The sequence below is a fragment of the Equus caballus genome, chromosome 9 (genome assembly GCF_041296265.1).
Source record: "Equus caballus isolate H_3958 breed thoroughbred chromosome 9, TB-T2T, whole genome shotgun sequence".
NCBI lineage: Eukaryota > Metazoa > Chordata > Mammalia > Perissodactyla > Equidae > Equus > Equus caballus.
Window position 1 is genome coordinate 53023255 of NC_091692.1, and position 144179 is coordinate 53167433.

Here is a 144179-nt window from a genome sequence, read left to right on the forward strand (position 1 = left end):
TTTCTGCACTTAAAAAAGTAACAACAAAAAAATCCCATGGGGAGAGTTAAATATATGGTCAAGAGAGGGAACTGCTCTCTGGAAAATCACTGCGTCCTCCACCAAGAGCAGTAGTGATGCTGATGGAGATCCTGATCCAGAAAGAGACGGCTGAGAAGCTCGGGCTTCGAGGACGAGTTTGAAGTCCTGAACTCCATCCCCCTCTCCTTCTGCCTTTGGACTTTCCTTCTACACCTGCAATTTATTATACTTTAAGCATTCATATGCAATCTTCATATTCAGGACCAGTTATAACTATATTGGCTTCAGAATCTAGTATTTAGGACCTATGCCTATGTCATATAGCAGATCAACTGAGAGATTTCAAAGAAGAGAAGGAATTGCAAGAAGAAAATGTTTTAATTAACCATCTCCAAGATCTCAGAGGAAGGATGTGCCTGACATTAACAAAGGGGGCTGTTTGCTTACAGTAATGCCTTTGGCCAAAATACAAAATGAAGGAAGAGAACCACATACTTCCTATTACACAGCTCAAGATAATATAAGCTTTTTGAGGAGGACTACATCACATTCTTTTGGTGGTATCTTCATTTCCCCATATCAACAAGTTTTCAAAACCTGTTAGTTTTCAATATTTGGTTATTTTTGAAATTTTAGTAAAATTGGAGAGATGCTGTTGTCTCTTTTTCAGTGTATAGTCCAGAGTCTCCCCTGCTGTGATATGGATTTGTGTGGATAGTAAATACATCCAGGGACATGCTGGTAACCCAATATCTATTGGTTCCCTTTTCTATCCCTTTTGTTCTTTCCTGGAGTGAAGAACAGGGACAGCTGCTTTTAGCACAAATTTGGCAATTCCTCCTGAAGAGGTTCAACTAGAAAAGGTGATTTCCTCTGGTGGGCCGCTCCTCCTCAAAGAGCAATGACAGCATTTCAGCTGATTTAGGTTATGTCTGATGGGGACTGTCAGGTCCTACCTGTCAGTTCATTGTATCAATAAGACTGAGCTCACCTTTGGGCTGTCCAAGACAGTGGGCACAGCACAGATCCCCACCCTTTTCTATGAGGAAGAAACATCACATCTAACATTCCAGATCTCCTTGTTTCATTATCTCACAGACCTCAGAGATCTGGGAATTCAAATGTAAGTTTGTCCCGCATGCTGAAAGGGGAAAGTCAATGCAATGAATATAAACTGATTCTTCCCCACCAAGTAAAAACACTATACTTTTCAAAAGACGGTGGAAATAAAAATCTGAGTAACAGAAAAGTAAACCTAAGCGTAGGCGATAATCTAGATATAAATTGAAGTCTAAGTTTATCTAGTCTACGTATTTTTAAATAGACAGAGTGACTGATCAGTAGGCAGTAAACATCTGAAACATCCTAAAGAAGTGAAACTGTACCTGTGGCCAGAAGATATGCTAGTTTGTTATGCTCCTAGAGCTTCACCTTCTTTTTTTCAAAGAAACAAAGCCAACTCTGTCAGAGCCGTATACCCTGTTGGCTTTTTACTGCAAATACCTGCATCTCTTTGCCCAAGGGCTTTCTCTGACCACAAGGGCATTCTCATATCATGGACAGGGAAGACTGGAAGGGCTGGGGGATGATGACAGACATCAGGTGGAGGATCAGTACCCCCACTTTCTCAACCCTCAGGTGGGATAACACTGAGTAGTGCTCTATGCAGTTTTCCAGAGGTCCCTAGCAGGACTGAGTCCTAGTTCCCCATAGTGGTAACCTGTTCATTAACACCCTGCATGAGCATCAGTCCCTTTCCTGTCCCATTTCACCAGTTCCTACCAGTGCCTCCAGTGGTTACCTCCCAGATAAACTACTTGTACTCAAATTGTTATTTCAGTCTACTGCAGGAAAAGCCAACTAATGAGAAATAAGAATATTTTTATGTTTGTTGCTACTGTTTTTATTGTTTGCTGTTCTTCATTTCAGAAATTTTCAATGAAATAGATGATCTATCCATGCCTCCCCCAGGCTACTTGGTAATCTCTACTCAGACCCAAAATTTCTAATGCTTAGGAATATATAGATGGGTGTTTTTCAAAGTGTAGTTGAGAAACTGCTAGCATCAGAATCTCTATAGAGCTTATTAAAAGGAGAAATTCCAAGGCTTTTCTAAATCAGTCTTTGAGGAAGAGCACAGGAATATGCATTTCAATAAAGTACCTCAGGTGACTCTTGCTCCTGTTAAAAGTAAGAAGCAGTTACTTAGGTGAAGATCGTGAAAGCAGCCTGGGAAGCCTGAGACAGTGCTGTGGGCTTTCCTCATATGTAGGAGCCAGACACACTGATGAACAGAGCTGGATTGAGATGTTTGCTACTCCGAAAGATGATAGCTGTTAAGAGTCTGGGGTTTGAAGCCAGAAAGACTTAATTCAAATCCTGGCTTTGCTACTTACTTGTAATTGGATCTTGAGCAGGTTGCTTAATCACCCTGAGCCTCAGTTTCCTCCTATGTAAAACATGAGTAATATAGTAACCACCTTCGAAGGTTTGGGGATGATTAAAGGAGATAATGGTGCAGGTAAAGTAAGAGCACGGCACCTGGCACAGAGTGAGTCACCATCTTCATCACCACTGTCATCTGTTCCCAGGAGAGCGCTGGAAGTACACATAATAAAGCATTTCTTGAAAACATCACACAGCTCAGCTGTACAAGGGTTGGTTCCTCAGTGGGACAATATAACTAAAAGATAAATCGTTGACTTAAAATTGGGGTGCCATAAAATTTACTATCCAACCAAGCCATTTTTGTCCAGGACAAACACTAAAACCAATGGAATGCCTAGACAACAGCTGAAAACTGGGATCTGCCCAGGCAAATCAGAAGAATATCTGGTCACCCTGCTTATAATCCAAGCTCCATACTGCAAAGAAGCCTGTCTTTGAAATGGAAAATCCCAATATTGCATAGTCTGTCATTTTCTGCTGGTATCTAAAAAATGTAATCCTTATATTCTCCCAATGGTAGAATAAATAAATAAGGCTAACACTATGCTTTCCAGTTTTGCATTAAATAAATTATTTCACCGTTTAGCAGACTGTATTTGCCAGGAGGAGTTATTTTTTAGGTTTGTCTCCTATGTATAACAAATAACATTACGGATAAAATTACAAAAATTGTTTGTTAGTAGGTCGAAATTTAATTTATGTGGTTGGAGAGTGAGGTATGATGCAGTGGAGAGCCATAAATAAGGATTCGAGATAGTTCAATTATTTGGATTCTCTTCCTGGTGCCATCACCAGCTGGCTGTGTGATCACAGGGAAATTACTAAACTCTGCTGTGTTGCACAGCTCCATCAGCTGCAAAATGAGAAAAACGCCACCTGCCTTAAGTGCCTCAGAGACTGATAATAAGATCAAATGTGATGTCAGAGTAAATGCTTTGAAAAACTATGACAAAAGAACACATTTTTAGTAAAGGATGGAGCCTCACTTCTTAAACAGAAACCACTCATATCTCCTTTTAAGCCACCAAATAGAATTGAAAGAGGCAATGTGTAATTATAATAAAGCTCAAAAGATCTGGTCTCCTGGGCCTCATCTTCCTGGCCCTCCCATTGTTAGGCAGATGATTAATCATCAGGTTCTTGACTTTTCTCTTTGCTGGCTGGCCACCCTAGGGTGGTAGCCACTTTTCAAATCCATCTTTTGGCTTTGCAGCTATGCAGGGCAAAAAGCCTTCCCTAGGGTTAGGGCATGCCAAAGCGGAACTGGAACCCCCATTAGCCTAATTGATAGTATGACTTTCCCCTGGGGAGGAGAGTGATAATCTAGCTGTTTATCTTGTCTGTAGGTTTATCACCACTGTGCTCAGGCAGAGATGTTTAAATATAAAAATGAGGTAAGGCACATTCTTGCCAGACTCTGTGCCATTAAAGCCACGTTGGGGGTCAGAAGCATGAAAGGGGAGCATCTGGAACTGTGGTCTTCCCTGTTGCTGCTTATTGTCTCAAGTGGCGTTGGAGTAAGGGGCTGCTCATGAGGGCACTAAAGGACATCTCTTTGTAATTGGGAGCAGGCTGGAGCTGTGTGGCCACTGCTACCCATGGAGCTGCTGCCTGCAAGCAGCTAGACTGCTGCTTTTCTGCAAGGCAGGAGAGGCCCATTAGAAACATGAAGGGGTGGTTTAATTCTGCAACAAGATGTGTACAAATGTATGCTTCCTATCTAAACCCATGCAACAGCTTCCAAAGTTAATTAAAAGCTAATTTTCTAATGAGGTGGCAACACTGGCAACAACATGCTATCAGTATGAGAGCTGCAGCCAGCAGCCTGCAAGGGAACAGGCAACCTCCTTCTTAAAGGATGGAATATCCTACCTGCATCCATTAATTAGCCTCCAGCTGTATTGCTTTAATACTAGACAACAGTATAGACTGTCATAAAAATCATAAATTGCTTTGGCACTGCCAAGATATTGTCGATGCTTATTTTACAGCAGGACTCTTTCCAGCCTGTGTAACATCATAGGAAATGAAATTCATTCCTGGAAATATTAAATCCAGGGGGCAGTGCCATGGACACACTGTTATGTCAAGTGCCATGGGCATTTTAATCCTTTGGGCAATTGTTAATTGTAAATCAGACTTGCAATTATCTTTAATAAACAGGGAGAAAGTGCCTTAAATTAACTACATTTATGTTGGTTTGGCCTCTTGTTTTGATTTCAAACACATAGCCAAGCAGGATGACATGTGGTCATCATTCTAATGATATGGGTCTCCTGGCCGTAGTCAGAATGTGCCAGACCCCTGTAGCTGTTCCTTGGCTTTCTTCACAGGAAGTGTATAATGATGTCATGCAAACAGATGCTGAGAATCACCAAAAAATAATAATAATAACAATAACATTTCTATAGTAACTCCAGGATTCTGGATATTTAAGTCGTAGCTTGTTTGTTAAATTCTATCAATAAATAATTTGAAGACATATTTAGGGTGTATAAGATAATATAAGAAATTGAATAAAAGTCTATGACATAGTAATTTAATGGTAAGCAGCAGGTAGAAAAATCCACTGTACTGCTTCTGCAGGAAGCTTCTTGCTGCCCACTGAATAGGAGAGTAATTTTCTTATTATTTGCTCATCCTCTTAGAAAACGGCACAGAGCCAGGTCTTCTCAGTTAACTGGTCTTTATGTACACACTTCTCTCTCTTATTTTCTCTTCCGCATGGTCTCTCTTTTAAGTTCTCTCTCATTCTCAGTCATTTCTTATTCTCCTATTCTGTGGTATTTGTTCATTGTTTCTTTCTCTCACTCTTGCTCTCTTGTAGTCTTACATTCGAGTGCCCTCCAGAGCTCTCTGAAGCTTGTAATATGGTATTATGTCTATGTTGTTACGAGTTCATGGAAACTTCAATAAACACCCTTCACATTTCACTGGCCAACATTGAGTCACATGTCTGTATTCGAACCAATCACCAGAAAAGCCAATGAGACCATACAATTGGATTAGATTAATTAGGATCCATTCCCTGGGGTTGGGGCTGGCCTGACCATCCCTGAAGCAACGGCTGTGTGAAGAAGTGTGGACACCTGAACAAACCTTAGGTTCTGTTAGGGAGGATAAAGGGGAAAATGGCTGCTGGGTCAGCAACGAATAGTTGCTGTGAGGATGCTCTGCTACAAGGATCATGAGCAATATTTAGAGCACGGCAATCAGAGAGAGGTGAACAAGGTCTGAATAATAGCTCTGAGCATTGTTCCCAGAGGAATGTGACAACTGAAGCTGAAAGGAATTAGAGTTCCACGTTCTGTGAGACTAAAAAGTGTGAGGAAAATCTGAACCAGTTCTAGGAGGAATAAGAGTTACCTACATTCATCTTTTCTCTAACAATTGTTTATTGAGTGCTTACTATGAGCCTGGCACTGCAGAAGCCTTGTGGTCATGACAAGCAAGCAAGACAAAGTCCTTACTCTCATAAAACTTACTCTCTAGTGGGAGAAAGAGATGATGAGCAGGTTAAACACATAATTAGGGAAGTTAAGATTGTGAAGAAACTGAGACTGTATAAAATAGTAGAAAGTTCCTGGTTTGGGACAGGAGCAGGGAACATTAGCTGTTTGTCAGGGAAGGTAGCTCTGAAGATATGACAATAAAAATGAAGTAATAATGAGAATTGACAATGAACTAAATACCTGCTGCAAGTGACATTCAGCTAAAAGGTATGTTCTCAAGAATCCTTGACTTGCTTGGTGACGATTTCATTTCTGAAACATTGCAATAATTGTGATTAAAAAACCATTACTAAGGACATACCATCTGCTAAGAATTGTGTGTATTTTATTGATTCGCTCAATAAATGTTCATTAAGCACCTACTATGTGCTAGGCACTGTTCTGAACAAGTGCTAAGAAACAGCAATAACAGAACCAACAACATTTCTGCTATTGGGAGCAGACATTCCGATCTAATTCTCATCCATTAAAAAACAGACAAACAATGAAGTAGATTCTAATTGCACTTAGCAGGAGAGAATACTGTAGCTCAGAGATATTAAATACCTTGATTAGCACTATATTTCAAAGACTTGAATTTTGCTATTATAACACAGCCTTAAATAAACCAATAATACAAAACAGCTGTGGTAGAAAATGGAGGTAGGAATTTTATGAAGGCAATGTTCAGAATATTCCGAGCAAAGACAGGTATGAACCTGTGAAGTGAGGCTCTAAAAGAAATGCTGTTTAAATTAAATTATTTATATTAATGTTTTAATAGCCTTAATAAAATAAATTGGTTTATATACTCCCTAAACTTATACGAAATTTGAATGCATAGGTGCGTTATTCAGGGGAGGGGTATCCAGAGCTTTCATCAAATTCCTGAAGTTTCTTTATTCAAAAGGATCTAGAACCATCACTTTAGAAGTTACACAGACCTTCAAAGGGAGCTTTTCAATAGATTCTAATGTAAAAGGATGTATTAAAGAGGAACACATGCCAAAAAAGTAGCAGAGACTTCTGAAGAGTACCACTAGGGAGTCTTAACCCCTAAATAAACTGAGGTGAGTGGAAATTGTTAAGGACAAATATAAAAACGTTTCACTTATTTGTATTCCAAATAAGAGCCGAGAAGGTCCAGGTTTGCCTGTTGCTCAGGTCTGATTGTATGATACTGACAGATGACACACGGAGAACAGATCTGATAAGGTCTGATGATTTTTCTGCTTTGGTAGTCAAGGAAGGTGGTTTTCAGATAGGGAGGGTAGGACAAATGCTGGTAAGAGGAAATCGAATCCTGAAATCTGCAAGAAGACTAAAATTTCTATCTGTCTCAATTGCATTTGGCTCTCAGCTTTCAAATGTTACTTATTTGGAACTTTAAGGAAATTTCATATCAGTTCATCTGTCTAGCTTGGATATCCTTAAGGAATCATAAGATTTCAAACTTTTGGAAGACTGGAGGTGAGTAAACTTAGCTCTGATGTTCCAAAGCAAGTCAGAGAACTGGACTCCAGTCAAGAGTCTAGAATGGATTGTTTAAAATACATCTTGTGAACACTTAAAATGAAGCCAATATTGTACAATAGGAACCTGTCTCAGGCTCATTTTCTTTTAAGCTAGGGTTTCTCAAGTAAAAGATCATGGAAATGCAGTAAACATACTGCATACCATAATGTGTTTAATAAGTTCCCTGTTTGGGAACATTTGGGTTTTTTTCTAGAGCAAAGTACAGCATGACCTCACAGATGATAAATAAGAAAACACAAACTAAATGGAAGTGGTATTACCTACTCAAATATACATCTTGGTGATATCAAAGAAAATTAGAAGTTAAATAAGCATGGTGAAAAGACTGGCTCTGGAATCAGACATTTTTATTAGGGAAACCTAGATCGATTACTTTTAGATTATGACACTGAGAAAGTCACTTCACCTTTCTAAGCCTCAGTTTCCTCCATGTAAGATGGGGATAGCAATATTATCCACCTCCTGGGGTCCTCTGAGGATCAAAGAAAATAACACATGTAAAGTGCTTACCAGTGGGCCTAGGCTGGCATAGTGTTCAATAAATGGTAGCTTTTGTTACTATTATTATTCCTAGATAATTAAATGTAGTGGTTTTGGTAGTTGTAAGCCCAAACAATGTTCAAGGAAAAGGGGCCAATATAATGGCATAATACATTTTAAAACTGTTAAAGAAATTATCATATGAGGAATATTAGTAACAAGCATAATAAGCCCTAATCTTCTCACATGTTAATATAATGCTCCATTAAAATGTTATTAATAATCATTAATGTTAATTTTATTTCAAGAGTGAGCCCTGCCAAAGTACTCAGAGAACTGTGAAGTCATACATAATAAAGGTCTAAAATATTATAAAAACATGTGAAAGAAGAGTACTGATGTACATATAAATGGTTCATTGAAAGTAACTGGAGAAAAGATAACCACTATAATTTGCCTATTTGCAAATGTGTTTCTATATCTCAGTGTCCAGTTATTCAGAACTGTAAAACAGATATCCACTTCTCGGTGAATCTGTGCCATACCCATCACTCACTGAGATGCTTTGTTACGCACAGTATTTTCAATAGAACAGGACCTAGTTTGTTCAGTCCCTAATTTGGGAATGTGCTAGGTAATTCTGGGAGTTGCTAACTAAATGATCTTGTCCTACTGACTGTTACTGTGTCATTGCAATATTAGGACATTACCAATTATTTATTTTTTATTCAATCCATTTACTGACCTTCAGCTACCTAAGGCCAATGTAGGAAAGGATGAATTAGACATGGAGACAGCCCGCAGGGAGGTAATAGGCTACATAAATAATTCTAATGCTTGATGGGCTGTGGTAAGTGCCTTATGAGAAGTACTGCTGGAGTGCTCTGGGGAGGAAGGGAAAAGGCCATTTCAGTTGAGTCTTAAAGCACCAGTACTATGGATCTGTGAGTGGGTTGGTGGTGAAAGTAGGGACAGCAGGATCAAAGAACAGATGAGGAAAACAGGTGAGCGCTGGGGAATGAGTGAGTTTAATTTGATTTAATTAGATTGGAACAAGGAGTTCATGTCAACTAAAGATTGAGGAGTGCTAAGAGGACTGTAGATTGAACCCTGAGAAACATTGAAATTTAGGGCCAGAGAGAGAGAAAAGGGAAGCCGCAGAGGAGGCTGCAAGAATCAGGAGAAGTGAAATAGTAGGATGATGTGGTATGACAGAGCCACAAGAAGAAAGGGTGTCAAGCAGAAGATAGTTTCCAACAGTGTCAAATGCCACAGACAGGTAAAGTAAGAACTGGAAAGTGTCCATTGAATTGGACAGTTAGGCAATTGTTAGTAATCTCAGGTAGAGTGGCTTTCATGGAGAAGTGAGAACTTCAAGTGCAATAGATGAGGAATGAAAAGGAGGTGAAAAGGAGAGACAGTGAACATAGATGAACCTTAAGATATATGGTTTTTAAAACCCTTGGTTATGAAGAGAAGACAGAAAGGGTAGTTAGTATTAAGGTCCTGAAAGAAGATACCCGGGGTAAGGAAGGAGAGGACAGGATGCAAGAGAGAGAGCACAGAAGTGAAGTTGTCAGGATGTGAAAGTCAACAAGCTGGTCCCTTGGCTGGAAGGGAGGGAAGAGGAATCATGTAGGACAGCTAGGCTTTTACAGAAAGGTGAATCATTGACAGGAGAAGAAAACAGAGGAGGGAGAGAATTGAGAGAGCAGGTAGTGAATTCTTCTTTGGATGATCTCAATCTGAGGTCTCTTTGAGTTTTATTTTGTAGATCAACGATCTCTAAAGTGGAGTTTGTGCGTCTTTAGACGTTCAAGACGTTTGCTGTTCGTTCACTGGGCCACATTGCAGTTGATGTGCCTGTATTGCATGTGGCTAATTTTATAAAAATTATAATCTTTGTAATACTTTGTAATGAGATTGGAGTGACAGTACAAATCCTTTTCAGTACTCAGAAATACAGAGGCTATCTTGTAGTGTAGTACTTAAAAGAGTGGTAAAACTTAAGAGATGTTGCACGTTTATCTTTTTAAAAAAGACAAATATTCCAAATTTGCTGATCTTTTCTTCACTGAAATACTCCTTGCTCAGATCATAGGAGGCCATGCTCAGTAGGTTTTCCTCCTACTCCACTGCCCACTTTTCTCAGCTTCTTCTCTGGAGATTCCTCATCTTGCTGATTTCTTAACATTGACAAACCTAGGGATTTTTCCAACAATCTCTCTTCATCTCTATTTTTATCCATTCCCTAGGAGATCTCTTCCAATTTTACGACTTAAAATGTCACCCTATATGACTCCTAAATTTGTACCTCTAGTCTGTACTTCTCCCTCAAAACTCAAGTCTTAGATATTCAGCTGTCTATTCAACATCTCTACTTTAATCATCCCACAAATATTTTTTTGAATATCTATTGTGTGCTAGGCACTAGCTTGAGCACTTGGAATTCATTAGTGACCAGGTAAAAGTCTCTACCCTGTAGACCTTACAATACAGTGGAGGGAGATTAAAAATAGACAATACACATAATCACTAAGTAAAACATGCAGAATGTTCTAAAGTGATAAGTATTAAGTAGTGAAGAAATAAGACTATGGTAAAGTGGCTTGGGGGTGCTGGGACAGGCCAGGTGGCATCAGGTTGCAATTTTAAATAGGGCAGTTATGGTAGCCCTCATTGAGAAGGCCATATCTGAGCAAAGATTAGCAAGAGGTGAAAGAGTGAGTCATATAAAAGGTCAGTGCAAGGCCCTCAGGTGGAAGCATGTGTGGTGAACTCAAGAGTCTGAACTGAAGCTGTGGTAGAGCAGGTGGGGCAAATGGGGACACTCATTCTCTGCCGTCCATACCTTCTTTTCTCCAAAGCACTTCTCATCACCTGGCATACTGTATTTATGTATTTGTATGCATTTTTTCATTTGTTATTTCATATCTCTGCTTGCCTACTCCTCCAGAATGTGAGCTCTGTGTGGGCAGATATTTTATTAGTTTTAGTTCCCTGCTGTATTTCCAGTTACCAAAAAGTGCCTTGTATGTAGTAGAAATGCAGCAAATATTTGTTGAGTGAATGAAGACACAAGAAAGAATATGGCAATATAGTAGGCCTGTCTCTGCCTACATTTATGCATCTTTTGATTAAAGACTGCAAAAATGTGAGTATTACTATAGTCACAGGCTATTGAGGCCTGAGAACAAATAAATTGTATATTTTTATAAGAATATGAATGTTATAATGTATAAAAGAATATGAATTATATAAATATTATTAGGGTATATTTCCGGATAGTATGATTTGGGTTGATTCATTTATTAGTTTTTGTATTTTTTCTATAATGAACATATAATTGGATATTAAAAATGATAAAACATATATAGGGGTGTGTGTATGTGTGTGTGTGTGTGTACATATATATCTCCTGAACCTGTGATATTTGTTGAATTGATTTTTCTGAACTAGTGAAATAGACAGAGGAGGTCAGCATACATTAAAGTCTTGATTTGGGATCTTATTATAATTTTTGGTTCAGTAGACCGTAATTGTGATATACCTCCACAAGCCACAATTTAATGAACCTGGAGTCTCATTTCTAGGACCAAAGAGGATTGGGAGACCTGGAGCTCAATAATGCTGTTTTGTTTCATTAAATGTTCTCACTGTCTGTGTGGAAATAAATGTGACTTGTCCCTGACAGATGATAAAAGGCAGGAGACATCATTAGTGTCCATCACATGACTCCCGACACCTACTGGAGAGAGGGCCTCTGTTTGCTCATGATCAGAAGTAAAATCTTTTGACAGATTGATTTGAAATTACTGCTTAACTTCAATGTTCAGATCTAGCCATGAAGCCAAGAGTGGCTTCCTATTCCAGCCTTAAAAACCTTCTTCTGAGGTTTTAAATCATTTCAGTCCTGTATTTCAGGATGTTTCAAGGGGCAACCATGTTCACAAAGGAAAAGAGCTCTGTGAGGTGCTTTATTAGAATTCTTAAAAAGTGCCATTTCTTGAACTGCTCATTACTAGGAGCAACCTGATGCCAAACAACTTATGATTATTAAAACATATAATTTGCATTTAAATTAAATGAATTAATAAATAGCAGAGATTACAATAATGTGTTATATTTTCTTACTGTTTGCTGCCTTAGTTTTTATACATGCTAAAATAAAGAACAAAATCTATGGGTTTTCATTTGTTTTTTACTGAGAAGGTATTGAGAAAAATATCAACTGGAGAAATTACTTAGTCTCTATTATTTTCAGTGTTTTCATGAGAATGTGTTCTCAGATGGGTGTTCCCCTTAACATATGGCTTCTTTTTAAGAAATTGGACTACATTTTAATTATTTTAGAAGATATTTCTCAATGTTTATCTATGTGAGAAATCTTTTTAAAAAGATATATAAATAACCCAAAAGTTTTGTTTATAACATTATATAAAAAGGTTTTCTTATATAAATAAGTGATAGCCTTAATAACTAAATAATTAATATTTATTGAGAAACTATTATGTGTAGGTTTTATATCAGGTATTATGGTGAAAATCAAAACTATAAGATCTCTCCCCTCAAAGTATGTAATCCAATAGAGATACAACTTAAAGACACAATAATATTTTTAAATGTGAAATATAGTAAACCTATAGAAAACAAATTCAAAGTGACTTTAAACATTTAACCTAGAAAATGGTCAATTTCAAAATTTTAATTCCAAGGAAATTGTAGGATTGGAGATAATGGCATCCTCCTGAAGCTGAATCTCTCCTCAAGTCCTCCTCAAAAATCGTAGCAAAAAAGGCTGCAAATAAAATCAGAAATTACTCACACCTTTAGCCTTACTAGGAAGTAGAAAATAGCATGATCAAGTTACCTATAAATAGAGATATAAACACCACATTCCAAGAGACGCCCTGAGACTACTGTAGCATGTGGGTGCTGAAAGCAGGAAGGGGAAACTTAAGAGACACCACTTGAAAGAGGCACACACAGATAAGGCATAGATCCCAGAGAAAGGAAGTACAACGCTAAGTGGCAAAATTTGAAAACGAGTGGTATTGAAGAAGTCAGCAACTTCAAAAAGCCTTGCTTCCTAGAGAGAATTACAAAAAGTAGAAAAAAGTTTTTGCCCTTGAGGATATGTGAGAAATGGGAAAGAAGATGGTAAGAGGAGAAAACTGAGGATCTTTTCAAAATGCAAGAGAAACAACATACGCCAATTTTTTGCCTCACCCCTACCCTGAGAGTATTCATTAAAGAAACTGGCCTCACTATACTGACAGAAAGGGGCACTCCTGGACTAGGGATTCCACCCAAAAAGTGGCTAGGAACAAAAAAGAAAGCCAACTCCATACAAAGCTAATGGAAGAAGAAAACAGAAAGTTCAAATCAAAATACTTCAGCTGATAAAATGCTCCCTACCAAAAAAGAGAGGAAAAAGCTCCACAAAACAGAAATATACTCTAACATAATTTTTAACTAAATTAAAAATCCTCAAACAAGCACTTGAAGATCAGATGTAGATATGTAGATATAGATATAAATTAGAATCAGAAAATTTAAAACTAAGACTATAAGTGAAAAAAAAAAAGGGAGTAATGTAGTAACAGTTGATTGGCCTCAGTAAAGAAACTAAAGAAAAACCCAAGGTCATCTCAGATACAAAGAATAAATTAAAAGATACTCAAGGTATAATAGATTCTAGTGAAATTTAACAAGATACTTTGAAGAAAATCAGGAAAATAACCAAGGGGATAAAAATGAGATAAAGTAACAAGTAAAAGGGTCAAAGAGAAAACAGTTGAAATGGAAGACATGCAAAGAGAGTTTAACATACATATAATTGAAGTCTCTGAAGAAGGAAAACAAAACGTGCTATAACTGATAATGTAAAACTATAATCAAAGGAAAATTTTCAGAACTAAGAAAAAAGAACTATTTTTACATATTTAAAAGGGCCCATGACGTACCCTGAAAACTCAAAAATAATAAACTCTGAGACATTTACTAGAAAAACAATTAGAATTTAAAGACAAAGGAAAACATTCAGGGTATATAGGCAACAAGATCAAATTACTACAAGGGTTAAAAAAAATAGGGTGGCATCAAACTTCTCAAGGGCAACATACAAAACAAAGCAACAACACAGCACCATTTTAAAGAAATCCAAGGAAAGAAACTGCAAGCCAAGTATTTTATAACCAGTCAACTGCTCCTCAAGTGTCAAGGCAATAGAAAACCACTTTTAAAGGTTCACAAATCCAGGGAATACTTTAAACGTGAGACCTTCCTTGGTTGGATGAACTTCATTCAACTAGGAAATAACCTGGAAAACTTTGGCAAAAGAATTGACAATAAGCTTTTCATATATTTAATTTTAGAGTTAAATTTAAGAGTTAAATACCTAAAAGGAGGGTAGTGGCATGGATGGAAGAATAGAGTGTACATGTTATGTTTTACATATGACGTGCTCTCGCAAAGTAGAAAGAAAACAACTAGATATGGAAGAAGTGAAAGACAAAGGGGAAAGTGGAATAAGATTATTGACTGTTTTCTAGGCAATGGATGAGAGCCAAGGATACCATGTAAGACTGACAGTCCATAGAATAAAAAGTGATTTATGAAAATGTGTATTTAGGGGACTAAAAAAGTATAAATATAAGAGAAACTTCTAAATAAATATACCAATGTTCAAAAACACCAAAATAATTATTTCCAAAGCAAAAACACACCAAATAAACACAGTACTTATAATGAAATACATATGGTAACTATAACATAAAATTATATACAGAATTGACAACAATATATCAGCCACATCAAAAAATGTGAATGAGGGGACAGCCCCATGGCAGAGTGGCTAAGTTCCTCACACTCTGCTTCAGTTGCCCAGGTTCGCAGGTTCAGATGCTGGGTGCAGATCTACTCTCTCATCAGTCATGCTGTGGAGGCATCCCACGTACAAAAAATAAGAGGAAGATTGCCACAGATGTTAGCTCACGGTTAATCTTCCCTAAGCAGAAAAAAGAGGAGGTTTGGCAATTGATGTTAGTTCAGGAGGAATCTTCCTCACCAAAAAAAAAAGTGAATGAGCTTAACTCATCTACTACAAGAAAACAATTTCAAATTGGCTCATAAAGCAAATCTTACTTTTTGACATTATTAATAATGCTGAGGTTAACACACTTTATGCATTTTTGCATACTATACGCATTATCATAAAATAAATTTCTAAAGTATACATGAAATATAAGACTTTCAAAGTACACTGCAAAAGTGCCTTCTGGAAAGTGTATGAGATTACCATTCCCTGCCCCCTCCACAGTATATGAAAGAGACTGTTTCATTACATCCTTAATTAACACTGAGTACTAGGCTGCATGTTAGATTTTAATTTAATGTGTTATAATCCAACAGTATTTCCTTATGATTTCTGACTCATCAAGCAATGCCTAGAAATAATTTCCCTACTAAAGTGTTCTAAAAATGTCTAGAATTTCTTCTAAAACTTTTTATGGTTTCATTTTTTTCATATAGAAATAATAAATTCCATGAGCAACTAATCTTGTTTTAAGCCATGTTATAAACATCTTTTAATTTCCAAATGGATAGTCAGTTTTTTCAATACATTTAGCAAATAATCTCTCTTTCCATCTTTATGCCTTACATGATACATTAAATTAATATTTATATTAGGATCTATTTCTGGACACTACACTTTCTCAATTGGTTTATCTACTTTTCCCTGACTATGATATTATTTTAATTATTATAACTTTATAACACACTTTAATATCTGGTGGATTAAAGTTCTCTTTTCTGTTTTCATTTTAGAAGACATTTATATTTGTATAATATTGACTTATCTCATCCAGGGAGACAGTTGGTCTCTTTTTTATTCAAGTTTTATTATGTTACCCTGTAAAGTTCTTTTTTCCATTGAAGACTCTTCATATTTTTTGCTGATTTTTTTCTAGACAATTCATAATTTTTATTACAATTGTAAAAGACTTTTATATAATGATATTTAGCTAATCATTGTAATTATTGGAGAGATAGATAAAGCTATTGATTTTCACAGTTATTTTCTAAAGGAGTATTTTGCATAAATCTTACTCAATGTTTTCTTAGTTTTCCAGTCAATCACATAATCTGCAAATATTATTTTTTTCCACATCTACCACTTATGGCTATTGTTTTTAGAATCTGATTGCACTGGCTATCACTTTCGGAAAAAAGTAAAATAATGTAAAACCATAAAACTTTTATACTTTAATGATAGTACCTTTAATACAAAACATGATAATGGAATTCTCATTTCAGTAGTGAAAAGAATGATGATTGCAATGGGTTGAATCAGATCACATATGTAAAATCTATGACTCTATAATGATAATAAAAGCAACAATAGGAACAGCAATGCCAAATCTTCATTGGTCACTGGTAGAGTGCTAACCTATTACTCTGAAATTTGAATTGCAAGTATTTATCCTTTTATCCTAATGAGATAATGGACCTAGGAAACAATTACGAATGGATGATAAAAGTTTCAGGTAAAATGTTGATATAAAATCTTGTTTTGAAGAAAATCAGTTTACTAGCACATGAACCCACTGATAAATTTCAGCATTACCATAAGTGAGACAACCAGATATTATATGTCTCATTAAGCACAATGAAATACTCTTGGCTTACAAACCAAATGAAAACAACAACAAAATTGCCTGGATCTGATCTAGTCTAAGATCTAACTCCTAGTTTACAGCAAATAGGACAAACATAGGAACAAAATGAATAACAAAATGAAAAAGGCCAAATCTAGAATGTTGGACATTCAAAGGACAAATAACTTGGTTTCTTCAACAAATCATTAGCATTAAAAAATAACAGGTTTGACACAGAATAAAAGAAATTTAAGACACATACAACCAATTGTAGTACAGATCTTGATTCAAAACTTATTATAAATAGACATGTTTTAAACAGATAAAACCTATTATAAATAGACAGATAATTAGGGACATTTGAATATGGACTTGGTATTAAATGATATTAAGAAATAACTAATTCTATTAGCTGTAATAATAGCTTCTTAGTAACAGAGAAAAAAACAACAAATAACAGACAAATAAATATACACCAAAGTTCCTGGCAGGGATGCATACTGAGATATTTACAGGTAAAATGTCACCATATCTAAGGTTTGCTTTAAAATACCTCAAGTTAGGGGCCAGCCCAGTGGTGTAGTGGTTGTTTGTGTACTCTACTTCAGCGGCCCAAGGTTTGGGGGTTTGGATCCCAGGCGTGGACCTAGTACTACTTGTCAAACCACACTGTGGAGGTATCCCACATAAAGCAGAGGAAGATTAGCACAGATGTTAGCTCAGCAACAATCCTCCTCAAAGAGGAAAAGAAAAAAGAGGAAGACTGGCAATAGATCTTAGCTCAAGGCCAATCTTCCTCACACACACATACACACACACACACACACACACACACACACACACAAATAACTCAAGTTACAAAAAATGGGAGAAATATCTGAGTGGCAAAATATTGGTAATTGTTGAAACCAGATGACGAGCAGATTGAGGTTCATTATACTACTCTCTCTAGTTTTGCGTAATGCATGTGGTAAGTGATTAGGTAAAAAAGAAAAGCAGGTAAGAAGTAAGAGACAGTGGAAAAAAATAGGTGAGGATCAATGATGATTCTAAAAGAATGAAAGAGTAGAGACAGTTAATGTAGTAAGTACATATTTAAGTTAAATGACTTAAAGTACAAGTGAGGTTCACACAAAATGAGAGGGAACGTTAGAGATGGCCTAGAATTTGGAGTTAGGGCAGACAGGGAGAGGTGAAGAGTAGGTGAAGGGAGGAACAGCACTCAAATGAGATGCCTAGAAGGACACTCACTATCTGGATCACACATGTTTAGGAACTAGTGTAATAAATATTTTTTATGTCTGGATTATTTCTCTTTGGTCTACCAAGTTCTCCCACACTGTTGTTTTATGTAACGCATCCTAATAGAGGCTAAGACTATGACCTCTTTCTCATGGCCAATATAGCAAGAGTTATATCTGGCCATTGTTTATTTATAAAACCTTCTTTTAAAAAACTCCTGCAATTGGGACTGGCCCCGTGGCCGAGTGGTTAAGTTCCCGCGCTCCCCTGCAGGTGGCCCAGTGTTTCGTTAGTTCGAATCCTGGGCGCGGACATGGCGCTGCTCATCAGACCACGCTGAGGCAGCGTCCCACATGCCACAACTAGAAGAACCCACAACGAAGAATACACAACTATGTACTGGGGGGCTTTGGGGAGAAAAAGGAAAAAATAAAATCTTTAAAAAAAAAAAAAACCTGCAATTTGATAGACTTTTAAAATGTCTCTAAATCTCACTGTATAAATATGAAAACAGAAAAAAAAACAACCTCTGAATTTAGTTTTATCCTAGGATGTACAGAGAAGGCTCCAATGAAGACCTGCCTTGTCACATTCAATAGAGCAAGTGCAGAAGCAATTTGTTACAAGCAGATGGATAGTTGAACACTAAAAAGGATGATAAACTAGAGCGAAATTAGATATTGAAATCAATATCTTTTAGGCTTACCATGAAACTTCAGATTTACACAAACAATTGTATTTGAAGAAGTCAGAAAAAAATGCCATACTAAGATGGGTGCCCGTGAAAACAGAACATTACACATGCTATAGCCTTTATAGTCACCATTTACTTGGTTGGTCCAAATATTTATAGTTCATTGTTATGACTGCCAAAACTGGCAACCACAAGGATTGTTGTCTCAATTAGGACAGTAAACAGATTGTCTCTTTTTTTAATGAAAAAATCTAAAATGTAATACTTCACAGTTTAACATGTTTATTCATCTAAACGAGCTAAAAAATAATGGTGCGACATCTGTTCGAGAGGCATTGGTACCTCAAATTTTGGCTGCCTCCCCACCAATTTGGTTGGTGTTTTAAAAAATGAAAAAATAGGAGGGGGTACTGTCATCAAAAAATCTTCTGGCATGTAAAGTATCTTATTTTTCTTGAAATAAGGATCTCATGTCTGTTGCTAGGGATAAAAAAAAAAATCGTTTAACACAAGAAGACACAATGCTGAATATGGCAGCAGTTAATTGTTTTAAATGAATGTACTGACCCACTGTGGATATTTCCACACAGTATAGTTCTTTAATGCTCCTCTAGTTCCCTCTGTACTAACCTGTATATCTAAAACCTGTACAGAATAGGAAGAATGCTTCTGTACGTACTGAATTAATCTGCTACAGTTTTTTACTATGGGTTGCACTGATTCTAGATATGATGTCAATGGAACAAAATCTAGCAAACATCATTCTATACAGGCTGCGCTGGAGAAATTCCAAAAAAAGAAGGCAGTGCTGCTAAAGGAGAAGTGGTAGGAATCTCCCCAGAGAAGCTTCAGGTAAGTGTAAAGAAATCTAATTGTTGGTAGGGAGAAAATAAAAACTTTTCTTATGTAGTCTCTGGCTCAACAACCTTATTATATGGATGAAATACATTAATATGTAAGGCTCAACAACTTTGTGGATGAAATACATTAAAATTTAAAGTTTAAGTTTAATTTCTCCAAGTTTAGTTCTGACGCTTATATAGAGCATAATTTGCTCTACCGAATTATCATTGATTATATAATTTTAGAATCTGGAAAAGATAGAGCTTTACTATTCACGTAAATACAAACATTATAATGAAAATTCAGTTTTATTTTCATTTGGAGTGAAGATGTATAGGAAGCTAAATTTAAAAACATTGAGTATGGTTTTTAACAATACTAAGATAAAAAGAGAATATTTGATTTCCTAGAAAAGAGCAAGGTTTCTGTTCTACAGCAAATTTAATGCTGGTTGTCTTGATCTTAAAGAGAACCAGGAGGAAACATATATGTCTCAATACAACCAATGACCATAATGCTAAGAGTTGATCAATATTGTGATTTTTAAGTTTTATTTGTTAAATGCAAACAATTTTTGATCATCTACCCCATGCAAAAACTGTGCCAGGCTCTCAGAGGACTAAAAGAGATTGACTTAAATTTTAACATGCATTTATTAAATATGTTCAGATCACTACATTGTTGGCATTTCAGAAATAAAAAAGAACATATTCTCAAGATCTTACAATCATTGATTGGGGTGGGAGTATTTCTTCCATCTTTATGAAAAATCGAAAAGATAGAAAATCTTCAAGTTTTTTGCTACTTTACAACAACAATAAACCCTATACTTGTATTACAATAGGCATTTTGTTCATCTGTTTTAAAAGAAATTCTAGATGAGGTTATATTTTTACAACATCTCTTCTCAATTGAATTTATATACTCTTTATTTTGCATGCAAAATAAGGACCAGCAACCCTTCAAGCTTCATTCACGGTATTCCATAGGCTATATGTTAAGTCTGCGTTACTTGAAATTTATTCTGCACAGTATGTTAACAAATAGATTCTAACATTCTGAAAAGTCATCACAATTTTTCTGTTTTTGTCTTCTGGATTATTCTAAGCAGCGAATTATTGGAGGGGAAAAACTCACACCTAAAATTTGCGTCTGGTACGAGTCTCAGATTTATGCCAAATACCACCCACTGTTCAAAAGTATGGTCCCTTCAAACTACAGGCCAGATATCACCTCTCTGTCTTCAAAGATTCAAACCAGACTTCAATCTGGGATTTCTCAATAGAGGATTGGCTGCTTCTCAGTTAATGTGAGTTTGAAAATTTTGCATTTCACAAAAATAGTGTTGTGTAAATATATGTTGTCTCACTTTACCGGCTATCTATTAAAATCCGAGTTTAGCCTTTGGGACTTATGGTTCTCTGGAGCCAACATAAGTCAATCAGTCATACAAATGGACTAGCCATAGACTCAGGGTATCAAGAAAACTAGGTAATGAAACTTGCCTATAATTATACTATGTTCAGCCTAATATTTATTACTATCAGAAACAACACTTTTTTCTCCAAAAGAACACCTCTAGAGTAGAACAAGACAGTAAAGTATTTTTCAGAGTAATGAATTTTCAAACATTTCCAAGGGTATAATCATCTATTTTAAATGCTGTAAATTCTGTTATATCTCACTTGGACACATATCTAATAAACAATTATTACATACCCTCTCATTTAAATTATCACTGAAATTAGAAATAATCTTTATTTAATCTGTTTTTAACACCATATGGGAGGGGAAATAACTAAATGAAAATTGTTCACGTAAATGTGATAGGAGTAGGGGAAAGCAGTATTTCTTGACATGTGGCATGTCACTCAGGAAAGGAAAAGGCCCATCATATCCAAAATGCCAGCTTGGATATTCCCTTGCCACCCACTTCACGAACAGACATACCACATGGCATTAAATGCTGCAACCTTTCCTAAAAATGCCACTTGGATTGGTCTGCTGTGGTAAGTAAGTAAGAACTCTTGGTCTGTCTCTTGAGTTTGTGATTTCAAGGGATAGAATTCAGTAAATAACACTGGCTAAATTTTGCCCTTAGATGTTTGGCATAAATGATCTGTGAGGATACTGGAACTTTTGGCTGTTTTCACACTGATGAAATAAATTATGCTACTTGAAAAAATTCTACAGAACATAATGCCACACAGTCATATTCAACTATTTGAAAAGTCTCAAAGAATACCTAGGGTATTTATCAAAGCTTCTTCTCTTGGCGAGTATGGAATCAATCTTAACATTTTATTTACTCTCCATAAATACAATGTATATACCATAAAACACTTTGTGCATGTTTCAAATTATTCATTTTCTACACATCTTTATATAAGGTAGCAGAGCTAACAACTCTGCTGAGGACACATATTTTTCCATTTTCTAAGCTTTATGTATTCATGTGTTCTAAAAATATAAGAAAATTCCACTACCAGTAAAAATATTGAATATATTGGTTGTTATACCCCCAAAATAGAAAAGACCTTGAAAAATTATATAAACAGAGAACTACATATGTGAGTAATATGAGACATATTTTCTTCTATTATTTATTTTTCATGTAAAAGTTCTAATTCATTAACTCACAAGAGACAAACTGTAATTTTGTAAAACAACTTTGTATTGTTCAGATTTAAGAGACAAGAAAAATGATTGTGAGTAGGTAGGACTTCTGCTACGACTGTTGTGTGAGAAAGACTGCACAATTAAACGACAGACTGTTACATGTCTCCCTAACAAGAGGGGCAAACTGATACTGCAAGAAGCCAGAACATAATTAAAATAGAATTCCAAGTTTACAGTAACAGAGTAATAAGTTAATTAAAATCAAGATCAACTGAACTTTCTATTTACGCCAGTTCAGACAGCCCAAGAGGAAAGGAACTCTATTTTAGAGACATATGTGACTCTTTGAGCTTCTGTCATCCAGGTGCCATTTCTGATGGAGCACATGTGCACCGAACAGTTGGCAAAGAAGGAAAAAGAGTACTGTAGCTGCATGTGCAGATAGTCTCTCTCGTGATATAAAATACGTCTGGAAAGAAAGCAGGGCTTCTTAGTAAAATGAAAAATTTCCCATGACTTTTCATTCTTTCTTAGGCTCTGAATGTGATTTGAGAATGTTTCTGTAAATGAGGATATATACTTTTATTTATGATGTATATGGAGCAAAAATAGATTTAGTAATTTGCATGTGATGGTGTTATACGCATAAATGGCCAAAGGCATCCGAAGAATTTAGGATCTGTTTCCCTTGTTATCTAAATGCACCATGAATAGGTTGCCTGTCAAAGTATAAAGATTTTAAAAGTATCTGGTAGCATACATTATACTACATTGCTAGGTAAGGTTCTTTTCCTGATACCCTATGCAACTATTTAAAAAGATATTTCTGCAAACCGAAACTATCAGTAGAAAGAAGTCAAGATGTTGCTGTTTCAGTACTTCAGAAAGTATCGGTCCCATGAGGTGCTTTGATAAAATTATCTTCCTTTTCATGAATTGACTGCTGCTCAGCTAATCTTCGTCTGGTTCCAGATCAGGGTCAACATCTGTTGACAGTCTGAGATAAAAGCAAGCATAGAAAGCCAGTAGGAGGGCCAATATTGCTGCAAGTACAAGGCCAACTTCCTGAGGAAGAAAAAAAAAGTAGATTTGAAATTGATGAAATGAGATTGGTTAATGTTACCAGTTTCATCAGATAAAATAGCCATATAATTCCATAGTCTAGAATGAATAATTTGAAACTAATAATCACAGCCTGTGTTTAACACTTTTTGCCATTAAGAAAAGAAATTTATTTTGTACTTGACAATACTCATTACAATGGCAAATACATCAGTGGGTGAGTCATTTCTATTATTATTTTTATTTAATTTGTTTATATTTTTCTAATAGTAAAATTAACATTTATAGGGGCCTGCCCGGTGGCACAGCAGTTAAGTTCACATTTCTGCTTTGGCGGCCCGGGATTCACTGGTTCTGATCCTGGGTGCGGACATGGCACCACTTGGCAAGCCATGCTGTGGTAGGTGTCCCACATATAAAGTAGAGGAAGATGGGCACGGTTGTTAGCTCAGGACCAGCCTTCCTCGGCAAAAAGCAGAGGATTGGCAGCAGATGTTAGCTCAAGGCTAATCTTCCTCAAAAAAAAGAAAAAAAGAAATTAACATTTATAATTTTAATATATTTTCATAGTTTGGATATCAAAATGTTGGGTGCAAGAAACGTAGCTTGTCCCTACACAGTATATCTGTTCTCTCTTTGGTATGTTTAACTTTATTTCTTGCTTCAATAAATTTATTATTAGTTATAGCATTTGGATACAGATTTTTTTTAAAAATTATCATTCCTTTTTAATGGGAAAAAACTATTATAACCAGTTTCTACATTATGTCTCAGTACACATCTTTATTAAATATTATTTTGTTGAAACTCTAATCTTCTAATCTTTTAATTCTAAATTCTATAGTTTATAATTTGGCAGAACAAAACTGAGTACTCTTAGCTCATGAAGCATGATACAGTATAATTTATCATGATTGTGAAAGATGGTCCTGGATATCACATTTGATGACTTGATATAGATTTGATTAGTCAATTATGTTGAAATAACAACCCAAAACTTACAACATATATAATGGCAAAAAACATATTATCTGTCAACAAGTCTATAAACTTTCTACATATATACATACCATGAAGGAACTTTCTCAATACTAACATATCATTTGGCTAAGTAGAAAAAAGAGAATATAGTGCCAGTTCAGGATTCTAAAGGGCCTAATATTCCCTTCTAATTTTCACTCCTGTATCACACCCCTTCCTGGTATTATTTTATGGAGAAGCAATTTATTTTCATTTACATTAATGCATTTTACATGTCATAAAAATGTAAAATCAATAATTTAACATGTTACCTAATAAACTTTAAAAACATTAAAATGAGTTTGGTTTATAATCAACATAGAATTTTTACCTGAATGTTGAAATTACAAGTGGACACTTTATATAGATTTTTATCTTCATAATTACATTTATTTAGATTTCCAAACTATGAAAATAAACACTAATAAAACCATTGGGTTGAAAGACTCAGTGTCAACTACTTTTGTAAGATTTGAGTTTTTCAATCTAATATATCAAAGTTGGAACATTTGGGCATCTGAAAAGGGCATGGCAGCATCCAACAGGTTTATTTTCTATATCTACAGCTGTGTTCCCAGACCCACCTGGTTACAGCTACTAATTTTAAGAGGATGTAATAAACAAGTGACACACAACTGCAAACTCCATCTGTTCTGTATAGTGGACAACAAAACTGCTCAACAGCAGTCATCATTAACCAGCTTAATGCAAGAATAAAGTTTTTACTCTTGATTTGTGGCCATGATTCTCATCTCGTTGATAATCACCTCTAATTGTTGCTTTTCAACTTCTTCTTGTCTTCTCAAACATCTCTGTATCATCTTCACTGTATATTTTCAAAATACCCAGAGGCATGAAAAAGGACTTTAAGGGCAGGGAGCAGAGAACATTCATAGAATAGAGCTTCAGAGGATCCATTAATTCAATTAAGTCTATTCAATATATGGTGCAGGGGGTGGGGCTTAAGAAGTATTGGATAGGGAGGTATGGTATATCTTTTTTTTCAAAATGTCCCTATTCCATTGAGGAGATGTGCATTGTGGGGACTGCACATTGGGAGGATTAAAAGAGTGGTAAAATTTGAAAATACTGCTTTCAGGGAGCTGGTGACACTAACATAAGTTAGAGAACGGTAGGCATTTATGACTCCCCCCACTCGCTGGCTATTTTTAGTTTTAGATCAGAAATAACAACAAAAAAAAGGAAAGTAACGTTTCCAGCTGGCTCATCCCAAGGGTGTGTTAACAGGATCTGGTTAACACTCGACTATTTTATTTATGTAACAGACAAACTAAATTTTTTATCCTTTTTCTTTTATTATGATTATACCTTTCAATTAAACCTTTTAAATAAACTAATTAACTAACAAATATAGATTACCATTTTCCTTCTAAATACTAGGAAACATAAGCTCCTTCTAAATGCTAGAAAACATGGGCATTGCATTGCAAAAATTTGTTAGTGATGTTGTAATTTTTGAAAAACAAACTTCTAATTGAACAGCAACCAAATAGCAAAATTAGCTGTGCAAATATTTTTCAGATGGCACTCATTTCATTACTAGGTCATAAATTATGACATTTTGTTTACATTGGTAAGACACAGGAAATAAAAATAGCTTCTCAATAGAAATTAATTCTAGATTTTTGACACACTCACATTCACATCTTATTCTGAATCATTACTATTCCCTCAAAACATTTTCTATTACTAAACATACATTTACAAAAAAGCTATAGAAGCTTCTGGGAGTAAAAACTCTATAGCATAACTCTTTATACCTCCAGTCCACCATTTCTCAATCACTCTTGTTGGTTTTATATGGTAATGAAATCTGGAAGTGATTTCTTGTATAAATTTCTCCAAGAAGATCATATCTTATTCATCTTTCTTTCCACAAGTTCTACAACATTGTAATACTTATAGCAACTTCTAAATAAATAATGAAGGATTAAGATTTATATAATCTATATACAAAGTATATTAAAATCATGTAATGATCTGAAAACTTCACACTAGTACTATCCATAATATTCTCTCCACAGCAAAACTGAGAACATTTGGTAATTTGTGATAGAGTCACATGATGCAGACTTAGTTGAAGCAGGTGCTCTTTAGGCCAAAGACAAACATCCAAGGGAAGTCTTATTTATATAAACCAGTAATAGAGAATTCTAATTCAAAGAAATATTTTCTCAGTCAGCTAACAATTCATAAATGACTTCTATGTGCTAGGTTCATAAGTGTTTTCATTGTATGATTTAACTCTCCTGACAATACTGTGAGGTAAATGGCGTAATGTCCATTTTACAAGTGTGCCAGCTCAGACTCAGCTCCGCCAGGGTTAGAGCCAGAGGCAAGAGGGATGTGGTCCTAGGCCTCTTTATTTTGCGTTCAGTATTGTGATTGCTGTTATTTTTCTGTTTCATGAAGTTATTCATATTTTCTGTAGATTTAAATGATTTGAAGAACCTAACTGGTTCATTCTAAAGAATAAGTAGTAAAGAAACAAAATGTTACAGTATCATGGTCATTCTGCACCAACTAGATAAGAATCAAACATGTTTGATGTTGATTAGTCCTTAGGTGCTTCTCTGACATTATCGATATGGATAAAATCACTCACTAGGGAAATTAAACAGCATTAAATGGCAACTGCTGTACGAAACTTTGCTATTTAAAGTCCTACGCTAAAATGACAAGGCACTCAAAGTGTGACAAGGCAAACTAATTAGTATGTCAGATTTGAAATGTAAAACACATCCATGGTTCTCATTCTAAAAAGTTTCATATCATTTTAATGGGATCTTCACATACATTTTCAAGCAAAGTAAACAATGTTTAAAGGTAAGGTTTTTGTTTTCTACAGGTTTACAAGTCAAAATGATATGCTAGCTTAGAAAGGAGCTATGTTCTGATGTCAGTTAGAAACTATCCTGTAAATACTTTAAATCACAAATGAAATCTAAGACAAATTATTTTCCTATAAAAAAGACAAAAAACTTCTACATTGTTTTTAAAAAGAGAATTGCACCATAAGGTAAATTTATACTAGGAACATAGCTATTTCCTCAAATTAAAACAATAAAAGTTAGAAGAGCAAATAAAACAGAGGATGTGTATAAGAAAGTGGTTTATATTTATAAATGAATGGCTGCACTGTTTCTCAAATTCTAATTTATTGCTGCTCATTACATTGTGCCACAAGTGGAGTTTGCTATCCCAATATTTTTATTAAAAAACTCCAAAGACAAAAATACTGCATTGTGAAAGATAAAAGTAAGTGTCATTTTGCCTCAGTGGAAAATGACAAACAATGCTTTCACTACAAGAGACAATCATCAGGTAACTAATTATAAAATAAAAAACTGAGCACTGCTTTTAGAAAGGTCAAGTCATGGATATAATTTTAAATAAAATTTCATATGCAGATAGAAGAAAAGTTCAAAAGATTAATCAACTCTCTTTTAAACATAAAGGCAATTTACCTTTTTCATTAAAAACTGACACAGAGCACTAACTGAGTAGATTGTGTTATGAAAACATAACGTATCACATGGCAATGTTTGATCAAAATCAGCAATCAGGAGTAAAAAGAAGGCAGTGTTTTGTGATCATAACAGCAAATTCTGGAAGACAACCAATTATATCATCTGGCAGTTCAACAGCTGTTACAGCTTGGTAGTAATACCTTGGCATTTGCTATAAGCTATAAGTTAGAAAAATTGATTTTTTATCTGCCAGATAAAGCCCAAAATCTCTTTTTAACATTTTAATATTTAAATAAAATATATGTTCTAGTCACTTTGATTTTGCACACTTGACAGTAGAGCTGCCAAATTAATTTTTCTATTTATAGTTTAATTTGACTCAATACTTGGCAAAGAATTGACATGGGTAATAATGCAAAAGTAATTCTGTTGAACTTCATTGTGCTAGCACATTGGATTAATATCTGCTAACATCATTCTCAGTTACATTTATTCCTCTTACACAGTTAAAACACTGATTTTCTAAAAGAACAAGTTTGAGGACATCATTAGAATTTCACCATAGAGAGTACTGACAACAATAACACAAAGAGTAAAATTATACATATTAATAATCTCAGCATATATAATTATAACTAAAATTTAAACAACCATAAAATGAAAGTTATTGAAAATGAAACAAGTTTTTGATTCAGGCCACATACACCACTGAAATGTTTGAACAATATATACAGTAGCTAGAGAAAAAATAAATTGCAATTTTAAGTATAACTGGTTATCTTAAGTGACATTGTGTTTTATTTTAAGACCCAGTAAAATCTCAGGATAGAAAAGATGTTTCCCATTAAGTAAACTCTTCATAAAAACCTTTAATACGGGTATTCGACTTAGATTTTGAAATGTCATAAAACATTTAGAACTCAACATTTATGTAATCCAGCTTGAGAAAATGAAATGGCATGCATATATCAAATTTTAAAGTTATCAAATACAAGTACCTTTATGCCTATTGCTGTTTTCCTTGCTTCTGCTTTTAATTTGGTTGCTCGTAAAATAGGTTTGGTTTTTTTATAATCCTGTTTACCTAGAAAAAATCATTTCAGACAATGAGCTATGCTTACCTATAATTCAAGTTTAACAGCCATCTGCAATGTCAAAGAATGTTTACATAGAGTAAAACTGGGACACAAAGTTGCCAAGTAGTTCCCAGTTAATGAAACCATAAATTTGTCACCCTAAGGTCATCTTTTCCTCCTCTCTTACTCTTTCAGGATGAAGATTTGACAGACAGCTTTGATTTGCTTTCAGTTCATATCAAAAAAATAAAAACTTATTTTGGAGAAAATCTTTTGAAAGCATTTGGAAACAAACAGATAAATAAATGAGTAAACATAAGATCCCACTAATAGGTAAAGTTAACTTTGTCTTCATAATTGAAGAATAACAGTTCATTATAAATTTATTTTATTATGAATATAACAAGTATTCGAATAATCAATTTGAGAAATAGCCTCAACCTTTCTCTAAATAAGAAACTAAGGAAGGATCTGCAAATTGTTAACTTTTAGTTGCTGAATTCATTAGAAAAATATATATTTAACTTTTGTTTGCTCTTAACAGAGGACAGAATAAATATGGCTAGATATAAGATGTAGGATAGCCACATTTAGATATTAGTTTCAATCTTCTCTTCCATAGTTCACAGCCAAAAATGAACAGTTAGTGTCACCAAATTTCCTTTTCTGTGTACCATCTGGTGACCTCACTAATGAGTAACAAAAGAGCCATTACACAGCCTTTAAAGAAAATAGATTTTACAACAATAACAACAACAAAAGCATTGACTAGAATAATACACTATTTTGTTAATCAAACTTTTAACTAAGAACTGGGTCAAATATGTCATTCTGACTGCAGTTAACACATGATCACATAATCTCTCTGGCTATTTTATATCCTCCTTATTTTGCCTTGTTGTTTCTATCTTACTCTCTCTCCTTTCAAAGATCAGTTCCTTTCCACAACTTACCCCTAGATTTCCTTTATCGAAATAATACAACTTTTATCTTTAATTTCCACATCTTCCTCACATTGAAATAAATCTGAAAGCAGTTGATCTAAAGTATATCATAAAAGTTTAATGTGCAATATATTTCTTAATGTGTCTGCTAATGATTCGAAAGTACGTTTAAATTTTCATATAGAGTTTTAGAATTAGAAATCGCAGAGAGAAGTGAGTCAAACAGACAGGAGTAATGAAGAAATGCTATATTTGTGTTCATTAGACACATAAAGGTGCTTGTTTGGCTGAAGAGCTATGTATTTTTTTAAAAAGAGAGAGTGTATGCTATTTCCTTAACTGCTATTGTATAGCAGTCATTCTGGATCTATGAGCACACAGAAGTTTAATAAGTATTATTTGATGATGGGGTTTAATGACTCAGAAATGAGCCAATTGTAAAAGTATCGCAAATGATCTAAATTTAAACTATGAAATGAACAAAATACAAAAAAATATTACTCTGACCCATTTTAAATTAGCAACATTTAAACATTTAATTTTGTTGAAAAAACCTTGACAAGTGTTGACTCTGATTTCACATCTCCACAGTCAAACTATTCATGCCATTATTCCCGCTGAGAGAGAAAAGAGTTCAGAACCATGAAAATGGTGACACATCAAATGCTCCACTCAGTGTTACAAAGCAAATTTCTAATGATAATCTAGAAAGAAATTTGAAGATTATAGATTTGAGGCCAAAAAGTCATTCCTTGTTTTATCTTACATATGCCCTATACTAATCTCTGGGTACAATGGGGAAAAATAAACAAACGAAAAAGGGTTATCTTAACCCATATGCTTTTTACACTTATGCAATATTCTGGATGATGTGTGTGTGATAAAACAGATTCAAATATATCTGAAAGAGTCAATGTTAAAGTGAGAATTTATTACTCTACTTCACTTGCCACATAACCATTGGTTAAATAATGGTGTTCTATTTCACTTCAACTCCTATAATCTCTTAGAGAATAATACCTCTAGATTTATATTAATGTCGATATGAACATTTGAAACTATGTTTATAATAAATGGTTTTAAAAATTACTGTACACCTGGTACTTCTCCAAATAGTGCATCTGTCATTAATTTAGCATTCTCCTTGCTGACTATGATATCCAAATGTATATATTACAAAACATGGTTTCAGTCTACTAAGTGAAAACATTTACAGGCGCATCTGTTAAGTTCTTTATAACTAAAACCAGATCTTTCCACTATATCCAAAAAGGTTTTCAACATTTGAATGTGTTATGGCTTCAAGAAAGATACCTATGCTCACACGATTGTGAAAAATATAAAATACAGAAGCCCCTGTATTCTGAGTATTTACACCTAGAAAAACTACATTTATATAATCTAGATTTTATATGTATATGGTTAATTGAACACGATTGAGTCTGATTTTGGTTATATCAATAATGCAATAATCAAAGTAGTTGTTTAGCAATTTCTCCTTACATTTTATATGAGAGAAAACCTGGATAATTCAAGTTATAAAGCCAATCTGGGGCCTCAATCATCTAGTTTCTCTATTCTCAATGACACCATTCATCAAATTTCTGTATTTTCATTTCTTATAATATAGTTTAAGTAACAAAAGCTTTTTTTCCCCATCTCCATGCTTCCTGATTGACTGGTTTATGCTTTCTCTCACCAATATAATCCTATAATACTATTGAACTATATTTTATTTTAAAATTAACAGAGTGAAATTGACTTTTTCCTTTTGGCATATGGTTCTATGAATTTTAATGTTCAGGTATTGATTCATGTAACTCCTGCCATAATCAGGATACAGAAAAGTTCTATCATTCCAAAAACTCCCTATGCTATCCTTTTATACCCACCCTTCCTCCTCATAATTCCTGGCAACCAGTGATTTCTTGTCCATTTCTATAGCTTTGTCTTTTCAATAATGGGGCAATAATGTGACAAGGGCTTCTTTTATTCAGCATTAGGCCTTTAAGTTTCACCCAAGTTGTATGTATTACCAGTTCATTCTTCTCTATTGCTGATTAGTATTTCATTATATGAAAGTACCAGAGTTTGTTTATCCATTCACTCAATGAAGTGCATTTGGGTTATGCCCAGTGTTTGGCAAGTGTGACAACAGCTACTATAAACATAGGTGTACTGGTTTTTATGTGAACACAAGTTTTCATTTATCTAGGGTAGGATTGCTGAGTTATATGGTAAGTATATATCTAACTTTGTAAGAAACTGTCAAATTATTTTCCAGAGTGGCTATATCATTTCACATTCCCACTAGCAATGAATGAGAATTCTGCTAGCTTTTCATCATCACTTGCACTGATATTGTTTAACTAGGTTATCTAATTTTTAGCATATAATTGTTCATAGTATTCCCCCTTATAATTCCCTTCATAATCCATTTTATATCTGTAAGGTCAATAGCAATGTACTCTGTTTCATTACTGATATTAGTAACTTGAGTGTTCTTTTTTTTTCTTAGATAGTCTAAAGGTTTTTCAATTTTGTTGATATTTCTAAATGACAAATGGTTTTATTGGTTTTTTTCTTCTCTATTTTGTTTATTTTCACTCTAATCTTTATTACTTCCTTCCTTCAGCTTGATTTGGGTTTTGTTTGCTCTTATTTTTCCAATTTGTTTAGGTGGAAAGTTAGATTATTAATTTGAAATCTTTCTTTTTTATTAATATATTAGTTAACATGTATAAATTTCCATCTAAGTACTCCTTAGCAGCAACTCATAAGTCAGTAAGGAGAAGAAAAAAGTTATAGACAAAAAAATACATGTAGATTTCTATTATACTTACCTATGCAGTTAGCTTTACTTGTGTTTATTTTTTCTATTTGTGGATTCAAGTTACCCCTTGTGTACTTTCATTTCAGCCTGTAGGACTTCATTTAGTATTTCTTATAGGGTAGGTGTGCTATTGACAAATGATCTGGTTTTGTTTATCCAAGAACAACTTACTTTTTCCATTTTTTGAAGGATAGTTTTGCTGGATATAGAATTCTTGGTCAATACTCTTTTGTTTTCAGTACATCATATGTAATGAGTTACTTTTCTCTTGCTGCTTTCAAGATTCGCTCTTTATGTTTGACTTTCAACAGTTTGACAATCATGTGGCCAGGTGTGGATCTCTTTCAGTTTATCCTACATGGAATTTGTTGAGGTTCTTGGATTATGAATTATAGTTTTTCATTAAATTTGGGAAGTTTTTGGATATCATTTTTTCACATATTCTTTCTGACCCTTTCTCTCCCTCCTTTTGTTCTGGAACTATTATTATGAATAGTTGGTATGCTGGATGGTGTTCTACAGGTCTCTGCATCTCTGTTCATTTTTTTTCATTCTTCATTCTTTTTTCATCATGTTCCTCAGATGGAATAACCACATGATGCCTGATTCTCCTGCTAGTTTAAATCTGCTGTGGAGCCCCTTTACTGAAATTTTTATATTGGTTATTGTATTTTTAACTCTAGGATTTCTATTTGGCTTTTTTATATACATAATTTAGATTTCTATAATAATATTTTCTATTTGGTGAGATATCATTCTCATACTTCAATTCTTTAGACATGGTTTTCTTTAGTTTTTGAACATATTTAAAATGGCTGACAAAACCTTTTTCCAGTAAGTCCAAGGGCTGAGCTTCCTTAGAGACAGTATCTATTCTTTTTCTGCATATGGACCATACTTTACTGATTCATAGTGTGTTTCATAATTTTTGTAGAAAACTGGACATATTAAATAATATATTGTGGCAACTCTGCAACACAGATCTCTGCTAGTATTTGTTGCTGCTGCTGTTTAGTTTTCTTTTGTCAGTGTTAGTGTTGGTTTATTTGGTGACTTTTATGGTCTGATTCTGTAAAGTATGCATTCTTTGTCATACCCAGCCACTTAGCTTAATGTTCACCTAATGACTGGACAGAAATTTTCTTTTTTTTTTAGGAAGATTAGCCCTGAGCTAAAATCTGTCACCCATCCTTCTCTTTTTGGTGAGGGAGACTGGCCCTGAGCTAACATGCATGCCCATCTTCTTCTACTTTATATGTGGGACGCCTGCCACAGCACGGCTTGACAAGCAGGGCATAGGTCCTCACCCGGGATCTCAACCAGCAAACCCTGGGCTGCCGAAGCAGAACCTGTGAACTTAACCACTGTGCCACCTGGCCAGTCCCAACAGATATTTTCTTAAATGCCTTGAACCAATAAGTCTTCCAGCTTTGCTAAGGGGCTATGCATGTGTATGTGTGTGTGTGTGTGTCTGTGTGTGTACGTGTGTGTTGGTGTACATTTTCCATGCTCCAACAGGAGTTTATAGCTCTGTTTTAGCCTTCACTTTCTGCCAGCTTCCTCAAGGTCAGCAAGAGGTGAGAGATTATAGCTTTTTCAGGTCTTTATTGGATATGGCATAGCCCTGCACAGGCTTATGGCTTTCCAGATTCCCAGCAATCTATGTCAGAGGTTTTTTAAAGACCCTATGGATGTATCACTGCTCAGTTTTTTATGTTTTTTGGTCAGCCTCATGCTAGCCCCAACTAGTAATGCTCGTTCAGGTAGTTGTGATGTTATATACTCTCCACTGATTGTTTTTATCAAATGCCATGGGGAGAGGGCTCTTCACACAGAGTGAGCTCTAAGTCAGGTCAAATAAAGACAAGTTCTGAGAATGGGGCTTCTTAGTGAGCTGCCAGACAGGTCAAATAGTGACAGTTCTCTGGATGGGGTTTGGGGTAGCTCCAAATCCTTTCTGCCTTCTCCAGTGGCTGCAGGCTGCTGTTTTTCATAACTACTATAGTTGCAAGGCTGAGGGGAGGAAGATGGGATTAGGACAAGTTACAACACAACAAAGCCTGATGTTCTAACTGAGATTTAGCTGTTTTTCTCAAATAGATACTCCTTGGACTGTTGTAAAACTTTATTTCATTTCCAGATTTCTGAAAAAGTTGATTTTGACAGTTTTTTTTGCCATTGTTCTTGTTGCTTTTACAGAGGAGCAGACTTATGAGGTCCTTACTTTCCATTCAATAAGTATTTATCCTCTATTCTTTTACTTTTAATATCATTATATTTGATATGCTTATCAAATATTCTTATATTTAAATATTCTTATATTTATATTTATATTCTTATATTTAGATTATTTTATAAGATTTCAACTTGAAAATCCTCTGTCCTTTAATTGGTGTGTTTAGACCATTCATATTTAATGAAACTACTAATATATTTTTATTTAAGTCTACCATTTTATATTGTTTTCTTTTTGTTCCCTTTGATTTGTTCCTGGTTCATTTTTCCTGCCTTTTTTTAATTAGTTTAACATTTTTTAGTATTCAAATTGTATATCATGATTTTAATATATCTCTTAGAATTAGTTGTCCTAGAGATTCAAAATATACACTTAACTTTTCAGAGTCTAATTCAAATCAATATTTATTCAATTTTTGATTTTAAACATATTCTGCATTATTTTAAAATTTTTAACATGCACAATCCAATACATTTCATATTCTAATATAAAAGAAACAAGTAGTACATTGCTTTGTAGAGCTAGCATTACTAGTTGTTGTTGATATCTTTTTCTTTTTTTTCTTTTGAGGAAGATTAGCCCTGAGCTAACTACTGCCAATCCTCCTCTTTTTGCTGAGGAAGGCTGGCCCTAAGCTAACATCCATGCCCATCTTCCTCTACTTTATATGTGGGATGCCTACCACAGCATGGCATGCCAAGTGGTGCCATGTCTGCACCTGGGATCCGAACCGGAGAATCCTGGGCCACAGAAGTGGAACGTGCGCACTTAACCCTGCACCACTGGGCCAGCCCTGTTGATATCTTTTGACTTTGCTTTGCTTATATTTGAACTTCTTGGACGTAGGTCATAGGTTAGGAAAGTTACATCTCTACAGTAAACTTTTAATAATTCAGGGCTTTAAATGTCTGCAAAGAATTATATAAGTAAATATACTACTTTAGCAGAGGTGTGTTTTCCTCAAAAATGCCAGGCAAAACATTGGTGTCCCTGTTTGATGCATGTTCTTATTACAGCTTGATAGTTTTTCAATAAAAAGTAACAGGTACATGCATAGGTAGAAGGATTCTTATACTTTGGTTACTGAAACTTTATATTTGTGATAAAAACTGAAAGTTGTCCTTAGATAATATTTGCTATTTAGTTCTGGGATAAAATTCCTACTACTCCTGAGTTTTGTGGTCAGTTTAATTGAAGAGTATCCTGAAATTGGTAGATGTGTACTATTAAAAAGTTACATTATTTTAAACTATTTGTATTCATAGAATTTTAGAATTTTCCTGATACTGTGAAACCAAAACAAAGTACAGAAATAGTGTAATGTCCAGGTTGATAAACGATAACAATGTCATTCTTAATCCCTAATCTCAATTACCTCCATTAAAAAAGCCAATACATTCTTTGTTTTTTTCTAAAATAACTAAATATAATTTAAATTTATGAGATATATTTATACTAATAAAATTCTGCCTTTATATGTTTAAAATAAGTTGCAAAATTAATATTCCACTAGAAAATTCCATAATGTGGGAAACTCCTTTTACAGCCTAGTGAGAATACAGATTCTGTTATCCACTTAATAACGAAAACATATTTAGATGATTGTGTTATTATTAAGATTGTCAATCCAAATAGAAAATTTCTCTGAAAATCATGACATTGAGTTAATATTTCTTCAAATCAATCTGAGATTCTTAATAAACAGAGAATGTGTGTTTCATCAATGTGAATTACTCATTACAAAACTTCTCCTTTGCATGTAAAATTCAAGATCATTCTTGGGAAGAAAGTGAAAAAGCCTCCTCCAAATATGCTAACTACAGCTAAGTAATGCACTTGGAATAACAAAACATATTTACCTTTATGTGAATGCCAGGTTTACAAGAACTTATATAAGGGGAAAAATGTATACTTAGGATGTGTGAACTTTGCTATTTATTCCACAATAGATTTAGCCATTTTTCTTTCACAATCAATTTGGATTTAATGCTGAAAACTAGGCATTTCAAAATTAAGAAATATTAAAACTTGCATTTTCACACAGGGAATTTTTGTCATAAAATTGCTCTCTGAATAATATCAGCAACCGAATACCAAATTGCCATGAGTATGTGCACATAGTTATTGAGTAGAATGTGAAATCTCTGAAGTAAGGTTATTTTGGCTAGCAAGTAACAAAATATTAGTTATTTTCCATCAGGAAACAAATGAGAAAAATATATATATAATAGTTTCCTATTTTCATCTTCATCCAAGCTCATAGTTGTATGAACCATTATTTTTTATAAGTAGCAGATACAATTGCTAGACTCTCTGAGAATAGTATCGCAAATAGCATAACATCAGATTATATCACCGATTATAAGTTTTCTTAGTTAACCTCATACCTAAGCATAATTGCAAATGTTCACTTATGGTCACAAGAGTTTTTATATCTTATTTTCTTAAACAACTCTTTCATTCATCACTAAAACTTATTTATTGAGCACTTACTATGTAATAAACAGTGTTTAAGGTACTGAATATACAGTAGTGGGAGTAAAATAGACCAAGTGCCTGTTATCCTGAACCTTGTGAAAAGATAGACTATAAACAAAACAAATCATTCAATTTGCCAGGTGACGAAAAGCACTAAAAAGAAAAATAAAGTTGGTAAAGAGCAGAAAATAAAGGGGAGACACGTATTGTTTCACATAGAGTGGTCAGGGAAGGCCTCCTTGATAATATCACTTGACGTCACTTGATGAGATACTTGAATGAAATTAGGGAGGAAGTCATGTAGATATCTGGTGGAAGCAATTCCAAATACTGAGAATATCAAAGTGCAAAGACTCAGAAAACTGTAACTCCTGGAGGGCCAATATGTCACTGAAGTCTCTCAAATCAGAAATAGAGCTTAATAGGTAATAAAATTTAAAAAGTTCAATTCCTGATGGCAGAATCAGTGGGCAGAACAGATCCTACATTTACTTGTCAATTTCTGAACGTATATGCTCAAACTACAACCTTGGAAAAAGACAGGATCTTCAGCTTGGTAGCCTGATATTTTAGGATGATGTGAGAACTATTTTGAAAGTAAGGATGAAGTAGAAATATTACTCCTCTTCCTTACTAAAATGGTAAATCAAAGGGAATGCACATGCCTGGAGAAGTTTCAAAGATTGACTATATCATCAAAAACTAAACATTCAGTCACACTGATTATGTTCACAGACCTATTTATTTCCCCACTGTGGCTAGTTGATGTCAGAGACCAACTGAGTATTATTAAATTTAAACTTATGGTAGAATTTTCTTACTGTACTTACCGTAACAGAGTATAAAAGTTCTTTGCACATGCTCACAACTAGCTAGTTAATCTAGCCAATGCATTTTTCTAAGTTCTGATCACAGATACCATGAGACACTGTCTGCCTTTACTGAAAGGGACAGCAGTAAATTTACAGCCCTGCTTGAGAACTAAATCAACTCTCCATTTCAGTGCTATGGTTTCACTCCAAGAGACTTTAACTGCCTCACCACCCCACAATATATCACAATGACAATGACAGGATCCAAGCCTTGGCGAAGACATGGAAACTGCCTGAGATGCCTCATTTAGATACACACATAATAGGGAGAGGAAAGAACATTCTGTTAAAATACAGAGACTTGCCACCTAAATCTGATTCATGGAGGTCCATTGATTTAGAGTATGTCAGGATTGTTTCCAAGAATAAAAGGTCAACTTGCTGCACTTTGCACTCCATCTACCATTAAGAAAGGGTCATAAGTACAACTTCTTAAAAAATTGGCACTGCTTGATTTTGTCACAAATCCATACCTAGGATCCAACATTCTTCTATTAGGCATATATTGTAGAGAAACTCCTGTATATGTAACTCAAAGAATAGACATGTCTAAAAATGTTCAAAGAAAGCTCATAATAGCATTTATTGAAAGAAAAGAAATTGAGAAGGATCTAACTGTCAAAACCAGGAGAACAGATAGAAAAATATCTGTATATACATACAGTGGAATGCTATAAAGCATAGAAAATGAATGAACTATATCAACATTTATCAACAAGAATAAAACTCTAAAACAATGTTTAATAGGAGCAAGCTATATAACAATATATAGAGCATGATTTCATTTACACATAAAGTTACAAAAACTAAACAATATATTGTTTGACACATATCCAGGTGGGAAATTCATTAAAAGAATTAATAAAAAAATCAAGATAGTGATCATCTCTCAGAGGCTTAAAGGGTATTACAATTGGGAAGGGGCATAAAGAGGCTTCTAAGGTACTGGGATATGTCCAATGTTTAACCTGGATGATGGATACATGGTTACTCTTGTTATTATTGTTTTTTTTTAAATCTACATACATATTTTATATATGTAGAAACCTGGAAATCTGCTAGTGTTGGGTAGGGCATGGGACAATAAAAGATTCTCCAGGAGATTGCTATGAAAGCTACTCTACCAAAGGCAGAGTCAATGGAGCTTGAAGTGCTTTTAGCTAACTGACACATAGAAACAAGCCTTTAGCAGGTCCCAATAAAAAAAAAGGTGGCAACCTCTAGGGTTTTGGAACAGTGCCATACATCCTTCATGAGGTAACAGCTGCTAAGAAACAACTCCTGGATTGTTACCAAGCTCTGATGGAGACTGACTACCTAGTCATGAGACTCAGGGACCATTTGGCCTGAGCTACTAGTCATGAAATGGGGGTTATCTAATTCAACAAACCATAAAATTGGGTACCATAGTAGTTAAAAAAATTCTGTAGATGGCCTTTATAATAAGCTGACACCAGCTAGAAGTAGACTGCTATCCTTAGAGATGATCCTAAAACACAGTCTATAAGGAAAATCCTCCCAATGGTCAAAGTTTGAGAAGTACATTTTGTTGTGCACTTTACCTCGAAAGAGAGGTAACCTAAGAAGACACCATAATAGTTTTCCTGAATTGGAAGCTGCGCCTGCCAGTTGGTCAGTTTGGATTCTTCATGTCTATTGGTAAACAGGCAACATGGGGAATCACAGTATTGGCTGGAGTAATTGATGCTGGTTATCAAGGATAAAATGATTTATTAATACATAGTGAAGGCCAAAAGGAATATGGAAAGACACGAGAGAATTTCTAGGGTAATCTCATGTACTATTATGACCAATGGTAAAATTTAATTAAATTTCTATAGAACTTTATAACTAGAAGAATCACCTAAAACCTTCAGGAATGAAGATTTAGGTTATCCACTAAAGGCAAAGGTCTCATCTAAGATGCTTATTAGGGACAAAAAGATTTAAAATGAATGTTGCAGGTAGGTCAAAATTTACAACTGCTATGACCAGCTAGAGAACAAAGAAGGGTAATCTGAACCTTTATTTCTTTGCTTGTTCCTAGAGTGTAATACCCGTTCTCTCTACACAACCAATTTCTTTGTCAAGTTAGAATTATCAAAATTTTAAAAATGTTTCTTCCTTTTCCTTTAGGGTGGATCAGAATAGAAAAAAAAAAAAAGGAAGACTAAATATCACTTAAGATCCTCAACTTAGAGAACAGTAGTCTCACGCTTGGTTGGGAACTATGTGGGGAGTTGTTGAGGTTCTTCTTAGATCCCGTCAGGATTATTTTCATGATAAAGGACAGAAATCCAACTTAAAATAACAGGAAAATATGAGAGAGAGCGAGATGAATTGAGTATTAATTGATTATAGGAGATAAGAGAAGAATAAGGGTTTAGTTGGGATTCACATGAACACGAGCCTCTGCAGGATTTTCTCTTTCCCCACCAGTTTCTATTTCTTGTTTCACCTTGCATTCATGCCTGTTTCCAGCTCTGGCTCACTTTCTTATAAAACTAAGAGCAAAATGGAATGGATACTTTTCCTTGGGATCATTTTAATCATTCTGATGCCCAAAAAGATTATCTATCAAGTTTCTTCCAATACAGTAGATTAAGATTCACCTAACAATATGTGTCTAGTTCCTAATTCAAGCAGTTTTAACAAGTTAAACTAGTCTGTCTCTGATTCTCTCGTTAAATATAGATTGAAAATATATACTTGAAAACTCATGGTACATAATCAACAGAATTTCTTGTTCTAAGTCTTAAACAGGGATTATGAATATTAACTAAAAGCAAAATCATAACTAAAAAGTAAATATTGATGCAAAATAATTTTCAAATTATGCCTGGATCTTTTTACTCCGAAGATACCACACATATTCATAATTTTTATTTATACATACTTTGCAGACAATCTGTATAGTATCTGCTTTTGGAATAGAATAATTTAAAAAGCCATTTTCAGTTATAATTTCTAATCAGTAGCTATTATCTGTGTTAAAAGTTCCTTTTTTATTCATTATAATTAAAAGACATTTAACTTTAGCATGAGCAGCGTTTCTATAAAAAACCACAAGTAAATACAAAAACATATATTTAATAAAGATCATAAATATTTGGTACCTTAATATTATCATTTACCATTCTATTATTTTAGAAAAGGATAAAAGTAATTCATACGCTCTATTTAATTCAACATAAAAACCTATATTCATGTTATGAATTATTTCACATTTAAAGCAACAGTCAGTTTTAACTGTGCCATGGCTTTACTGAGAGTTTCCTTAGTTTACTAAAAAAATAGATTACTTAACTGCTTTTGGCTTTTTGCTTTTCAATTCCTTAGCTCTACCCAGAAACAACACTGCATCTTTGCCCTTTGCTGATATTGCTGCCTAAGCTTATTATCATGTGAATATCTGGTTTTTGTTTTATAAATGTTCATTTTTCAGAAGCTCACTATTGTTTTCTTTGTCAACAGTCGACTTTACACTAGCCACACTCATTATCATCATGTGCAGTACTGCTCTTCCTCTGCCTTTGCTGCTTTAAAAATTAATGCTCTGTTATTTTCTGAATACTGCATAAGCTGCTTATGAGTACATTATGCTATCAAGCAAGCACATGCAGAAAAGCTTCCTAAACTGTTATTCTTTCAATGAAAATACAGCTGGTTCTGCTTCAAAGGCACATCTTTTCACCTGCAAATGGACTTGCTTCTACACTTATTCCTCAATTCATTGTCTTTTATTTGTGTCTGGAAATCTTTAATTGCCTTTAATTAGAAAAAAGTAAATTCAGTGCTTTAATCTTGCAAATACATTCAATCAGAATTCTTTCTGGGATGAATACCAAGTTCTATTCACTGTCTGATCTCTATAACAAAGATATATAATTTATTGTCCATTTATATAGACCACACCAATTAAGATACAACAGAAAAGCAAAGAGATAAGAGTCAAAATATTTGAAAAGAAAAATTTGCAATCTAAATTTCATTACCTAAATGAATTATTGGAAGATGAGTTATTTACAGCATGCCAAAAATACAAATAAAATTTGCTAATCAACAGTGAAGACTTTTATATTTTCTTCAACAGTTTTAGAATAATTTCTCATCAACTGCTTCAAATCCCTCCTCCCTTCCTCAAAGAAGCAAAATACTATTTGGAATCTTACTTTTCTCATATTACCAAAATTACACATAAAACAGCAATACAATTTGGCATATAAAGTAATTTCCTAACTGCCATATGAACACAACTTTTTGTTACTATATTACTGACTACAAATAACTGTAGAAAACCCATTATAAAAGCAAGGGTCAATAATAGTCTTTCTTATGGAGCCCTATAGCAAACTCCAGTAGCTATGTCAGCAAACACAATGGTCTGCATTTTGATAGGTGCAAGACGAGTAAAACTACAAATAATATGGTCATGGGGGAAAAGTAATTAAAATGTTAATCAATCAAGTTGATAAAAAGAAAATTATTGTAAAACCCAGAAACAAATAAAAAACACAGCTCCAGTGGAAATATGATACCACATATTTCCTTCAAGAAGAAAAGGAGGTATCACCTCTAAAAGTAAAATTTGGAAAAAATATTTTTCTCAAAATTATTTAGGGACATCTGGGCTAAAGAGAGGAAGCTAGGGAGCTGGCCTGGTGGTAAAGCAGTTAAGTTCCTGCACTCCACTTTAGCAGCCCAGGGTTCACCGGTTTGGATCCTGGAAACAGACATAGCACTGCTTGTCAAGCTATGCTGTGGCAGGTGTCCCACATATAAAATAGACAAAGATGGGCACAGACGTTAGCTCAGGGCCAGTCTTCCTCAGCAAAAAGAGGAGGCTTGGTAGTGGATGTTAGTTCAGGCTAGTCTTCCTCCAAAGAAAAAAAAAAGAGAGGAAGCTGGTAAATTAATCCTTAAAAATGAAAGTCTCATGCAAACTTTTAAAATCATGTATAAAGGCAACTCAAACCAATGATAACTTTTCAATGCCTGGACAGAAGAGCTTGACATTAATCAAAGATTTCAAAGGACACACCACCATTTAACACCACATTAAGTACGAAGAAACAAGTGCTACACTTTGAGTTACTACAAAGATAAGCCAACAACTTGCTCATGAGATAAAAATTAATTTCCTGGGAAATCATATTAAAAATGCTAATCAAGCAACAACTTATATATGGAGGGAAATATAGTTAACTAGAAGATATTATAAAGTATATCAATCTTTAGTTTGCACTTGGTCAAAAAAAAATCAACAATTTTCTTTTAAGTAGCTGCTACACGCAGTGTACCCTTGGTGATACACAGATAATATCAAAGAAAAACAAGAAAAAAGTATCACAGGGAGGATAAAACACAAACTTCAGAAAAGTTAAATAACAGCATATTTCAGTAAGTTTTCAAGTCAGTTAAAGATACTGTTTATTAATTCAAGAGAAATGATAAAACACAAGACTAATATAAACAGAGTAGGGTAAACAAAGGGTATACAGAATTTTAACTACCTGAGAATTAGGGAGATGGTTTTATTGATTATTTTAACAGATATTTATTAAGCACCTTCTATTGTTAGAGATCATTATTAGGGATGCAAAAATAAAATTAGATAGAGCTTCTGACTGCAAGAATGTTTAAATCCCAGTAGGTATAAATTCAAAAAATATATAAATATGCAAAACAAGGTAGAAAGAAAGTGGTAGGTGCAATCAGTGAAGTAAAATGTTCAAAGTACTTCTAGTTCTGAAAACATGGTAGATTGACCTACAGTGGAACTTTCTCGGAGGTAAGTACATAGAAAATGTAGGGAAAAAACCATTCTATAAAGCTCTAAATATTAAATGCATACATATTTACATACACACACATACATTTATGATAATAAAAGGAAATAAAAGAAATGTTCAAATACCAGAAACAAAGAAAAACACAAAGCAAGACAGCTAGTTCCAGCTGATATCACGGTAATCCTGGGTGCACGGTGGGGGGTAGTGAATTAGTGCCCAGTTTTAGATGTCAAGAGGATTGTACAGCCACAACTAGAAGGACCCACAACTAAAACAAAAAAACATACAACTATGTACCCAGGGGGCTTTGGGGAGAAAAAGGAAAAATAAAATCTTAAAAAAAAAAAAAGAGGATTGTACATTGGCTTTTTTTTGGTGAGGAAGATTGGCCCTCAGCTAACATCCATTGCCAATCTTCCTCTTTTTGCTTGAGGAAGGTTGTACCTGAGCCACATCCGTGGCAATCTTCCTCTCTTTTCTATGTGAGATGCCTCCAGAGCACTCCAGAGGAGTGGTATATAGGTCCAGACCAGGGATCCAAACCTGCAAACCCTGGACCATTGAAGCAGAGTGTGGAAACTTAACCACTACGCCACTGGGCAGGCCCCTGGCATGTTGGCTTTTAAGGCCCAGGCATGTACAGAGCTACTGTGAGAAAGAAACTGAAACTGAGGTATATGGGTAAAGTCGAGGTCCTCAAAGGACTGACCAAACCATATAAAAAGGACAGAAAAATAATCTGAACTTATTTGGAGAAATAGCAAGAAATCTTTCTGCTTCCTCTAAGCTCTGGGTGTGGAGGAAAGATGCGTCTCCTGTGAGAAATACAAATCTTAAGCCTGTTAGATACAAAACAAGATGTGAGGTTCAAATTACTCTACAGAAATCCTAGGCCAGGAAATAAGCCCAGAATAATGGTCCAAAATCTATAACATCCCTACTGTTGATAAGTAAACAGAACATTGTTCTCTAAAAATATTTCACAATTCAGACTGCTGGGACTCTCACAGAGAGAGAAAATAGAAACAAAAACAAACGAACTTCTACTGAAGTTGAACACACACACACACACACACACACACACATGCACACACACTCAGAACTATAAAGCACAAAGGGATTGAAAAAAGAAAAATAAGAAAATAGCATGAGGTAAAATAAGCTAATACAAGAAACGGAAAAGTTGCTACCCATAAGAAGAAGGAATACTGGGAGAATTTGAAAGAATATATATAATTGGTGTTTAAAATAATCAAAGAGAAGAAAAAAGGAAAGAATAAAAAACAATGATTTTTAAATGATCAAATAGACCTTTTACACATGACAAAAAACATCATTAAAATTACATATTCATGGGTGCACATTAGACATAGCAATAAATAACTGAGAGAGAGAGAGCAAAAAAAAAGATGAAGAATTTGTGAACTATAATCAAAGGGAAGATAGGTCTGAGAAATAATACACCCAGAATATGGCAGAGATATAAATATAGAAAAATAATAAAAGTAATTTTAAGAGCTATGGATGTTGTAATGTGAGGACTCCATTTACATATAATAGGAATTCCATAAGGAGAGACTAGACCGAAGGGGAGAAGTCATTATTCAAAAGAAAAAATCTGAGATTGAAATCCTTCCAGAACTTAAAAAAGAAAACAATCATCAGGATAAAGAAGCACACCAAGTCCCAAGCCTTTTGTTTTCTTTTTACTAAATAAAAATAAATATTTGCATTAAGTTAGAGCTGAAAAATACTTAAGATGAAAGTAAAAATCTTAAAAACGGGAAAGAAAAATAACCACTAAAAGAAATGACAATGAAGATGAATGGAAGACTTCTCTTCAGAATGTCAGAAACGGAAAACAAACATAACAATACTTTCAAAGTTCTGAGTGGATACAAATGTCAACCTAGAATTATTTCTCCAGCTAAATTATAATTCAAATCTGAGTACAATATAAGAATACGGTCTTAAAAGCAGAGACTGAGAAATTTTGCCACTAATAGATACCCACATGAAGGCAAAAGGAACAAGAAAACTTCACCAGAAGGAAGATGTGAAATACAAGAGGTAGAAGTTAGTAAAAACAGTAAACATGAAGTTAGATCTAAGCAATTATTAGTGGTTAAAAACTTAAAAATAATAATTGTAATAACTGAGTTTGTGGTGTTAAAAACAAGAGAGGTAAAGTAATACACAACACCACCATGAAAAATAGCAAAGAGTAATCAGATTTAAAGAGTTAAAAATCTTTATATTGTTTAGGATAAATAAAGATATTGATACACTTTAGATTTAACTAAGTCAAATATACCAGATAAAATTTGAGGGAATCAAAAAAAGGAAAAGAATAATATTCCATTGTGTATATATATCACATCTTTTTATCCATTGATCTGCTGATGGACATTTAGGTTGTATCCATAACTTGGCAATTGTGAATAATGCTGCAATAAACATGGAGTACATATATCTCTTCAAAATACTGTTTTCATTTCCCTTGGGTATATAACCAGTAGTGGAATTGCTAGATTGTATGGCAGATCTATTTTTAATTTTTTGAGGAACCTCCATACTGTTTTTTATAGTGGTTAGACCAATTTACATTCCCACCAATGGTATATAAGGGTTCCCTTTTCTCTACATCCTCTCCAGCAGCTGCTGTCAGCCATTCTAACAGGTAGTTAGATCTCATTGTGGTTTTGATTTGCATTTCCTTGATGATTAGCAATGTTGAGCGTCTTTTCATGTGCCTATTGGGCCATTTTGATGAACTCTTTGGAAAAATGTCTACTTAGTTCTTCTGCCCATTTTAAATTGGATTACTTCTTCTTGTTGTTGTTAAGTTGTATGAGTTCTTTATTTATTTCAGATATTAACCCCTTATCCATTATATAGTTTGCAAAAATTTTTCCCATTTTGTAGGTTGTATTTTCATTTTAATTGTCTATATTTTGCTGTGCAGAAACTTTTGAGTTTGATGTAGTACCATTTGTTGACTTTTGCTTTTAATTTTGTGCTTTTGGGGTCATGTCCAAAAAATCATTGCCAAGACCAATATCAAGGAGCTTCTTCCATGAGAAAGAAGGATATCCTGCCATTTGCAATAACATGGATGGATCTTGAGTACATTATGTTAAGTGAGATAAGTCAGACAGAGAAAGAGAAGTACTGTATAAGTCCAGTACTATATATTGGAATCTAAGAGTCAATCTCAAAGAGAATAGAGAGTAAAATGGTGGCTACAAGTGGATGGGGGTGGGGCATAAAATTGATGTTGCTTAAAGGTACACACTTGCAACAAGTATTAAATAAGCCATAGTGGTCTAATGCACAGTATAATGAATATAGACAACAATATTGTACTATAACTATGTAATATGATAAATATCACTATAATGGCAATCATATTAAATATATCTATGTATTAAAGTAACATGGTGTACACCTTAAATTCACACAATGTTATATGTCAAATATGTTCAATTCAGAAAAAGAAAAAGAAAAGAGAGAGAGAAAAAATAGAATGCAAAACTCTAAAATTTTGAAGAATAAAAGAAAGTCCAAATTTTTCTAGAAAGAAGGTTAGAGTAGAGTTTAGCAAGGAAAAATCACCACAAAGAAAAAATACAAAATAAAACTGTAGAAATATATCCAGATTTTTCATTCACAGTAAATGATATAGAATTAAATTTTCCTGCTCACAAACAAAGATTCTTAGGCTATATCAAAAACATAAAGTATAATGTTAAAGTCTAGATGAAAGCAAAGGAATAGAAAAAAGATATCAGAATACTAAACAAAAGAAAGGTATTTACCACTATTAATGTAACACAAAAAGGACTCTAAGAAAAAACATAATAGCATTTTATAAATAAAAAGGCCATTATTTAATATAAAAGGGGAATTATCAGAAATATATACCAAGTTAGAAATGCTAGGCAACAAAAACACAGCCTCAAAATATATAAAGCAAAAACTGATAGAATTACAAGAACTGACAGCTTCATAGTGTTAGTAAGAAAATTTTAATTCTCCTTTCTCACAAACATTCATATAAAGTACAAAATAGATTTGAATATCGTAATAAACATAAGCAGTACTGCATCTCAATGTCAGAGAATACCTATTCCTTTCAAGCACAGAATATTAACAAAATTGACTACATACGAAGTGATAGAGGAAAGCTTAATAAGAAAAACTGACATCATACTGAACATTACCTGAACAAAAAGACAATAAGCTTAAAAAAATAGAGAGAGAGCACCAGCCCTGATGGCCTAGTGGTTAAAGTTCAGCATTCTCATTGTTTTGGTGGCCCTGGTTCAGTTCCTGGTTGTGGAACCACACAGCACTTATCTGTCAGTAGGCATGCTGTGGTGCTGGCTCACATAGAAGAACTAGAAGGACTTACAATTAGAATATATGACTATGTGCTGGGGCTTTGGGAGAGGGGAAAAAAAAGAGGAAGATAGGCAAGAGATATTAGCTCAGGGCAAATCCTTCCCAGTAAAAAAAACCCAAAAACTATATACATACATATACATATATATATATATATATATATATATATATATATATATATTCAAGCTCTAAATAATGTAAGGGTGCCAATAATATAATGAAGAAAACTGACACACCTTAAATGAATACATCAGTAAAAAAAAGTTTGGAAAACAAATAGCAAAGCATTTAGCTCAAATAATTACAAAAAAAAAAGGGAAAAGTTAGAGAATTACAGTGAAGGAAATCATAAACATAAGAGTAGAATTATGGAAAAGGAAACAACAGAATCTATAGTCAAAAAAGTAATTCTTTAAAATGTCTAAAGAATTAGACGTCTCAATTAATACTGAAGAAAAAGAGATATAGTAAAATTAAATGACATCAAATAAAAAGAGAAATTACAGTAATATTTTTTAAATGATTAAGAGAATTTTATGCACAACTGTTTATGAATACATTTGAAATTTTTTCCTTCAAGGTTACCACTAAATATAAGGTAGCCAAATTGGCTCAAGAAAATATAGATCTATTAACCAATGAAAAAAAAGACAAAAAGTAGTTATAAATCTACACACACAAAAAAAGCATCAGACAGGGGTTTTGTTAGGGAGTTTTATAAACATTCCAGAAAGTTATATTCCCAAATTTATATAACCTATCCTAGAGCATATAAAAATAAGGACATTTCTCTGCTTCACTATAGAAATCTTGCGTGACTTTGAAACTAAAACCAAACAAAGATGGTAAGAGAATGGAAAGATATATGCCAATTTCATTCATGAAGGAAGATATAAAAATCTTAAATAAAATATTAGCAAACTGAACTCAGCTATGCATTAAAAAAACATCAAGGCAAAGTGGGATTTATAACCATAAAGCAAAGATAGTTTAACCTTAGAAAATATATTAATATAGTTTGCCAAAACAGCAAATAATGTCCTTCAAAGACACAGAAAAAAGTGTCTAATAAAATTCAATGTACTTTACTATTTTAAAAAAGAAAAAAAGACTTAGCAAAATAATAACAAAGGGGAATTTCTCTAGCCCAACAAGAAGTATATGCCAAAAATCTAGAGCTAACATCATACTTAATGGCAAAATGATTAAGCATTTTCTTTAAAGTCAGAAATAGGATACAAATATTCACTATTTCCACTTTAAAAATGGAGTATAACAAGATATGAAAGATGAAATATAAAGATTAAAAATTAAATAATATTATATCTATTATAAAACCATCTGTACAGAAAATCAAAGAAAAATTACAAATTGTTTCAACTAATAAGGAAATGTAGTTAGGTTGCTTAATATATGACTAATAATTAAAATTCAGTAGTATGTTTATATAGCAGCAACAATCAATTACAAAATATAACTTTATATATCTATTCACAATAATAACAAAAAACTTAAGGTACGCATCACTTCTGTTTAACTCAAAAATACTCAATAACTTTATAAAGAAAAAAGTAAAATTTTAATATACCAAACACAATCATTTCAAAAGACAAAACTGATATGACTTTCATATATAAAGATAAAGTCTCTCCAAAGTAATCTATAAATCCAGTGGAATTCCAGTTTGACTACCAATGGCCTTTTTCATGACTATATAAAGTTAATTTTAAAGTTCATATGATAGGGTAGAGGTCCAAAAGTAGCTGACAAAAATTTTATTTTATTTTATTTTATTTTTCCTGAGATTGGCTCTGAGCTAACTTCTGTTGCCAATCTTCCTCTTCTTTTTTTTTTTATTCCCCAAAGCCCCAGTACATAGTTGTATATCCTACTTGTAGGTCATTCTAGTTCTTCTATGTGGGATGTCACCACAGCATGGCTTGATGAGCGGCGTGTAGGTCTGTGCCCAGGATCCAAACCAGGGAACCCTGGGCCACTGCAGCGGAGCAAAAGAACTTAACCATTCCACCATGGGGCCAGCCCCTGAGACAAGTTTTAAAAATACAAAGAGCGGAGAGTATTTGCCCTACCATATGTAGTAATACGTAAAGACTCATTACAAAGCTATAGTAATTAAACAAGTAAGGAATTTCCACAGCAATAAGCAAGTTGGATAAAGGAATAAAGTAACAGAGGGTTAGTATCAGTATATATAAAGAACTCAAACAATGGAATGAGAGAAAAACAACTTAATAGATTTCATTCAACTTTTTCACATAATATGTTATCCAAATTTGTTCAAGAAAATATAGATCTACTAATAGATGAAAAAAAGAAAGAAATAGTAGTTAAAAGTCTACTCAAAAATAAAAATAGAAAAATGGGCAGTGATAAATTCACAAAAGAGAGAAATCAAAAGGTCAATAAATATGAGAAGATTAACCTCAGTAAGCAATAAAACGAAAACTAAAATAAGAATGAATACAATTTCATGAGAATGAGATTGGCAAAAATTTTAAGTGTAAAGGCAACAAAAAGATATGGAGAAATAGACAAACTTTTACACTGTTTGTAGGACTGTAAAATAGTACAACTACTTTGGAGAGCAACTTAGCAACATTTGGTAAAGCTGAAAATACACATATCCTATTATGCAGCAACAGAGTTTCTGGTATTTGCCCACAAGGAGAAAATAAAAAAGAAACTGGGCTAATATTTTGAGGAGACTAAGGCCACAAATTTTCTAGCAAAACAAAAACAGCAAGCCCAGCAAATCTCAAGTAGGATAAATGAAGACAAATCTATACTTAGACTCATCATAGTGAAAATCAGAAATCCAAAGACACAGAAAATCTTAAAAGAAGGTACAAAAGAAAAGACTGATGAAGCAACATTTAGAGTGACTTCCCAGAGCAAAAATAATAGCCAAAATGCAATGGCATGATATGTTCCTGTGTTGAAAGAACACACAATGAAATAAAAACAAAACCTGCCAAATGAGAATTCTATAACTAGAAAAAACATATTTCAAAAATTATGATATGTTAATATCATAAAAGAAACAGAATTTGTCCCAAGCAGGCGTACATTCTAGAAACTTCCAAAAAATTTCCATTAGGGACAAAGAAAATGATTTCAGATAGAAGGTCTAGGATGTAAAAGAGAATTAGGAACAAAGGAAGTGATAAACATGTATACATTTGTGTATGAATTTTGACTGAATAAATCATAATAATAATGTCTTAAGAGTTTTAAAAATATAGAGAGAATTAAGAAATACAAGAATCATATTTTGGCCTTTGTGTTTCTAAATTAGGAGCAGAGGTACCTCAGACTCTCATAGCCATAGTGCTATTATACTGTCAAGTCCATGACTCACATCCTGTGACTTCACCATCTTTGCATCTGTCAGTACCTAACATACTCTTTGGCCCCAGGGAGGCAGTATAGTGAAGGGATTTTCTGGTCAATTTCTTGGAATTGAGCACTGGCTCTACCTCTTACCAACTGAAGAAGCTTAGGAAAATTCTTTAACTCATCTGTGTCAAGTTTTCCTGATCTGTAATAATGGAGATAGTAATAGTTGGGACTACTGCGAGGATAAAATAAGATGTTCCCGGCACAAGATGCCTAATAATTGTTAGCTACTTCTATCATGTAAGAAAATAGAGATTTACGAGCAAATTAGTTTTATTTTTACATGATTTACTAGCACATGTACATATTATTTGGCCTGATATATTTAAGAACATCTATTTATAAAATATCTTAATTATGTTAAAACAATTTTTTAATTCTCTTATCTGATTTTGAAATAATTTATCTCCAAAATAATACATATAATATTAGCCAATCTCACACCATCTATTTTTAACATACTATTTCTGAAGAAATGATGAGGCCCAAACAAATTTATTTCACCTTATAGTCAGTAATATTTCAGAACATTCAGTTTTTCTTAGCTTATTGCCTTCAAAGTGAAAAGGTATTTCATCTCACTTCACTACACATTTCAAGATCATACTACATTAATGAAAAATGTTCATTTAACGTAAAGATTCTAAATCTACAAGGTGTTTCCAGTCAAAGTGTCAGCCCATTTGATTCTCACCTGAGCAAAGAACATTGTAAAAGAGGCTTTTGTGAAAGCCATTAATCATTGTCATTTAGTACATAGTTGAAAAGGTAAAACTTTTAGCCGAAGATAAATATCAAACGGTGATATCAAATTCATCATTCAAAAAATGGCACTGGTTTTTCTAAACATAGTTACTGACCATACAAAAATTGCATAAATAAGTGAGATTTAGTAACAAAGGGATATTGCACAAATATAATGCTATTATTCTTTATGAAAGTTTATTAGCAATCTGAATTAGCTTACTAATGAGGTAAACATTTGCAAAAAACACTACAACACCCAGTTCATTTGTTATTTGTACTTCTTTTTTACTGCCAATACTGAAGTATCTCCCCAAAATAATTCTAGTAGCTTTATTCTCTCATTACATTTTGGATCATATGTGGGCAACATCTGCATAGGGCTCCATTTAAGGGAGACACTGTCAATGACAGAAGATCTGTCATCATTAGCATGTGTTCAGGCTTGTTGGACTTTCTGACTCTGACACAGAAAATCAGAAAATCCTTCCTTGAGAAAATCCTTGAATTAGTTAATATCTTAATTAATTAATTTTTATTAATTAACTAACATCTTTTCCATTTCATTTCTTTCTCTGCTTTTGCAAAAACCTTATATATAACATTCTATAGAATGTATGAGAATCTTAAGACTGCAGTGCATTATCCATAAAAAGAGTAAACAAAAGTATGCCCTCACTATTTTAATATAATTTGATTATGATTACTATATTTGCAAAGTACACACAGGATAAGTTATGTCCACATAAGGCATATCATGGCACCCTTCAGAACAATTTAGCATAAGAAGACGGCTGAGGCTTCACAATTATATTACTTTCTGTGTCGTATTCTTCCTTGGCTCTAAGAAATATGAACAGAACTAAATAAAAAGAAACATATGCCATGTTTATAGAACAGAAGACTTTGGATATTTAACATGTCTATTCTCCCAAATTTATTATTAATAAAATTCAACTTCAATAAAAATCTTAGCAGGCCTTTTTTTTTGTAGGAAAAAACTCTTCTCTGATGATAGAAATCAGAATAGTGGTTGCATACAGGGGGTGGGTAGAGACTGACTGGAAGCAGACATGAGCAACTATCAGAGAAGATAGAAATGTTCTATATTTTGATTAGCATATGTGGTTACATGGGTATATAACTCTTGTCAAAATTCTAAGAATTATACATTTAAGAGTTGTATTATGGATTGATCTGCAATATGGTTATTCTTTATTTATGTGGTCAGCACATCCCATTTGACCAGAGACTTCAATGTGGTAAATCAGTCCTTTTGTTTAAATCATAAATAACATAACCCACTATTTATTCATAAGTGAAGGAAGGATATACAAAAGAAATCAAATATTAACCTTCCCTCAAGAAATTAATCCAGTCAGAAATACTATTTTTAAATTTGCATTTATCTGACTATCTGGTGAGTTAGATCTTTTCATTTGTCTCTTTTGATTTCATTTTTTTATTGTAATACTTGTTTGTTTTGTTTTCATGTTTGTCTATTTAGTTTCCTCTTTTATGAATGAATGAATATTATTTGCCACGTTTTACTATGGGGTTTCTAGACTATTTTATTCATTTATAGTAGAACTTTATTTTTCTAAATATAAATTTTTAATTGATTGTATGTATTCTAAATATCTTTTCACTTTGAATGTCGTTTGCAGAAATATCTTTTCTTTTATGTAGTGCACCTTATGTATCATATTTATGAAATAGGAATATACTCTTGGTAGCAATTATTTCTACTTATTTTCTGACATCTATTGTAACTTCTTTGTTTACCCGTCAGTTATTTAGAAGAGTTATTTAAAATCAATTAATTTTTTTAATTTCCAAAGGAGTGGGACTGGGTAAGAATGAGAAGGAACATGTAAAATGAGAGGGTAGGGGCTGGGGAAGGGGAAGTTACCTTTTTTGCTTCTAACTGATTTCTAATTTACTACATTATTTCAAAGTCATGGTTGTAGGATACTGATTCTTTAAAATTGAGGCGACTGGGTTTATGACCTAGTATGTGAGTAACTTTTTAGAAAAACTCCATGCATCCTTGAAAAGAATGGGTAGAAAATCTTTATCTAGTTCCTAGTCTAAAACAGATAAGCTTTCTTTATCTTCTCTGCTGATAAGTGGACTTTTCTCTAGTCCACCATTTTATTAAGGTAACATTTTAAAGGAGAATTTTGAGGTTATCAAATTATTGCCATTAAGAGTCAACAGAATTAAAAGTTTGTATATGAATAAAAAGAAATGATTTAATAGATGATAATATTATTATATATATTCAAAGCTTTAAAGGATAAAAACCTTCAGCCAAGAATACTCTATCCAGCAAGAATTTCCTTCAGATATGAGGGAGAAATTAAATCTTTTCCAGACAAACAAAAGTTAAGGGAATTTGTAACTAAAAGCCCTCCATTACAAGAAATCCTCAAGAAGGCTCTCATACTTGAAAAAAGAAAAAAGGGAGAAAGGGGACACAAGCCACAGACTAGGGAGACCAATGGATAGAACCAGAACAGGATAGCAAATATTCAACTATAGCATTAGGGTAAAAATAAGGAAACTACCAGAACTAGGACGATCTTAGCACTCTAACTACAAATTAATAAGACGAGTTGGAATAAAAAATGAAAATAATTATTTAGGAGGGGAAGAGCAAAGGGTCTAAATCAGTATTGGTTGAGTAAGTAAGAGACCACCAGAGAATAGACTATATTATACACGAGATTCTAAATACAAACTTCAAGGTAGACACTAAAATAAAGTACAGAACAGAGTCACAAATCATAGATAAGGAAAAATCTAAGAAACCCAGCATAAGAAATTGCAGTATTAAATGGATAGTCTAAAGCACATAGGAAAAGAAACACAGGAAAACAAGATAATGAGTGACAGATTGACAGCATTAAGTCCACATGCATCAATAATCACTCTCAATGTGAATGGATTGAACTCTCCAATAAAAAGACACAGAGTGGCAAAATGGATTAAAGAACAAGTTCTAACAATTTGTTGCCTCCAGGAAACACACCTCAGCCCCAAGGACAAACACAGACTCAGTTTGAAGGGGTGGAGGACAATACTTCAAGCAAATAGCAAGGAAAAAAAGGCAGGTGTTGCAATTCTCATATCAGACCAAGTGGATTTCAAAATAAGACAGGTAAAGAGAGACACAGAGGGACAATATATAATGATCAAAGGGAGACTTCTTCAAGAAGAAATAACGCTTATAAATATCTATGCACCCAACACAGGAGCACCAAGATTCATAAAGCAACTATTAACAGACCTAAAGGAAGATGTTAAAAACAACACAATAATAGTAGGGGACCTCAACACCCCACTCACATCAATGGACAGATCATCCAGACAGAAAATCAACAAGGAAATAGTGGAGCTGAATGAAAAACTAAAACAATTGGACTTAATAGACATATATAGATCACTCCAGCCTGAAGGAGCTGAATACACATTCTTCTCAAGTGCACATGGAACATTCTCTAGGATAGACCATATGTTGGGAAAAAAGGCAAGCCTCTACAAATTTAAAAAAATTGAAATAATAACAAGCATCTTCTCAGATCATAGTGCTATAAGGCTAGAAATTAATTACAAGAAAAAAGTTGAGAAAGGCACAAAGATGTGGAGACTAAACAACACACTACTGAACAAGAAATGGATCATTGAAGAAATTAAAGAAGAAATAAAAAAATACCTGGAAACAAATGAAAATGATAGCATGCCATACCAACTCATATGGGATACAGAAAAAGCTGTATTAAGAGGAAAATTCATCGCAATACAGGCACATCTTAACAAACAAGAAAAATCCCAAATAAGCAACCTTAAAGCACACCTAACTGAGCTAGAGAAAAAAGAACAAATGAAGCCCAAGGTCAGCAGAAGGAGAGAAATAATAAAAATCAGAGCAGAAATAAATACTATTGAAACGAAAAAGGCAGTAGAAAGGATCAATGAGACAAAGAGCTGGTTTTTTGAGAAGATAAATAAAATTGACAAACCACTAGCCAGACTTACAAAGAAAAAAAAGGAGAAAGCTCAAATAAACAAAATCAGAAATGAGCGAGGAGAAATAACAACAGACTCTGCAGAAATACAACAGATTATAAGAGAATACTACAAAAAACTATATGCCAACAGAATGGATAACCTAGAGGAAATGGATAAATTCTTGGACTCCTACAGTCTCCCAAAGCTCACTCAAGAAGAGGCAGACAATTTGAACAGACCAATCACAAGGAAAGAGATTGAAACAGCAATCAAAAACATCCCAAAGAATAAAACTCCAGGACCAGATGGCTTTCCTGGGGAATTCTACCAAACTTTCAGAGAGGATTTAATACCCATCCTTTTCAAGCTATTCCAAAAAATTAGGGAAGATGGAACACTTCCTAACACATTCTATGAGGCCAACATCACGCTGATACCAAAACCTGACAAGGACACCACGAAAAAAGAGAACTACAGGCCAATATCACTGATGAACATAGATGCAAAAATTCTAAACAAAATTCTGGCAACCAGAATTCAGCAATTCATCAAAAGAATCATACATCAGGATCAGGTGGGATTCATACCAGGCACACAGGGATGGTTCAACATCCAAAAATCAATCAATGTGATACACCACATCAACAAACTGAGGAATAAAAACCACATGATCATCTCAATAGATGCAGAGAAGGCATTTGACAAGATCCAACAGCCATTTATGATAAAAACTCTGAACAAAATGGGCATAGAAGGAAACTACCTCAACATAATACAGGCCATATACAACAAACCCATAGCCAACATCATACTCAATGGGCAAAAACTGAACCCCATCCCCCTGAAAACAGGAACGAGACAAGGATGCCCTCTATCACCACTCTTATTTAACATAGTACTGGAGGTCCTGGCCAGAGCAATCAGGCAAGAAAAAGGAATAAAAGGAATCCAAATAGGGAGGGAAGAAGTGAAACTCCTCACTGTTTGCAGACGACATGATCTTATATATAGAAAACCCCAAAGAATCCATTGGAAAACTGTTAGACGTAATCAACAACTACAGCAAAGTTGCAGGGTATAAAATAAATTTGCATAAATCAGTAGCATTTCCATACTCCAGTAATGAACCAACAGAAAAAGAACTCAAGAATACAATACCATTCACAATTGCAACAAAAAGAATAAAATACCTTGGGTAAATTTAACTAAGGAAGTGAAGGACCTATATAATGAAAATTACAAGGCCTTTCTGAGAGAACTGGATGATGACATAAGGAGATGGAAAGACATTCCATGTACATGGATTGGAAGAATAAACATAGGTAAAATGTCCATTCTACCTAAAGCAATCTACAGATTCAATGCCATCCCAATCAGAATCCCAATGACACTCTTTACAGAATTAGAACAAAGAATCCTAAAATTCATATGGGGCAACAAAAGACCCCGAATTTCTAAAGCAATCCTGAGAAGAAAGAACAAAACAGGAGGCATCACAAACCCTGACTTCAAAACATACTACAAAGCTACAGTAATCAAAACAGCATGGTACTGGTACAAAAACTGGTGCACAGATCAATGGAACAGAACTGAAAGCCCAGAAATAAAACCACACATCTATGGACATCTTATGTTTGACAAAGGAGCTGAGGGCATACAATGGAGAAAAGAAAGTCTTTTCAACAAATGGTGCTGGGAAAACTGGAAAGCCACATGTAAAAGAATGAAAATTGACCATTCTTTTTCACCATTCACCAAAATAAACTCAAAATGGATCAAAGACCTAAAGGTGAGACCTGAAACCATAAGGCTTCTGGAAGAAAATGTAGGCAGTACACTCTTTGACATCAGTATTAAAAGGATCTTTTCGGACACCATGCCTTCTCAGAGAAGGGAAACAACAGAAAGAATAAACAAATGGGACCTCATCAGATTAAAGAGCTTCTTCAAGGCAAATGAAAACAGGATTGAAACAAAAAAACAACCCACTAACTGGGAAAAAATATTTGCAAGTCATATATCTGACAAAGGCTTAATATCCTTAATATATAAAGAACTCTCGCAACTCAACCACAAAACATCAAACAACCCAATCAAAAAATGGGCTGGAGACATGAACAGACATTTCTCCAAAGAAGATATACTGATGGCCAATAGGCACATGAAAAGATGCTCATCATCGCTAATCATCAGGGAAATGCAAATGAAAACTACACTGAGATATCACCTTACACCCGTTAGAATGACAAAAATATCTAAAACTAATAGCAACAAATGCTGGAGAGGTTGCGGAGAAAAAGGAACACTCATACACTGCTGGTGGGAATGCAAACTGGTGCAACCACTATGGAAAACAGTATGGAGATTCCTCAAAAGACTAAAAATAGAACTACCATACGATCCAGCCATCCCACTACTGGGTATTTATCCAAAGAGCCTGAAGTCAGCAATCCCAAAAGTCCTGTGCACCCCAATGTTTATTGCAGCACTGTTTACAATAGCCAAGACGTGGAAGCAACCTAAGTGCCCATCAACAGACGAATGGATAAAGAAGATGTGGTACATATATACAATGGAATACTACTCAGCTGCAAAACAGAACAAAATCATTCCATTTGCAATAACATGGATGGACCTTGAGAGAATTATGTTAAGTGAAATAAGCCAGCGAGAGAAAGATAATCTGTGTATGACTCCACTCATATGAGGAATTTAAAACTATGGACCAAGAATAGTTTAGTGGATACCAGGGGAAAGGTGGGGTGGGGGATGGGCACAAAGGGTGAAGTGGTGCACCTACAACATCATTGACAAACATTAATGTATAATTGAAATTTCACAAGATTGTAACCTATCAATAACTCAATAAAAGAAAAAAAATACTGATTATATAAAAGCCTTAATAATAATAACAATAAAATTGATTTTTGCTTTTATTAAATTAATAAAAATTTTAAGAGCTTTGAAAAAATCACAAGTGCACAAACTCATTTCTTCATTGGTAGATAAGGCTGTACTTATCTTTAGTTTCTTAAAAACTCTATATAGTCCTTCATTCTTCATATTCTATGCATCACATGTGTTAGGGAAGAGTTATTTTCTTAATATCACACATAACTGCTTTTTTCTTTATATTCATTCACAGTAATGTGTCACAAGGAATTCATTGCTTACCAATTTGCTTTCTGTACTGATCAACAGGAAGTTTTATAGTGGAGGCATCTTTTCTACCCATCTTTGATCTCCAAAATGCCTGCTGCAAAGAAAGAAAATAATTATGATGAAGTCCTAAAAAAACTAAAAAGACTGTCTACAAACTTCAGGAATAATTTATTCCATAAAATTCATTTTTAAAGCAATGGGTAAAAATATCTTTGACTTATTCCCATTAGATATAAGTAAGGAACACAAAATTCTTTCAAATAAAGTATCAAGTATACAATTGCCTATAATTAAATTTCCCAATCATTTGTTTTTGGTAACATTCATTTTATCAAGTACTATCACTGCTGAATTAAACCACATTGTTAGAAAGCAGTATCTATAAATGTGAAAATCATGTACTATTTATTCAGATGGGTTGGGGCTGTAGGCGTGCTCGTAGCAGTATGTTTCTTTCCAATTACCTAATGTGTTACACAAAAAGACTAAAGTGTGTATTCTCAGGTAGTTTGAATTTTGTTTAAAAAAGCATGACTTAAGTAACAAAAGTACATGAATTTGAATTCTAGCTATGCCTGTCTTCCTGTAAACAGTATAAAAAACTATTATCATTTACTAATATTCTCATGCTTACTATATTACATGCACTGATTTAATTGACAACATATCTTTCAAATCCTTTTTTTTTTTTTTGAGGAAGACTAGTCCTGAGTTAACTACAGCCAATCCTCCTCTTTTTGCTGAGGAAGACTGGCCCTGAGCTAACATCCACGTCCATCTTCCTCTACTTTATACATGGGACGCCTACCACAGCATGGCTTTTGCCAAGCAGTGCCATGTCGGCACCTGGGATCCAAACCAGTGAACCCCATGCCACCGAGAAGTGGACCGTGCAAACTTAACCACTGCGCCACGGGGCCAGCCCCAAATCAAATCTTATTATTTTTATTGAATTTATAAAATATTGTGGCAGAGACCACAACTTACTTGTCAAAATTCATATTCTCCTTTCTTCCTGGCAAAGACCTAGAGTATACTTCCTAGCCTCAGTTGAAACATGTAATTGAGTTCTTGTCAATAGAATACGAAAGGCGGTGATGTGTGTCACTTCCAGACCTGACCATTAAAAATCTCCCATGTAGAATCCTGAGCTCTCTTTCCTCTTCCAGTTGGCTAGAATAGAAATGACCCCCTGACAAATCCTAAGGGTACATTTGTAGGAACACAAAACCTTGAGTAGCCTGGGGTGTAGAAGGGTACTCTCTAATTTGTTTACTATGCTAGTACTCTACTGAAAAAGGAAGAAATTCTACTGTGATTGAGTCATTATACATTGGTGGGGTCTATTTATTAGACTTAAGTGTTCCCCAGAGTGATGCCTGGAAGTTGCTCCTCAATGCTTCTATTAAGGAGCTATAAGATAAAGATGAGATCAGGCAAGAACTGACAAGTTCACAAGCAAAACTATAAGGGAATAAAGAGTCACGTAATTTGGAGACTAACAAGGTTGGAAAAGCTAACTACTTCTAAAAGCCAACTTCTTCTAAAAGTCAAACGGCAGGAAATAAAAATGAAAAAGGCTTTAAAGAACAAAGGCCCATCAAGACTTCTTAGTTAAAATGAGAAAGAGAGAGACAAAGAACAGATTAAGGATGTTCCTCTCTCACCTGAGCCTATTGTTTCAGATCACCTGGAGGCAGCCACCTTTGGGTAGAAAGAGGGAAGCAAGGAGTTCTGAAGTATAGAAAGAAAGCAGATGTGAGAAGTATGACTAGGAAAGAAATTGCAGTGTGATTACCGGCACATGGAACTAACTAGAAATGGTAAGAAGGTTACTAACATCTGTGGGAACTATACATACAAGAAAACAAGAAACTTTGCCTAAAAATGTCTGTGAATGAAAACCAATCCTTGGGCCTCTAAACTTAAATCAGCAGAATGCAGCCCCTAAAGGCAGCAAACTGTAGATTTGTAACATCCACTTCAGATGTGACCAGGAAGGAGAACTATCCAGAAGGCAGAGCCATGGAGATCAACAGACAAGGTGGTTTCTCTATAAAGATCATAATTAAAATCTAAGCAAGAAACTTCTACTGTCAGTACAATGGGACTTCTGAGTGGTCTCCAGCACAACAGGTTTCATCATCACAATGGACCAATGACTCATGTGTGTTTGCATTCTTCCTATTCTTCCCTTTCTAAATGGGAATGATTATAGCAGATATTCTCTGAATGAAGCAGATAGCCTCTGCTTCACCATTTATTTGCGGCTTGATGAGACTAGGGAAGAACAGTTAAATTTCATAGCCTGTAAAACCCAAGGAATCACATTCCAACCTGAGAGAGAGGACTTGCATTGGCTTAAGATCCTTGATTTTGTGTTGGATCCAATAAGTAGGCAACGTTGGGATCTCCTCACATGGAAGGCAGGAAAAGGATGTGCATGGCTATTTCATGGCCAGAAAGGTAGACTATAGACAAAAGTATTGGCTGCTTACTAAAATACATGTTCTCCTTTTTTTCCTAGGCCCAGCTGAGTACATTTTCCAGCCTTCTCTGAAGCTAGTTGTGGGCATGTGACTGAGTTTCAGCCAAGAGAATGTGAGTATTTTAATATTTGCTACTTCTAGAACTAACCTATTAAAACTTTTCATATGTGCTCATTCATCTGGCTGAAATGGACATGACCTCCAGAGTGAAGAAGAAAATAATGTAATGAAGATGGCAGAACCTATGACTGCTTGGATTCTGAATGACCGCATGGAGGAAAGCTATTTAACCAACTTGTTATCCTCTTCATATGACTGTGAGTACAAGGAATAAAATTGTAGCATTTGCGCTTCTATACATTTTTGCATCTATTTGTTATAGTAAGTAGTATCACCCTAACTAAAACAAATATGTATAGATGTCTCCATATAAACTGATATAATTATCAAACTGTAATTTTCCTAATGAGCATTATTAAGGTTCTCAAATGCCAAATGCATTTGAAATCCATTCAGAACTGTATTGTTTGTCTATATATATTGTGACACAGATAGGGCAATGCTAATAATGATCCTACCTAATACAGTAAAAGGCATCCCCAAATTAATAATTTCTACTTATGTTAAGAAAATTATAAATTCAGCTAAAAATCTATTTTTCTATTCATAATAATCTTCAGATTTAAAATTATAATACTATCTAGGAACGTATAAAGTAAGGCAGAAAGTCAAATAAATTAAATCTTCACCTCTCATAAACCATATAGTTATTACATCTAAGATCCTTAAAATTTCCTAAAACCTTAAAATTTCAGAAATGAAACCAAGACAACACCTAATCCTATATTCTCACTTGTTATAAATCAGAACATTAAAAATAACTCTGTTAATACAAGTACCATTTAAAAAGGCAATAGATATATTATAATTATTTGTATAGCAATATTATTTGCATAATGTTTTTATGCACGTTTTAATTGTAAAGAGGAGTCAAGTTATTTTAATCTTGATTGTGTGTAGCTTGAAAAGATATCATTCCATTTTAGGAGAGAAGTTAATTTAAATGAATAACACACAAGACATTATTCCCTCTTCAATTTAGTTTTGTTCTTTGCTTTTATGGAATAACCTTAATTTTTTTAAAAGCAAATTACTAAGGCTCTCTATCAAAATGGTCATCCTCTATGCATCTTCCAATTTCTTCCTGGTCACTTAAACCAACAGCCCAGGAAAGATAACAGTTTAGCGGTCAGTATTTTATTCATTCACTACCTGTAGTAAACAGAAAAGCAAGGGATTCACAGATGATATCTTTTCACCAAAGTAAATTGGATTTTACTTATTTTAAAAATATACTTTAAATAAACAAAATTATAACAAAAAAACTAAAGAATCTAAACTTTTATAAGGGCCTATATATTCTATAAACACACACATTTTATCTGTATAATAACATGTGAATATAAAAACTTCAAAAGAATTTCAACCAAGGAGAGACATTACAAATGGACTGGTTTTAAATTTTTGTTCCCAATTATTTTAGCGACTGTTAATCCTTAATCAAAATTTAAACTTTATTCATGTCTTTGAAATTATCATATTCTATTCTTTAAGCAAAATAACATTTTATCAAATGTTGAAACAAAAACTGCCTATAAAACACACAGACTCAAATGACTCATATTTTACTAGCTGCAACAAACACAAGAAGCTGAAAAATATTTTACTTTCCTAATAAATACATTGAGGCTACTTTAAATGATCTAAAGAGATAGCCATTCATGTGTGTGATACAAACTGTCAATGCCTCAGACATCTAGAACCTCTAAAATGTCCTGACTTTTCTTCCTTGTTCAAAGCCTTGCAGTAATCATCATTCATTTCTATTGTTTTGATGAGTAGATAGCAAACTCCCAAGAAATCCAGGGAGACATTAGCACATACAGCCGCAATTTCTAATAAGACAGCTATTTGCATTTGAGATCAGCCACAATTTAAAATGTGTTGTGATAGATGTGGAAAGGGAATAACAGATTTATATTAGCATGTACAATACTAAGATTGTTTTCACAGTTTAATTCCTTGGAGATTACGTCTCATCGCCTTCTTTTATAAAGAACACTGCATTCCCTGAGGAACTAACTTGCTCTGAGACCCAGCTACACTAAAATATGGATTAATAAGATAATATTTATTATTTATGAATTTTGCTGTAGGAATGATTTCAGATTAAATCATCAGAGACGTTTTTAACGTTCTTGAAACTTGATAACACATATTTAAGAGAAAAAATGCTAATTTTATTTAATACCTAAATTGCATATTAAAATAATTCATAATTAATTTTTTATTTAATCAAAACTTTATACTCTTTAGGACTTTTAAGATTGAAGATAGTGTTTTTGTTTTTAGTATGCTTATTTAACCTCAATTTTGCACAGTGATTTTGCCACACGTATTTTTAAGCATAACATATGACCTTTAAAAACAAAGGCAGTCTTGTATTCAATCACATTCTAACCAAGTTATTTTATTGCTCATTTATACCCTTTTTATGAAATCCAAAAAGAACAAGTAAAGAAATAAAAAACCTGAAGCTTTCACATATGTCTCTGCTTCCAGAAAAAGCATTCAATCCAGACTGTGACATTTAAATATGGATAAAAACACAGGTTATTAAAAAATTCAACCCATGACCACAGAAAAAATAATCAGTGCAGTTTTTACGTCTAAAAGATAGACGCTCACTTAAGAAAAGTCTTACTTAAGTACGAAGTTATAAATAGGCAAAAAAGATGTTTGGTTATGGCTCCATCAGAATTGAGAGGCAATCATGAAAACACAATTTTTTGCTAGATGCTGGGATTAATAAAGTAGTGAATAGAGAAGACACTTGTCCCTGATCTTATGGTGCATTTATTGTTTCCAGACTAATGTTTTAAAAATTCAAAGCTGATTATGTAATTAACATACGTTAAGTCATCAAATGATGGCCCATTTCCTAGATAAAGCAAAAATCTTTAGTATAAAGAACTATTAATAACCTAATTTTGTCATTTTTCCCTACTCGTGCACTATCAAATTCAGCTTTCAGTTCCATAATTTTAACAAGCTGTAGGGGAGGAAGACATTTCCTCTTCCCAAATGGGGGTTCGTCTGGCCGGAGAACGAATTAAATTCACATGAGACAGAATAGCAAGAGAAAATTAAACAAAGCATTATGAGGAACCATGGCCCGGGGCCTTTCTTCCCGAAGGAAGAAAGGGCACCGAAGAAGTGGGGTACACATAGTGGTTATCTACCCCCAAACAGGGTGTTTCACATGTGATTGAAATGTCCCTCCCACAATAGTCACAAGATTGCCCTGTTGGCACAGTGTTTGATGGACACAGCAGGTAGTGGTCTGCTGTCTCAGAGGGCGTAGCAGGAGGCAAGTCGATTGTCTGGAGCTGGGTGGTCACAGGTGAGCACAGCAATCAGTTCCTAGCCTAAGGAAAGATGCTTAATCCTTAAGAAATGCCAAAGTTGGAAGGGGGAGGGAAGTCAGTTACAGGAGGTTACCAGACTACCACAATAAAATGCAGATTTAAGTCTTTGCCTTTGGCATTGATTAAGAGTTTCTAGAGAGAAGGTCATCTCCTTTCTTCTTCCTGGTACAGAGAGGGAGGCACATTTTACAGGTAGAGATTTACCTTACAAATGTAAATGTGTCCTAACAAAGGGCAAGTTCCATTCCTCAGAGCCTCCTTCCCTGTCCCAGTTTATCAAAAGCAATCAGACTCAAATAATCCTGATGCCAAAGAGACATATCTTGGGGTGGCCAATTTCAGGTCCCCACAACAGTTATCAGTTCCATGATAGTTCCAAAATGTCATGTTCCAGGAAATGAATCTCAGTCATTGGGACTCACCCTTCAGCCATACTATGGAACTAAAAAGAATGCAGTATCAACAAATAGTCCTGGAACAACTGTATATCCTTATGGGAGAAAAAACAAAATAAAACTGGACCTCTGTCTCACACCACACACAAAAATCAATTGAGGATGGATCATAGACCTAAATAAAAGAGCTAAAACAATAAAGCTACTGGGAAAAGAAAAAGAGATTATGTTCATGACCTCGGGGTAGGCAAATATCTCTTAGAGACAACACAGATAGCGTAGACCATAAAAGCAAAGAAAGGATGTACTGTCTTTCACCAAATTAGTTTTTGCTCATCAAAAAATTCCAGTGTGAAAATAAATAGGAGAGTTAGAGACAGGAAGTAAATATCCATAATACCTATATCTGACAAAAGAACTTGCATCCAGAATGTATAAAGAACTACTCAATAAGATAAGACATACAACCCAATAAAAAAATGGGTAAAAGACTTGAACAGGAACTTCACCAAAGAAGACATACAAATGACAAATAAGCACATGAAAAAGCTCTCAACAACCATTAGTAACCAGCAAAATGCAAATTAAAATTAGAATTGAAATATCACTACACACCCACAAGAATGTTTCAAATAAAGATTTCTTATACAAAATATTGGGAGGACGTGGAGCAACTGAAACTCTCATATATTGCTGGTGGGAGTGTAAAATCATACCACCACTCTGGAAAATCATTTGGCAATTTCTTACAAAGTTAACTACCAGCAATTCTACTCCTAGGTATTTATCTAAGAGAGATAAATATATATGATCACAAAAAAACTTTGTACAAAATTGTTCAAAACAGCTTTATTCATAACAGCCAAAAATTGGAAGTAGCCCCAATGTTGATCAACAGAAGAACTGATAAACTGTGGTTTATTCATACCGTGTAATACTACCCAGCAAAAATCTACTGATAATATGCAACAGTGGAGATAAGTGTCAAAAATACTATGCTAAATGAAAGAAGGAATAGCTCCTTTGGACCTTAATCAAATGGGCATTCATCAGTTTTACGTCCTTGTAACATCATTTAACAATGGAGATCCCTGCTCCTTCCCTGATGCACGCATTGAAACACTTACTTCCTATCAGCTAAGGAATAAGTAAGAATGATACAACAGAGATGGAAAGTCTAAACAAATCTCTTACAAAATAAGTAAAATGAAGGAAAGAGACAGAATAATCTGTAGAGAGGCACCGAGGTTAACGGAGATTTTTTGTTATGCTTTGTTTTGCTTTACTCTTGAGGGCTTGTTTTTGAATAAAGATGGAAATTCAAGTTGGTCTTAATAAGTGGAAGGAGGCAGTAGACAGTGAGGGGTGAAGATATAGAAAAAAAAGGAAAACATGTTGGAGGTTGCCATGTAGATAGCAAGGGAAAGAATTCAGTGTACGCTTGCAGGAATAATCATAGCAGACTACCTCTTTCACTTGAACAGGAAAGAGGAAAAACTGATGGGTAAAAATACACACAAGGTTTGAGGTTTGGTAGCCCAACATAGAGGGAGCTCTATCTGGTAGTTCACTATGAAATAGGAGACAAGATTATCTCCTAAGAGTAAAACGGATGATGGAAAGTTTGCAGATTTGAGAGTGCAGAGGCCAGAATTTATGCTATGGAGAAATGGAAAGGGTTGTCTAGGAAAAGCAGGATTAATGAGAAACACTAAGAGATCAAATGAATTTGGTAACCATGAATCTCTGGTAGCAGCGAATTACATGATTGCAAATAATGTATGTCTTTCTGAGTGCTCAGCTGCTCAGTGCTGGCATAGCGAAGGGATATACAGCTGGATTAAGGAAAGTTTAGGTTTTCCCAGACAGGCATGACTGAAGGGCAGTAGGGCAAACAAGTTTAGGATACTATATAAAGTGAGCGAAATGAGGTACCATGGAGTCTAAAGCTGGAGAAGGTAGCAAAGACAGCAGGGAGTTTAGAGTTAAGCAGAAAGTAGATCAATTTTTGGACTTAAAGATTTGGATTAAGTCAAATAATCATTCTTTTACTAGAGAAGAACTAAAGATTATTCATTGAAAGTGTGAGGTGACTGATATTATTGAAATGGAGCAGGTTATGATTCAGGATGACTAAAGAGATAGGAAAACATTATGCCAGATAAAGTTAAGGAAATGAGAGACCAGGATAATATATACATCACAGATGTGAATAGCGAAGACACCGAGAACGGTGCCAGGATTTTGGCTAGAGTGGAAAGGAAGATAGAGGAGTGACCTGGATGTCCATAGATAATAGCAAAAAAGTGAGGCAGAGGGCACTAGAGTCAAACGGAATGAACCACAAAGGAGCTGGGGGTTTTTTGTTTCATTTGTCTTATTTGCTTTCACACGCATGGAAAAGTAAATGATCTGGAAGTGGCAATAAGAAAATAAAATGATAACAACCAGCCTCTTGATCCACAGGTATGTGGTAAGTTAAAAAAACAACAGTCTCCACTTAAGAAGGCATCAGGAAGATGGTGTCTATGAGAAGAATCAGGTTTTAATTAATGTCTAGAGGTAAAAGTAAGAATCAACGAAGTGCTTGAGGAAAGATGGGGTTCAGGAGGGATATAAAGAAAAATATAGGTAAGGACGGGAATAACAAGAGTTCAGGCTGTAAAAAAATAAATAAAACCATAGAATAATATGGGCTTAAGTGTTCAGGGGAGGAGAAATGGCCAAATGGGTCATCTTGGACAGTGAATAAAGATAACAGGAATGTGTAGTATCTTGAATTACCTAATCTCAAAACTGCATTGAGTACCACAGACTCTGTGGTACTGGTAAAGTGGGGAAATCCCAGTCCCTCTGGGAAAGATCAGCTGGCTGGAATTGAGTATCTCACAGGAAAGGCTAAGGTCCAGTTAGGCACAACGATTCACCAGGAGCAGCTAGAGGCTCTAGGTTAGCATTTGTCAAGGTGTGCTCCAACCATCACCAGCATCAGAGTTGCCTGGGATGCTCATTAAAATGCATATTCCTCGGCCCCATCACGGTCCTACTGAATCAGAAGTTCTTGGGCTAAAGTCGATGAATTTCCAGTTTGAGGTTTTGTTTTGTTTTGGAGGGGCCATTAAAGTTTGAGAACAAATATTTTTCTTTTTAACTAGCTCATAGGTAATTCTTCTGTGCGCTAGCATTTGAGAAACTGCTGGAAGTAGACATGAGAGCTGAGCACCACAGACTGTGAGATCCTTTAGCCTCCTTGGTGGAGGCTTGAATGGGGCAATGACTAAATTGTGGCAGCTTTTAATGATAGGCTGAAACTTTAGATTTTTTCTGAATTCAACAGGAAACCATAAAAGGGTATTGTGCAGTGAGGTAACCAAATCAGACACTTTTTAATAAGATTAGAAAAACTGGGAGGTTTGAAAATAATTAATAAGCTAAAAAAAAAAATCTAGCTACATTCCAAAGGTAATCCAGTAAGGGAGCAATGCAGCAAGCAAGCAGAAAGGAAGTGACATTTGGTGCTTGACTTTTTAGAATCTGGGAACAGCCTGGATACAGGACATGAGACAGAGGAAAAGGTAAAGAGAATGGTGGTTTTAAACTTGAGTGATAATTAAAATACAAAGTCCCAGGCTTCATTCATCTGAGCTATACAGTCGGTAAGCTTAGGGAGGGGCCAAGGAAGCTGCATTTAAACAAGTACCAACTCCCTGCCAAGGTTTTCAAACTCAGGTGGTTCATGGATCATACTTGGCAAAATGCTGAATTAGACAGATGGTAATGTCATTAACAGTAATAGGGAATATAGAAGGAGAAGCAGGAATGGAATAGGTGGTGAGGATAGAGGAGTATTATGAATCTACATTATAAAATGTTTATAATTACTGTAAGAAAACAATGCACTTTTGTTTTTCCTGAAACCTAATAGAATTAGTTGATTCAAACATAATTGTATCACAAATTCCCTGGCCCTCACCAAAAAGTACCCACAAATATTTTACTTACTTTTATTTCAGTGATTTTAAATGCACAGATTGTTGTGGCATCTGGACACATGACATACTTGAAAACAACACATTAAATTAATACTGCCCAGAATAGACAAAAACCCACCTTGCATGTACCATCAACAATGCTCATCATTGGGGGAGGGAGGTGCTGCATTAGCTGGGTCCCAAGGAATTACTTTTCAAAATTCTGAACTTTGCATGAATATCAAAGTATTTCAAATCTGGGAGAGGGAGAATTTCTATTGAGTAAGTGACCATTTTCCTAAGCAGAAAAATGATCATTATGACTTACCAGGGTTTAAATTCAGCAAAATGGTAAATGTACCTCAATTAATTTTTTGTACTATATTTGCAAAACGAGGTAGGTTAGTTAAACTAGAATTGGCCTATGATATAACTTTTAATAATCAATAAGAAAGACATTAATGACATAAATTACACTATTTTTAAAATTAAGGTTTTTTTTTATTTAAGCTGTACTTTGTAAAAGTTTCTAAAGGTTACAATACTACGGTACAAAATAAATAAAACTGCAGACCCTGTTAAAAGAGCAAAGACATCTACAATTCTAGCATAAAGGCAGTAAGGTAGGCTAGGAGCTTCATGAGTCAAGAGGAATGAGAAGAAGCAAGGGTTTGTTTGGCTTCAGGGATTCTGAGGTAGAAAAAGAGCAGTTTCGTATCTACTTTAACTAACATACCTTCAGACTGTTTTTCCTGATGAGACGAAGAGTAATTGAAAATAGGGTTATATATCTAAAGGTCACACACCTTGAGACTTCAATACTTATAATCCTTTTAAACTGCATTATTTTAAAGGAATTATATGAAACCCAAGATCATTTCAATTATCAAATCAATAATAAAAAACTTTATTCCATCCAGATGGTTCCAAAAACTTGTGGCTAAAGAATGAGGGAAAACAATAAGCTCTAGATGCATACATTTCAGGTGGCATCTATTCTTATCTCCACAATTCCTAAGGAAACAGATAAATATCTATTTTATCATAATTCTTCAATATGAACTGCCTTTTCTTGGTTCTAAAGTAATATTAGTGAATTCTTGTAATTCAGGGCTTTCAATAAGTAAACCATGACAAAAAGTTTATTAGCAAACAATACATTTTTTAAGTTTAGTCCAAATGTTAAATACATTTGAGTGAATCTTCTAAATAATATATCTGTGTTCAGTGTATATGAAATATTCTAAATCTATCAAAATCACTTTTTATAACCAAGTTGGCTTATTCAAAGTTAAAATTTTTATTTTTCTTAATTTACACATAATTTACACTGAAGCAAACATGAACCAAAACATGGTAGTTTTAGGACAACGTATTAACAAGTTTGGGAAGTCTACTGAAAAGCCTTTCTGAGTCTCTACATGTGCCTGGTCAATCTCTAAGAAAGGACTTGAGTATGTCGTGTTTCCAATGCTACTTGTCCAACTTTTCAAAGGTTGCACATTATCATCCCACGAAGCCTCTGGTTCATGTAAAATTCTGGTTCGTGTAAAATTTTCCATAAAACTGGAAAGCTGATTTAGAAGGGTTATAAGGGAAGAGAATAAGCCTCTGGTTAATGAATAAAAGATATGAAGAACTGGCTAAAAGACTTGCTTATCAATCAGTTCCCCAGCTTTAGATATAAAAGGAATATTCTGTCAACAGAGACCTAGAATGGGGGGACCACATAATTTACCATCCAAACCAGGGAGCTTTTGCGAATGAAAGGGGGCCCTATGACACCAGAACAACAAGTGTAAACCAGGACTGTCCTGAGCCAAGTGGGATATACTCTTGCCCCAACTTTAAAGAATATAAGGCCAATTCACAACACACTGCAGCGCAACTACTTTTGTCATTCATAAATTGCAGTACAAGGAAAGAATGGCAAGTCTTTTTCTAGAATACTGACATTTTCTAGAATACACATTGTCCTGTGTAGAATACTTACATTTTTCTAGAATACTTACAGGAAATAGATGATTATTTTAGATAAAACTTGCTCAGATAATGAGAATTAAACAAGATCAGGTTGTGCTATGAGACAAACTGTCCTTATTTATGAAATCTCTCTGTGACACATGGCACTACTGAGTACTTGGTCCTGAATCTCTAAGCCCTTGGTTTCCAAGCCAGCATTCTCCCAATTCTCCTCCATTTTAATTTCTTCTTGATTGCCTTCATAAGCATTCTTCTTTGGGCTGCCTGTTAACTCTGGTGCTCACCATAGTTCCCCATTCCATATATGCTCTCCCTGGATACCTCATTCCCTCAAATACATACATACCGAGGACCTAAATCTCTAGCCCTGACTTCTTTAGTCACACATCCAACATCATTCTGAGCATGACCAACCTAAATTTCTCATTTCTCCCTAAGACTGGCTTGTTTTTCCCATTTTCTACCTCATTTATTTTTGAACTAAAGCCACAGGAATATCACAGAAGTAATGTTGTGTTCTTGTCATTGCATGATTTCCTCAACTGGTGGTGTTAACTTTGATCACTTGATTAAGGTGATATCTGCCTGATTTCTCCACTGTGAATTAGTCTTCTCCCCTTTGTAATTAATAAGTATTTGGTATGGAGGTACTGTGAAACTATGTAAATACCTTGTTCTTCATTACATTTGCAACTACTGGTTTAGCATTTATTGATGTTTCGTGCTGAATTAATTATACTCAGACAGTTGCCAAAAGATGATTTTTTTTAAAGATTGGCACCTGAGCTAACATCTGTTGCCAGTCTTCTCTTTTTTTTTCTTCTTCTTCTCCCCAAAGCAGACCAGTACATAGTTGTACATTCTAGTTGTAGGCCCTTCTGGTTGTGCTATGTGGGACACCGCCTCAGCATGGCTTGATGACCAGTGCCATGTCCGCACCCAGGATCCAAACTGGCAAAACCCTGGGCCACGGAAGCGGAGCATGCGGACTCAGCCACAGGGTCGGCCCCTATTTATTCATTTTTGTGTTTATAGCAGTATGTACTCATAACTTACTGTTTTGTTCAATGGGTTAGAATCTATTTATATCATTTGTTCATTTTGATGCTCAAGTTGTCCTAAATTAGCCAGTGAAAGGTCCTTCAAGTGGTTTGTGTCCTTTTGACATATTATCATCATTTTTTTAAGCACCTCCTTATTTTTTAGAACAATAAAATATTTGAGGTTCATCTTATGCTTGCCCTGCTATTGGCCTGGAATCTCACATTTAGCCCAGGAGCCCAGTTCCCTTCAATGAGGAATGGTATTTAGAAATCAAGATCTGAGGATAAGATATGCTTATTGCTACTGGCATGATACTGTTCCCAAGCCTTCTTGGTGGACCGAACTAGGGAATATATGTATTGGTGTGAATTCAATACTTCCAATTGCCAATCCAATGCCACACAACTCATTGTAGTTTTGTCTTTTCCACATTTATATGTGTAATTTTCTTCTCTGACAGTGAGAAACCTGTCAGACAGTGTTATCAATGTAAATTTGTCATATTTAATTTTTTATATAATATTTACTAATAAAAAGTTAATACTGGGCCAGCACTGATGACCTAGTGGTTAAAGTTCAGCATGCTCTGTTTCCGTAGCCCAGGTTCAGTTCCCAGGCACAGAACAATACCACTTGTCTGTCAGTAGCCATGCTGTGGTGGCATCTCACATAGAAGAACTAGAAGGACTTACAACTAGAATATACAACTATGTATGGGAGCTTTGGGGAGGAAACAAAAAGAGAGGAAGATTGGCAATAGATGTTAGCTCAGGGTGAATCTTTCTCAGCAAAAAAAAAAAAAAGTTAATACCTAAGATTTTTAACTTACAGATCATCTATGAAACAATAGACATAACAAATAACTAACCTGTGCTGATGTAGGCCAACTTGAGGATAATAGCGAAAACAAATATTAATACCCCACAGATGCTTATCACGTTATTTTATATCGTACAGACATCTGCTCCACTCTATGACAAGGAAAATGAGACTGCTCTTAAACCAACGAGGCTACCCCTAAAGCTGGCCAAGGGGTCTGTTCCCCTTAAGCACATGGTTATACATGGGAGGGGTAGATAGAATAAAAACAAGATTCTCTGAAGATTTACGGGATTCTAAAAAGGCAACTAAAAGTGTCATTTCATTGTGTTGCCACATACTATGTACATATAAGTAAACATACATTAAAAAAATAAAATGAATATATCAAATTGCTAACATTCCAGATCTATATTATGAAATATGTGCATGTATATTGATTCATCGCTTAATCTAAGATTTAAAAACAATGATTCTCACACTTTTTCCAACTGTAAAATATATAGATAACTCACTGAACTTCCCTGATCTAGTTTAATGGCAAGCATCACTTATGCTAAGTATTAGTCATTTCAATGTGTATTATCTATTTTAAGCAATTAGGTTTCCAAATTCAACAAAAACAAACTGGGACAAGTCACTTAAGTCCACCTAGAAAAAGCAATAAATAACATATATTTGTCTTCCTTTCTCTCGCACTCTCTCTCTCTTTGGCTAACTACTTCAGGAATAGTGAACTGAAAAAGAAAGTTCTAGTTTGGCACATGGATAGTTTCTAAGAAACATCCATGTTAACATTCAATTGACCAAATACAAGTATAGCAGGGAAATGTACAAGACCAGAAGACACAAAACCTTAGTGTAACCTTGTCTTTTCAATAAAAGACTGGATGACCTTGACAAAGTCATTCTGTTTCCTTTCTTACATGATTCCTTAATTTCTTTCAAACTTAAAAACCTAGTAGGGGCCAGCCTGGTTGCATAGTGGTTAAGTTCATACGCTCCGCTTCAGTGGCCTGGGGTTCATGGGTTTGAATCCCAGGTGCGGACCTACATACCACTCATCAAGCCATGCTGTGGTGGCATCCCACGTCAAAAATAGAGGAAGACTGGCATAGATGTTAGCTCAGGGACAATGCTCCTCAAGAAAAAAGAGGAAGACTGGCAACAGATATTAGCTCTGGGCCAATCTTCCTCATCAAAAAAGGGAAAAAATTTTAGTATACATGAGCATACGTATCAGGTTAAGGATAATTGTTTCCATGCATAGAAACACATCTTTGTATATTAAGATAGGTCCAATAATAATACTACATACTTTTTAAACATAATCTTTTAAAACCAGTGAAAGATATGTTTACTGAGTTAAGCTTAATGTGAGTATATAAGGGGAAATAAACAGCTCAAAGAAACCATCAGAATACTCTTTATAGTTATTTTGCTTATAGTGGTTTCACAATTCTGTATGACGTACTAAAAACAGCTTTATTAATAAATAGATGTCAAAAGTATAAAAACAACTAGTAGACATCAAATTTCATAGAGTTGAATTAAATGCGCTTATTATATTGGAGTCCCATGTGATTATATCACCACTTTACTAATATAGGAATTTCTCTGACTGGTAGTTTTCAAACAGATTGTGTTATTAAAACCTATATTTACAAACAATAATGCAAATTACGCATTTATAAAACCACCAATTCATACTACCAGAGAAATACCATAAAGAGTAAAGGCAAACTGCAGAGATATTGCAGGTTCAGTTCCACATAACCACAAAAAAGCAAACATCACAACAAAGAAAGTCACACAAATTTTTTTTTGTTTCCCAATGCATATAAAATTATGTTTACACTTTACTGTAGTTTATTAAGTGTGCAAAAGTATTATGTTTAAGAAGCTAATGTACATATCTTAATTAAAAAATACTTTTTTGCTAAAAAATGTTAACCATCACCTGAGGCTTCATGAATTGTAATCTGTTTGCTGGTGAAGGGTCTTGCCTCAATGTTGATGGCTGCTGACTGATCAGGGTGGTGTTTACTGAAGGCTGGGGTGGCTGTGGCAATTTCTTAAAATAAGACTACAATAAAGTTTGCTGCATCAATTGACTCTTCTTTTCATGGACGATTTCTCTGTAGCATGTGATGCTGTCTTACCCACAACATTTTACCCACAGTAGAACTTCTTTCAAAATTGGAGTCAATCCTCTCAAAGCCTGCTGATGCTTTATCAGCTAAGTTTATGTAATATTCTAAATCTTTGTTGTCATGTCAACAATCTTCACAGCATCTTCACTAAGAGTAGATTCCATCTCAAGAAACACTTTCTTTGCTCATCCATTAGAAGCAACACCTCATCCACTAAAGTTTTATCATGAGATTACAGCAGTTCCGTCACATCTTCAGGCTCTACTTCTAATTCTAGTTCTCTTGATATTTCTAACCAGATCTGCAGCTACTTCCTTCACTTAATGAGGGTTGAAATCAACTTCTTCCAAATTCCTGTTAATGTTGATATTTTGACCTTTTTCCTTGAATCATGAATGTTCTGAATGGCCTCTGGAATGGTGGATCTTTTCCAGAAGGTTTTCAGTTTACTTTGTTCAGATCCATCACAGGAATCACTATCTGTGGCAGCTATATCCTTACAAAGTGTATTTCTTAAATAATAAGACTTGAAAGTCAAAATTACTTCTTGATTCATGGGCTGCAGAATCGATGTTGTGTTAGCAGGCCTGAAAACAACATTAATCTCACTGTACATCTTCATCAGAGCTCTTGGGTGACCAGGTGCATTGTCAATGTACGAATATCTTGAAAGGAATCTTTTTTTCTCAGCAGTAGGTCTCAACAGTTTGCTGTTGGTTACTGTGAACTATGTTGGAAGCAAATGTTCTGTCATCCAGGCTTTGCTGTTCCATTTACAGAGCATGGGGAGAGCAGATTTAGCATAATTCTTAAAGGTCCTAAGATTTTTGGAATGGTAAATGAGCAGTGGCTTCAACTTAAAGTCACCAGCTGCATTATCCCCTAACAGGAGAGTTAGTATGTCCTTTGAAGCTTTGAAACCAGGCATTGACTTCTCCCCTCTACCTATGAAAGTCCTAGATTGCATCTTCTTTCCATATAAGGCTGTTTTGTCTACATTGAAAAATCTGTTGTTTAATGCAGTCTCCTTCATTAGTTATCTTAGCTAGGTTTTCTGGATAACTTGCAGCTTCTACATCAGCTCTTGCTGCTTCACCTTGCACTTTTATGTTATGGAATCAGCTTCTTTCCTTAAACCTCGTGAACCAACCTCTGCTAGCTTCAACCTTTTCTTCTGCAGCTTCTTCACCTCTCTCAGCCTTCACAGAATTGACGAGAGTTAGGGCCTTGGTTTGGACTAGGTTTTGGCGTAAGGGAATGTTGTAGCTGGTTTAATCTTCTATTCAGACCACTAAAACTTTCTCCATATCAGCAACAAGCCTCTTTTGCTTTCTTATCATTCATGTGTTCACTAGGGTAGCACTTTTAATTTCCTTCAAGAACTTTTCCTTTGCATGCACAATTTCGTTAACTGGTGCAAGACACCTAGCTTTTGGCCCTTCTCAGCTTTTGATATGCCTTCCTTATTGAGCTTAATCTTTTCTAACTTTTGACTTAGAATGAGAGATGTGCGACTCTTCCTTTCACTTGAACACTTAGAGGCCACTGTAGGGTTATTAACTGACCTAATTTTAATATTATTGTGTCTCAGGGAATAGGGATGACCAAGGAGAGGGAGGGAGGCAGGACGGCAAGTCAGTGGAGCAGTCAGAACACACATATTTATCGATTAAGTTTGCCATGTTATATGGGTGTAGTTCACGGTGCCCCAAAACAATTACAATAGTAACATCAAATATCACGGATCACAGAGCACCTTAACAAATATAATAATAATGAAAGAGTTTGAAATGTTGCAAGAATAACCAAAATGTGACACAGAGACACCAAATGAGCAAAAGCTGTTGGAAATGGCGCCAATAAGACTTGCTCTAAGCAGGGTTGCCACAAACCTTCACTTTGTGAAAAATGCAGTATCACTGAAGGACAATAAAGCAAAGCACAATAACACAAGTATGCCTGTATTGAATTTAAAAACTTGAGAAAACAACATGCAAAAAGGTTAATGGGGAGGAGCACGGGATTATTAATTAATACAACTCTACTCTGTAGAAACAAATAAAAATGGAGGAAAAAAGTACAATATTAAAAAGTATATTAAATGTTTCCATAACAATGGATTGATGGAGAAAAGGATATCCCAGATATGAACCAAAACACAAATGAGAAAACCATACATTCTATTTTGTACCAGGTTCTATCTCCCATCTCCTATTCACTAATTCCTATTCTATCAAATGTATAAGGCATTTCATGTCAAAGTACTGTTTGATAGGTGACCTTTTTAAGAACATTCAGTTTCACAAAGAAGAAATAACTAAAGAAAAGCTAACGAACAAAAATATAGAAAATATAGATTTGAAATAGTCAAAAAGCAATGAAAGACTTCAAATTCCATTAATGCCATGGACTACAGACATTAAAACACTTCAATTGTAAATTAGTGTTCTGGCTACATGAGTTTTCATTGTGTGAAAATGCACCATCTACACTTGTGTTATGCGCATGTTGCTGCATGTATTATACTTCAATGAAAAGTTACAGAAAAATATAGGATTCAGCTAACATAATACTTAGAAGAAAGAAACTAGAATAGACAAAAGATTGAAAAAAAAGAACTACAAAGAAAACACTACAATAAAGAGTAAAGTTCCCCAAATTACAAGGAGTGATAAATAAACTAAGAGCAATAAATACTGAAATAGAAAATAAAGATGCAAAAGAGATGAGATGATCAACATAAACAAAAGCTAATCTTTTTAAAAACAATCACATGGAACAAACTCTTGTCATGATAGAACAAGAAAAAAGATACAAACAAGAAAAAAGGTACAAACATATTAGAAATGAAAAAGGGAACATGGCTAAATATTCAGCAGAAATTTTACATAACAAGCGGACACCATGGAAAACTCCTTGTCAATAAATTTGAAAATTAAAACATACATTTTTTAGAAAACAGACTTACCAATACTAGTTCAAGAAGGTAGAGGTAGAGTAAAATTGAATAGAACTATAATCATCAAATAAAGTCAATTAGTGTTTAAAAATCTACCCTTAAAAAGAAAAGATACACATAAAACAAAACAGGCAAGTCTAGATAGTATTAGAGGAAAGTTCTATTAACATTCCAGGAATAGATAATCCTTATAACAAGCTATATCAGATGTATATTTTTTAAAAAGCTATTTTGAAAAATTGAATAGGCACAATACTGCTCAACTCATTTCATTAGGCTAACAAAACCTTGAAATGAAAACAAGGCAAGGACATTATGAGAATGAAATCTCATAATCTCACTTATGGAGAGAGAGATAGAAATCCTAAACATAATATTAGAAACCAAATCCAGTACATACAATCATAATAACAAAATTTAACACGATTAAGCTGGACTAATAACAAAATGCAAGAACAGTTTAACATTATATAACACATTAATGATATTCTCCATGATGGCTGATTAGAGGGAAAATGCTGCAAGTCCTCAATAGATACAGGGAGAAAAAAGTTACACTAAATGCCCATTGATTCTTCAACAGAGAGAGAGAGAATAGAAAAGAAGGGAGGAAGAGGAGAAGAAAGGGAGAAAGGGAATGAGGAAGGGAGGTAGGAATGGAGGAAGGAAGGAAGGAAATAGGAATAGAAAAGAAATTTCTTACTCTGTTGATAGGTAGGCAAACAGATAAAGAAAAGATTATATTTCATAGCGAAAATCATAAAGGAGACAAAGATAATCATTGCACTGAGACATCTAGGTAATTTAGTGAGGCAAGAGGAAACGGACTTAGGGATTGGCAAGGAAAACACCAAGTTATTATTCTCAAATAATATGACCGGGGAGGTGGGTGAGAAAAGCTACAGGTAAATTATTAGAATCTGTACAACATCCTTTACAAGAGTTCAGCAAGTTTACTATATATGAAGTCTACTATACACAAAAATCATAATATACTATAGCAGTAAAATCTATAAAATACCTATAAATATTACGAGTACCTCTAAAAAGTATATGCGAGACCACTTATGAAAATTTTTTAGGAGATAGACTATTGCAATAAAATAAGAGCAGTAATTAATGAGTATTTTGGGAAGCGATGCAGCAATATCAAGTAAAATTTAAGATATGTATATCAGAACCATAAATGCCACTGCTTGTTATAGGAATTAGAGAAACAATCCTATATGTACACAAAAACACTAGCAAGAATGTTCACTGCAACATTTTTAATAACCTAAAATAAATTTTGGATAAAAATCAAAACCCTGTATGTACATCACAATTTATTCATCAATGAAATATAAAGCAGTTAAAATGTGTCACCAAAGATACATGTTTTGATATATTTATATAACATTTTAAAACATTAAAATCAATAGCTGATATTATTTAGGGAAAAATTACTTATTTAGATTATATACACATATTCATTCATCCTAATGATAAAACACCAAATTCTTTAGTTATCTGGTGGGAACAAGGAAGGAAGATAACATTTAGATAGCTTGTACAGAAGTATTTAATTGGATTTGTTGACAGCATATAGTTGGGTCTTACTTTTTAACCCAGTCTGAAAACATCTGTTTTAAATGGAGTGTTAAGATCATTGTATTTAATGGAATTATGATATCTTCATGTTTATATCCATTATCATGCAATTTATTTTCTATTTATCCCACCTGTTCTGTTCCTTGTTCTTTATCTGCCTCTTTTGGATTAATTGAACATTTTTAAAATTCTATTCTATCTTTGCTTTTATTAGTTATTCCTCTGTTTTGCATTTTTAGCAGTTACTCTAGAATTTATAATATACATAAATAACATAACAGTCTATCTTCAAATAATATTCTACCACTTTACATATTATATTAGGCCTTACAACAGTAAACTTCCATTCCTGTCCCCTACTCTTTGGGCTACTGTTGTCAAACACTTCACATCTATATATATTATAAGTCATTGCTAATACATTTTCTTTAAACAATCACGTATCTTTTTAAAAATTTTAAAAATGAGAAAAATATCTTTTATCTTTAGTACTATATTTACTATTTCCAGTACTCTTTATTCCTGTATAGATTGATGTTTCATTTTCCTTTCTCCTGAAGAACTTTCTTTAACATTCCTTGTAGTGTAAGTATTTGGGAGAAAAAATTCAGCTTCTTTTAAGATACAAAAGTATTTATTTTGTCTTTCATTTTTGAAGAATATTTTTGTCAGGTATAGAATTCTATGGTCACAACTATTTTCTTTTAGTACTTGAAAGATGTCACTCCTTTCTCTTCTGGTTGGCACAGCTTTAATGAACACTCTTCAAATTTATCTTTTTTCTTTATTTCATATTCCTCCCTTGCTCCGGCTACTTTAGAAAAAAATTTTTTATCACTGTTTTCAGCAATTTAACTTTGATGTGCTTTGGTGTCTGTTTGTTTGTCTGTTTGTTTTTATCCTGATTAAGGTTCCTTGAGTTCTTACATCTGTGAGCTTATAGTTTTCATCAAATTTGGAAAATTTTCTGCCAGGATTTCTTCAAATATTTTTTCTGCCTCCCCCTTTCTGGGACTTCAACAACATATATACTAGACGCTTCATATAGTTTCATCAGTCACTGAGGCTCTTTTTAAATTTTTTAGCAATTATTTTCTCTCTGTCTTTCCTTTTGGAGGAATTTTATTATAATACTTTCAAGTTCACTGATCTTGTCTTCTGTAGTGTCTAATCTGCTAAGAATATTATCCAGTGAAATTTTTAATTCAGAAATTGTATTTTTCAGCACTAGAATTTTCTCTCTTTCTAAAGCTTTCATTTCTCTCCTATGTTCATGTTTTCCTTGAAAAATTTTTAAATATTTATAACTGATTAAATTTCTTGCTATCAGTTATACCAAATCCGTCACTTATGAGTCTATTTCTATTGACTATTTTTTCTCTTGGTTATGGAGCACATTTTCCTGCTCCTTGCACATGTCTAGTAATTTTTTATTGGATGATGGACATTATAAATGTTACATTGTTGACTGTCTGGATATCATTTTCTTCCTTTGAAACATTTTGGATTTTTTGTTGGGAGGAATGGGAGGCAGTTAAGTTACTTGCAGATCCACTTTGACCATGTTTTATTTAAGTTTTTCTGCGTTGGGTCTGGAACAGTCTTCACTCCAGGGATAGATCAGCCCTACTTCTAAGACATTAGGCTCTCCACTAAATGCCCTGGTTGATCATGAGGTCACACCATTCTGACTGACCAAAGTTCTAATATCTCACTATTCTATGCAAGCTCTCAGAAATGTTCAGTTTAAAACTTCCGTCCCATGCTATGCCCTTCCATATGGAGTTTTACACTACACATGCATGGCCCAGAATACAGAATACAAAAAAGACTCAAGGGAATCCCTATGCAGATTTCTGATGTGTTTTGGCTGCATAGCTCCCTCCAGAACTGCCCCAGAACAGCTGCCTCAGCTTCTCCAAATTCCAATCTCTATCACCTAAACTCAGTGAGTTTGCTGGGCTCTGTTTAGGTTCCTCTTCTCCATATTCATAATCAGGAAGTTAATTCCAAGAAGAAAGCCAGTGCTTACCTTGTTTGTTTCCCTTCTCTCAGGAATCACAATTCTATGCTGTCTATTGTCCAGTGTTTGAAAACTGTTGAAATATACCAGTTTATTTTTGTTAGCTGTTTACAGTGGGCAAAGTCTAGCCTTTATTAATCCATCATGGCCAGAAGAGAAAGTCTTCAATTTGCAATTTTATTTCTTAATCTTTGGTGTGAGACATAGATGTTTATAATATTATTTTATTACACTTCATTTGATAATGAAATATTTCATTACAAAACAAATAACATGCTTTTTACGTACAATTGATGAGGGAAATTTACTTGATCTATGTAAACTTTGATTTGTTTATTCATTAGACAGCTATTATTTATTTTCTTCATAGTTAAGAGTTTTCCAAAAGTCAATTAAAATATAGTCCCAGAGATCAACCTTTGAGGTTAGTTTGCAGGAGAAAAATCTGGGACTATTAGGTAGCAGTTAAAACTATGGAACTTAGCTAAAATAGATACAAATATACCTGAACCTGGGAATAAGAATGGTCCTGTTAAAGCCAAGGAACTTACCTTAGAGATATAAAAGGAAGGATCTGAATATAATTGGTCAGTACAACAAGTTTATTTAGAATGACAGAATCACATAATCAGAAAAAACCTAGAGATTAATAAGTCTATTTGTTCTTAACCTTTACCCCTTGGACAGTCCAACAAGCCTTATTAAAGAACCTGGGTTCACCCTACCCTCATCTTGCTAACAATGACAAAAAAAATAACAAAATTTTTATATAAGAAGACCATGTACATATTAATTTGAATTTTGCTGTTATAGTAATTGCGTGAAAATTAGACAATTGGCTTTTGTCTACATGAATAAATACTGACCTGGTTGAAAACTCATATTTGAAAAGCAACACATTCACAAGATCGATGCCTTTTAGTATAACTCTAGGACTCAACTAACAAAGGATATCCAAAGGAATGATATTTATTGTTTCTCATATTAATTATGCTTGATTCACTTCTCCATCATAAAAGGAAAAAAAAACCACTATGTAAATTTTGAAAAGACTCTAAGAACCAGAGACTACATTAACTAAAAATTAAACATAACAAACCTTTAATGAGTTCTAACTGTGGTGTGGGTACAATCAAAGGCACATTTACATATGATAGAGAATCTTTAAAGAAGTTAAGCCAGATGCAATCACTATGTATCATCCTATGTTAGACCCAATGTATGTACTTCTCCAGATTCACTGCCTACTGGATCCTCAGTCACTTGCCCAACGAACAGCACCAGCCTTTACCTTCAACTTATCTTCTAATACCACTGGCTGACTTGGCTTCTTCTACGAGTGAAGGTGAAGACAGCTTCTATCACCACCCCCACAGCCACAGCAATATCTGCACCTAGACCCATAGAAGCTTGGCCTTCCCACCACTTCCAGATTCCGATGAAGACCCATAGCACAGAGTATGAGATCTGACTTCCCCAACAACAATCTGAAAGGTACAGGGACAATAACATACCATGAGGTGAGCTTTCACCAGTGAGAAATAAGAGATAGGAAGATGTTGGCAGATAAATTTCTTTCTCTTCCTCAATTCAACTAATTGGTTCTATACAGCTTGGCAGGAGGAATCCCACATGACTAAACAAAAGTCTATTTTTGTCATGCAGCTGTGGTCAGCTTAGTAACTACCTTGTGTTTCTTTTTTCTCATATACTGTTTTTCTTTCTTCCATTTTTCATTCATTCTTCTCCTCGTATTGCACCCAGGCATAAGCTGTGCCTCAGACTCTGTTGTCTGGAAAACCTGTGATAAGATAATTCATTACTCTATTTCTGTCCCATCAATTCCTAAATATATCACAGCTTTTTACAATTAACTGAGGTACTCTGTAGTTTTTCAAAAACAGTTTTGAATATCCAATGGAGATCCAAAATAACTCTCCCTAGGAATTCATAAGCTTCTTCTTTAAAATAGAAGTCTCAAGCTGTGAATTCCCTATGTCTGCCCTGCTCTAAACCCAGATAAGAAGAAAACTACGATAATAGCCACAGAGATGTAGGAAGTGGAATGTCAAATGTAAATACAAAAATGTTGAGTGGGTAAAGTAAGAAAGACATGGTATTAACTACAAAAATAAATGAGGTGATCCTGGAGTACACAGTCAATTAAAAGTTATCCATATGCTTATATTGATAAGTAATAACCAAATCAAATGTAGCTGGCAGAATTCTAAGATCACCTCCAATACCCTCATCCTTGTATATCTCCCCCCTTGAGTGTGGGTGGAATCTGTGAATATGACGTGATTGATCATATTGATATTAATGATATTGATATTGTGATTGATCATAATATCTGTGAATATGATGTAACTCCTGTGATTACAATATATTAAATAGCAAAAGGGGTTTCCCAGATCTAATTAATGTGCCATATCAGTTGACTTTAGAAAAGGGATATTATCCAAGTGGGACTAATCTGATCATATGAGCACTTTAAATCTCGGTCTAGAGGTCAAAGTCAGAGAAGTCAGAGAGATTCAAAGTGAAAGGGATTTGATGTATGAGAAATTCTCCACTACTGGATGGGGCCATGTGGCAAGAAATATGGGTGGCCTGAAGGAAGCCAGTCACCCAAGGAGGAAATGAGAACTTCAGCCCTACGACCACAACAAACTAAATTTGGCCAACAACCGATATGATCTTAGAAGTGGACTCTTCCACAGAACCTTGCACAGCCTGGTTGATATTTGATTTCAGAGATCCCAATCAGGCCATGCTGGACTTCTGATCTACAAAATTGTTGTGAGTGAATAAATGGTTTTTGTTTTAAGCCACTAAGTTTATGGTAATTTGCTACACAGCAATGGAAAAGTAATACATACCTGGAAATAAGCCATCTAATATCTAGATTATTGCATCAGTTAAATACAGTCATGAAAGTTATTATTAGTAATTTTTGGGGGGGGGGGGTGAGGAAGCTAACATCTGTGTCAATCTTCCTCTCTTTTGTATGTGAGATGCCACCACAGCATGGCTTGATAAGTGGTGTGTAGGTGTGTGCCTGGGATCTGAACCTGCAAACTCTGGGCCGCCAAAGCAGAGTGCGTGAACTAAACCACTATGCCACTGGGCCAGCCTCTTAGCAATTATTTTTAAAGACAAAAGAATGTGTAAAGTTTGTTAGATCCTTTCCTAAACTACATTCTTATTAAAAAATTAAAATGTCATTATACTCTTTTAACATATGTCTTAATGGTTTCTATTTTAGAATCAATATTTATTCTACTATAAAATGGCATTAGTACTCTGCAAGTTTTCTCTTTTCCACTGGTCAGTTTTCAACAGTATTGATCAAATCCTCCTTCAGATAAGCTAAGATTTTACCTGTGAATCAGGTTCTCTAGAAGCATATTTGCAAAAGAGGATGATTATGGTCAGCAGTTTGCTATTTGCCCCTTAAACCAATAGAATAATGATCATTGATGTTCATATGAAAGGTCACAAGCACAGGAAATACATACTTTCTGAATTAAAAAATTCAATTACTTTAATATAGTTTTTAAATATATTTTATTTTACTTTCTTTTTTACACTGGTACACAGTCATATGTTATGTATATGACTAAACACAGCATCTCCTTCAGCCATGTCACACAATAAAAGAATGTATTTTATTTCTGCCCTAGCTCTTTGTATCTGAACTTACATATCACTCAGATATATGAAGGACTGATTGAAAGAATATCCTTTCATCTTTATTATTCTCAAAGAATTTGTGAAACATAACTTTAGATCTTCTAGCTGAAGAAGTAAAAAATGAAAATAGACAACCCCAGGTCACATGGTCCTTAAATGCTCACTCATATAGGTAATCCATTGGAAACATGCAGCAAATAACAACAAAACCAGGAATGATGGGCGCAAGATTTTTATTTGCACAGTTTCATACCTTTTTAGAATCACTTGCTCTGTTATATGGTGAGAGTACAGAGTAGTAGAATGCTGGCAGCTTTCACTAAGTGTTCCATGTCAACTTGTTCCTCAATTTTGAGAATTCCATTTAAATTTTGACTAAACCTTAGGCAAACACTCATGCAAGGAAAGGATGGCATTGTGCAATGAACTAATATAATAGAGTGAAAAGCATTCCTTATAAAAAGATAGAGACAGGTGATACACCAACAGTTTCCATATTCTTCACTTAACGCTTTTAACTGTAAATATCATTATAAAGAATAAAGAAAGAATAGAAAAAGATGTGGAATGAACTGAACTGATAAAAAATCTACTAAAGGTATTCATGTTCTATGTGATTAAAGAGAGAGAGTGATTATTTTGTGAACTGAAGATTGGAGTTTAAAGGGTTTATTCAGAAAACAGCCAGAAACTCTCTGGAGATAACTAAATTGTTTGCTACTAGTAATGGTTCTTTTTCATAGATTTAAGCAATATGCTGGTCTTCACAATGTGAGTGCTGAGAGAAAGGGAATAAAAACTTTTAAATAAAAGTTTTGCCTTCAATTATTAAAAAGGAAAAAATATACAAGTCTGACAATCATAATTTGCATAATATTTCATATTCAGGAAGGTAATCTCTACATAAATAGTGGGGTTTGCTTTAATTTGACAAGCAAGCTGTATAAGTTATCTCTACATAAATCAACAATCACAGTTATTCACAATAAATCAATATATTTATTATAAAAAATTCTTCTTTATGGAAAATTGTGTATGTGTAGGTGCATACACAGAACATGTATGTACAAAGATTATATGTGTGTCCAGGCCTCGATATTCATTCTAGTGTTATCATGTGCCCAAAGAGATAGCTCCATGTATGAAGTTTAAAGTATAAAATACAGTTAATTTTCAATTAAATTAGTTTCTAAAATATGTCCAGAGAAAACCAGCAGCATTTATAATTGAAAATAGAAGCATAGAACAGAAAACAAAAAGAGAAAATATATCTTCTAGTAAATAATATAATTATGAAAAAGAACAGAAAAAGTTAATTTCCCAGTGAACCAGATGCTCTGGGCAGAAAGTAAATGACTAAAATATCAAAATGGAAAATTAGAAATCGGTTTGTTTAATAACATAGGCTAACTCTTAATGAAAATCTACTCCACTTCCCAGAATAATTTTATGATATGAAAATGATGAGTAAATTATTTCTCAAGTGTGATTCTTCTAGGAAACAGATCAGTGAAACAAAAAGAATATCATCACACCTCACACCATACAAACAAAAAATTCACATATAGAAGCAAAAACTCACAGTTTACATCGCATTCATGTTTAAAATCAAACATCACTTTTTCACATTCTGAAGATTCCTCCTTTAGCCCCCAAATATGGAAAGAAAAACAAGCCAGGGCTTTAGTATATTTTTTTCCAACCTGGAACAGCTGCAAAAAACAAATCTTGCTGGAGATAAGCTTGGTTATAAATACCAACATCATCCCCTTTAAATAAGGGAGTCCAGTTTTCATACCATCTGCCTCTTTCTAAACGGGAAAGAAATATGAAAATCATAAACCAGGACATTCTCTTTCCAATAAGGCATTTAAAAATGAATGTAGTGAAAAGGTTATGAACTGCTCTGAGCCCCTGCCTTTAAACTCGGCCTGCTTAGCTCAGATCAGAAAATGGGATTTCATGAAAGTAAACAACTCTTATTCCATGTATAAACTGCCTGCAGTAATTAGTAAAGAAACAAAAGAATGTTGTTTTCCAACTTGTTCACATTATTGGTCATAACCACAATCTCTGATTGGACCATATTTCTCCTTAATGCATCATACTCCCTACTGTTTATTTTTTAACTACATGAGTCACTTTTGTTACCTCTACTTTTTTCAAAACTTTTTTAGAGCTTATTCCAAAGACTTTCATGTTATCTCTTTCAGTACAAAAATCTAGTTACTAATAGAACAGGACTTTTAATACTGATTCTATCCTCTGCAAAAATCTTTCCTATGCCTCTCTCAAAACAGTGGTCTTTTTATATTTGAGTTTCGATTTTATCTAAAAACCTTCTTTCTTCTTTTGCCCTTAATTATTTTTCATTCTTTGTTAACGACCTTGTGATTGAGCATTTTAATTTTTCACTGTCCCACATCACTATTACTTCACTAATGAAGTCCATAAACCGTATCCCTTATTTAACTCCTTAAAGCATTCACAGGAAAGAATTAATGCAAGGTGGCCTACCAAATAGAGCAGTTCAGAGGGGTATACGAGATACGCCCACACAAAGGAATATCCAGTATAGTAATACTGAGATCGCTTGAGAGAAAGTAGAAGAAACAGAGGAAAATGGCACCCTCTATTTTAACAATATATGTAAATATGGAGTCAGTTCCTTGGATTACAGTGGTAGAACTCTGAAAAGCTACTGAAACAAAGGTACCTAGGGAACTCCAGCACAATTCATTCTCATATTTATTCTCTCCCTTCCTCGTTTTCTCATACACACATCTTTATTGCATACACACACCTATATATTGCAAACAAAAAGAACAAAATTGAATTTTCCATCATGAGCATTTGCAGTTATTTTACAGTGCTAAGACTGTACTTAAATGTATCCTTCATAGGAAAAATATGTCCTAAGCCTTTTGTTTATTTGCTTTCATTCTGTTTTAGCCATTGACCACCTAATCTGTAATTTTAAAAGACAAAGTTGTTCTACAAATGACAAATGACATTTCATTGCCTTCTTGGAATGCTGCATCTTCAGTGTGTAAGGAGGAAGGAGAGGGAGAGATTAAAGTAATGGTCATAAAATTTAGTCTCAAATTAATTATTTAAAATAAACAATCATTTTACAGCAATCAATATTTCATCCTTTTCATGAGTTGATGTAGGCACTACAAAATGATATGAGCTATTAGATTATTAGTTTTGCAACAGAGAAGTTATTTTACCTTAGACCTATCAACTATTAGTTTAAAAATACTGAAATGCTTTTTTCATTTTAAATTTAGTCTACTGTTTATTTTCTGACTTCCCTCCACCAGAATGTGGTACCACAAGAGCAGGGATCTTTGTTTTGTACAGTAAAGAATCCCAAACAGTGAGAACAATGTGGCACACAGTGGACTCTCAATACTTATTTTTCAGTAAATATTTTCCAGAGGACAGTTATGTTAACTTAAAACATCTACATTTTATGCTTGTCATAAATAAGTAAAAATTCTTTGAGTTTGAAAATATTAATATCAGCTCTCAATCTTTTATAAGAATATGAGCCTGATAAAGGGTGGGTTAACTCCTCCCTACTTTAACTCGTTTCCTTTCCGGTTCTGTCACTTTTTAGCTGTTTACCAAGATACACTCATTCACCATTTTTAAAATGGGTACAGTAAGAATACCTATCCCAAACGGCTGTTGCAAGTGTTAAATTAAACGGCTAATTCATATAAAGTAACTAACACAGTGCTTCTCACATAGTAAGCACTCAACAAATGTTATTAATATCATTACACCATGCTGGTTTAATCAGTTACTCACTGTTGAGGCACCACACAATCCAAATAATTTTTTTAAACTAAAAGCAAGCTGAAGTTGATGATCTCACATTCATTTAAAAAGTCAATGGGCTCCCTTATGTTTAAGGTTCTCAGAGTATAAGAATGGTCTCATAATATACTAAGCCTGTAATAACTTAATTACATATAAATTCTACACTTTCTGCTACTATTTGGTCTCCTAACCATCTTCCATCATCAGCTTAGTGGCTTCCACAAAAGTATCTTTGGATAACTTTTAAGATGCCAAATTGCATATGCTAACTTATAGTTAATAAATTGGAAACTCTGGATTAATAGAGTATCACTTACATGCTTAAAATATGTGTATGTAATCAGTACTCAAAAATACGTACTTTAAGAGGCTGGCCTGGTGGCACAGTGGTTAAGTTCACACATTCCACTTCAGTGGCACAGGGTTCGCTGGTTCAGATCCCAGGCATGGACCTAAGAACTACTTATCAAGCCATGCTGTGGCAGGCACATCTCACATATAAAATAGAGGAAGATGGGCACAGATGTTAGCTCAGGGCCAATCTTCCTCAGCAAAAGAGGAGGATTGGTGGCAGATGTTAGTTCAGAGCTAATCTTCCCCCCCCAAAAAACACATACTTTCATAAATGAGAGGCTTCTGAACAAAAAAAAAAAAGTTTAAATGCTAGTACTCATTTTTAAAAACTGACAAATGAATTGCTAATCTTTGTCAGAAGTCCCAAATTATCCTCCAGTCTAAGTAAAGAACCTCCTAAGGGAACACTTCCACCAATTCTTTGTTATTCTCTCCTCAAAAGTTGTAAGCTCCTGGTGTTATTTCTACTAAGTCCATATGTCACAATTTCTCTTATATATCCACCACATGCACTGAGCAGGTCAGTATGGTTCTTTCCAATGAGCAGTAATCTGACATTAGATAAACTGGTTCTGTCACCTAGGCCTCAAAACTTTCATTTGCAATAATAAATTTAGCATTCTAAATATTTAAAATAATCATGGGTCTAATACACATTTGCCAACAAGAAACACAATTTTAGAATATCCTTTAAATTATAGTACACCCCAAACGATGTTTTCCTAAAATATTTAAGAAAAATATCCTAAGTATTCCAATCACTTTTCTATTTTCTTTTTAAAAATTAAACTTCACTGTAACATTACACTACTTTATTTAAAAGTCTACAAAAAAAATGATTTTATAAAAGCACTGGAGAGGGGCTGGCCCAGCGACGCAGGGGTTAAGTGCACACGTTCTGCTTCGGTGGCCCGGGTACAGACATGGCACCGCTTGGCAAGCCATGCTGTGGTAGGCATTCCACATATAAAGTAGAGGAAGATGGGCACAGATGTTAGCTCAGGGCCAGTTTTCCTAAGGAAAAAGAGGAGGATTGGCAGCAGATGTTACCTCAGGGCTAGTCTTCCTCACAAAAAAAAAAGAAAGTACTGGATAACTGCCTCCCTAGATTTAGAAGATCTTCCTGTTATGAAATGATTGAGTCTTTATTATCACATTAACCAAAATTTGGGGGCAGGGGCTAGATTATATCTCATGAGCCCCTCTCATAGAAACAGCATACACAAAATTCTTTTAAAGTGTAAATTTTTAAATTATTGCTGAACTCTAAATAATTTGAAGAAAAAAGGAACAGAGATTCCCAAAACAATTTTTGCAGTGAAACGTGCAATCTGATTTTCTGCAAGTATATAACAGTAGCCAATAATCTCTCTGACCCAAGTCGGCCTCATCTCCCATTTGACTCAGTAGCAATTCCAGTTTGCAGGGTTCTCCCGAAGTCCTCCGCCTACCTTCATTTTAGTCTGGGTACATGAGCTTGTTTCCCAAGTCATAACAAAAATACACATCATTAGGTAAGAATCGCTCACTTTCCAAGTTTGTTCTAACTCACTCTCTTACAAACATCAACACACATATTTACACACACACCAAATACAAACTAATCTACACACACATACTCAGGCATGAAGACTGGCCACGTCAGTACTTCTACTTTGATTATAGTGTAAGAGGTGTCCTGTCTCTTGCCAACACGTCCTCTGTGCTCTGGAGCCCACCCTCTATATACTTTCCTCGCCCTTTTACCTTTTGTTCTCCTCCTCATCTCCTCTGTCACTGCCTTCATCTGGGGTGTTACCAGCCTTATTACATTAGTAGTATTATTGGTCTTACTGTCTCCAGTCTTCTTCCCCTCAAATCCATCACCCACACTGCTTCTAGAATAATCTAGAATAATAATCTAGAATAATCTTCTAGAATAATCAAATAAAACCTAATCAAAAAGTTCCCCTGAAGTATATTATATCATCCAATGTTTCCTTATGTCCTTTAGAATAGAGTTCTAATTGCACAGTTTGGTGTAATCTAGCCTCTGTTTTCCCTCCAATTTCTTTATCTGTCTTTATCCCACACATACACTGTGCTCCAACTACTTTGAATTACATACAATCCCTGATATTATCATACTACATAACAGCTTATTGCCTTTGCCCATGCTTTTCTTTTCTCTGAAAATGCTTTCAAATACTTCTTTGCCTGGATATTTTATACTCCTTTAACACAGTAGAAAGGTATGGCGGTCATTAATTCTACTCACATATCTTCCAATTCTCCTTTCTCTCTTGGTAGAGGGCAACACTGCTCTTCAAAGTTCCCCATTTGCAATTAAGCAATTTGCTTTGACCAATGAAACTCTAAATGCCAGTGCATAATTTGCCACTCTCTCTTCCCACTGCTGCAGTGATCATGGAAGTACACTGATGAAGTCTGATGAAGTCTTTGATGTCTTGAGTCTCTGAGCTTTCCTACCAACCCATTTTGGACATGTAGCCTGTGTGGGAAATAAACATTTGTTGTGTTCACACTGAAATTTGGGCTTGTTTGTTCCCCCGGCATAACCTAGGCTATTTTGACTGATACAAAGGGTTACCTTTTTCAGGAAGCCTTTCATGAACCCAACACAATCTGATCCAAATGCTGCTTCTCCAAGTGATGATAGTATTCTATTCATACTCTTATCATAACACAACACTGTAGTAAGATGGCTGCTGTAATTATCCATCTCCCTTCAAACTGTACTTCTGAGCGCAGGAACTGTGTATTTCATCCCTGTATCCTCACCACTTAGCAAAGCATCTAGCTTATGGTAAGTGCTTAAAAAAATGTTTGCTAAATTAACTGTTTATTCATTCATTCATCAAAGGCCAGGGACTGCTCTAGTTACTAGAGACAGAGTAAAATCAGAGGAAACAAAAACTCCTGCCCTCATAGGAGCTAATATTCTTGTGAAGGATAATGACAATAAGCAAGACAAATTTAAAATACACAGTTTATTAGATAATGATAAATGCTAAGTAGAAAATATAGAGCAGGAATATTTGGATGGTGACCAGGGAAGACCTTATTTAGAAGGCGAACTTTTAATAAAAACCCAAAGGAAAGTAAGTAAATCGTCCATGCAGATATCTGAGGGAAGAGCAACTCAACAGAGAGAAGAGTGCACAAACCCTGAGATGGTAACACACCTGGCATGTTCACAGAACAACAAGGGAGCCAGGGAGACTCAGCAAATGAGTGGTTAGAGATGAGATTAGAGAGGTAACAAGGGGCCAGGTCTTGCAGAGATGTATAGGCTAGGTTAAGAGCTTTAGCTTTTATCTTGAGTAAAACAGGGAGCCATTGAAGAATTCTACACAGACTGAGTGGTGGAAAAGGATAGTGGAAGATAAGGTCAGAGATATAATGGGGGCCCATATTCTTTCATTTTATGACATATTTCCTCTCCCCACAATACATGTTTACATGTGAAAAGAGGATGTACCAATTAACCAAGAAAAATTAAAACTAGTATTGAATAACTGACATTTTATGATGATCTTAATCTGTTTATTACTTTACTATGCAAGGACATTGATTATAACCTATATATGATTACCAAAACATTGTAATGTACCAAGTATCATAGTGTATCAAATATCAAGAGAGATCAAGTATTTAATGTAGCAACAAATCCTACTAGACAATTAATAATACTAAACGGCTTAACAAATAAATCAGATGCAGATTTATAGCTCTATGGATCTTGCTTCATTTACTTGTATTTGCCCAAATACCACAAAATAAATACAAGCAAAAAAATTTTCCCATTGTAATACTGCCTTTCATAAGAAAAAACTACATTCTGAATGCAAGTTCATTGCCAAAAGCAAACAAACCAAAACAAGAAAAACGAAGCAAAAGAAAACAAATCAGAAGTCAAAACACCTTTTGCCAAATGTTAAATCAAATAAACACACCTTGTATTGTGTTCTTGATGCTGCCAAGTCTGAACTCTGAAGAGCTGCCAAGGGGTAAGATGTTTCCAAAAGCAAGATCTTTACCGAGGAAGCGGTTGCTCACATTCCTGGCAAATTCAACTCCAGATACCAATAATAATATTCTTGGCTGCTTTTTCTTACTGAAATTCAAAATAGAGTATATTCAAATATTAAATGGATGATCTCCAGTTCCCTCATTGTCCACAAAATAAAATTACCACAGCAGCATTTTCTAAAAGGTATTTCTTGGTTTGCTAACTCTGTCATTATGTTCAATCAAACTAAGTTTCTATGGCCAAATATACTTGGAAAATGTTGCATACTATGCCCCTTTTCCACAAGGCACACTTTCATAAAGGCGCTGGCCTAGTGGTGTAGTGGTTAAGTTCACGTGCTCCATTTCTGCAGTCTGGGGTTTGTGGGTTGGATCCTGGGCACAGACCTACACACCGCTCATCAAGCCATGCTGTGGCAGCATCCCACATACAAAATAGAGGAAGACTGGCACAGATGTTAGCTCAGGGACAATCTTCCTCACCAAAAAAACAAAACAAAAGGGCTCTGAGAAGTCCTTTAATAGAGAAGTCCATTTTACTTTACTTGACCCAATGTGTCCCAAATTTATTTAAGACCCTCTTTCTACTGTAATAAATAGTAACATTATTTTCACAGATCACACTTTAAGAATGCTTCATTCTATAGCAATTATCTGAAAAGTAGTGAGAGATGCTTTTTAGAATTGAATGTGAATGTAAACAGGTGGATTTGAATTTATTTTCTGTTATTGCAATTTGTACAGAGATGACCCATAAGAATAACTGCATTTATTCAACCATAAACTTTTAAGTATACGTTACCTTCTAAATTAAATGCCCATTAAAAAAGCAACAAGGAAAACAATCAAATAATGGTATGATTTATTCATTTTTGTTCAATGAATATTTACTGAATATATATTATGTGTCAAGTACTAAATTTAACTCTAGTTTTACACTGCAATTGCTCTTATATAGACAAGAGTATCAGATTTAAATGGTTCCAAACACTAACTAATAATAATAACACGAACTCAAAACTTAACCCCAAGTATCTGAGAACACAGTTTTATTAATTCTAATCACATGATTAAAAATACCGATTTTTAAAATAGGCTATTTTTAAATAGGGATAATCATCCAGGTCAAGCATCATAATATGAAAGCATAGTATCTTTCAAAAAACGGTGTTGCAGCACCAGCCCTGATGGCCTAGTGGTTAAATTTCGGTGCGCTCCACCTCAGCGGCCCGGGTTTGTTTCCACTCATAGGTATATACCCAAGAGAAATGGAAACACATGTCCACAAAAAACTTGTACTCAAATCTTCATAACAGAAGTATTCTTAGAGCCAAAAAGCGGAAATAATCCATAATAATAGACTAACAAAATGTAGTATATCCATACAATTGACTATTATTCAGCCATAAAAAGGAATTTATATTGATACACATTACAACATGGATGAACATTGAAAACATTATGCTAAGTGAAAGAAGCCAGTCACAAAAATTCAATTAATACTGTTTCTTTTATGTGAAATGTCCATGATGGGAAAATCTAGAGAGATAGAAAATGGATTAGTGGTTGCTTAAGGCTGAAGGTGGGAGCAGAAGAGATAGGGAGTAACTGATAATGGATGCAGAGTTTCTTTCTGAGATTATACAAATATTCTAAAAGTAAATAGTGGTAATGATTGCACAACTGTGAATATGCTAAAAACCACCGAATTGTACTCTTTAAGGTAATAACTTTTAAAGTTGTGAATTATATCTCAATAAAGCCATTATTAAAATAAAAGAGTCAAAATAATATAGGTCTACAGTCTTTACCCATAATGTTTGGGCCAAGATATGTCTTGGAAGTTTTTAGATTATAGAAAGGTAATATGTCCCATCTACAACTAACCCCAACTGGGAAAACTGAGTTTCCTAATAATTAAGTGACTTTTTCAAGTATGCACAATCAACAAGGAAAAAGGGCAGTGATTTGAACTCAAATCTATCCAATCACAGAGCTTGCTCTCTTTCCTCTACAGGTAAGAGTGTGTTCAGATGGCCCAGCCGAGCTATAGACTTGACATCTGTAAAATGGAGAAAAGAATCCTTTTAAATTTATCACAGAGATTATTTTAAGGATGAAAGGAGATCATTTTTATGAAAATAATGTGTTGAATATAAAGGTCTATATAAATGTGAGACAATATTATCTGGAAAATTATTTTCACTGTATATCTAAACCAAGGTTTAAAATGAGATATGGTTTTAGTCAAAGTCCATACAGGCATTGAAAACAAAGATGTTAATTTTATTAGAAGAAATGCTAAGCACTAATTTAAACATTGTTTTTTAAATGTCGAAGAGAATCTAAATATGTTCAAGAGGTCCACAACTAAACTTCTACCATCTCAAGTTTTCATAAAGCTTTTGTAAGCCATATATAAAAGTGGCGTAGCGTGCAAACATATACATTATGTTTGGTCTTAATGCAGTTCTATGGACCCAGAAGCCAGACAGATTACTTTTTTACCTTATAGATAGCTTCCCTAATCTTTTCAAAATTTAAAATTATTTCAGTTTATTTAATACACTGCTTACATAAGTTTCTAGGGTAAGCAGAGTTTTGTTTATACATCTTCCCTCAAGGAAAAACCTGTTATAAATAGGACATAAGTGGGTATACCCCAAGACAACTTTTGTTCTCTCAAAGTATAGTCATAGCATTTAAGAATTTTAGGGCCGGCCCAGTGGCACAGTGGTTAAGTTCGCACGTTCCACTTCTCAGCAGCCCAGGGTTTGCCAGTTCAGATCCCGGGTGTGGACATGGCACCACTTGGCAAAAACCATGCTGTGGTAGGCATCCCACATATAAAGTAGAGGAAGATGGGCATGGATGTTAGCTCAGGGCCAGTCTTCCTCAGCAAAAAGAGGAGGATTGGCAGCAGCTGGCTCAGGGCTAATCTTCCTCGAAAAAGAAAATAATAATAATTTTAGAGTGTGCTATATTTGAAAAACTTTAAGAATCCTTATTGTAAAATACGAATCTGATCACGTTGCTCTACTGTTTAAAAACTTAAAATGGAACCTCTGCCTACAGGATGAAGATTGCTTTGCATGGCATATAACAGCCTTCTCACCCTGGGCTCTTTATTGCTTCAACTCCAGCCGGTGAACTTCCTTTCCCAACCACATGATCCTATTGATAGCGTAGTGGCTTTACAAATCTTCTCCTTATCTTGATGTTACCTTAGCCCCAGCCGTCATCTACCTTGAAGTCACAGGCATCCTTCAAGGCCTCCTGTCAATGCCACTTCCTCTGTATAATTCACCTATAGCTGCCAAATAAATCTTTGCTGATTAACTGATTGACATATAACTCGTTTATTAAATATTGTACATGCTTACCTCTAAAAGTACATAGAATTTTGAAATACAATAGTAAAGTATTCATCATTTCTTACAATATTGCAGTATTAACTGACTAATTTTTGTCTTTGGAAACGCAATTCTAAAATCCTTACATGATTTTTGTTTCATTTAAGGCACAGAGATGGAAAAGAGAAAATGTGTATTATTGAATGTAAAGAATAATAGATTCTTGGTTTTTAACCCCAGTCTATATAAGACCTAAGAGATACTGGGGTAAGTAGAACATTGAAGGGCAATAACTAAGTAAATGTGGGTTCAGTGAATTGAAAAAAGAAAGTTCAGCCTTATACACTAAAGTTTTCAGTTTAGTCAGAAGTTGTAAACTTTTTCTGTCAAGGGCCAGATCATAAATATTTCAGGTTTTGCAGGTCAAGAGGCAAAATTAAGTTGTAACCATGTCACTGTGATTTGTAGCGCTGTGAGAAGCAGTACAGACAGCATCACATTGCATCTCTGCTGCAACTACTCCGCACTGCTGTTGCAGTGCAAAAGCAGCCATAGGCATATGTAAACAAATGAGTGTATGTAGCTGTGTTCCAATAAAACTTTATTTATAAACAATAAAATTTGAATTTCATATAATTTTTATGTCACAAACTATTATTGTTTTGATTGTTTTCAACCATTTAAAAATGTAAAAAGTATTTTGTTCATTGGTCATTCCAAAACAGGCAGTGAGGCATATTTGAGTGGGCCATGGGTCATAGTTTGCCAATTAATGATTCAGGTATGTGTTTAAATATGTTCTTACTTTTTTTTTTTTTAAAAGATTGGCACCTGAGCTAACAACTGTTGCCAATCTTTTTTTTTTTCCTTCTCCCCAAAGCACCCCCAAGTACATTCATGTATATTCTGGTTGTGAGTGCCTCTGGGTGTGGCATGTGGGATGCTGCCTCAGCGTGGCCTGATGAGCAGTGCCATGTCTGTGCCCAGGATCTGAACTTGTGAAACCCTGGGCCCCTGCAGTCGAGCTCAGGAATGTAACCACTGGCCACAGGGCCAGCCCCGGTTCTTACTTGTGAATTACCAGATTTCATCTCTAGCATAAACAAATCAGAAGATGAAAAAATTTTACTTAAATCGAGTGTTGTTATTGAATTGAATTAATTTTTACATTCTACATCTTCTCATAGAAGCAGTTTTTTACATTTGCAATCAATTTTTAACTAGGTTTAGCATAATTATTTAGAGCCACCTCCATATTCAAGGACTTTAAAATATACCATCAGTTCTTTTGTTTTTGGATATTAACATAGCTTTTGTTTTATATTGCAACATCTTCTAATAAATTGTTGTACGTCTTAGTTCTCCCCCTCCCAAAAGCAAACAGCATGTAGTTTAGAATGCCTTACACTCTTAGGAATGGTTTTCTACTGCCATCACACAAGAAATACAAACTGCATGGAAATTTCTTCTAAAAATTCTAAAAATGTTGCTCTATTGCCTTCTGGTATTTAATGCTACAGAAAAGAAGTCTGAGACCAGCCTAATTTTTATTTCCTGATAGTAATATGCTAGTTTTTCTCTCTTTCTAAATAAAGATTTTTTATCATTGTAATTTGAAAATTTTTTGATATTGTGTCTCTTTGAGTTGTCACGTCTTACATAAGAAAAATCCTTTCTGCATTCATAGGTTTTTCTCAGCTCAGAAAAGTGGAATTTCCTGTTAATTCTTTATTAGTTTTCTCAAATGCTCTGTTCTCTTCTTTAGAAACAATGATCTATTTTCTAGTCTCTTCTTCAGAAACTCTAAATAGTCACATAGTGGATTTCATTCTTTTTCCTCTATACATCATCTTCTTTTCATGAATTCAATATTTCAGCTAGGAGAACTTTTCAAGTCTATTCTTCACATTGATTAAGTTTTCTACAGTAATATTAATTCTGCTCTTTACTGCCTCAAATATGAATTTTTAATATGTTACTGTGGTAAGCAGAATAATGCCCCCCCTAAAGATGTTCAAATATTAATTCCCAGAAGCTGTGAATATGTAACCTTACGTGGTAAAAGTAACTTTGTAAATGTGATTAAATGAAGAATGTGGAAATGGCAAGATCATCCTGGATTATCCATGTGGGTCTTTAAAAGTGGACAACTTTTCCTAGCTGTGTCAGAAGGGGTCAGACTACAGAAGAACAGTGAGAGAGATACAATGTTGCTGGCTTTGAAGATGGAGGAAGGAGTCAAATGAAGGAATGTGGGCAGCCTCCAGAAGCTGGAAAAGGCAAGGAAGCAGATTCTCTCCCAGGGCTTCCAGAAAGAAATGCAACCCTGCACTGATTTCAACCCAAGAAGACCTATGTCAGACTTCTGAACTATAAACTCTAGGATAATGATTTTATGTCGCTTTAAATCACTAAATTTGTGGTAGTTTTTTATAGCAGGAATAAAAATCTAATGGTTCTCATATTTTCAGTTTCTTTGTCATCTTTTTGTTCTACCTATCTTCCTACTATCACTTAATCATTGTCTGTTCTTTTTATAGGGAGTTCTCCTCTCCAAAGAGGCCATGTATTCTTGCATGCATTAGATGTCAAAGAATTTCTTCAAATATTCTTCCTTAATTGAAAATTCATCTTAGATTTTCACAGGTATGGCTCTGAATCTTCTGATTTCCTTTTGCTTGGTTTTGCGAGATATTTTTGTTCCACTTCATTCATTTCAAATGTTGAATTTATCCATAACATTTTAGCATTAAAAGAGACTGTATAGATCATTTCTTCATAGTCCAGTGTTTTCCAAATGTGTGTATGTATGGGGAGAGGAGATATTGAGAAGAGGAGAAGAGACAGAAAATAGACCTCTGGGAAACAGACAAAATGGAATCAGAAACTGGGAGGTTCTTTTTAAAAGTGTAACTTCCCATCCTGAAAAAAATCTCATTTGCTGCTGCCCAGAGAGATCTGGTGCTACATGGAATCACTGTGAGTAGTGAGAACGTATTATAATACTCAAGCACATTCTTCATGAAAACATATACCCCTCTCACTCTATTATTGCAAAGACACAACATTTCTATCACATAAGAAAAGATTAAATGAATGTAATACGTATGTAGATACATATGAACAAAAACTATGAGAAAAATCCGGCCTAGCCTTATGTGTCTACATGGAGGAACTTCCACTGAAGCGGTGGTTATCAGTGGAGATGCTTTGGCATTGGAACAGGGAAAAGAAATTCTTCATTTCTTTCTAGAGTTGGCAGACCTCTACATTTACACGATATTTAGCATCCCTAAACTTCAGGGTCCCAAAAGCCAGTAGCATCTCCTTTAAAGACACTGTAAAAATTTAAAGACACCCCCACATATTTCAAATGGCCCAGAGGAATCACCCAGAATAGAAAACCAGAGCACCATATTGACAGTCCTGGCTTCAGATCCCACCCCGTACTCACAGCTTTTAACAGGAGAGTTAATTGATCAGCAGCTGAAATTCACTGGTCCACATTACTCCAATGGGTAGAGACAAACACTGTAAACACTAAAGATTTACTTTCTCTTACTTCCCTCTCCACCCCGGATGACGCAGAGTAATACTGGGTAAGCGTATCTGTTCTGCAAACTGAAATTTTCTCCCAGCTGGACTAAAGTCTAGGTTCTGAGAAAGGGAGGGGAGGTAGAAGGGGACAAGAATTACTAGTACTCATTTTTGGTCTCCCATCTAAAGCACTATTCCCAATCAGCTCTTTGGTAACAAAGCAATATTGCAAACTCTACCTGACTGTTTAAAGCCCAAGAGAAAGAAAGAGCTGTTATTTATTGAGCCCCTAAAAACTGTAATTCTATTAGAATGCTCTTTCTAATGCTCTTTCTAATAATGCCTTTATTCCAGCTCCTCCACCAGAAATGAAATGAGTAAAGAAAGCAATAGCCAAATACTAAACAGTTCAAATAAAATTGTGTGCTAAAGAAACAATAGGTGCTCCTATATACTCTTATGTTTATTACAAAAGCAATATATTTTTCCCTTTTCAATGTTTTCCTTATCTAATGATATTTACTACTGATGGCTATTTTTATTGATAAAGCCAGATAAAGGAAATTTATCAAAGAAAATAATTCTATTTACAGCCTTTAACTTTAATATAGAAATCAGGAAAAGAGCCACAGTGGAATCAACCACAGTGATTTTTAGCCAGGGAAAATTAAAATGCTATAAAAGATCATTCACTTAAGTTTAAGAAAAAAGTTCTAAGATTCAGGTAATGATATTCTAGTGGCATATACCAAATGTAATCAGCTTTTCTTTGTCCAAAATGGACTTTGGTAGAAGAGAAAGTTTATGTACTTAATGCTTATCTCAAAAATACGATTTAACATTTTCCCCAAATATTTGAAAATAATTTCTATTTTCACCTGCTTAAATATAAGAATATTCTATAAGAGAATGATCAAAGGGCATATGGAATGAAATACAGCTTACATGGTTTCAAAGGCAGCAACAATTAATTGAGCATTGGTAGTTCTTGTTTGTTAAACGCTAAAAAAAAAAAAAAGATTGGCTGAAGATCCTGAACTAAGGTAAGCCATGGTAAGATGCATCGTGGAAAAAAGGAAAAAGACCTAACTCTTCTCCAAGCTCTGTAGCTTTGGATATGTTACTCAGTCTCTCTTTAAGGTGAGGCAAAGAGGGAGAGTAATTCCCTTAGCCCTCAAGAAGTTGATTGAAAACAGGTGTCCTTAATCCAGGGCCTATTTATGCTTCAAATTGTGGTTTTTTTCTACGGGGAGAGTCAACAGCTTTCCTTGACTTCTAAAAGTGGTATATGACACCAAAAAGGTCATTCATCATTAGATTAGAAGGTAATGTTTCCCACGCCTTTCAGGCTATGTATATTCTTGAAAAAAACCTTGTGATGTCAAGGGGAAAAACAGTGTCACGCAAGACATTTCACATGCTACCTAACCAGAACTAATACAAAATCAATAAAAGATAGATGAACGGGTTTCTTCCCACTTCTAAATAACCCAAAAATAAAAGAAGAAATCACCAGGGAAGTTTGGAAATACTTTAAGGTGAATGATCATACTTACATGTGTTTACAAATTCCGATCATACAGAAAAAAGGATAGACTTAAAGTGTACTCAATAACACTTTACATCTGTGTAGATCATTAATACTTTCACAATCAATTATTCCTCCTTACTTTTTAGGAACAAAGGGCACATAAGTAGCTCCACTTTACAGATGAGAAAACAGTTATGAGGGTTATTGTCCAAGGACAAACATTTCTTAACCCTGCCAGTTTCCTGACTTCTACGCCAAGATTCTTCCCAGTGTTAAGAAGCAGTACAAGCTTCCTTCTTGGAGATTTATACAGTAAACTTAGCAGAAGGAAGTAAAAGCAGACTCCTAGCTCCTTTGTGTTTTCTCTCTGGAATGTTTGTTCTGCTGAATCATTTGGTGCCAGCTGATATGAGCAAAGAAGAGAGTTGAAATGGTTATCTGTACTTACCACCTCATAGTTAATCATTAAATATGGGCCAATGAAGCAAAAAAGGGTTTTATAGGCTTAGTATCATCCCTCCACAGTAGGGACTGAAAAGGAGATCATATACTGGGGCGTGTCCAATAATAAATTGCCTCAACTTCCTGGGAAGCTCACTGCGCTCAAACAGATAGCGGCGAGAAAAAGAATTCCAGGTAGAAGAAACCACATCTCCAAACCCCTTTTCCTAGCCGTCCACGTGGACACCAACACCGTGTGGGTTCAGGGATTCATCAAGCACCAGGAAAAGACCACCCCACACAAACACCAATAAAGGCACCTCATCCTGCCTGAAGCTCTTCTCTACAAATGTTTTGGTCTGCAGATACTCATTCATTAAAAAAGAGAGGCAGGGAAAAGTGTGGAGAGGAGTACTATCAGAGAGGGAAGACCCAGAGAGCTGGACAGTGAAATAAACGGACGCGAATTAACTGACAGCATAAGGGAGCCAATCCCTAGGCAAGTGAAAGGCTTCAGAGGTGGGTGGGGCTAAGGTTTCCAGGACCCAGCTGCCAGCGCATGACACGCTGGCGGGGCGGGAACTGCGCGTTCCTTAGCAACCGAGGCGGCCACGCCCACCCACCGCCGAAGCCCCTTGCCCACCATCCCCACCCCCACTGCCAGCGCCTGGCTCGCCAGGAAGAGGTTCTTAAGGTATTACGGTACCTACAGGGTTTCCCGGCCTCCGAGTGCCTCCTCTTCCACAGCCTCCCTCCGCCCAGCCCGCCCAAGTGCCGCTCTCAGGGGCGAAACGATCGTCTCCTAAAAGCTTTGGGGGCTCGCTAAGGAGGTGGGCCCGCTTTCAGACCCGGACCCCTAGCTTCCCGGGCAGGGCTTCCCCAAGCCCCTCGCCGTCGCGGGACACACACACACACACACACACCTCAGCTCAGCCAAGACAAAGGCCGACAAACTTCGTGTCCGGCTGGAAATGTTGCCGTCCGCGGTCCTGTCACTCAAGGTCAGGGGCGGGACTAGCAAGCTGCACATCCCTGCTCCTAAAGGGCCGTACGGAAAAAGAGGCGGATCTCGACGGAAAGGGGCGTGACCAGTCCTCAGTCTGCGCTCCAATTGGTCGGTCTCTCTCCCGCCTCTGCGCTGTTCCTGGGCCCAAATGCGCGGGCCCTGCGGCTTTTCCTTTCTTTTGACGTGAGTCCCAGGCTCTAATACCTGACTCACAGTGACTGTAGAAATTAAAAATAAGGACTCGTTTTATAAATATAAAACAGAAAAACACGTTATTTTGATCATTGAACCCTTCCCATCTAAATACACTCATGTACTCCCCATCACACTCTCTGGGGAGCATCCCCAAAGGGAAGTATGAACTGTCTCTGAAAACTAGGTTGTTTGCAGATGCAAGCTTTTAACAGGAGATTAATCAATTTAGGAAAGATGATTCCTGAAACATGACGAACACATCCACAAAATGGGAAAGAAATAGTAAGTTATTAGTTATTATTTGGAAAGCATTTGACAATTGAATGATTTGTACCTTGTACTGATATAATCCTGACAACACCCATTGAGAGATGTTATTATCCACAGCCTATGGACGATGAAAATGAGGCTCAGAGAGGTTACATTTATTCCATCATTCAATGAATGAAAACGTGCCTACAGTCATTATTTTTATACTGTGGTAAATTGAATTTAAAATTCTTTCAAAATGCACACGACTTTCAATTTAATTTTTCTTTTGTTCAAGTATGTCATTTTCTTCTAATCCAGCCCATCAAAACTTTAAAAAAAAAAAAAAAAAAAAAACCTTGAGAAAGGAAATAGCATACAAAAGAACTGAGGCAATATAAAAAGACTAACTAGGAGGTTCTCTGAAATCTCTCAGGATATCAGGGCCAGAAATTGAATCCAAAATGTGATTTTCTTTTCTGTCTTCCTAAATCATTTGCCGGTCTCCAGTTTCTCTCCCAGAAATAAAGGTAGAGTTAAATGAGATTGTCTTAATACTCTTAACCAGATTTTTGTGTGTATGGCTTTAAAATAGTGAAACGCTTTTTCTTTTTATTTATTTATTTTTCTTTTGAGGAAGATTAGCCCTGAGCTAACTACTGCCAATCCTCCTCTTTTTGCTGAGGAAGACTGGCCCTGAGCTAACATCCATGCCCATCTTCCTCTCTTTTATACCTGGGACGCCTACCACAGCATGGCTTGCCAAGCAGTGCCACGTCCGCACCTGGGATCTGCACCAGGGATCCGAACCAGCAAACCCCGGGCCTCTGAGAAGCAGAACGTGCAAACTTAACCACTGCGCCACCGGGCTGGCCCTGTTTTTTCCTTTTATATTAAACCAATACTCAGAAATGTTTATCTTGTCAGATGTGGTAGTAGTAAGAAAGAAAAAAAAAGAACACACTATCTCTGGACAAGTGCTTTGAAATTCAATTAAAATGTCCACCATTCTATGATAAAATTGTTGGAATAAAAGAAACGTTCCAAATGTAAATTATTGTATCCTCTTGTCCTGCTGAATTTCCAAATTCTTCTGAAAGCTAACTATGAATACCACTGTACAAAAATTTCTTGATGTATATGACTCGTGATCCCATTATGTTTCTTTAATCTTTTAAAAATATTTGATTTTAGACTAAAAAGGAAGAGCTATGATTGTATATTAATAAGTACATTCTATAAATACTGTTAGATTTAAATGAAAGTAGTGAATTATTTATTTGAATCCTTTTTCAATTGCATATTCAAATAAGTACAGCAAATGCATTTGTTTGAATATCTCACATATATAACAGATTATACATTTAAATAAACGTATTGTATGCATGTAAATCTGTAATCATTGAAATAAACACAGCTGTTTATTCCCCTTATGTATAGCTCCAGATGTTTGAGGCATACATTCAAATTTCTGGAACTCTACACCTTGGTATCTAGTTAAACATCCAGTAGAAAATATTGTGCTACATATGCATAGGAATACATTCTCAAACTGTATCCACAGTGAGGAAATAAGGTTAGAACAATGACTAATAAGTCTCCACCACTGAGTTTCTTATCTTGAACCTATCCTTACAGATAACTTGTCCTAGCAAGTTGTTCTGCAAGCAGTTTACTGATCTATAAAATGGGCACTAGCCATATTACCCTATATGAATATGACTATTGCAAAGTAGTCTTGCAAGTGTCTTTCAAAATAATTAAACTCCAAAAAGCAATGTTTCAAATTAACTTCTAATACTCTCCACTTTTGGATCCACACCTCAATTATTTATTTTTCAACTTGTGCTTCTCCTTCAATACTTGCAACATACATAATTTGAAATTTCCCCTAAGGCACAATGTATACTAGAAGAAATTATGAAGAACAAACTAATCAAATACAAAATACAATGTATCTTAGGGACATTGAACAAGAAGTAAAAGGTTTAATGTAAAATTAAAACATTCAGATGTATGTTATGAATATGCTTATTTCTTTACCATATGACAGACATGTTATGTAGTTAAATTTGTGGTCAGCTGAAATATAAACTAGAATCTAATAATTACATGTGCTAACACCTTTGGTACAGATTAATATGCATATATCTTGAAATTTGGGGGAAGCAATTTGAATCATTTGCAGAAATTATGATTCTGTCAAAAATTTATGAAATTCATTGAATATAATAAAATATGTGATATAATATCAAATTACTTAATCTGGTTCAGCAATCCTTTGCCTTAAATTTTAAAAGCTGAATTATCAGATTTACTTCTCTTAGTGGCTGGAATTGGTTGCCTAATTGGTCAAATACACGTGCTACTATTTCTGTGCAATCATCTTAGAACAACATCAGGAAGACATTGTTTTTCATGTGAATTCCTTTAAGAAATCCCTGTGATCCCCAAAGTCTGTGCTTGAAAGCCTTAGTTTTTAACCTATAGTACTATAATTAAATCACTTAATAAAGCCTGAGAAATAAGTAGGCTTTTCTTAAAGAAAAACTTCCTTTTCAAAACTCAGAAAATTAATAACCCTTAAAAATATTTTTCATTGATCTGTACAATATTTGAAATTATAGTTATATAGCACATATATAGAATGAATTCCGTGGAAGGAACTGACCTATGTTATTAAGTATATATTTCAAAGTTTGTTTGTTGAATAATAGAATGCAAGATTGTCTCTGAAATCTCGAAAAAAATATTCGTCTCAAAATATCCTTCAGATGATATCAGAACATATATGGGAGAATTATTTCATGTACATGGAAGAAAGAAAGGTTACATATTACAAATGTTTTGAGGAAATAATTTCAAATGTATAGCTACCAGCTGTTTCTCCAACTGGCAAATGACATGTAGATAAAAAGTATATCTTGTAGCCCATTGAAAATGTTCACATTTACTTTTTTTTCATTTTATTGAAAATTTCATCCAAAATGTCAGTGACTCTAAAGTGTTTCTGAAATCAGGATTCAGCTTACAAGTAATTCAGTGACAGCATTTTTCCCCTTCTTAGGGGTACATATACTAATAATGGCTTTTTCGGTTGATGGCCTCCTTATATCCAGGTGGTGACTCAGTGATCCAAGCTGCTTTGATCTTCTGCCTCTTCCCTCTCAAAACCAGTCCTCTGCATTATTCCTCACATCAGAGGAAAAGAGCATCTGCAGGATTTCCTAAGAGTTTTCACTGCTGCAGAGCAGAATTGAGGTGCAACATCTGGATGTGTGTTTGTCACTCATTATTGATAAGATTCATCAATATTGTATCCATTTAGTATCACATTGATAAAAGCAATCTTCCTACACTCCCCTCCCCCTGTGTATTAGCTCCTGCAGTTTCTCCAACTCAAGTATTCCAGAGCCCCCTTATCAATGCTTCACTTCTTTTGTTCATAGTCATTCATCACTTTTTAGTGTACTTCATGCATAATTTACTTGTTTATTATATGCATTGTTTATTATCTTTCTCCTCCTCAGGAATGTAATTGCTTGAGGGTAGAGATGGCTGTCAGTTTTATTAACTGATCTATCTCCAATGCCAAGATCAGTGCCTAGCACCCAATGGGCACTCAAGAAATATTTTGCATTAAATTAGTCATTGTGCATAATTGTGATTCAGTTGTTTAAATTTCTTATAATATTCTAGTGAATGAATACGCCACAATTCTTACATCTGGTATCCTGTTGTAGGGTTTTGGGGCTATTTCTAGGTTTGTTCTATCACAAACAGAGTATTATAAATATTCTTATATGAGTTTTCTGCTGTAGATTTGCAATAATTTCTATTCGGTTTATAATTAGGAGTACAATAACAGATTTGTAAAGCATGTGCACATTCTAAATGAAAATATAATACAAAATTGTTTTCACAAGGTGTTGTACTATTTTGCCCCCCTAAGAGAAGTTCCTTGTGAGATTCAAATGTATTGATCTTTTCAGAAAACCAAGTTTTGACTTTGTTAGCTTTCTCTAATGTTTATTTTGTTTCATTGATTTCTTCTCTTATCTTTATTATTTCTTTTTTCTACTTACTTAATTTTCTTATTTTTCTATGTCCTTAAGGTAGAAACTAAGATAATTTATTTAAACTTTTATTCTTTAATGATATAAGCAAACAAAGCTAGAAAATTACCTCTAATGATTGCTTTATTGATATCCCATAAATCTTGATATGTTTTGCTTTAATTAGCATTCATTTGGAAATATTTTTTAATTTCCCTTTCTGTGAGTTTTTCTTAAATCATTGGATTACTTATTTGGAATTGTGTTGTTTATTTTCCAAGTATTTGGGGGGGGTCCTAAATATCTTATTGTTATTGACATTTAATTTAATGCCATTGTTGTTATAGAGCATACTTTGTAAGATTTCAAACTTTTGAAACTTATAGAGACATTTTATAGCCTAACATATGGCTTATCTTGATGATTGTTCCCGGTATACTTAAAAAGAATGTATCTTCTGCAATTGTTGGCAGTAGTGTTCTGTAATTCTAGAAGTAATAGTATATATTATTAATTTATTGCTAAGATTCATCAATATTATATCCATGTAGTATTACATAGTTAAGAGCGATGCCCCTATGCTCCTTCTTCGCCCTACTCCCAATTTTCTCCCAAACCCCAGCATTCCAGAGCTGGAGTTCACAGAGTTTCACATCTCAAACACAGTACTTCTCATTTCCCCTTCATACACCACACTGCCCAAATGTGAGAACCCTAGAACGGTATAATTCCATTTATCTGCCCCACCCCATCTTTTGTATTATTGTTGTCCTATATGTTTCTTTTAAATGCATTATAAAACCTCAATTTAAATTGTAATTACTTTTGACCCAATTGGTCAGCTTTTTTAAGGAAATTAGAATTATCTTCTGTATTTACTCATATATTTACCATTTCTGGTGCTTCTTGTTCTGTCCTACATTTCCACTGGTATCAATTCCCTTTGTATTGAAGAATTAGTATTTCTTTCCTATCTTCTTCAACTTTCTCTCAAGTTTTCTTTCACCATAAATTATGAGATTATAAATGATTTTGTGTTTGTGTACATATTTGTGTGTATATTTATTTCAAATAAAAATAGATACAAATCCACACACAACTTTACCTTTGAACATTTTCTTTGGACTCAACAAAATATGTCCACACATTTCATTTATTTCTTGCAACATTTATCTGAAATTATATTTACTATCCCATGTTACCGTCAGAAATAAGGAAATTGAGGCTCAGGGAGATTACATTGTTTTTTGTTTTTGGTGAGGAAGATTGTCACTGAGCTAACATCTGTACCAATCTTCCTCTATTTTGTATGTGGGATGCTGTCACAGCATGGCTTGATGAGCAGTGTGTAAGTCTGCACCTAGGATCCGAACCTGTGAACCCTGGGCCGCCAAAGTGGAGCATACAAACTTAACCACTATACAGCCAGGCCAGTCCCAAGATTACATTTTTAACAAGTACTTTAAAAAGCCATGAAAGCTTACCATGCCCCTTTTTGTTTTTTAATTAGCATGCATCTTCCCTGAATCTTACTATAAGATTCAACCTTGTTCATTCTCCTTCAATACTGTATAGTGCTTAGCTCACTGCTGGGAACCTCTTAGGTAGATCTTCAAAAATTATATTGAATAAACAAAAGAATGAATTCAGGATTTATATAGCTGATATAGATGTAGATACAGATATAGACATAGATACAGATGAAGATACAGATACAGATATAGATATATACCCACATATTCTATATATGATAGATCAAAAAATATAGTTAGATTGCTTTTCTAAAAATTTCTTCCACTCCCCAAACCTCTCCTTGGGCAACCAGCAATCTGTTCTCTGTATCTGTGAGCTTGGTAGTTTTTTTCTTTTTTTAGATTCCACATATAAGAGAGATTATATGGTATTTGCCTTTCACTGTCTGACTTATTCACTTAGCATAATGCCCTCGAGGTCCATCCATATTGTTTCAAATGGCAGGATTTCATTCCTTTTTATGGCTGAAGAATATTCCATTGTATATATATATATATATATATATACATTTTCTTTATCCATTCATTTATCGATGGACACTTAGGTTGTTTTCATGTCTTGGCTATTGTAAGATTGTAAGTAATGCTGCAATGAATTTGAGGTCCATATATCTTTTCAAGTTGGTGTTTTTGTTTTCTTTGGCTAAATAATCAGAAGTGAAATTGCTGGATCATATGGTAGTTTTATTTTTAATTTTCTGAGGAACCTCCATACTGTTTTCCATAGTGGCTGCACCAATTTACATTGAGCCAAAGCAATCTTGAGAAAGAAGAACAAAGCTGGAGGCATCACACTCCTTGATATCAAACTATGTTACAAAGCTATAGTAATTAAAACAGTGTAGTATTGGCACAAAAACAGACGAATAGATCAATGGAACAGAATAAAAAGCCGAGAAAAAGACCCACACATATATGGTCAATTAACTTCCAATAAAAAAGCCAAGAATATACAATGGGGAAAGGATAGTCTCTTCAAAAAACAGTATCCAGAATTAGTATTTTCTTATACTCCAGGTATGTTGGTGATATTTTCTCTCAGCTTTTATTTGTCTGAAAATGTCTGTCTCTCTTCTCTTTTATGAGGTTTACATAGAATTCTGGGTTGAAAGTCATTTTTGTCTGAGCATTTTAAATATGTCCTTCAATTGTTTTTTTACCTCCATGTTTCTGAAGTGAGGTTAGCCATTATTTACCTTACTGTTTCTGTTTGCAATGTGTTTTTTTCCTACACCTCTGACTGCTTTCAAGATGTTACCTTTGGTTTTCAGTGGTGTGACCACCAGGTGTGTAGGTGTGCTTCTCTTTGTATTTATCTTACTTTGATTTTGCTGAAGTTCTTGAATTTATAAGCCAATACTTTACATAACTTAGGAAGTTTTTGACCACAGTTTCTTCTTTTTTTCTTTTTTAAAGATTGGCACTTGAGCTAACAACTGTTGCCAATCTTCTTTTTTTTTCTGTCTGCTTTTTCTCCCCAAAGCCCCCCAGTACATAGTTGTGTATTTTCAGTTGTGGGTCCTTCTAGTTGTGGCGTGTGGGATGCCACCTCAGCATGGCCTGACGAGCAGTGACATGTCTGCACCCAGGATCCAAACCAGCAAAACCCTGGACCGCCACAGCAGAGTGCGAGAACTTAACCACTCGGCCATGGGGCCGGCCCCTGACCACAGGTTTTTCAAATAACTTTTCTGGGCCATCATAATTCTTCTTTCATCCTGGGATTCCAGTTACATGAGTGGAAATTGTATCACCCAGATTACTAAGGCTCTGTTAATTTTCAAGCATTTATTCTCTGTTCTTCAGACTAGATGCCCACTTCAGCTGTCTTTAATCTGCCCTTAAGTTTACTCAGTAAATTTTTCAATTCAATTACTGTAGAATTTCTAGAATTTCCATTTAAATGTTTGTTATATTTCTATTTCTCTACTGAGATTCTTTCTCTTCCCACATGAAGGCCATATTTCCTTTTAAGTCCTTGAACATGTTTATAATAGTTGTTTTAAACACTTCACCCAGTAAGTAAAACATCTAGGCCTTTTCAAGATCAGTGTCTATTGAATGTTTTTGGTTTTTTGGGTTTTTGGGGTTTTTGCCATTGGTCATATTGTCCTGTTTTTTTACATATTTGGTAAGCTTTTATTGTACACTGGACATTGTGGATGATATGCTGTAGGGACTCTGGATTATGTTATATTCCTCTGAAAAGTGTTGGGGTGTTTTTCCTAGCAGTAAATTCAATTATATCCAATCACTTTGCATTCTTGTATACTTGGTTTTATACTCTGTTAAGGTGGATTAGTGGAAATTCCAAGATGTTTCCCAAGACCCTCTACGTTGACTATCCTCAACTTTCAAACTCCTGTTCTTGTGCAGGCTTGATTTTAAGCTTTGTTAGTGTAGATCTAAAGTTGGCCTTACTTTAGGGCATAATCCTTGCACCTGAGGTGGCTTTTCTGGTGTCTCAGTTTTATCCCTGAAGTGTTTCTGAGGTTTATTCACTCTACTTGGGCTGGAATTTCATCTCCCAGCTCTGGTCAACCTCTTATTATTTATTATTTATTCCTCTCCCACTCTCATGGCGACTAGTCTTTTATAAGCCTTGCAAAGTCTGTCATTGTATATGCACAGCCTAATCCTTGGCCAAAAACTTGTACAGAACCCCCAAATTGACTTTTTGATTCTTTCTTATGTGTCTCTTTCTTCTCTCCAGTATCTTTCCCTGAAAATTCCAGCTGTTTTGACCCCACAAACTTAAATCTGCCTTTACAGATCAGTGGAACTGATGTGCTTTGCTTATGCCACAACTCCTTTTGCTATTATCAGAAAATTGGCCCCTGACAGAGAGCTACAGGGAACACGGGGCTCATGTCAAGTGTTTCCTTTCTTTAAGGGATCACAGTCATGTGCTGACTCTTGCCTGATACCTAAAAAGCATTGCTTCATATATCTTGTCCAGTTGTTTAAGTAGAAGGGCTAGTCTGGTACTAACCACTCTGTTATGGCATGAAGCACGAGTCCACATTGATATTTGAATTTTTATTTTGTATCTTGCAATTCTGCTAAACTTCTCTTTAAATTATCTGGAGTATTTTATTTTCTACATAATCACATCATCTGTAAATAATAGCTATTTTGTTTTTCCTTTTCAATATTTATTTTTTTCATGCTACAATGTTAAATAGAAGTAATGATGGAAGGCATTCTTATCTTTTCTGTATTCTCAAAGGGAAACTTTAAACATTTTATCAGTAAGTATGTGTTGGCCATGAATTTTTGGTTGATATTCTCTACTAGGTTAAGGAAGTCTCCTTTTGTATGTAGTTTTCAAAGATTGTTTTTTAATAATTCATAAGTGGATATTGGCTTTATCAAATATTTTTCATCATATTTTGAAATGATCATAATGTTTTTCAACTTTTCTTATTGGCGTGATGACTTAGATTAATAATTTTCAATGTTAAAGTTAATTTTAGGGGCTCCCCCACCATCCTACCAGGCGCAGTTGAAACCCTGACTGTTGGCCAAGGTGAACAGCTGCCAGTACACAGGGCTTCAGTGGGTCTTTGGGCACCAGAAACTTTCTACATCCTCTGGCATCATGCCACATGGCATGACCCCAACCAGGAGAGTGACAACACTATCTTTTGTACCTGGGCCAAGGAGACAGGGAAGTGAACTGAGAGAGTGGATGAGGCCAATCCCACTAAGTGGAAGGATAACCAGCACTGAGGCCTTAACAGAAACCAAAATGTCCACCCAATCTTTACTGAGCTCCAGCATAGTATCATTCAGGGCCAGCTTCATGGCCTGAGAACTTTGTAGGTACACAGGACCCCATGCTCAGAAGGGCCTCATGTTTCGTTACTGCTCTACTGTTGCCATCATGAAATTTTTAATAATTTTATCTTTGAACTTTGTCTTTTGCAAAGGCAGCCTAATTGGAAAATGGAGCACACACATGAGCAGAGGAGATATACACAGTATACATATAGTAACAAAAACATAAAATAGTATGCTTCCATTTCTCTTGCCTTTGTGCTATTGTTGGCATGCATTTTACGTCTACATATGTTATGAACCCAACAATACTTGTTATTTATTTTCTTTTAACAATTCAATTTTCCTTTTGAAAGATTTTTAAAATATGAAAGGTCTTTTATATTCACCTACATACTTATCATTTGTAGTGTCCTTTATTCCTTTGCGTAGATGCATGTTTCCATCTGGTATTATTTTCTTTCTGCTTGAGGGACTTGAACATTTCTGATGGTGTATTCCTGCTAGTGATGAATTCTTCACCTTTTGTATGCCTGAATAAGTATTTTTCCTTAATTTTTGAAAGATATTCTTGCTGGGTATAGAATTCCAGGTTGGCAGTTTTCATTTCAGTATTTTTAAATACCCCCACTTTCTTCCGCCTTGCGTTATTACTAACAAGAAGTCTGCTTTCTGCTATCATCTTATATTTGTTCTTCTGTAAGTAATGAGTCTTTTTTCTGTGGCTGCTTTTAAGATTTTCCTTTTGTCAGTCACCTTAAGCAATTTGATTGTATGTCCTGATGTAGATTTCTTCATGGTTCTTGTGTTACAGGTTTGTTGAGCTTCCTGGATCTATAGGTTTATAATTTTCATCAAATTTGTAAATCTTTGGTCATTATTGCTTCAAGTATTTTTTTCTATCCCCCTACTGTTTTGTCTCCTTCCAGGACTCTAAAAACATACATTAGGCTACTTGTTCTGTTCATATTTTTCTTTATTTTTATCTCTGTATAATTTTGGATAGTTTTTATTGCTCCATTGCTTTATATTTTGAGTTAATTTGTATTTTCTGCTGTTAATTCCATCCAGTGTATTTTTCATATTGGACATTTGTTTTTTATATCTACAACTCAATTTGATACATTTTCCACATCATTCATTTCTTTCCTTACTATATTCATCCTTCCCTCTACCTTCTTGAACATTTGGAGATAATTATAATAATTATTTTATCATCTTTATCTACTAATTCTATCATCTGTGTCACTTTCTGTGTCTGTTACTATTGGTTGATTTTTTTTTATCATATGGGTCATATTTTCCTATTTCTTTGCATGCCTGGCAATTTTTTTAATTGAATTCCAGACATTTTGGACTTTACCTTTTTGGATGCTAGATGGTTTTGTGTTCCTAAAATATTCTTGAGCTTTCGTCTGCAAGGGAGTTGTTACTTAGAAACAATTTAATCCTTTTCAGGCTTGTTTTGAGCTCTGGTAGGCAGGAGCAGAGCAGCCTTTTAGTCTATTAATGTTTCCCCACTACTAACCTAGTACACTTGCGTTTATTCTAACCAATAACCTTTGAATTATGATGTATTTCCATTTTGGTTAGTGAGAACACAAACTATTCTTGACCTTTGTTAGGCACATGGATTGTTCTCTTTGCTTCTTCAAGCTGGTTCTTTTCTCAAACTCAGGTTCTTTCCTCACGTTCATTCACTGATCAGCACTCAGTTGAAATTTCAAGAGGTAAAACTCTGCATCTATGCAGCACTCTCACTCTGGAGTACTCTCCTGTATGATATTCATCTCTGTGAACTGTAGCTGGCTTGGCCTTGCCAGTTTTCAACTCCATCATCTCAACTGAGGGACACCACCAGGCTCCACCTCCATCTCCTCTTCCTGCACTGTGGCCTGGGTACTCTGACCAGGCTATAAGCTGGAGTATTCACGGTCCCTCCTTATTTTTTTTTCCCTCCCTTGGGGATCAGTGTTCTGTGCTGCCTAATGTCCAATGTTGCAAAAACGTTGTTTGAGATGTTATCCAATTGTTTAGTCGTTTCAGCTGAAAGTTTGATCTGATCTCTATTACTTAATCTTAGCTGGGAACAGATATTTAAGCTGCTCAATTTTATTTGAAAATTATTTATCAGATTTTTTGGGTGTAGGAAGAAGAGGCAATCTTCCAGAAAGGATTTGTATTGCCACTGTAAGCACATTAGGACAGTAAGAATGTATACTTAAAGCATAAGAACCTCAAATTTTGACTGCACATATATGCAAAGTCTACTTTGTAGGTACAACTTCTTAGAGATTTTTTTTCTTTCTCTGCTCAGAGGCAGAACAAACATAGTCCTTTGAGGGTAGAGACATGAGTATATTTGTTTTTGCTTCATCCTTACATTGGGGTTCCAAACTCAATGTTTGAGAATTTCTTATTAGATTTCCCAATTTGGGTGGACCCTGACTCCTAAAAGCTGTGAAAACCACTGAAGTTTCCAGCTTTGACATACACTTTTAGGGCAAAAGCAGTTTCAGTATTCTTGCTACTTGCTGAAATACAGCTGTTTCAATGAACTATTACTATGTAATACACCACCATGAATCTAGTAGCATAAAACAACAATAATTTTATCGTGATCAAAATCCTATGGGTCAAGAATTTAGACAGAACTCAACAGGAAGTGCTTGTCTGTTCCCCAGTGGCTGGAGTCTCAGCTGGCAACCTGAACTGCTGGAGAATGACTCAGATGGCTGGCAGTTGGAATCATCTCTAAGCTCCTCTACACAAATGTCTGGTACCTGGGTTAGGATGTTTTGAAAACTGGATTGCACTTAGCTGGGACTGTTGACGGGAGAACCTATTTATAGCCTCTCAGAGTGGCTTGGAATTCTCACAGCATGTTAAAATCACATTGCAGAAGACCTGTCAGATGGCAGAAATTATTATCGCCATCTTTGGAAAATATGATTTGCCACAGCTTCTCTTATATTCGTGGTTGAAAAATACTTTCACCTTACTAGCTCATGTTCTCAGCACAAAGAAATCCACAGGTCAATCTGGATATTTAGGCTCAATAATATCACTAGAATGGAACTCTGAACTTTCATATATATTTTGTAATCAATTTTTCAAGTTCCACAGAAATCTCATTGGCATTTTGGTGGATATTTCACTGATATTCATTATTGATGTTTAGATGCCTTTGTAATATTGTGTTCTTGAACATACATGTTACTAGTCTTTCAAATTATCCAGAAATAAGTAAATAAGGTTTTCTGTTTTCCTAAGAATCTCAGAAAAATAAATAAATGGAGATAAAAACATTTAAAATTAGCAATAGGTAGTAAAAGGACATTATTAATTTTGGAAATTTGGCTTCTCTTTTGTATACTTTTACTTGAAATCTGCTAAATTAGCAATTTCATCATTGGCAATATTACCTTACCTGGTTATTTTTCTATGGAAAACATAATTTTGAGGTGCTATTAGACTTAAAAACAGAAAAATTAGACAATTGGCCTGCTATTAATTTTAGCAGTATAGTCCCTGAATTTCATTGGAAATCAAGATTTTATATATAATACATTTCTTATGGAATATTAAACTATAACTGTACTCTGCAAACCTAATAAAGTGTTTTGTCAATCAGCTAAATGCATGGATGGCGGGCAAGAAAAAATACCTTCAGCAACCTGACACTCATTGAATGAACCATATGTTGTTCAGTGGTGGGAAATTTCCAGAAGAAGAGAAAGATCATGATTGACTGCTTTCTAGGCAATTGTATCATGCTGGAACATCTACCAGAACTAATGCAAAAATTTGAGAGAAATAATTTTTATATTTCTAAGTTATTGAGTAGATTAATGATATGTTGGTCTTTTAAGTGTTCCTGTAGAAGCAGATGCCCCACAATGTCAATGAGAGCTGTTATATTCTCTTTCTTATGCAGCCAGCTGTCTTCTGTTATGCCTCCTGAATGGGGTCACGTTATAAATCCAGAGGTAGGATGAAAATGTGATGTGATATTGAGACTCTTCCTCCTTCTAGATTGGGAGTGTAGTGCCTAAAGGAAGTGTTGAGAGAAAGGTGGACTCCACTACAACCCATTTTAAAGAGCTTTGGAGCCCTTCAGGATTGAATTTAAATGCTAGATCTATCCGATCTATATGTGATAAATTCGTCAAGTTATTTAATGTCTCTGTACTTTAGATATAATATCCAGTTCGCGGTGCTGCTGTGAGAATTATGTAAGATAATGGCTGAAAAGTTAAAAATACAGTGAGGCCCACGGTATAAATCATATTTTGTTTTTGTTTTTGTTTCTTTTTGGTGAGGAAGATTGGCCCTGAGCTAAGATCTGTTGCCAATCTTCCTTTCTTTTTTTCTCCCCAAAGCCCCAGCACATAGCTGTATACCCTAGTTGTAAGTCATTCTATTTCTTCTATGTGAGATGCCACCACAGCACGGCCTGATGAGTGGTACATAGGTCTGTGCCCAGGATCTGAACTGGCAAACCCCAGGCCACCAAAGTGGGGCATGCGAATTTAACCACTCAGCCACAGGTCTGGCCCCAATGATATAGTTTTAAAATTTAAATCACTCTAAATTACTTTTATTTACTCTACAAGTACTAGATTAAAGAGAAGAGCAGGTTGCTATCTATATACCAGACACTACGAATCTCATCAGATAGTTCTTTTGGAAATAATGCCACAGCAGACACAAAGTAAAGGCAGACACGAGGAGAGAGCAGTTAACTTCAGCTCAAGTCAAGACAAACTATTTTGCAATTGTTTATATGCACAGAGTAGGTTAACTGCTATAAGAAACAAGTGCCAAATTTCAGTGGTTTAACATAGTAAATGTTTATTTCTTGCTGACTTTGCAGTTGACACAGGAAGGCAGTGAGGCTTCTGCTCCATAAAGTCAGTCAGGAAGTGAGGCTTCTTTCATCTAGAGGTCCACTATTCCTAGGATCTCCAAAATCTCATGTGAATCTATTGCATCTGGTAAGCAGGAGAAATAAAAAGAGTAAGAATAGAGAATCGCATAGGTGTGTTTTTAGGAACCATGCATAGAAGCAGTATGTATATTTCCAAATATTTCATATTACATTGGCCAGAACTTAGTCACATGGCCCCACCTACAGGAGAGGAGAGGCTTGGAGATATAATCTGTGTGCCCAGGTGGAAAAAATAGTTTGATAAACATATAGCATTCTTTCTGGGACAGATGTCATTTGGTCATATACCAGAATAAGGGCAGGGAGTCTACTGAATTTTTCTTTATGGTTTCATCATCTAAGTTTTTTCATGCTCCTTTCTTGTGGTCTTCAAAATAAACATCTCTTCTTAAACTGAAAAACAAACACAAGAATAGTTTAAGAATAGTTTGCTATCAGTTCAGCTCAGTAGATCTTAGTTCAGTGCTGGATTCTTATGCCTAGCTCTTTATAAAGTTCAAGTCACTAGACTTTGCCAAATTTCAGTTACCTAAAACATGTCTATCTAAATCACAGAAATGGAAAGTTAAATTGAGATAATACATGAAAATGTGTTTATAAATTAGGAGGCATGAGGCATTATCTTCACTAATGAAAAGATGGGTGAACAATTGCTATAATAATGACCTGGCATTCCACTACCACTCTGCCCTGTCTTCATCAAGTCCATTAGCATCCTTGTGCAAATCATGCTGTTTAAATGTCAGATGTATATTTGAATTTCACATGTATTATGCAGCTGGAATCTATGTTTAGTTAACACTTCCTTACAGGATTCAAATAAGCTATTACATAAAAAATAATATAGTCATCACAGGGGACAGGATCCTACCATTCCATATGAGCCAAGGATTTGGAAGACAAAGATTTGGATGAAGTAAAGGGAGAAAGGAGTTTTTAAAAGTTGAGTTGGGCAGAGGTTTGAAAAGTGGAGAATTCAAGTGATCATCAACATTATATTATATATGGGAATTAAAAAGAAACCTATGTACAGGGTCTTAAGCTAACTCTTCATCAAAAAACTGAAAAGAGGAACAATTCTTTAGCTCCCCTTTTATTCTGTTGTAGACATTAGTCTACCTTTCAAAATGTATTTCTTTTGCAATAAAACATTAATTACTTAACATTCACAATCCTGTCCTTAATCATCTAAGTGGAAACTTAAGATCAAATAGTTTTTCATGCAAATTGGAAGATGTGCCGGTTCCATGAAGGTCCAAGTTATAATTTTTAGGCAGGCTGAAAAATGATTATTTCTTTTCTCTCTCCTCTCTTACTTCCATTTTCCCTACATTTTCTTCATTATTTTTCCACAAGTTTCTTGACTATTATCCCATAAAATCTGGAAACCACAAAAAGAATGTTAAACTATTATGTATAATGCAGCACTTGTTATCTTTAAGTGAGCTAAATTACATGTAAGAATAAATTAGAACTTCTGCCAAGTTCTTCCCATGACAAATTTCTCTCTACTTATCATATGTCCACAGGTTGATAAATTCATTATCATAATTTTTTTCCTAGACTCAAGTCAGATACTACTATATATTTGTTTCATTTTAGCTTTCTTTTTCAAAGTCAACTGACACTGTGATTGATTTTGAATGACCGTTACTGTTCTCCAAACTTGTATGAGATCATTTCTTGAACACATAGCTTTTTTTGCTTTAATGTGAATTGAAGAGTGTGTGTTTGTATATGTGAAAAAGAGGGAATCTCTGTACAATAAATGCTCATTGCAAATTTCGCTAGTGACCTTGAAATCTCCATTCTTCATGACTACTCCATGGCTTCTAGACTCCACCCCCTATTTCTTCTTCCACTTTTTGATTTCCTAATAACTCCCATCATACACTAGGTGGTAGGTGAAATCAGAACCTATCTACTCTTGGTACAAAAAAACTGGGAGATAGCTTAATTTAGAGACATTAGAGGAAATTTGACTTCACTATATTTTCAGTTGTCATTTGCTGTAGGAACCCAAAGGCTAACATTTAATCTCATGTATTTACTGTTTGTCTGTGTCTGACATTGTAAAGTCCTCCAAAGTTTCCCCAGCTCTCTCTCTCACAAAAAGTCAGACAAACTTGGGGCTGACCCAGTGGCGTAGTGGTTAAGTTCACATGTTCTGCTTTGGCAGCCTGGGGTTCATGGATTCGGATCCTGGGTGTGGATCTACCCACTGCTCATCAAGCCATGCTGTGGAGGCATCCCACATACAAAATAGAGGAAGACTGGCACAGATGTTAGCTCAGCAATAATCTTCCTCAAGCAAAAGAGAAAGATTGGCAACAGATGTTAGCTCAGGGCCAATCTTCCTCACACACCCACACAAAAGTCAGACAAACTTGTCCAAAACATGTTTGTTAACTGAGGAAAATGTTTGCAAAATGAGTTTTTTGTTGTTATTGTTCTTAAGGAACTGTATTACACATTCCATGCCCAGGCTCTGGCCAGTAAGAGGCCACATAATGTCACTGTTAGCATAATCCAGATTCATACCCTTCATAATTACAGGCTAAGAACCTTGATTTGTCAGTTTACCAAAATTAATAACAATTCGATGTTCCTTACAATGAGCAATTTAAATTAAGAGTGCCGGATGCTTTTCTTTATTGCCTAGCACGTTTTTTGCCTATATCTGAGTTATGTGCAAAGTCAAATTACTGGAAAGGGCTTGTGGCCTTCAATCTAACAACTAGTGCTAGTCGATTGATTTGAATGTACAATAACATTAGGCTGAGAATCAAATATATGTTTATGTATACTATATATTATATACTATAACTTACCAGGAAAACCTTTTTTGCAAGTTCTTGAAAGGCACTACACTATTTTCCCAAGTATCTACTGCAATAATTATCTTGCTTCATATGGTTTTATAGCTCTATCAGACATATGCTGTGTCTGAAATCTACATTAAAACCTTTTAATTTAAAGATTTTTCTTCTATAGTCAAGAGACAACTACTTGGGAAAATGGTTGAACCCATATTAGTAAAATTAGCAACTACATTTATAGAAATAAACAGGAATAGTTTATGGAAATAGGCAGAAATCTTTCTTGATGAATCATTAACTATTAAAAATCACAACCTAATTTAACATGAGAATTTTACTCAGACTTAGTTAGAGTACACTTTTCTGACTCATTCTCTGTGAGCCCCACAACTCCTTAAGGAATTCTAGAACTATAGAAGCTGTGAGGACTAGAAGTTTTTCCAGTTACTCTTAGTTGAAATCATTTCTCAGGGCTCCATCTCCTACCTAGTTCTACTTTCCTATTTTATACATGGCTGAGGGAAAGAGCAGGAATAAGATTTGTTTGTTGTAATTTTTCAAACTATTAATGAATTGCTTTTAGGAGTTAGGTGGAATAGTACCATGCTATCTCCTTTTCTTTCTTTTCCATTCTCTCCTGGTAGATGACCATTCTTTCCACACTGAATTACAGTGGACACTTTGTCATAAATCAGGTAATGGTATTTGTATGAGTATTTTTGCTATAGAAGCCAAAGATTTTGTTCTATAATGATTCTTCACCAAATATGGAAATCGGAGGCTGGGTGTGGACATGCACAGACTTATATATCCATGAAGGGAAATAACTGGGTGGCATCTAAGAATTATAGTTAGGATGTTGTCCTGCAATAATTTGAAATTAAAAGAAATAAAATTACACTTGAAAGTCAAATTACAAATCAGGATATGACATATGACAAGCTACCCCATTAGCAGACTTGTTTCCCTAGATACATGTCTATCAGGAGAGAATGGACTGGTCTACTAAAAAGTTATTTTTCTCATTGTAATTTTGAAATATGAATTGTCTTTCAGAACTTTCCATTGGTTGAAATTTAAGATAACATGAGTCAACCTTCCCGAGACTAATCAAATCTGGACCACTAAAAAGAGTGATGTTTTTAGTTGCAAGAGGATGAAATATTACAAATTCAAAAAGACAATATCATCACATAGGCCTCTTGAAGCATCTAGCTTACTTTGATAACGTTCTACAAGACAATTCACTCCTACCTTTACTTTGTAGTACAACGACTGATGTTTTCAAGGGAGGGCTCTATAAATATAAAATTATAAACAGATATCATATGCTTTTTAGATTCTCCAAAGAATTTATTCAATTCCTCAAAACTTAGTGAAAAGAAGAATTAGTTATCCTCCAGAGAATGAAAACTCTATAAAGAATTATTTAATATATAGGCTTATATTGTGTATATGTCATTTGGTTTTACATGATAAGTATTTGGGCTTCTCCTACATAATTAACACAAACATAGAATGAATGGGTACTATTCTTACCTTTGAATACCAGCAGTCTAGAGAAGCACTAGAAGTAATTGCTTGGCATAGTTAATAATAATCAAAATTATAGCAGGTAAATATATGATTCATCAAAATAAATGAAAATCATAATTATATGAAAACAATGATTAGAAAAATTACCTGTACTAATTTTAATGCAGAGAACTTCACAATGAGTTCATATTCTAGGATCCTACATGCCTATTAAAATTTTGTTTTTGAAGAGTATTTAGAAAGATGGAGATGGCTTCTCAAATGAAAAGTCAAGCTAATAAACAGTATATTTACTATGATCTAAATATTGATACAGATAGATAGATACAGACATAGACACAGATGTAGATATGGCATGTGGTTCTCAATATTATCTTTGGATAACACATGGTGATTTTTATTTTTGTCTCATGCTTATTTATATTTTCTAATATTATCATATCCCAAAAGGTGAATTCATATTCTTTTTATTTTTATTCTTCTTATTGTCACAAAAGGAAAAAGAGAGGAAAAAAAGTATGTGTGTTTGTACATGCGTGTTTAAATTCCATGCCACCTTTTCTGGCATTTAAGTCAAAAAGAGGACTAGATTGATTGATAGGGTACATTTATATTTTACTTTCATACTAGAAAACATAAGTGAATTTTATTTTCAAGTGTTATCATTTGTTCAGTATTTAACTGATCTAAAATTATTCTATTTCAGATTGTCTCTGTCCTGCTTAGTCCCCAACATTTACTTGGGTAATTTTTACACTTAATAAGTCAGTCAACGAAAACGCTATCTATTCCCAGAGGCTTCCCAAGATCCCCAGTTTCGCCCATGTATTAGTTCTCTGTGTTCTCATTACACCAAAAGATACTACTGTCTGAACACTTAGCAAATTTTATTTGACCATAAGTTTCTCAAAATCAAGGATTATATCTTATTCAACTCCTTAAACCTTGGAACACTGTATGATGAATACATGTTGAAGTGAATATTATAAAATATCTACCCTTTTTCCCAATTTGTAATTTTTGTCCCATTTCAACCAAAATACAGCAGTGATTTATTCACTTTAGGCAGTGGACATACAAAAAATATTCTAAATTTTATTTGGAAAAGTAATGAACAAGAAGAGCTAAGAAAAGTAGGCATTACAGATGCAAAAATATATGGACAAATCAATGAAAGCAAACAGACAGTTCATAAAGAAACTCTTTAGCCATGAGAATTTAATTTGCCATAAAGATAAAATTATATGTCAGGAATGGAAGGATTAGTCTATAAAATATGTTTCTATTTTAAAATAATCAATTAGTGCTACAATTCATACCAAAAATAAAAATAAATTCCAGGAGAATCAAAAGTTAAGCTAAAGCATAGAAGAAATTTTGACTATCTAGAATAAAATATGGCAGAGTATCTGGATAATCAGGACAATTTAAGCATAAAAGTAAGTGAGGAAACCATAGACTCATCTGACTACATAAGAGATGTGTGTTTTTTTTTAAATCTCTTGTTTGTTAAAAAAAAATTAGAGATTTAAAAGGCTAACATCAAATAACAGGAAGATTGCCACAAGTATTAATGACTTTTATAAAGAATTTGTAATAACTGATTTTTAAAAAGTACAAATACCTCAAAAACAAAGGCCATAAAAGAGAAATCCATAAAAGCATAAACTAAAAAATAGAATATTGGTATAACAATATTCAATATTGATCAGAATGTGGTAAGATTGAAACATAATGCTAGGATCACCAAAGAAACCATACATTGTGCTCTTTACATTGCTTATTAAAATGACAAAAATCAGGAAATACATTTTATAAAAATTTTCTCCAGTATTAGAATTTCTTTTTTATTTGTCAATTAATAAGAAAATTAAATTAATCAGAACGTTTGCTTCTCTAAGAATTCCAATCAATTATGATTATATTGACGCTATATTGATTGATTATATTGATGCTATTTTTGCTGTGATGCTTTTGTTTTATTTCCTATGATTTCTCTTATGACTTCTCTTTGTACTTTCTCTGTATATTTTTGGTCAGATTTGCCAAAGATCTGACTATATTAATAGGTTTTTAAATTAAAGAAAACCACAAAAATCAATTTTTACTTATTACAACAGGTAGGATGTGTTGGTATAAAGTGACAAAAGCTGACTTTGATTAACTTAAACCAGAAAAAATTAAATTTATTGCTGGGTCATAAAATTGAGAAACATGAATTAGAGGAGCTCTAGGGGTCTCAGGAGCAAAGGCCCATGAAAAACTTTTTAGCTACTATTAACAGAGTAACTCCACTCCACTGGTGGCCATCACCATGGAGGTTTAAATTCCGCCCAGATTTAAATTCCTGCAAGAAAGAATCCAATGCCTACCAAATAGCTCATTAGTTCTAGTAGTTTTTTAATTTTTAATTTGACTCCTTAGGTTTTCTTAATATATGCAATCATCAGAACAGAGAAGCGATTTTGTCTTTCCTAACCTGATTTTCTTATCTTATTGTATTACTTAACTCAAAAGTAAAATGGAATAAATTACTTAATTCTTAATTTGTTTAATTCTTCTGCTTATATAATTTTTATGCCAGGCCCTGTTGAAGGCTCTGAGGACATAGCAGAGAACAAAACAGACAAAAACTCTATCCTAAAGGACTTTACATTCTGGAAGTCGATATGACACACACAATAAACCAGAAAAATGAGCAAAATATACAGGATGTTATACAGTTTATGCTCTATCTATTGGGATCACCGGCAATGTTGCAGATGGGCTGAAAATAATGGTTACAGGAAGAACCCCTGTCTTATTCCTAATTTCACAGAATACAGTCGCACTGTTTAAAATGAGTGTTGTTTGTTGCTGTGAAATCATCCTTTTTTATATTTAATTAGTTTCTTTCAATTTCAGTTTTTAAAAATTAAGAATGGTAGCTAAATTTGATCAAATTCTTTTAAGCATTTATTTATATATTCATAAGGATTTCCTCCTTTAATTTATTGATAAGATTAATTATGTTTATGGATATAAACTCATCCTAGCCTTTCTCGCCTTCCATATTTTGTAATAATGTGATTATTTTTAATATGTTAGATTCAATTTGCAGATATTATGCTTAGAGCTTTACAACTTTATTCATAAGTAAAATCAGTCTACAATTTTCTATTTCGTCTTATCATAATCAAATTTAAAAATTATTTCAATAAGAAATTTTCCACCTTTTTTCTATGACCCGAATCATTTAAATAGCATTGGGATTCTATCTTCTTCAATACAAGAATAACTAACATTTATATGAAGCTTAATATATTAGACTGTTCTAAGCACTTTGTGTATATTAACTTAATCAGCACAGCAACTCTATGAGGTAGATATTATTATCCACATTTTACAGATGAGAAAACTTAAGCACAGAGAGATTACACAGCATATCTAAGTTCATTTGAGCATGATGCTTTTTTTAATTGTTGATATTAAATATACTTTCCAATCTGTTTTATGATCATTGATCCACTCATGCTTTCTACCTCTTTGGTTGATCTTATTAACTTAAATTTTGTTAGAAAAACATCCATTTCCTCCAATTTTTCAAATTTATTGCCAAAAGTTGCAATTTTTTTCTTTTATAAATCTTTTGTTGTTCACATACCTCTGATTAGGTTTCTAATCTTATTCAAATCATATTTATTTTTGCTCTCATAATTTTGTCTTCAATTAGACCCATTAGGGGATCTAACTATTTTATTGGTCTTTCCAAATAACCTGCAGTATATTCTTTTTAATTTTATCAATCTCAGCCTATAATTTTCTAATTCCATTTTCCTACAATTTTTTTCTTTTTTATTTTTTTAACTCACAAGGAATTTTTTTGGTTTTATAGTCTTTTTATTAATATTAAAGAGTTTTTAGTGCAATAAGATTTTTTCCATCCTTTCACTTTCAAACTATTTGTGTCTTTGGATATCAAGTGAGTCTCTTGTAGACATCACTGCTCTATTCTTGTCTCTATATCTCTGGCATCGATTTGCTCACTCCTTGTTTTTGCCTTTTTAAAATTTCTTTGTTTCAATTGTGTTTCATAAAAAATAATCACAAAAGAGGTTCTTCCTCCCTGGCTGATGACTGCTACCTTTAAGAGGGGGAATTCATCCCATTCACATTTAAAGAAACAACTGATATATTTACTTTTACTCTTTCCATTTTAATTTATGTTTACTATTTATTTTACTTTGTTGCTTCTTTTTCTTTTTTCTTGTTTTTGTCTAGATCATTTTTATTCCTTTCTTTGTCTTTGTTAATTTAGAAGTCCTAATAGTTCTTCTTGTCTGTCCTATTCTCAACACTCAATCAAAATACCTTTCTCTTTTACTACATCCAATAGGATACTCCTATCTCTGTCGTCATACCACAGCTCTCTATTTACTCACTGCCCCACTCCTGCATGCCCTGATAAAGTAAATCCCCTAGAATGCTGCTAATTTTCGCTGTTGCTACCACCAAATTCCTTAGTTGGACAGATTATAACTTTAATTCTAGAGTTCTGTTTATTTTCCACTATAATTTCTTTTTCCTATTGTCTTAATGTATGTTATTCCAATGTTTCTTTGCTTCCAGTATTGTGGATAAGAAGTCCCATGTCAGTCTAACATTTCTTCCTTTGTTTTCAACCCATTTATTCTGATTGGGAGCTTCTACATTTTCCTCTTTCATAGGAATTCAGGAATCTTATCAGGATAGGTGTATTTTTTTCCATTCACCCTGCCTGCCTGGTATTTGGTGAGCCCTTTCAATCTGCAGGATAAAACCCTTGTTAAAACAGAAATTTTTTCCTGTGTTCTTTCCATTTTCTCCTTTCACTTTAGGTTAGGTCCCCTGGGTTTATTTTATGAGTCTTTTATCTTTTCCTCTATTGTTTCTGGGTTTGTGAATTTTTTGCTCTGTTTTGTAGTAGTGTTCCCCTTAATCTTTCACATCATTGATTCAATTCTCAATAGTGACCATCTTGCCTCAGTTCAGCTACTATTCTTTTTAATTTTAAAATCATTTACATTTGCCCCAGGAAGTCATTTATATGTCACAATGTATTCTACTTAAAAGGGCTTATTACTCTTTCGGTTGAAGTTGGCAAACATTGTCATGTGTACATCTTGCAATTCTGGTTCATAGGAGCCATCTATTCTAAAAGTTCTTCTTAGGTTCTTTGGGAGTACTGATATATTCCCTCACCTCATCAAGTCTTCATTCAACCCTAGTGGCTAGGTCAGGTTTCCTGGATTACTCACGTGATAGGAAATCTACAAGTAATAGAAGGTACTTAGATTGGCTTCCTGTGAGCAAGTGATGTGTAACCTATCATATATCAGGTCTCTGTTGAGGCACTCTGACCTATGTTCTCTCCAGTTAAAAGTTTTAATGCTTTCCCAGTCTTGGGCATCAGAATTATCTTTGTCCTTCTGTGTGGCTTTCCTTGCAGTTCTTCTGGGTCCTGGAAGATCCTGAATTCCAGCACTTCTTCTCCCCACCACCAAGATAACATATTCTGTATGTTTTCTTCTCCAAATATTTTGCAAAGCCCTTGAACAGTTACACATTGTTCCACCTTTGTCAAGCTACCTTCCCAGTTTCCTGCATTTCAGAGGAGATAGAGTTGATAGGAAATTGGAGATGTGAGTGTCTTGGCTTGAGTTCAAAGTGCCACTTTCCAAGAATCTCCATGAGTGAGCTTATAACAGTGTAAATCAGATCATGTCACTTCCTTGATTAAAATTCTTCAACGACTTTCCATTGCACCTGAAGTTAGATCTGAACTCTTTTCCATGGTCTGCAAGGTTTGCATGGTCTAGGTGCTGTCTACTTCCCCAGCTTCAGCATGTACCACACTAGACCTTATCCTTCTATTCTCTTTTCTATTCTCCTGAAATTCTTTAAAATTTCTGGTCAGTTGATTGTATCCTTTATTGTTTTCTAATGTTCTCATGGCATTTTTATTTTATATTTTTTTGTTATTTCAATAAATTTGGGAAGGTAAATTCATGTGTTTAGTGTACTGCCTTGAATCAGAAGTCAAGACACACTTGTAAGCAAAACTGTGTGTGGTGTCTATAGCTTCTATAATTGTAATATGTAAGGAGTAGTGTTGGGCATTAAAGAGCAAGTAGCTACTTGTATATGGGGTGAATCGTTGATAAGAAAATGGTTCACACAGGAGGTGACAGGAACTCAGAGACTGTTATCACCTTGAGATCAAGAATTGTGATTTGTTCTTCTCTGAATCATCTCACTACTGGTCATTTATTAGTATAAGATTGTAGTTACATGTTAAATAATAAAATAAGTGATATTGTGACCCCTTCTAAATTCTGGGAAGTTTCTACTTTTTTTAAATTACTAAAGTCACAAAGTTTGGGCCTCGAATCGACTGCTCTTTTTTTTTAGGAAGCTTAATAAGGAGCTTTTGTGAATTTGCATAGATTGACCTAGAATTAAGACTAGAGTGGATATTGAGAGCTAAATTATTCTTCAAAATAAATTAAAAGAAATCCTTAACTAGCAAGAGAAAGAGTATTGGTGGAAGAAATGGAGAAATGGGAGAACCACCTCAGTAGAGGCAGGAGCAGATAATCAGTCTGGATACAGAATGGGGTCTATGAACATTGGTGTCCACTGGGAAGTTCTTTGTGTTGAGGATGATTAGATAATTTTAAGATGACCAATAGTCAAGTATACATTGTTTCTCTTTCAGTGCTATGGTGTAATTCCCTCCATTTCCTACAAACCTTCAGTAAAATATATTACAAATAACACGTTTTGCAAGTAATGCATTAAAGAATGATTGAGCTGAGAGGAACTGAGAAAGGAAGTCCACAGGAAGTGAGGCAATGGCACCCAAAACAATAAACAAACTGCTCTGGGAATTCAGATTGTGCAAAGTAACAAAGAAATAAGTTCTCTGGGAAATTCTCAAAAATATTATGGATCTTGCTGGAATTTCCACGATACATGTGATAGGATTTTGGGACATATTATTTGCATATTAAAAGATAGGGCTGCTCTAACTCTATCAACCTCAGAAGGATAGAGGACTCTGCGTATCTAGGTTCCAAATTTGTTATTTTTTTAAGTGAACTATGTTATGTTGTCTTAAATGCATCTCAATTTCTATCCTTGAATCTATAGTCATCAGTACTGAGACTTGATATTTGTGATTCACTCTTAGACTTTTGAAATATTGGAGAATATTTCCTTGGTGTTGTAAGTGCTAGTAAGCTGATGAGAGGACACTGTGGAAAAGGCACTGATATCTTGGCACCTACATATAGTAGACTTTGATATACATTTGTTGCGTGAATCACTCACTTAATCAATCAATGCATGAATGAGTGAGAGGATGAATTAATAAAGAAAAGAATAATGCAGAATCGAGGAACTGGGTTTAGTTCTGACCTTTTGGCCTCAGTTTTCTTATCTATAAATGTAGAGAATTTGAATTTGATCTCTGAACATCTTTCTAGCTCTGATAAACCAAGAAAGAGCATGAAGAGATTTCCAACAATAAGACAATACTTACCAATATAAAATAAACTGAAATCTAGAAATGTTATAACACTCATTAATCCAGACAATTACAGTATTAATTTTCTAAACGTTTAAATAAATCAGATGTATATATGCATATGTATATATAATTAGTATGAGAACCAAGAGCAATTATCAATGCAAATAAAAAAATAAAAATGCTCAGTCAGGCCCAAGGCTAAAACTTTTTCTGCTAAAACTTCAATAAACAGTAACTTTAATTTACTAATATTTTAAATCATATAGAGCCCCCAACACAGTACTTGACCCTTAATAATCCCTCAATAAGTGTTTTAGGATAAATGAATGATTAATGATTATATTATGTAATCAAATATTAAATATTTAGCCTACTTAATATTGATATATTTTAATTCTCTTTCCATATTTATTTTAATTCTTTCTATTAATTTCTAGTGTTATAATAAAAATACAGAAAGAAAGGGAACTAGACGTAAACTTCAGTGTGAAGATTTATATTCAGTTTAAGATGATAATTTGGAAGACAAGACTGTTTGATAATAGAGAAGCTTACTGAAAGAGATTGGGAAATTTCTAAGGGATTAGTGTTAGCACAGTAAAAAGGCAGAAAATTAAATTACATCCATACTTTTTAAACTTCTATATTTTATAGCTCATCAACGACTCTTTCAAGATGCTTGAGAACTACCATGATAAAAACCGAATTCCTCCACTTTGTGAAAAGGATGAGTTTTTTATGTAGAACATAAGGTGGGTTATAGGTAAGTATATAATTACAATAGCATTTTGAGAAAAAATTTATTATTGATATCTCAAATTCAAAGAAAGTAGTAATTTCATTAGTTTTTACTCATTTCAAAAGAAAGTTATACAGGCCCTACTCTCTTACTATTTTAGGCCTGAGGCTACAAAAATGAAATGACAACTTTAAGGTACTCATACTTCAGTGGCAAAGTCGGACAAGTAAATCAACATTTCCAAGACAGCTTAATGTGTCTTAATAGGTGAAAATGAAGGGGCACTGGGAGCAGTGAAGAAAGAATGTCTCAGAGTTTAGGGAAAGATTTATAAAAATGTCTCCAGAGACCATTAGAAAAATCTCTCAGATAGAAAAGGGACTATGTCTTTGGCAGAAGGATGTGGACTTGCAGGACTATCACATTCAAAATTGTTAAGGCATGAGAGAGCATGGTTCATCCCAGTACAAATGACTATTTTATTTAGTGCCTTCTATGTTCCAGGCATCCAAAGTGCCGGATAGTGTCAACTTAAAAGCAAATTCACCTGTTAGTTTATCTCAAAATGATTTTGTTTGGGAATAGCCAAAAGAATTACAATTCAAGATGTGTGTGCACTGGCAAATCCAGAAAAGAAAGGAAGGGAGCTGCTTTTATAGAGAAAAAGGGGGAGTAGGGAGGGGTTGTTCTAAAGGAAAGTCCACTGAGGGAAAGTAACAGTTCATGGCGGCAACGGGTTCTCATTGGCTGAGCTGCAGTGTTTCTCATTGGCAGGGCTGCTGACAGGTGGGGAGAGAAATACTCAGGCAGTAGTAAAGCAGCTTTACTTCCTGTTGAAGATGCAAGTGCAGGCCTCTTCTTGTTTGAGTAATTGACGATGTATGATAGAGCATAAGAGCTCCCCCTACAGGCCTTCCTGACTCCAATTTAGTTAAGGTTTCTTTTACTAGTTTCCACAACAGACAGTGAAGAACAGGCCAGACATTGTCTCCAGCTTCAGGGAGCTACAAGCTAGTATTTACAAAGAGTTTGGTAACACTTAATAAAGTGTCTGTGTGTGTGAGAAAAAGAGAGAAAAGACAAATATGAGCCAGATCATGTTCTTCTAGGGCATCTGAAATGCTGAATAAACAAATATAATTGCCTCGACAGCATTTAGTAGGTATTTCACTCCAGTGTTCAAGAGTGGTTGTACAGTCAAATTTGAAATATTTCCAAGATGTAGCAAACCAAGACAATATCAAATATAATTTTTGAATTGTTCCAAAGAATATCACCACCTTAAGCATAGTTGAGACCATGTTTCCCAGTAATAAATTCAAAGAATGTGCCATATATGGCATAAATCCTCTATTGTTGGTCAAATTCTGCTTTTTTATCAACCATGTCAGAGTTACTATCATAGGTTCCACAGTCTTTGTCTAAAATTGAAAATCACTTATCTCTCAGTTCTTCATGAGTCAAAACAAGCGTGTTTTGTAATAAGTGTGAAACTAATGAAATAATCATTAGTTTTGAATTATTTGTGTTCTTCTGGTAATTCAATGATACATATAATAAAGGTTATTTGTTAAATTTGACTTGTGTCTTTGGCACAATCTAGTTGAATTGAGCAATCTTTAGCTTTTAAAATTTCATGTATGATTGGTTTTTCTTTTAAATTAGTAATCTCATGGTGAATTTTTCATTCTAAATAGTGATAATTTTTTCATTATTTATCTGTCTTGCATGTTTGTCTAATCTAGCACCAAACTTTGAAATCGTTTTTACTAAATCTAAAAGTGCATCATTGTTTTTTGTAAGTATTGTGTTATTAGTGTCAGGAAGCATTGTTGTACATGGCTATATTTAAGCAAGTCTATCAAATTATTCTTTGAAGACCATGATGCCAATGATCTACAGTGTTGTTTACTTGTCTTTGTCGAATACTAGCTATTGCTGTTTATCAAACCTTTGTTATAGTTCTAGTAGTGATTTGCTTTTTTGTGTTCAAATAACACAGTTATTTTTTAAAAAAATTGAAACCCTGAGTATTTTGTTCTATTGGCCAAAGACAGAGTTGACTGTTAGATTTAAAACTTAGAAGTTATAAAATACTTAGTGTCTGAACATATATGTATATAAACTATTGAGTTTCTTTCTCAATTTTAAAGGAATTTGGTAAACATTTATCCAATGGAATATTGTAATCACTAGCTTGAACTGGATCATATTTTGGTAGAAACAGTTTAAGTCAGAAGGCCTTGATGGCCATACTCCAAGATCATCATCAAATACAAGAAGTGGAGCTCCAGACATCTCATTGTTCTCACCCAGTTTGTTGACTTTGTTAATGTAACTTTCTTCATCTGCTAATGGGCAGGCAAGAATTGGAATTGTTGCTTCAGAGTTATGAATTTGATATAAGTAATTTTGTATTCTTGTTGTTGATGAACATTTAAACCTTCCTATAATAAGGAATATGAGTTTGCAGAGGTTTCATCTCGTCAATTCAAGCTGCAGATTTGACGAAAATAATTGCCGTTCTCCTTTTCATTGTTTTGAGCAGTAACTACATCTCCATTAAATAAAAACTATGTAGTGCCTTATGTGTGAATTTGTTGTGTCACATGTGACAAAAATCTACTTACCTTCATTATTTTCAGTTTTCTTTTTAAAGATTTTATTTTTTCCTTTTTCTCCCCAAAGCGCCCAGTATATAGTTGTATATACTTGGTTGTGGGTCCTTCTAGTTGTGGCATGCGGCACGCTGCCTCAGCGTGGCTTGATGAGCAGTGCCATGTCCGCGCCCAGGATTCCAACCAACGAAACACTGGGCCGCCTGCAGCGGAGCACGGGAACTTAACCACTCGGGCACGGGGCCAGCCCCTATTTTCAGTTTTTAAAGACTTAATCAAATCTCTTCTTTGCAGATTTTCTATTTTTTCATATTTTTTAACTTTTATTTATTTATTTTTTATTTTATTGCAGTAACATTGGATTATAACATTATATAGCTTTCAGATGTACATCGTAATATATTTTGAATTCTGTGTAGATTACATCACGTTCACCACACAAAAATTAATTATAGTCCATCACCTCACATGTGAGCCTAATCACCCATTTTCCCCTCGCCCCTCCCCGCTTCCCCTATGGTAACCACCAATCCAATCTCCATTGCTATGTGTTTGTTTGTCGTTTTTATCTTCTACTTATGAGTGAGAGCATACAATATTTGGCTTTCTCCCTCTGACTTAATTCACTTAGCATAATACCCTCAAAGTCCATCCATGTTGTCACAAATGGCCGGATTTCATCATTTCTTATGGCTGAGTAGCATTCCATTGTGTATATATACAACATCTTCTTTATCCATTCGTCCCTTGATGGGCACCTATGTTGCTCCAAGTCTTGGCTATTGTGAATAATGCTGCAATGAACATAGGGGTGCATGTATCTTTATGAATTTTTGTTTTCAAGTGCTTTGGATAAATACCCAGCAGTGGGATAACTGGATCATATGCTAGATCTATTCTTCATTTTCCGAGGATACTCCATACCACTTTCCATAGTGGCTGCACCAGTTTGCGCTCCCACCAGCGGTGTACGAGGGTTCCCTTCTCTCCACATCCTCTCCAACACTTGTTTCCTGTCTTGTTAATTATAGCCATTCTGACCAGAGTAAGGTGATACCTCATTGTAGTTTTGACTTGCATTTCCCTGATAGCTAATGATGTTGAGCATCTTTTCATATGCCTGTTGGCCATACATATATCTTCTTTGGAGAAATCTCTGTTCAGATATTTGCCCATTTTTTAATTGGGTTGTTGGTTTATTTGTTGTTGAGATGTATGAGTTATTTGTATACTTTGGATATTAACCCTTTATCTTATACGTGGTTTGCAAATATCTTCTCCAAATTGTTAGTTTGTCTTTTCATTTTCTTGATGGTTTCATTTGCTGGGCAGAAGCTTTTTAGTTTGATGTAGTCCCATTTGTTCATTTTTTCTTTTGTTTCCCTTGCCTGGTCAGACATGGGACTTGAAAATATGCTGCTCAGACCAATCTCAAAGAGCATACTGCCTATGTTTTCTTATAGAAGTTTCGTGGTTTCGGGTCTTACATTCAAGTCTTTAATCCATTTTGAGTTGATTTTTGTGCATGGTGTAAGGTAATGGTCTATTTTCATTCTTTTGCATGTGGCTGTCCAATTTTCCCAACACCATTTATTGAAGAGACTCTCCTTTCTCCATCATATGCTCTTGGTTCCCTTGTCGAATATTAGCTGTCCCTAAATGTGTGGGTTTATTACTGGGCTCTCGATTCTGTTCCATTGATCTGTGTGTCTGTTTTTGTGCCAGTACCATGCTGTTTTGGTTACTATAGCTTTGTAGTATATTTTGAAATCAGGGAGTGTGATACCTCCAGCTTTGTTCTTTTTTCTCAGGAATGCTTTGACTATTCAGGGTCTTTTGTTGTTTCATATAAATTTTAGGATTCTTTGTTCTATTTTTGTGAAAAATGTTGTTGGAACTTTGATAGGGATTGCATTGAATCTGTAGATTGCTTGAAGAAGTATGGACATTTTAATGATGTTAATTCTTCCAATCCAAGAATATGGAATATCTTTCCATTTCTTTGTGTCTTCTTCGATTTCTTTCAACAATGTTTTATAGTTTTCCATGTATAGATCTTTCACCTCTTTGGTTAAGTTTATTCCTAGGTATGTTATTCTTTTTGTTGCAATTGTAAAGGGAATTGTATTCTTAATTTCTCTTTCTGCTACTTTGTTGTTAGTGTATAGAAACGCAACTGATTTTTGAATGTTGATTTTGTATCCTGGGACTTGACTGTATTCATTTATTATTTCTAAAAGTTTTTTAGTGGATTCTGTAGGGTTTTCTAGATATAAAATCATGTCGTCTACAAAGAGTGACAGTTTCACTTCTTCTTTTCCAATATGGATCCCTTTTATTTCTTTTTCTTGACTGATTGCTCTGGCTAGGACTTCCAATACTATGTAAAATAAGAGTGGTGACAGTGCGCATCCTTGTCTGGTTCCTGTTCTTAGAGGGATATCTTTCAGTTTTTCTCCCTTGGGAATGATATTTGCTGTGGGTTTGTCATATATGGCCTTTATTATGTTGAGGTATTTTCCTTCTATACCCATTTTATTTAGAGTTTTTATCATAAATGGTTACTGTAGCTTGTCAAATGCTTTCTCTGCATCTATTGAGTTGATCCTGTGATTTTTATTCTTCATTTTGTTAATGTGGTGTATCACGTTGATTGATTTGTGAATGTTGGACCATTGTTGCATCCCTGGAATGAAACCATTTGATCATGACATATGATCCTTTTAATGTATTGTCATCATTCGGTTTGCTAGTATTTTGTTGAGGATTTTTGCATCGATGTTCATCAGTGATGTTGGCCTGTAATTTTCTTTTTTTCTGTTGTCCTTGTCTGGTTTTGGTATCAGGATGATGTTGGCTTCGTAGAATGAGTTAGGAAGCCTCCCCTCCTCTTGAATTTGTTGGATGAGTTTGAGAAGGATAGGTATTAACTCTTCTTTGAATGTTTGGTAGAATTCACCAGGGAAGCCATCTGGTTCTGGACTTTTATTTTTGGGGAGGTTTTTGATTGCTGTTTTGATCTCCTGACTGGTGATTTGTCTATTCAAATTGTCTACGTGGTCTTGGTCCAGTTTTGGAAGGTTGTATGTTTCTAAGAATTTATCCATTTCTTCTGGATTATCCAATTTGTTGGCATATAGCTTTTCATAGCATTCTCGTATTACCTTTTGTATTTCTGAGGTTGTAATTTCTCCTTTTTCGTTTCTGATTTAATTTATTTGAGCCTTCTCTCTGTTTTTCTTAGTGAGTCTAGCTAAGGGTTTGTCAATTTTGTTTACCTTTTCAAAGAACCAGGTCTTGGTTTCATTGATTTTTTCTATTGCTTTTTAGTCTCTATTTCATTTATTTCTCCTCTGATTTTTTATTTCCTTCCTTCTGCTGATTTTGTGATTTGTTTGTTCTTCTTTTTCCAGTATCCTTAGATGCACTGTTACATTGTTTATTTGGGATTTTTCTTCTTTGTTGAGCTAGGCCTGAATTACTATAAACTTCCCTCTTAGAACTGCTTTTGCTGTATCCCATAGATTTTGGCATGTCGTCCCTTCCTTTTCATTTGTCTCCAGGAGTTTTTTGATTTCTTCATTGACCCAATCGTTGTTCAGTAGCATTTTGTTTAATCTCCACATTTTTGTGGCTTTTCTGGTTTTCTTCCTATAATTGATTTCTTGTTTCATACCTTTGTGGTCAGAAAAGATATTGGTATTATTTCAATCTTCTTAAATTTATTAAGACTTGTTTTGTGGCCTAATATATGATCAATCCTGGAGAATGTTCCACGTGCATTTGAAAAAACATATATTCTCTGGTTTTTGGATGGAATGTTCTATATATATCCACTAAGTCCATCTGGTCAAATGTGTTGTTTAAGGCCAGTGTTTCCTTATTGATCTTTGATCTTCTGTTTGGATGATCTATGTATTGTTGTAAGTGGAGTCTTAAAGTCCCCTACTGTTACTGTGTTACTATTTCTCTTTTTATGTCTGTTAATAATGGTTTTATCTATTTAGGTGTTCCTTTTTTGGGTGCATAGGTATTTACAACTGTTATATCTTCTTGTTGGATTGTTCCCTTTATCATTATGTAGTGTCCTTCTTTGTCTCTTGTTATAGTTTTTGTTTTAAAGTCTATTTTGTCTGATAGAAGTATTGCTACCCAAGCTTTCTTTTCTTTGCCATTTGCATGGAATACCTTTTTCCATCCTTTCGCTTTCAGTTTGTGAGTGTCTTTAGGTCTGAAGTGTGCCTCTTGTATGCAGCATATATATGGGTCTTCTTTTTTATCCAGATGGCCACCCTATGTCTTTTGATTGGAGCTTTTAGTCCATTGACATTGAAAGTAGCTATTGATAAATATGTATTTATTGCCACTTTGTTACTTTTTTTCTTGGTGTTTTAGTAGTTCTTCTCTGTTCCTTTCTTTTTCTCTTGCTCTCTTCCCTTGTGGTTTGATGGCTTTCTTTGGTAATATGTTTGATTTCTTTTGTTTTACTTGTTTACTTATTATAGGTTTCTGCTTTATGATTACCATGAGGAACCTATATAATATTCTATGTATATAACAGTCCATATTGAGTTGATAGACTCTTTAGCTTAACCTCTTTCTAAAAGCTCTACTTTTTCACTCCCCTCATCCCACATTTTATATTTTTGAAATCATATCTAATGTCTTGTTTTGTGTGTGTCTGTCTATAACCCTCTTATCATTGAAATAGGTAATTTTAGTACTTTTTTCTTTTAACCTTCATATTATCTTCACAAGTGGTTGATCTGCTACCTTTACTATATTTTTACCTTTACCAGGAATTTTATTGCCTGGTTTTGGGGGGGGAGGGGTGTTTGATAATTTTTTATCCCTATTTGTGGTCCTCACATTCCCACTTAAATAAGTACTTTTAGCATTTCTTGTAGAACTGGTTTCTTGGTGATAAGCTCCTTTAATTTTTGCTTGTCTGGGAAGCTCTTTATCTCTCCTTCCATTCTAAATGACAAGCTTGATGGATAGAGTATTCTTGGGTATAGATTTTTTCCTTTTAGCACTTTAAATAAGCCATGCTATTCTCTTCTCACCTGTAGGGTTTTGGCTGAGAAGTCCACTGACAGCCTTATGGGCTTTCCTTTTTATGTCACTTGTTGCCTTTTTCTTGCCACTTTTAGGATTCTCTCTTTATCTTTAATTTTGGACATTTCAATTATAGTGTGTCTTGATGTGGGCCTCTTCAGGCTTATCTTGTTTGGACCTCTCTGTGCTTCCTGTACTTGGATGTCTGTTTCCTTCCTTAGATTAGGAAAATTTTCATCTGTTATTTCTTCAAGTAAATTTTCTGCCCCTTTGTCTCTCTCTTCTCCTTCTGGGACACCTATAATATGAATGTTCATGAGCTTGATATTGTCCCAGAGTTCCCTTGGAGTGTTCTCATTCTGTCTAATTCCTTTTTCTTTTTTCTTTTCAGCTTGGGTGATTTCCTCTAGTCTTTCAACTAGCTCACTGATCTGTTCTTCTGTATCCTCTATTCTGCTATTGAGTCCTTCCAGTGAATTTTTCATTTCCAGTATTGTATTCTTCATTTCCGATTGGTTCTTTTTTATATTTTCCAGTTCTTTGTTGGTGAGTTCACTGTGTTCATCCAGTCTTCTCCTAATATCTGTGAGCATCCTTATGAGATTTTGTTTGAACTCATTGTTGGGTAGGTTGCTTATTTCTGTTTCATTTAGTCCTTTTTCTGGGGTTTTGTCCTGTTCCCTTGCTTGAAATGCATTCTTTTGTCTCCTCTTTATGCCTCTTTCTCTGTGCTTATTTCTATATATTAAGCGAGTCAGCTATGTCTCCTGATCTTGGAAAAGTGTCCATATGTAAGAGATGCCTTTTGAGGTCCAGCAGTGTGCTTCCCTCTCATCACCAGTCCAAATGATCCTGGAGTGATCCTTTGTGGGCTACTTCTCTCCTTCACCAGTTCAAATGATCCAGGAGTGACCCTTTGTGGGCTACTTCTGTCCTTCTGCTGTGGCAGGCTTGCTCCCACTGCAGTGACCCAGGGAGTCTGGTCTCTCCTTCCCTGGCCAGCTGTTTGTAAATCTGTTTGGGGCAGCCTCAGCACCTTTGGCTACGATGTCTAGCAGCACACTCCTGTCACAGCTTTCCTCTTAATTGGGTTGGTACCCAGTGTAGCTGGTTGCTAGTCTCAGGGGCTTACAGTTGCTATAGGCCTCAGACCTACAAGGTTGTTGTCAGTTCTCTTAGCAGTGCAGCTGAGTGGGGGTGGCCCTCAGCATGGAACACTCAATTGTTTCAGGCTTTGGAAGGTGGGGCTGATCTTTTTTATGGGTATTTGTGAAGCACAGGTCTTTTGCCACTGATAAGCCTCACCCCCCATAGGACCACACACACCATCAACACAGTCCTGGTCTGTGCACACTTCCCAAGCCCAACTTGTATACCCCAATGCCCCACTGCAAAGGCCTCCACTTCTCCACCAATGCCCCCCACAGTTCATGTGGTCCTCACACAGGCCCTATCCCACAGAGGCAGACACACTCACCTGCCTGTAAAGGATCAAGGCACCCAGTCAATGCAGGCTGACAAATAGCCTGAGGGCTTGCTGTTGGGCAGGGTGTGTCCCTGGGGCAGGCTGCCTGCCCTAGCTGAACTGGATTAAATCTGCACTCTAGTGGGTGTGGCAGACCCCTGGGCTAACAGGCCAGGGGGAGAACCTCAATGGCGTCTGCCATCCACCAGGATCTGTGTTAGCACACCTAGACCAGGTCAGAACAATGGCCCCCACCAATGTCTCAGTCTCCAGAGAGGTCCCTCCTCTCACTGAGGTGCCCCTAGAGCCCACCAGGTGAGTCTCTTTTCATCAAAGGACTATCAGCCTTCTCTTTGGTGATTTTAGGTTGCTGAGATGGGTGAGTTTGTGTGTGGGCCCTTTAAGACCTGGGTCTTTTCAGCTGTCATCTGATAGTTTTTCTAGGGGTATTCCCTGCTGCAGTTAATAGCTAGTGAAGCCAGATAGTAAGACCCTTATCTCACTTGTGCTGAGTCTGAAGGATGCTTAGAGCAGTATTGGCCCCCTCTCCAGAATTCACTCCTCCAGGGAGGGCTGCGTACCTTAGGGTGACTCCTCCCTGGCCTGCTGAGAAACTCCACTGCTCCTGAAGGTGACTTGTTTCTCTCCAGCAGGAATTTCTGCCTCTTCTGCCTTAGTCAGGACTGTCCCTTGTTGTGGGGGTTCTTTTTATCCAGTTTTCAGTCTTCTATCCAGGGTAATTTTTCCAAAAATAGTTGTAACCTGATTGTGTTTGTGGGAGGAGATGAGTTCAGAGTCTGCTTATGCTGCCATCTTGATGAGATCTCCCCCATATTTTTTCTTTTTTCAGCTTCTTTTTTTTTTTTTTTTTTGAGGAATATTAGCCCTGAGCTAACTACTGCCAGTCCTTCTCTTTTTGCTGAAGAAGCCTGGCCCTGAGCTAACATCCGTGCCCATCTTCCTCCACTTTATATGTGGGATGCCTACCACAGCATGGCATGCTAAGTGGTGCCATGTCTGCACCTGGGATCCGAACCAGTGAACCCTGGGCCACCGAGAAGCGGAATGTGTGAACTCAACCGCTGCGCCACTAGGCTGGCCCCTTGAGCTTCATTTTTATACTTTCATTTCTAGCATATTCTCGACTTGTCCTCATTCTCAATGATCTGGACAATACTAAATAACTTTTTAAGAATGTATTTGTATTCAAAGCATAAAATTTAAATCAAAGTAATGACAAAGTAACTAAGACATAAAAATTATTTCAATATATTTTCAAAATGATATTTTTCTAAAATATTCAAAATAACTGAAATTAAAAAGTACAAATTATAATTATCACATATCAACTTTTAAATTAAAACAATTTAAATAAAGCTGAATTTAAAATGTCTTTTTGAAAATGTAATTAAATCTCATTAAATATTTAAATATTCTTAGAAGAATAAAACCTTTGCAATTATAGTTTTACTACCACTTTGTTTCCCATGTAAGTGTCAGTGTCACATTCCACAGAACCACATGAATACCAATTTTAAAGTAATATAGTTTAATATTGTAAAATATTTCTCAGCCACCATGTACATCTATTGCAAATACTGGACTAATTCATGAAAAAGTTTAGAAACACAAATTGGAACATGAAAAGAGAAGAAAATGGGTGCTTGAATTCTTAGAAAATAATATTTTACTATACAAATATCTCCTACATTTTTACTACTTGAAAAGACGAATTTGAATTACCTTTCTTTTCTTTTACCTTACTGCTTTTGCCACTCAAATTCCGTGTGCGCTTTGAGGCATGTCAGCTGTGACATAATCCACCATACATCTTGGCATAGTCTTTCATCGGCCCCAGACAGTGGTACTTACAAGCCTGGATATTTCTTGTTAGTGGTCACTTTCAGCCAATGCCAAGTGCAGGATTTTGAGTATCATAAGTGCCCATGTGGTCTTTAATAAACTGTGTGTGTGTTTCTGGTGACCCCTCTAAATACAGAGGTCCCTCTTGCCTAGAACTAATGGCAGTACTGCATAATCTAAAGAAGTGGAAGTGGATGTAAACCTGTTTACAACCAGATTTACTGTTTTAACTGTGAAACTCGCTAGTAAAAAAATAATAATGCCTTAACTAGGAAAGATGCAAATGAGAAAAGCTAATGGTGTTTGTGGGTAACATTTAAAGCAGCAACTTGAAGATAAGCTTTATGTTAAAAATGGTTTATTTCTTTTTAAGAAATAAAAAGAACAAAATGGAACAACATCAGCATTTTCAGCTTCCCCTCCCTGGTTACGGGAGTGGTAGAAGGGGTGGGAAAATGGAGATCTTAGCAATGTTGCTCTGGTGGAAACACAACTTGTTGGGAGGAGAAAAGAGAAGGAGGAAGTGTTTACATCAATTAAGTGTTTACTATGTGCCACCCACCAGGCTGTACTTTACAAACATTTGATCATTGAACCATTGCCACAGAACTGTGAGGTGGGAATTAACCCTGTTTTACAGATGAAGCAACAGAACCAGAGAGGTTAGGAAACTCTACCCAAGTGACACAGCTACTATTTGGCAAGAATGAGATTCAAACTTAGTCTAAACCTAAAACCCACTCTCTTACCCACTATCTTTCTTCTTGAAACTGCAAATATATCAGAAGCAGATATACGCAAATACTGAGAGCAGAGGCTAGACGGGGATGATGGAGAGGGGGGTGAGGGGTGGAAATATTCCTAAGCTGGAGAAAAGTATCTAGAGAGGGCATGAAGCAGATATCTAGCACAGGACTGTGAAGGCAAGAAATTAAAAAAAAAAACAACAGGAGAATGAGATAGGAACTGGAAATGTGTGGGAGGAAATATGGGCTAAATTTGGACTCTTGAAATTGCACAGATCAATCATACTCCTATAAGTCTTGAGCTAAGAATTTTGTTAAAAGGGAAAAGATTTTTTTGACTTTCCTCTTTGCATTAAAATGATTACCATTTGACTTTTCTTTGTGCCAGAGAACATTCTAAGTCCAGCCAAATGCACAGTTTGAAATATCTTTCTTGGCAATCAGGTAAAACACAGAGTATGCCAGATTCAGTCCATGTGCCCAAATCTCACGAATGTATAAACTTGAGGGAGGAGTGGTGGTTGCAGGTGGACACAGTGGTTTTGAGAGAGCAAATTCTTTGTTGTGGTTGTGAATATTCAGTGCACCATTTGGTCACCGTCAGAAATGCTTAAGGAAAACTGCATTGGACAAACTATTAAAAACATTTCCGGTCTTTAATTCTGGCTTTTCTATTCTTTGACTTTAAACCAAAATTCAGATATCTTTCCAAGCTTGCCATTAATTGTACACTGATACCACAGCAGACAA

The 144179-nt window shown here is 34.8% G+C and overlaps 1 protein-coding gene across 19 annotated transcripts; it reads right to left on the reverse strand.

The window, feature by feature from the left end:
• Nucleotides 1-20049: 20049 nt before the first annotated feature.
• On the reverse strand, nucleotides 20050-104492 carry TRIQK (triple QxxK/R motif containing). 19 transcript variants are annotated; one of them, XM_070222292.1, is made up of 9 exons: nucleotides 104192-104284; nucleotides 97522-97719; nucleotides 94331-94491; nucleotides 92632-92865; nucleotides 84181-84294; nucleotides 82503-82566; nucleotides 59592-59673; nucleotides 28606-28691; nucleotides 20050-23099 (listed from the first exon to the last, which is right to left on the reverse strand). In XM_070222292.1, the coding sequence occupies exons 7-9, from the start codon at nucleotides 59650-59652 to the stop codon at nucleotides 22986-22988; spliced, it is 261 nt and encodes an 86-aa protein (XP_070078393.1). In that variant the 5' UTR covers nucleotides 59653-59673; nucleotides 82503-82566; nucleotides 84181-84294; nucleotides 92632-92865; nucleotides 94331-94491; nucleotides 97522-97719; nucleotides 104192-104284; the 3' UTR covers nucleotides 20050-22985. The 19 variants fall into 19 exon arrangements, with proteins under 19 accessions (XP_070078393.1, XP_070078395.1, XP_023504449.1 ...); XM_070222294.1 differs by lacking the exons at nucleotides 82503-82566; nucleotides 84181-84294; nucleotides 104192-104284 and adding exons at nucleotides 101214-101416; nucleotides 102242-102298; nucleotides 103589-103741 and having other exon boundaries at nucleotides 97522-97713; XM_023648681.2 differs by lacking the exon at nucleotides 97522-97719 and having other exon boundaries at nucleotides 104192-104339.
• Nucleotides 104493-144179: the final 39687 nt, after the last annotated feature.

Coding starts and splice junctions, on each gene's coding strand:
- TRIQK (XM_023648679.2), bottom strand. CDS start 84,261: ATGCCTGGGTGCAATACGAGGAGAAGAATGAATGAAAAATGGAAGAAA. Junction 59,674..84,180: donor TGAGAAAAAAGAAACACAAG/GTAGTTACTAAG, acceptor CTTTCTTTGCAG/CAGGCATTTTGGAGATCAAA. Junction 28,692..59,591: donor TCAGTACAGAAAGCAAATTG/GTAAGCAATGAA, acceptor GATTTTTTCTAG/GTAAACAGGATTATAAAAAA.